The sequence below is a fragment of the Ammospiza nelsoni genome, chromosome 6 (assembly GCF_027579445.1).
Source record: "Ammospiza nelsoni isolate bAmmNel1 chromosome 6, bAmmNel1.pri, whole genome shotgun sequence".
NCBI lineage: Eukaryota > Metazoa > Chordata > Aves > Passeriformes > Passerellidae > Ammospiza > Ammospiza nelsoni.
In genome coordinates, this window is record NC_080638.1 from 483,347 (window position 1) to 605,000 (window position 121,654).

Consider the following 121,654-nt stretch of genomic DNA (forward strand, 5'->3'; position numbering starts at 1 on the left):
CAGCCTTGAAGGCCTCTGTAGAATCCTTTGCTGATCCAAACAGTGAAATAGATCCTACTCAGAACCCTTTTTTTTTCTGGCTAACCAACCTCATTTTTGAGTTCTCAAAGGAGGATTCAAAGACGGACATTCATTTGGCCAAGAGAAAAATCCCTTGTCTGAGCTGATGAACTCTCACAGGGTTTTTCCCTTGGGGAAGGGGCTTTGTAATGCATGAGAAAAGATTTGGTTTAGAGTTGCATAGGCTAATAAAGAAAAAAAGGTCTTATTTCTCCCATCCCCCTCCAAACACAAAGTTGGTGCAGCTTTATCCACACTGACATTCAAAGGAAACTGGAAAGGGAAGCATCAACAGTTGATCATAATCAAGTGCTTCTGCAAGTTCTGTTTGGCTGATTCCTAAATTAACCTGCCTGCTGGCAATACAAGGGCCCTTCATTCATTTATTTCACCTACCTTGTTGTTTTTTTTAAAGACAGCACGTTCTGGTTTGGACAACCTCATACTTGGGCCACTTACTGTGAGTAACTACAAACTTTGCTCTCACAAAACCATCAAATATTGATTACTGAAATACACAGTTGTGCTCAACCAGAGGAAAATTTCACTTACCTCACAGCTGAGCCTGAGATTGCAATGTAAGATCACTGGGCTCTTCTCCTCTCTACAACATGTAGCTTATTAAATTCGAGACCTACAAATATTCTAAGTTTCAAGAACACATCTAGAAAGTGAAAAAATCTACTAAAATATTCCCTATATATTCAAACTAACATCAAACCATTCACCTCTCACAGTACATTAAAATCACTGATACTGCCCACAGTGCCCTGCACATAACATTTTTGAAGACATGATTGAATATGCAACCATCCCCTGCTGTAGTTTTTTAAAAAGCCCAAAATTTTCAACCTAAAGTTTCACACACTTTAAATCCACCTTCTGCAAATGAGAATTTACTTTAAAATTAGTATTTCACCTAAAAAGGAGTAAATTACTAGCAAAAGAAAAGAAGGTAAGAAATGCCACTTTTATCAAAATGTTTTAGCTCTGCCCTTTCTGAAATCTTTACAAGATATAAATACAGCTGCAATCTATAAGATTGCCACCTCTGGGAGTACTGTACATAGCAGAGGACAGTTACCCAATAACCAGAAAATTTGCTACAAAAATATATTATGTTTTGTAACGTCTGCAGGTAAACAGCAAAAAAATGCTATTAAAAATGCAGTAAAATACAGAAAAAAACTAGTAAGCCTACCATACTCACCATAATGTTACAGTAAAGTGCTGTTTGGCTTGGTGTTTTGTCTGCTAAAGTTCATCTTTAGGATTTTAACTTAATTAATTCTTTAAAGTAAGATTTTTTTTAAAAAAAACCAAATCACCCCTTCTGGGAAGAACCATTGCTAATCAGCTCTGGATAAATTAAAGTAAGTTCACTGTAAATTAAGAGTTAAATGCCCTGAAACGAGCCACTTAAATACAAAGTTTGGTTGTTAAACTTGCCCTACCTATCACCAGCTCAAAAATCTAAAAATTGCAGCCAGAAAACTCCTATGATATCCCCTTCCCCAGGTTGCATAATTATATTAGAAATGCATCTCTCATCTTTTAGCTCAGAACCCTTTTGGCATCTCCTCTGTTTCCCTCACCAGTCAGCACTCGTGGGTTAAAGGAACCAGTATTTACACGGAAAGCTCTTTTCCTAGACAAATATTGGTACAAGTTTTATTTAATAGCTGACAATACTGTAGTGGTAGCACACAGACTGGTTTTATGATTCTTCTGACTTCCCTACAATCTGGGATTCTTCCTTAGTCAGTATTTTGCCAAGGACTGCATCATAGTAAGGGCTGAAGACCATTCTGTTGTAGTTGACAAGACGGATGTACTTGGCAGCAATCTCCTCCAGCTCCCTCTGAATGGGGCCTAATCCTCCAGGAATGGCAGGCAATGATTTCTGGTGACTGGATGCAAGGTAATTCTCCAGAAACTTTTGAATACGAGAATCTGGAAAAAAAAGGGGTTGGTTTGTTTGCAGAAGAGATGGTGAATTAGAAACAGCATCACCTCATGTGAAATGCAACAAGCCTGAAGGTGGCCAGCAACTGGAGAGACAACACGGAAACAACGTGGAAACAGCAGGGAGAGAGGAGCCCTGCACGTCCCCCAGCCCCAGCTCCACAGACAGGCAGAGCAGAGCACTCTCCAGACCCACCTATGAGCTTGGAGATGGAGTTATCTGGGCTGCCCACTGCCTGGATCTGCCCCTTCAGCACAGCCTCCCTCTCAGCTGAGAACGGGGTAAAGCCATGCTGGGAAAGGCAGCTGTTCACCTCAGCACACACCTTCTCACCCACGGTGGCCAGGGATTCCTTCAGGTTAAAGGAGCTAAAAAACATGAGGTACAGCACAACTGTATTAGTTACTCACTGCTTTCCCACTTTTTAAAAATAAATCATTCAATTAGAGTTGCCTTACTTAGCAAATGTAGCGGGAAAAGCACAATGCAGATCAAGGCAATTATAAAGATTAATCCAATTATATACACATGAAAAATAAAGCTGAGATCTAAAGCAAGGAAGTAGGAAATCATTCAAGACTTAAAACCTGAACAATCCACACACATAAGAGCTGACTTTCTGCCTGAGCACAGCTCTGACTAGAGCAAAACCTGGAGGTGTAATCACTGACTCTGCAGGCAGCTCACTGTGCCTCTTCCAAGTGGGAAACAAACATTGCTCTCCTATAAAAAAGCTTCCATGGAATGAACTTCACTAGCTCCATATTTTTATCTCCCAGGTTTTTGGGGAGCCTGGCCCAAACTCTGAGCAGGAGCAGCTGCTGGCACTCTCCTGTGCCAGCCTGGCACCATGAAAAACACAAAGTTTGTACAAACCATGAAAGAGCAGATTAAGGAAAGACGGCTCTGTGTAAGTTAGCTGAAGAAAAGCTGGACTCATAAAAAGATTGCATTTCCTGCAGTCCCCAGCCAGAAAGTGCCTTAAGCAGATCATTTCCCAGGGTGCCAGGAGAGCTCCTGCAGCTGCCCTGAGAGCAGGAGTGCTGTACTCACGGGAGATGCATCCCTGTCAGCAGCACCTTGACGACGGTTTTGATCCTCTCTGCAAAGCCAGGCACGTCGATGAGAGCTGGGCCTGCTGCACTGAAGGTGACCAGCAGCACTGTCCCCACCAGCAGCAGCTGCTCCAGCTCCAGCTGCATCTCCAGGAAGCGTGTCTGGTCCATCAGCAGCGTCTGCAGGGAGCCAGCAGAGCAGGGAGTCAGCCTGCAGGGCTGGGAAGGGTCAGCAGAGGGCCAGGGAACAGCAGGCCAGCATCAGGAGCACAGTGAGAGCACTGGCTCCTCTCCCCCAGCTAAGCAGCTCTCAGCACTGAGACAAGTTAGAGCTGCCCCATCTCCCAGTCACACATCAATGGTTTAGCACTGTACGTGTTGCCAGGCTACAAATCCCAACAGCTTCTGCTGTGTGCTGGGAATAGAGGAGTGGAAGAAGCACAGAACCAATTTTTCTGTTAAATACCTACTTCTGGAAAAGGCCTGTTCACGTGATCCCACTTCAGAAGCTTCAGATAGGCCTGATTTTGTACAGCAGTGAAGCACAAGGCAGAAGCTCCACCAGTGGCACCATCATTACAGTGGGGAGGCAACGTTTCATGTCCCAGCTTTGCAAGATCATCTGCTGCTTCTTGCAACCACTTTGTGACAAGGTCTAAAGAATCTGGAAGAGCAGGGAAAAAAACTCTTGTTGAGAAAATTCATTTTCACAATCAGGTTCTTCCAGCAATAACTTCCAAACAATCCCATTAGTTACTATGACTAATGCCCATGATTTCAGGTATGACATGCATTTCATTTATTGCATCAAGCAGAACATCTAAAACAAAACCACACAGCTACAGGAAATCAGAGGTGAGATGATGCTGGGTAATCATGCCCTACACTGTACTGAAATTAAACTGAATGTAGCAAGGGCACAACTATTGCTCTGGCAGACTTTTTCCAACCAGTTTTGGGGCACAAGCCCCAAAATGTCATTTACCATATGAATTCTAGAACTTATAAAAATATCTGAGTTCTTTTCATGATCTACAAGCAAAGACACGCAGTTTACTGGGAGGTCAGGGGGGAAGAAAGAAAGGAACAAAGTCATACTTGGCTGTTTCTCAAGAAACTCCTGAAACTTCTTTCTTTCATATTCAGCAGACTGCTGCATTAATTTTGGCCTAATACTACTGACAGCGAAGTTTGCCATATCCATTTTCATTAGGTCTAATACAGAGAAAATTGCTCTAAACAAACAAACAGAAAAAGTTATTCAAGGCTGCAGATGCTTCAGAGGTGCTGTTTACAAGATTTATTACAGGTTGTCTAAAGAATGAGCAAAAACATGCATGGGAAACAGTAACAGCTTAACAACTTCAGAGCATGAGACAGAGAAAGCTGGAGCAAGCATGTACATGCATGCATGTGCCTCTTCCAAGTGGGAAACAAATCTTGCTCTCCTGTAAAAAAGCTTCCATGGAATGAAGTTCACTAGCTCCACAGATTTTATCTCCCAGGATGTGCAGTATTGTATATGAAAAGATATCTGGGTTTCCTTGCATGCCATGGCTCTTGGCAGCCTGGAAAGCCAACCTCAGTGGGAAGTGAATAATCAGACCCAAGGGGCAAAAAAGAAAAAACAAACAAACACCAAAGAAAAACACCTTCATTTCAAAGCAACCTAATTCCTGCTGGCAATATTTCTGCCAAGTCAATCTTGAACTCCTGGAAGCTTTTCAAATTAGAAAACAGCAAGGTTAATGAAGCCTCTCCCAACTACTGAGACCTTGAGCTGCTCCATGAGAACGTGGTGGCAAAGCAGAAGCCTGGATGCTCCAGAGGTGGAACACACACTGCCTTTGGAACTGACAGGGAATTCCACAGGGACTGGGGTAAAGAGAGCTCCAACTGGGAGGGAAGGACAAATTGGCTGGAAACCAGTAATGCTTTTCCCCTAAGCCCCTGTGTGCTTTTTTCACCTTCTGCTGCTGACATTCAATTCTGATACAAACTGATTATTCATCTGCTACCTTACAGCTTATTTGCATTTGACATTTAAGCAAATGTCCTTCAGTGCCATGCAGGAGCCAGACAAATCCTCCAAGTCACCAGATCAGAGATGGCCCTTGTTAATGACTCCTGGAGCATCTCTCCCCTTCACACCCACAGCTATCTCTTTTTTCCTATTACTCTGCTCTTTCTAGGAGTTTCAAGTTGCCCCCTCCACTTCTAAAATTATTTAAGGGGCTCTGAACATGACTAATAAATACATTTCAGTACCTGAAAAGAGGAACTATTTCATTAATATCTTTCAGTTTCTTAATGTCTTCATCTCGAGCTGGAGCACAAAGAGTCCCCATCATGCCAATAACAAATTTGACCAACTTAGAAATGTCAAGGGCCCCATTCTCTGCCTCCTGTTTTATCAAATCCAGGTCAAGAACTTCTGTAATCTGGCTTCTCAGTCTAGTGTGACCAGGCAACAAGAATGACAGAAGACTCTGAAATGGCAAGTTAACAGTGCATTAGTTCTACATCAAAGACTACAAGGATCCAAACAGTTACTGAACCACCTCTCACAGAATTACAGAATCATAAAATGGTTTGGGTCAGGAGAGACCGTAAAGACCACCTAGTTCCAAAAGCCTGCCAGGGGCAGGGTCACTCCCCACCAAACCAGTTTGCTTAATGCCCCATCCAACCTGGGGGCATTCTCATCTAAACAACAAATAATTGATTTTTTTATTTTTACACCAACCACTCACCAAGTCCAAGTGTTTCACCTGACACTGTGTGATGCTGAAGTTACTGAGTGGCAAACCCTCTGTGGCACAGAATAAACTTCAGACTGTTGTGCTTGGTTTTATCAGCCCAGGGTTGGAGCATCTCACTGATTCCATGACTAATACCAGTGCCATAACATGAAGGAAGCTTGCAATTATGGAACTGGTATTGTTTACCTGTTAATCACCTTACATGGTTTTACATTTGGTTTTATATTCAAATTTCTCCTCTAGGATTATACAGCTGGTATATGTTCACAGTGATACAGTAATGAAAAAGAACACGAGGATTTTTTATGAAAAGCCAAACTCCAGCCACTTTTGCTCATTCATGTCAGTGCAGCTACTCAAATTCAATCGTTTCCCTTCATATCACATCATCTTACCTCTTTAATTTCTCCCAATAACTTAATTGCATGATCATATGTTGGGGGATCTTCCTTCAGCTGAGCTTCCAGACAATCCCAGAAAGCTTTATGCACAATATCTCTGACTTTCTTCTCTAAGCTGTGAAAAAACATGTTCAAAAGAATGATATTGGTCTCTTCACCACCTTACAAAGATAACCTGCAGCTCCTGAAGCCCAGCATGTAATAAAATCAATATAATGTAGTAGTAATGATGTGATGATTAACAGAGATCCATCATTTAAAGTTACTCAGAAAAGCAGGAAAAACTGGACACAGGATTTGGAATGGTTTATGTCTTAATACAAGGTTAAACACCAGCAAAGGTGGCTACAAAGTAAAACCTTTCAAAGTGTTTATCACATGCTACATCTAGAAAACTGGACCAAAACAAAAAGAGCAAAAATTACATTTTGTCTTCAAAAGACCAGTATTCATGTTCCTTTTAAAGGCCCCACTAAGTAAAATCAATTCCACTACACAAAATTCAGTAGTAAACCTAACAGAAATTAAGTGACTTCCCTGACACAAAATCTTGGGTTTCACTACATAAGTATTGCACCTACTCTGAGATAAGGGCCCAGATCAGTCTGTATACAAAAAATAAATGAATTCCACTGCTTCAGTACCAATTCTTAATTCAAAATAGCGACAGTTCCTGTTCACACCAGGTGTAACTTCAACACTGGCCCCAGTGGAGAGCAAGTTCCCCCCATGAAATATGCACCCCCTGTCCCAAATCAAGGCAGGAGGCTGTCAGCCACACCTCACTGTGTGTGAGAGAGGGTAAAACAGAAGATGAAGCTTCCTCTGCTCTCCCTCTCCCCTCTCAGCAGGGCACACAATTACTGCAGACTCACACACACAAGGAAAGGCTTCCAACTTGAAAGGAGCAACGTAATAAAACACAGGAATCTCTGTCTAAAATATGCCTGAAGAAACAGACAGGAAAAGCTAAAATAACCAGTTTCCTCTTACTCCCACAGGCAATGAGAGCTCAAAAATTGCTAAAAGCACCACCTACATCTGCAGCCAGCCTGGGGTTCTGGGGAGGCTGCAGCCTCTGGGTGCTGGGACAAGGGGAAACAACAGAAACCACAGCACTCTGGGGTTTGCACCAAGCATCTCCAATTAATCCAGGAGGTTCTCCTTTCACACACACACATCTGGGGAAGCAGAACTGCACACTTACCACCTTCTTATATTCTTTCCTACTTCCTCCACCAACCAGAGCCTTTACCTGAACCCCCAGAGCTGCTCTGCAGTTTCTACAAACACAATTTTATTAGTATTTGGTACCAACCTTACCTGTGTTCTGGCAGTTCAGCTGGCTTTATCTGGAAGTCTCCATTCACCACAATTTCATGTGCCAGTGCCATGTTGGTGACTCCCTTGGCTGTCTCCATGAGCTCTTCTATGGACACAGGCCGAGAGGGACTGGCTGCAACATCAATGACACTGTCAGACAGCTCTCAGCAAAAGCTGCAGAAAGAGTCTTTTGGGCCCTTTCCACCTGACTGACAGCACACAGGGTCAAATGACAGCATCAGCTGAAGATTTTCCTCCTTTCCTTCCCTTCCTTTCCCATCTGGTGGATGGCACAAGTTTGGAGTATTTCAAAAACCCAAGGAGTGGATCCCAGTTGATATTCTGGGCTCAATATGTCAATTGCTTCTATCAAGCTCTTTTAAAAACCACCTCCAAACAAAACCCCCCACACAAACCAATACTTCTTTAGGATGGCTTTAATAGCACCTTGGAATCTTTCTCCATGTTGCAGCAAGAAATAATTACAAACAGCACCATTTTCACCATACTAATTCCACAAGCATTGTGCAGATATTGCCATTTCAGTTTTACATTTTTCAAGGAAGTGATTTCATCATTAAAGCAGTCAACAAACAATCACCATCACTGTTAAGCAGCAGCACACCAGTAGCTAATTATTCTCACTACTTCCAATGCAAATGGCAAATGGCACTCCTCCAAACTCTTTTTTTTTTTTTTCCCCCAGAGGCCATTACTCAAACAACAGAGATCAGCAGCAGTGGCAGCACCAATGCTGAAGAGCTGTTACCCTGGCAGGCATTTGGGAGTGAGCAGGATGGGCCAGCAGCCTCAGACTGGGTGACAGGGCTGGTGCCCTGGTGGATCCATTCCATTCTGTACTTCATTCACTTCAGCTACAGGCATGGGAGCAACACATTAATCCCAAAAGTGAAAGAAACCAAGCAGGCATCTCCATTTCTCCCTGAGAAATGTTTCAGGCAAACTATGACCATCTCATTTGATAATCCATGTTGATTTGACTTAAGTGATTCCACAGAAAATCTTCCAAAAGGAAGTGTCCATCACTTGTCTGCCATGCAGAGCTTTTCTGAGTTCATACAGCTGGGTTCCAATGTGCTTGTTTTTCATCCATATCTTGCTCTTTTCATGCAGCCCTCCTAAATCCTTATTTCCTTCTGCTTGGAGCTGAACCTTGCACAGTGACTCTGGGAACACAGCAAGGATTGATAGTCTGAGAAGAACCAGCAGACAGCAAAGTTCACAGTGCTCTTGTCCAAGCACCAAATGACTTCACTCCAGCCCTGGGGGCTCTGAGAGCAAAGGCTCTTTCATTGGCCAAAGATTGCTCCTAAATCACATCACTTCATTCTCATACCTGCTCCCTTGCAGGAGGGAAGGGCTTGAGATCAAACCACCTCTTTGTGGTACAGGGCAGTGCTAGACTGTGCCATGCCTTTTCCTTCCACGTGTTCAGGGCCTCTCTCCACACAAACACCCCATTCCCCACCAGGCAACCAGCAAGGCATGGGAACAGAAACTCCCTCAGAACATCTCCTCTGACTAACACCACGCTGAACACAACCAAAAAATAAAAAGAATGCAACAAACAAAATGTTACTCCCTACAGAAATACAGAAGCCTGAGCACTTCTGCTTCTTTGAATTGAATCCCTGGAGCCAGAAAACTTCCCCTTGGTTTTATCTACAGATCTGCCAGAAATATTGGCTCCCATATTGCATCCAAGACCTTCACGTTAAAAGCAGAATGGCAAAGAAAATATGCCTTAGGAAAAACATGCAGTCCTGCTTATATGGAAGTAGCACTAGGATTAAATATACAACTTTCCATCTATCCTGTGAGGGGGCTGACAGGACATCCCTTTGTTGATAACAGCCTTTTCTGCCCTGCACTGGGAACAGGGGCTGCAGCAATGCAGAAGGTTCAGCTGATAAGGCAAACAGCAGAGTAGGTTTAGCTGGAACACACTGGGGTGGTGTTCATCCATTCCAAGAGCACAAACTCACCTGGATATTTAGGATATATCACCAGGATATTTAGGACACATGTGGCTCAGAGCAATGTGGTCATTGTGTACAATTAAGAAAATGTACACACTGTGTGTACAATTAGGGAGATGAAAAGAAAACAGGGAGAAAAGTGTTACAGTTTCAAGGCATGACATCAAGAGTCCCACTGTATTTAATTGCAAGCACAGAATGCTATCAAACACTAGGATTGCCCCCACCAACAATTAGGGAATTTAGGGTTTTTTGGTGTATTTCATAAAGCAGTTTTGCTTACACTTGGGTGTATCATCTCTGTGGGACCCTGGAGCACTCTGTCGTATCCTTTTTCGGTCAGACTGATCCGAGTTGTCCAAGCTCTCCTCCTCATCCTCCTCCAAAGCATTCAGCTTCTCTTCACTTGAATTTAGCTTGTCAGGATTCTGAGACATTTTCAGTTGGCTCTTTACAAAAAGAAAACGTAGGAAAGAGGGAATGAATAAGCATTTTCTGACATGGCTGAGAGGGTAAACATTACCAAGAGTCCTCTTGATTAAGAAAAAAAATTAAGAGCGAAAGAATTCTTATGAGAAGTTATATGATGTCATCCCCATAATGGCAGGGGACCTGGACTCAGTGACTCACTTCCCATCTCCCACAAAATGGGATGTTTTCATTTTTATTTAATCTGCAGTCCTAGTCAGTTCTCAAAAATCTCAAACTGTTCCCTTGCCATAATGATAGACAAGAGAAAAATATAGTTTTCTTTCCTAGCACTGCTTTTGAGAGAACAACAAAAACCACCTTCAGAACAACGCCACAAACATGTTTTACAAAAGATGATGAGGCAACATTTCCTTATCACACAGCAATAAATCTTCCTGAACATAACATATCCCTGAACTATGGTCTGTCCCAACTGCTCACACCTTAAAAACTTCCCTCTGAGCCATCCAAAAGCATTAAGAAGCAGCAAAAGAACTAGAAAGAAATTATTATAAAATTCTATTCCCATATTTTCATTACATTCAAGAGTCCTGATTTATGCATAAAATATCACAGTTGTTTAGGTTTTTTAATTAAGACAGTAAAGAATAGCTTTTGTAATTAAAATCTTGGTTTATGAGACATTACATATTAAAGGATATTTATATCACATTGCAGACACCTGCAGGGTACCCAAAGTTACACTGAAAAAATGACCATATAAAACCAAGTCTCACTTGGTTCCTTATCTTCACTTATTTCATTCTCAGATTTCCCTATCAAGAATGTCATTTCTACATCCACCATTGAAAGCTATCACACAGGAAGCTGCTGCTCAGGCTTTAATTTCACAGAAATCTCTCAGAGAGCATATGATGTCTCTAAATTAAATAACTTAGATGTTCTGTGAAGTGGGAGTCCGGAAGAGCCTGCTTTCAAAATAAAAGAAAGCTCCTGGAAAAATAACAACTTCCTTTTTCTGCTAGTACATCACCATCTCCACTTTCACATTTTGAAATAAACCAAGTTCCTAGCAAGAGAAAGTCTCCAGAGGCACCTCACAGCCACTGAGAGAAAACACAGCATCAAAATCTACCCTGGAGAGGATGCAGCAGGAAGCAAGCAACAGTGCAGAAATATAAAATGCAGCACTGAGATTTATTTTCATACAACAGCTGTAATAACCAACCCTGCTCCACCAGGGCTTAGATTGATTGCACAATGTGATTCCAGGACAGCTGGAAAGCTCAGGGCACGTAAGGAACAGCTTTGCTCTACAGCAATGACTCAGGATCATCATCTTGCTCGGTGCCTGAGAGACAACAGCATGCAACACATTGCCCACAGCACTGTGTCATTGCTATTTTAGAAGAGAAAACAGCATGAGGAGCTTGGGACGAGTAACACAGGAGAGTTATTGGCACACGGGCATCAGCACAGGTACTGTCAGACTCACTCCAGCTCCAGATGGAGGATGAGGAGCTCTGGTAATAAAAGGGCTGCTCACAGAAAAGAGCATAGCAACCACTGCAATATAAAATATAAAATGTAAAATATAAAATATAAAATATAAAATATAAAATATAAAATATAAAATATAAAATATAAAATATAAAATATAAAATATAAAATAGCACTGGTTAAAGAGAGAGAGGGAGAGAGACCTGTTGTTGAATTTGGTTAGGATAAAAGCATTATCATAAAGGTTTCCACACTCATTCCAGACTGGATGGTCGTTCTTCCCATCCATTCTCTTCCACAAAGCATCCCCTGAAGTCAAATCTGAACCACAAAGATGACTCAACCAAGCCCCACTACAGTCTTTAATGCACACAACAACCCCTATTGCCTTGCAATCTCTCACTGCGCTTTATCCTCACTACCCTGAGAAAAGCAGAGAAAAACAATAAATCTCACAGAGGGGAAACTGAGGTTTGAGTTCAGCTGCTTGAGGACTCACAGAAGATAAATGACAGGGACAAGATCATCAGTGTGATGATTCCTGGCCCCAGCTTTGCCCAGCAGGCCACCATTCCTACCATGCAGACTACACCCTAAAGTGTTACCTTCCAGAAAACGGCAGCTCAAGAGCCACGGTTTCCAACCCAGCCCAAATTTCATTTAATTACCATTTGTTTTTAAAAAAATCCTATTTCAGCTATGGAGGACAGCTATTAGAACTCCTGGGCCATTCTCCCAAATGACTGCTCAGCAGATGATGTAAACAGGCACACTTGTTGGTTTAGTTGTTTAGTTTGCAATAGTCTGCTCTTTTCTGATGGATTACTGCTATTATTGCCAGAACACATCTAGAACATATCCTCTTTCCACGGGGTAAATAAGCTTGACAATACCTCTTCCAGAAGCACGACTGTCATCCCTCCTTTCACAGAAACAATTCCAACTCTTAACAGAGCAAACTCTACTTCTTGCCACTTCCCTCGCGTTTATTTGTAATGAGAACAGAAACGCGAGGAGAAAAACCCAACAAATTAAAATCTAAACGAAACATTTTCCACAGCTTCATTTCATTAGAGCTCCTCAAACCATGTGATGGGCACCTGCACGAAACAACCTGCCTTAAAGCACACACAGGGTGGGCACTAAATAAAATGAACTTCACTGTGCTGCCCTGGAGCACACACAGGGTGAGCACTAAATAAAATAAACTTCAATGTGCTGCCCTGGAGCACACACACAGGTTGGAGCAGCAGCTCCCGGCTCCCAGCGCTGTCCCCAGCGTCTGAGGCAGCGCTGAGCCCGGCCCAGCACTCCCGGCTCTTTCCCCAGGCGCTGAACTCTTCCCTTCCTCTGTTCCCCTGCCACACCACAGCTGATTTCCCTCATAACCCGCTAGCAGGCAAGCCTCAGCCTGTCCGCCGTCCCACTTGAAGGAAAGCTGTGGAATGCCGCTGTTTCCTCCGCCGCCGGTTCCGTGCGAGGCCCAGCCCGTCCATCCCTACCGGCAGCTCACACGGCACCGGCCCCATCCCCACCGGCCCTGCAGCAGCGCCGCTGCTCCAGCCACGCTTTCCCTTCGCAAGGCCCGGGAGCCCCGGGCTTCATCAATGGGCGAAGGGGGAGAACGAGCCCGGGGGGCCGTGGGTTGGCAGGCCGAACGGGGAAGAGGCGGCGCTGGGGCCGAGCCCGCCCGGGGCCCCGGCGCTGCGCTGCCCGGCCGGACCCGGAGCCTCCGCGCCGCCCGCTCGGCGCTGCCGGGCCCGGGCCCCGCCGCCGCCCCCCTCAGCCCTGGGCCGCCCTCCGCCCCGGGCCGCCCCGCCTTACCGCCCTCGGAGCAGCCGCCGCGGCCGCCGGCTCGGACGGGCCCGGCCCCTCCTGCGGCCGCGGAGCGGGGCTGGGCCGGCGCCGCAGCCCCAGCGCTGGGCGGGCCGCGGCGGCTGCGGGGCGGAGCGAGGGCCCCGCGGCGGAGCGGCTGAGGGGCCGCTGCCCGGTGCCGGGGCTGCCGTGTGGGGAGCGGGGCCCGAGCCCAGCAGAGCCCCGCGCTGCCCGACAGCGATGGCTGGGTGGACAGATCGGGTTCTGCCCCACCACACTGCGCTGGTTCAGATCAAACCCCCAACAGCCCGCGAACGCGGTCCTGGACTGTCCTTGCTGTCCTTACACAGGTCACGGGAGTGACCGCCAGTTCCTCCACAGAGGAGTCTGAGGCACTCAGATTCCCTAAATCAGCCCGAAAAGAGCAAGGGGCGTGCTGACCCTGCCCTGTGCCCACCTCTGAGTGCCCCGGGGCTGCTTTTCCGTAGCCCGAGCCAGCCTGGCACCGGGGCCAGCCCAGTGAACCGGGACTGCAGCAGGCGGTGCCCACCGGCAGCAGCTCATTTTCCAGATAGGAATCTCATCCTCCTGACCGAGATGTTACAGCAGGCAGCAGGTGGAAAGGGGAAAATACTTCTGCCGAAGAGCAAACCAATCCAACGCCACCACTAAGTTAGGATTTCCACTCCAGCATTTTAAAGACAATTTTTCTGAGGAAGTGCATTCATAATAAAACCCTTTCAGTTAAAACTAAGAACTAAAACGATAAAGGCTTGTGCTTCCCTGCTAGGTTTCAGGAACAGATTATTTTTAGAAGTCCTTTGTAATTAACCAGAAGAAGCTTTTGACATTTTTGCCTTCCATCCCCCATCAGGACACAGTAAAACATTGTCCTGTTGCACACCAAGTCCTTCAGCTCCATTTCAGAGAAACCCTCTGGCCCCTGGCAGCAGACACCAGTAATCACTGAAGCATTAGTTAGTGAGACATGAGAGTCTGACACAAGATGATGCTTTTTAAGAACAGCTCATCACATATGCCTGTAACAGTTATTACTACTTTGTTATCATAATTAAATTAGTTTTTGCTCCTAAATAAAAGAACAGAGCTCAACACTTTAAACTGAACAAAACTTGGTTGGTATTTTTTTTCCCAACAGCAGCTGTAATGAAGTTTTGGTGATATCATTCCAAAGTTAACTGCACAAGAGTCAAAATTAGATAACTGATCATGTTAGATATATATATATATATATATATGCATGTGATTGCAGTTGCCCAAGTTGCAAATCTTGGTATTTCCACTGCACACCAGCCATGAAGAAAAAAATGCCACAGGCCCTTCCTTTGCTCCAGCACTTTTCTAATTACAGCTGGTGCCATCAGTAAGAGTTACAGACAGAGCAAAACCCTGCAGGGATGAAGATAACCAGCCACTGACAGCACAGCCTGTGGCAACCAAAGCCAGGCTGACTTAAAAATCCAGGCTGCATTCACCACCCCAGGAGAGCCAGTTCCTCACCGTGGTGCCATTTGAGCTTAAAACAGCACAGTAATTCAGCACACACATGAGTTAGTTGGCTGGCAAGCCTGAAGAAAAGCTGTGCAGTATCAAGCAGAACATGTTTTTTAGCTCTCTTTTCAGCACACAGCAAGTCAAAGATCAATGTTATGTAATACATAATCTAAGGCAAATTAGGGAAAAAAAAACCCATAAAACTCAGTGCTGGGGCAAAAGGTGGCAGAGATTTCATTCATGGTGTCTTCCATCTCAGTGATTTTGATACTTGAATAGAGTATATTGAATACTTGGCTTTTGGGGAGAAAAAGGAATTATTTTGGTCCTATAGCAATTACCAATGAGAAAAGCTAAACTATAAATAAAGGTCAAACTCAGTTACTGTTGGCATTGGTAATAATTGCATAAATTCCATCAATTTCCACAAAATAACTTTATTAGGCAGATACATGAATATAAAAGATTTACAAATATATTAGTGTTTTCACTGCTGGGGTATACAAAGTAATCAATATTTACACACATTAGTAACTCTGTCTCCAAAATACTGCATAAAAATACTTGGATTACTACTATGAAACTGATCTAGCAGCCTCTTTCTCTCTTTGTCAGAGAGCTTTGAATCTTCATCAATAGCTTTCAATAGAGAGAACAGCTCATCTTTTGTGGTCTTCTCTGTGTTGGAGCGATACTCTCTCTCATCCAGCTTTTGGCAAAAGGTATAACCTGAAAGGAAAGGTGAGATATTCAGAGGATTATCACCACACTCCACCCACTCTCGAGATTCCAGGGACCCACCCTCCTTTAGATCACATCAGCCATTGTTACAAACTTTTTTTGCATTTGGGGGCATGACAAGATGACAAAGCTCAGTGGGAAGGGTTACCTGGTATCTTGCTGGGATCCTGGCCTTTCTGCAGGGCCAGCAGTTTATCGCTGACCATTTTGTGCAGTGCCCCTGGGACCTGGAACAGAAAAAGAGGACAAGGCAACAGCAGCTTTTCCATCAAAGTTCTCCATCGAGTTTCAGACAAACAAAACCTGGCCATTTTCCAGCTCCTACCTTCAACACATCTCTCTGGTTGTCCACAAGGAACAAGATCAGGAGGTCAGTTTTCCCTCTGGACAAGTTTTTATTGTTGATAATAGCTTTAGAGAATGTTCTTTTCACGACCATCCTGTTGTCACTCTACAGAACAAAGGGAAATAATGACCAGAAGAGGAGAGTTAGTGTCCACCTTTGTTCTTCTGAGACATGGCTTTTCCTGTAGTCACAAATTTAAACTACAAAGGTGGTTTCTGACCAGTACCTGGGCAATCTGGATTTCAGAAAGAGCAAAACAACCGTCAAGAATGCAGATTTACCTCCTTCTGTAGCTTGAGCTCAGAACTATGTGCTGCAACAGCCATGAAGTACAGCAGTCTCCTGAACTCCTCCCTGACTTGGCTGTCTAGGAGCTTCAAATAGAGCTGAACAGCTTCTAAAGACTGCTCCATCTTCCCATTCACTGGGGAGAGAGAAAGGGATCCATTGCCATATTCATTTAAATAAACGTTACCATGAAACACGTGAATTAGCCACTAAAGAGATGCCCTTCTCTCTAAACAGAACCTGCCTAACACAGCAATCCATTCTCCCAAAAACCTCTCCCAGGCTGAGGAGAGCTGCTTGCAGAGCCTCTGACAACACCCCACACACAGACCTTCAGCCTGGCATTAAAGCTCCCTTGTAATTAAGTTCAATTACAGTTCAGCCATCTTAAAGGGGGTGAGAAATACTGAAAAAGGAAAATGGTTCTATTAAAAACAAAACAAAACAAAAGAATGACCTCTGCTTGTGGTAATAAAGACCTCAGAAAACCTGAGGAATATGTCCTAGATACATGGGCTAGTTTGATGAGTTAATTGCAAATTACTTTGTAGAACTTTGCTAAGTTTTAATTTGCCTTACTATGCAGAATAGTCATTTTAGAGTTGTGAATTGTTTAAATGAAGTAGGCTGTGCTAATATCCTTTATCATGTAGAGAAGAAGAATGGGATATAAAGGCTAAGTATTCCAGTTAACATGAAAAAAGGAGAATAATCAAGGCAGAGAACTTATGAAAAATAAGATGATCTGGGATAAAATGTTGAGAACTAAAACATCATAAGCTTTCTAAAATGGTGTCCAAACAAAATTTAAAAACAAGTAAAGAAGAAAAATTAAAAGTTGCCAATGGGATACAAAGTATGTACACCTTTCAGTTTAGCTCTTACAGCCTAAATATTTACTATTAGGCTATATTTGTATTTCATTTCCCTTGGATATCTGACTTCCATGGATATCAGCTAGTACCAAATAGTAACACTCTGGTTTTCACAGCCATTCTACATACACCTGAACAATGATTACAGAGCTGCATGCAGTAAGAACCAAAATGTCAAAGAACAGTCTTTATGACTAGAAATTAAAAAAAAAAAACCCAACCATATATAAAATCCTCAAACAAACAAACCCAAAACAAAACAAAAAGCCACTTGTAGAAGTCAGCTTTTATTCTCAGCTCCTGAGGTAAACACTCAGTTTCTTAGTACATATCTCACATAAGCATTGGAACACAGCTCTATCTTACTTACCTAACAGTTCTGCAATTCCTAAATGAATTTCAGATGCATGGCTTAAGAGTGGCTCCTTTTTTTGGCTGTAGTATCTCCCAATGTTTTCAAACAGCAGCAGCTTCCAGGAATCTGCTTTGTCTGGCTGATCAGGCAGGTTCCTGCTAATATCCACCACCATATGATCAGGAAGATATTCCAAGCAATCAATTGCTGCAGAGAGCCACTCGTCTGTCCTGGAAGACGGAGAGGTTTGGGGTTGTACCTTTACTTGAGGGTGCCCTTCAGAGCTGGCTGCAATGCTTTCCACAGAGAGCAGGCAGACTGGTTCCTTCATCACACTGAAAACTGAGCGTGCGGGCACTAAAACCCATTGGAGATTCACACACAAGACACTTCACCTGACACACTGGGGCAGATCACAGCCATAAGCCTCTTTGTTATGTATTTAATCAAGATGAAAAATTAGTAACCCACAAGTAAACAGGCCCAAGCAGTAAAACCCAAAGTCAATCATGTCCTCTACTGTTTGATAAGGACACAATTATCGCTGGATAAACAGAAACATAAACCTTGATCTGATTCAGACTGGTACAAGTTTTTCTGAGAATGTTTTTTCACCTCTATGCACAGTTTCAAGCTCAACATTCTTAGCTCTTTGAATACAGTAGGAGAAACTAAACTAGTTCCTCACAAGCAATGTCTCCAGGAAAAACTTTCATGATGATTACAAACCCTCTATCCTTCCCTCAACGCAACAAAGATTTTCCCCTCTGAACACCATCAGCTACTGTCATTGCATTCAAAACCCATCCCAGTGCTCAGCAGACATGCTCACCAAGCAACTGATATTTACCAGTTATTCCAGTCAAGTCCAACAGGGAAAAAAAGCTCACATCCTTTCTGCAGCACTGAGACTGCTACATTTGCTACATCCCCCCGAAGCCCAACTGTGCTTTACACTCTCCTGAAAGCAGAAAGTTCTTCAGAGCTGCAGAGGAGAGCAAGGATTGCTTACTGAGAGTCACTGAAAGCCTTGAGGATCTCTCTGTCCAGGTAGTTGCTGGTGATGACATAGCCAGGTGCCTTCCTGGGCTCTGGCAGCTGAGCTCTGATCTCCTGGTGCTCCAGCAGAGACTCCAGCAGAGGGAGGTCCACCAGCTGCAGCAGGCGAGCAATTGTTTGTTCTTGCCACACTTCATTAATAACTGGGGAAGGTGCATACACAAAGCACAGAGAGACTCAGCAATGTGCAAAAACTGATCCCAAGGAAGATAACTCCCTCCCTCCCATCGGGCCTAACCTAACAGATTGATTTTACCAAAGCGGAGACTTGCAGTAGCAAAGCATGTGGCTCTTATCAGCTTGAAGTGCCTTTTATCACCACAAAAAGGCAAGAATTACCCATTTGTTTAGTTAGCTACAAGTGTGGGAGAACTGCTTTTCGAATAAATCTGAAGTGCCTTACACTCTTTGTGCTCTAATTTGCAAACAATCTTTGTTCTAGATAAGGGATGAAAAATAAAGCACAACAGTGACACTCTCCTTATCACAGCTTCCTTGAATATTTCCCTATGATGAAACCACAGTTTCTAGGATGCATTAGCACTTTTAACCAAAGGAAAAAACACATCAGATCATAGTTTGGTCTGAAAGACAAGCAGTGAATTGTCAAGAAGAGTTTCACACAACACTGAAGGAGTGCTGGACATGCAGATACACAATTCACTTCCAGCTAACAGTAGACTATTTGCCCTGACTAAAACCAGCACAACCAGCACAGGTCACTGAGTATTAGGAATATTTCTAACTCGAATCAAGCTCATAATACTCAATACCAGCACAAGTAGTGCAGGTAACCGAGTATTACGAATATTTCTAACTCAAATCAAGCTCCACACATTGGGTATTCTTCTCCACAAAAGTCAACGCTGATTTATTTCAATCAAGAGATAATGCCTCCTGTCTGATGAAATAAAAAGGCAAAAGGCAAGCCTGCAACAAATATAATTTGCCTTTTCATGACATGGTGGTTAAACCAAAATACTGTGAGTGTCAGTTTGCCTCCCTCTCCAACCTGAGGGGCACAAGTCCTGCAGAGGGATTTTCCTTCTCCCACAGGCAATGACTGGGACATTATCTGGCTTACCTCGCCGGGACAAGCTGTCTGAGATGTTTACTTGAGGGCTGCTTGCAGGATTTAGACTCAGGTTTTCCCAAAGATCCTCCAAGCTTTCTGGTTTGAATGGGGTATTGTAGAGCAACGTGCTGTTCTCGTATCTGAGATTAAAACCAGTTTATATATGTATATGTATAACCAAATACATGGATAACCAAATATATCATGCAACATACAGATATGGGTAACTGTCCCAAGATCAAAAATTTTCTCCTGTATAGATGTTTACATAATCCCCCTCATCTCCCCTGCCTGACATTTCCTCTGTCCAAGTCACCCAAGAGAATCTATCATACCTGCAAAAATTATTTGCATGTAACAGAGCCACTCCAGCCACAAAATTACTGTTTCTCCAAGCAGAGCTGTATGATTTCAATTGCCAGCTCTTTGTTTTAGGGCACTGCAATATCTTTTTGATGTCCACTACCTTTGACATGGATATGCATGTATTGACAGAGCTGCTCCTTTGACTAAATGAAGAAATGTAACCCGATGGATCTGTGCCCTGCCCAGAAGAAAAACACCTTCATTCTACACTAATAAAACAGGAATAATCCAGTTTAACGACTGTTTGTTAAATATATTCTAAGTCTCACTTTAACAGCTCTTGTGATGGAAGTATTTTTAAATACCACATATAATTAAAGTGATTTTAATTTCTCATTAATTCTCTTTTTAAATAAAGACTTGGGACAGTATGCTTCAGGAAAGAACAAGAGCCAGTGGGAGAAAGGGGAGAAGCAGGACAAAGGAAATATTTTTAATCTGTGTTCCTCTGCTTTTTTCATCAGGGTTGATGCACTCAAGTTCACATTTGCTACTCACATGAATACGTCAGTCAAATAAGGAATTTGGGGTCAATACCATTTACAATCTCCAAAAGCGCACATTGCTAAAACTGCTGCATTAAATACATCCACGGAGTTTCTTGTAAGAATATGTCAGAATAGGTGAAGAGACGAACACTTCACAAAAACTGTTGAAGGGAAGTTATGTGGCAAAGTGGCATCTACACATTGTGCTTTGTGTGGGGTTAGTTAGCACCAGGGATTTCTTTGCCCACTCCTAAAGGGACAGGGAAACAAAAAACCCTCACCATTGCACTTGCCTCTGGTTCTAGGATGGAGCGCAATAGCAGAACAGCCTGCTACCCTGCCTGGGAACAAGTCATACATGCATAAAGAAACAGCTAAAAAAAAAAGAGTAAAGTTGGAAGTGTAGCAAAGCGAAGATGGTGAAAGGAGAAAACGTTTTCTTAGAAGGTGCATGGATTACTGGTTTATGCCAGAGCTAGATGTGCAGTGACTAGATTGCCCTGTTGCATTAGCCTGCTTGATGCATTCCAGCTGGTTATATTGATTTAGATCAGTATGTAAATGCACTTAATTTCTACCCTCTCACCTCCCTCCCCCAAGGCGAGGTGATAACAGACAGAGAAAACAAGCAGCCATGTAGGCTGTGTGGTTTACTCTCTTCAAATTGCTCTTTCCTGTCTTCCACCCACATCTTCACAAACATCTATGCAGTGTCTATTTTTACCCCTTAAACGAACAAATTCGCTTTTCTCTCCCCCAGAACACATAATATTTTCCTCTTGTAAATAATTTCTCTTCACCTCCCCGTACTAACCTCTGCGGGGTACACTGCTGGTAATCCTTCTCAAGCTCCGGCTGCCTGGGGGCGTTTGTGAATCGGTAGAGGCTGCAGCTGCTGTCCTCAAACACGGAGCGTTTGTCTTTGCCAAAGACCCTGGTGGAGACGGCCTCGAACACTTTGCAGTCCATCAGCGCCTGGCACACCCGCACCACCTTAGCCCGGGAGATATCCACGTCCCCAAAATACTTGTTCTGCAGGAGGTGGGCAAAGACAACATCCACTGCATCCGAGCCGATGAAGCAGTCGTGGTAACTCTTGAGGTTCTGGCGGCGCTTCTTCACTTCCACTTGAGTCTGGAGGGCGCTGATGATGCTGCTCCAGACGAAGGTGGCTCCGAACGGCTTCTGCGCCAGGCTGAAGCCTGAGAACACACACAAAGCCCGAATTCATGCTGCAGCCTCAGAGAACAGCCCCCTCTCTGGCTTCCAGCTTTCCTCAACCTCGTAAGGGTTTAAAAATCTGTCAGACTTCCACTTTGGCTCGGGTTGCTCAGGCATTAACACTGTGTTACTTCCTCAGCAAGTCTGCCTGCTCTGCGCCCCTGTCCCTCTCTCTCTTTGGCGCTTCCCCTCGCTACACCAGCCTAAAGCTTTGCGACCAGGAGTTCCTGTTTTGTCGGCCTCTCACTTTGTCCTTTTGTGTCCCTTGGTCACCTAATGGTCACCCCTGCAGAGCCACTGCTAAGTCCCACAACCACAAACCAGCTGCGTGCACTCCTAACACCCCGGCTCCTCCACAACACAGCTGGGCAGGGAACAGGGATGAAGAGACACCTCAGAACCCTGCTTGCTCCAGGATTGTGCACACAACACACAAGCTACCTAACACAGTGCTCAGCACACCACTAACAAGTGCATGGATCCTCTGGAGATGGCACCGACTCCACACCGATGCCACCAGAGAGCCCTTTGCCAGCACGGCTCCCTCTGTCACCCAGCCCGTCTGCCCTCCCTTCCCCAGTGAAACCACTGAACTATTACTCATTTACCAGTCTGATTAGAACAAAATGCCAGCAGCCAACAGTTTGACCGGAGGCTGCACTCAGCCTCCACAAGGACTCAAAAACACACGAAAGTTTGTTTTTGAGCAGGTGGCACCCAACTGGGGAGAGCTGCGGCCACCAGGGAGGCTAGAATTAGAACGTGTTTTTCACTAAGTCAGATGAATAATTTACTAAGAGTGAAAGCAGAGGAAGAAGAGGGAAATCAAAAGCTGAAGGACAAAATATGGAAGGAGGAGTTGGCAGCAATCCTACAGAAAGCCAGCTGGGATTGTGACAGACCTCAAACCAAATGAATTAACAGTGCAAGGCAGTGTTTGAAAAAAACAACAACATGCAACCCCTTCTGGAACATATTACCACGAGCGTTTTCCACAGGGATGCAGGAGGAGGTTGTTTCTGCTCTGTTTAGTCTGAAGTGGCTTTAGCTAGAGAGGTGTATTCCAGTTTGAGGCACCAAATCACCAATCAGTTTTCAGCTGATCCCCAGCTGCAGGAAAGCCCAAACTGGCAAATAAGCAAGGGGAAAAGGAAAGGTATAGGGGCAGTGAAGACTGGGAAGAGGGAGAGAAAGCAAGGAACACACCACCATCTGAACACAGCAACTCTTCAGAAAGACAGCATCTTTTGTTTCTGAAAAGATTCAAGCCAGAAAAAAAAAAAAAAAAAGGAAAAAAAAAAAAAAGAAAAAAAAAAAAAAAGAGAGAAAAGTAAAGCAAAGCAGCTAACACACAGCATTGAACCAGCCAAGGGAGAAATCTCCCAGAACCTTCAGTTTCCAAAGCTTTAAAAGTACAAGACAGACAAGGTACAGAACTGCTGACACTTCAACCCGATGACACCTTCAGGAAGGCAGAACAAACACAGCGAACACGGAATTCGCTTCCTGCCCTACATTCCAACAGCCAGCTATGCTCTTTGGGAGGGAAGAACCCCAAACCCGACACCACCAAACACACAACCGCGCTGGTTTCCAGCGCTAGAATAAACACAAGCACCTGCAATGCTCTAACTACCGCTCACAGCCTTACCAGCGCTTCGGATCTTTTCTGAGGGAAGCGGTATGAAGTGTACCATTAGGACAACAACTTTCCACAAAGTTAAGGTGGGGAAAGAAAAAGGGCAAAGGCAGGGAAAGAAAAAGGGCAAAGGCAGGGAAAGAAAAAGGGCAAAACCGCTTTCCAGCGAGCGCGCCCGGTCACCGCTTAGGCTGCGCCACCGAGGCACCTGCTCCTAAACCGAGCTGGGGCCGCGGAGCTGCCCGAGCCTCCCCGGCAGCGACTCCGGCGGCAGCTCCGCGGGCAGGGCAGGGACGGGCAGGGCAGGGACGGGACGGGCAGGGCAGGGTCCCGCGGGTCCCGGCGCTGCCGCCCGGCCCGGAGCGGGCACAGCCGGGACGGGATCCCCGCGGAAGCGGCTCCCGGAGCGCGGCCAAGTTTTGAACCTCCCGGAGCCGGGAAAGGCGCCGAGCGCAGCAGCCGCCGCCGGCGGGAGCCGCATCCCACTCCACGCCGCTCCCGCTCCCGTTCCCTGCCCCGCTCCCCGGTATCCCCGGTGCTGGGCCGTACCCGGGGGCCTGGCGGCGGGGCTGCAGGCCGCGCTGAGGCTCAGAGCCGCCGCCTTCTCCCGCACCGTGGCCATGGCGAGCGCCGGCCGCTCCGCGCATCGGCCGCTCCAAGGCGGCTCTCGCGGCCCGCGGGGGCGGAGCTGCCGCGCCCCCGCCCCGGGGCGGCGCCCGGCACGGCGCGGGAAGGGCAGAGACCGGCCCGGCACCGCCCGAGCGGCCGCGGCGTGGGCGGAAGGGACCCGTGGGGACCGTCGGGTGTAATCCCCCGGCGAGGCATTTCACGTGTCTCTCTTACATCTCAAGCACGTCAGAAGGCTCTCTCTTCTGTACCAAACTTTATTCTTTAGATTTCAAATGTCTTCCCACAACAGGAACGCGCTCGGGGGGCTCTGGAGTGTCTGTGCCGGTGCGCTGCCGCCTTCGGTGCAAGAAGCTCCTCCTCGTGCAGTGAGCGCAGCCCTGGCACCCCAGTTTTGACGGGGCAGGCAGCAGATACTGGCTGGTCGGACAGGATTTGAGAAATGCCATCTTTTGCTATTTCTTAAAATAATATGATTGTAAAATGCTTTCCTAAAGCACAGTTAAACTTAATATATACATAATTATTGTCAATATAATAATTCGTTTATAATTTTATTTAGTCACTCTAAATAGTGCAGCCTCATGCAGCCAGGATGGTTTTGGCTGGGGGAATTCCTCAGACCATAGTGGAAAGAGCTCAGGATAAAAGTACAACCCCCTGTGTCTGGTTTCCCCTTCCACAGCAGATTCCCCCCAATTAACCTCCATAAACCTGAACACGGGATGCACAAGAGAATGCCAATTACAAAGACACTAAATTATGTTAATTTATTCACAAAATTGTTTGAGACCAATGTATTTTTAACAGAAGTCCTAGTCCTAATAAAAGCCACAGTTGTGTCAAATTATTTTCAACTGTTGCAAAGGACTTTTATAGCAAGGAACAGCAGAATAAAAATCTGTTTTCATTTATTTCCAGGTCATCTAGAAATACTCCTACCAGCTACAAAAGGATCAAGAGAGTGGTTAAGTTTTGAAGAACTTAAAAACTTCAGTTTTCAAGAATTTCTGAGTCTCATGTAAGACCTGTAGGGTTTAATTAGAAGCATAAAGCAGAAACAGAGTATTTAAATTCAACAGCCACAATTTCAGACATGTCTGTTGATTAACTTCCTCATGTCAATTAAGTGTTTGCTCAAGGATAAAGATGGTAAAGGATAAAGAGCCACGTTCAGGTCTTGTCTGATCATGGAGGGAGACAAGGCCAAATGGAAACCTGCAGCTCACAAAGGGAGCAATGATGCACACCTGTGTGCAAAATGCAAAAAGCTTTTCCCATAATGAACCTGGAATCTGGGCTGCCAATCAGGATGGGGAAGTGACAGCACCTGGAATTTCCAGATATTCTGAGCACTGTTCTTCCAGATAACAAAGGAGATCTAATTGGATATAAGACCTTACACAAAGTAAAAACATGAGAGGCGTATCAATAGAAAATATTCTATTTTATAGGGGTGCTGTTCTATTCTATAGGGGTGCTGCTGTTTTATCTGCAACAGATCAATGTTTGGTTAAGTGACTGAGAAATGTTATGTGTTCATGAAAAAAAACACAGGAGAAAGTTTTAATTTCATAACTTAAAAAAAAATGGAAGGACACCAAAGCTGGAACATAAGCTATTCTAAAACCCAGAATTGTTCAGAGTTCCAATTAGTATTCAAATTTTAAACACCAAAACAGACAGTGACTTATCACTGAAAATTGACTAGGAAATAAAGAGGGATTTTTGCAGAACAGTACCATCCAATTTCTTATTTTCAAATGAATTCAGATTCCACTTTCTTGAATGGTTAACATAGAACTCTGCATTTCACATGCCTCTCTTACATCTCAAGCACGTCAGAAGGCTCTCTCTTCTATACCAAACTTTATTCTTTAGATTTCAAATGCCTTCCCACAACAATAAAGCTTTAAAGATTAAGTGTATATCAACATAGCTTAAATGTATATGTACATAAAATTTATTGCCATTGTCATCAGGATCTGTTGAAGCCAATAGTTTTCTGTTTCTGAAAAAGCAAAGCAATAATTACCATAAAAATTCAGAAAAATATTCCAGTTATTTAGAACAGTTACACTTCTGTTTCTTCCCCACTTAAATATCAACAATGCCTGTATTCACTACAGTGCTGAAGTTGATGAAAGGAGTACATTATAAAGAGTAACGCTTAAAATGTTGCTCCATTCCATTGACAAATGTCGAGACAAATTAAAGTTCAGCATTTGGTTCACTGTCGCACAGAGATCCTCATGGAAGGGAAAATCAACAGCTTCTGGTACAGAAATTGCTACAATTATCAGGGCATTGTCAAATCTGCTCTACTGCAATGCCTGAGGATACAAAGGCCAGTGCAAAAGGTTTTCAGTAATGAAAGGGACCTATAAAAATGGGAAAACTCTTCTCTAGCGTGATAAACGCCAGTCTCTTGTTTTTAAAATTTTTAAAGTTTAATAGTAATCAAATGGTTATAAAAATAGTAATACAATTAGAGTAATAGTAATTTGGACAATTTGAATTAGGACAATATGAGACAATAGAGACGAAGAGTTACAGACATCCAGGTACCTTTTTCTGGGCAGCATGAGCCTGAAAAAGGACTCACGTTAACCCTTAAAAACAATAACCTGTTGCATATTCATACACCTCATACAGGATGCATAAATTCCATTCAAATACAGGATTCCGTCTGGTCATCATCAACTTCTTCCTCTTAATCTTTACAGTGCCTTCGAGGTGGGAAGAAGTTAATTTCTTCTGATAAGAGGGCAATAAATTCTTTTTCTCTGGAAGATTCAGGTGTCCTGTGGCTGCTGTCTTGCTGCGAGTCCTTTCTTTAAAAAAATTATCCTACATAGCATAGTTTCTATTTTAACATTTTTTTATAACCTAAAACTATATTTAACACAGTACTTAATTAATACAGCATTACTTTCTAACACAAGACATATAATATTCATTTTAATATTTGCAAAAAGCCAATCATAAAATACACAATTTTCACATCTGGTAATCTCAAATTCAATAACACGAACAGCTATTCACACAAAATAGCAGATTGCAAAGGGCTGTTTGACAAGCTGGACAGATCTGAGGGTGGATTACAGGGCTGGCACAGGGGATCTCCCTTAGTACTGACAAACAGGTTCTGCCATTTGCAGCTCAGAGCAGGAGCATTGCTTGGGGCTGAGCTCCACGGGCTGCAGAGCACAGACACTCTCCCTTAGGATGCAGAGTAGGTTACTCACAGACTCACTGCTTGGTCCCATTTCCCATCCTCATAGGAATTACTAAAGAGGATGGCGTAGTGTCACAGCTCTTGTCACAGAGAGCAGCAGGGAGAAGTTCCCAGGGATTTCTCCTAGGGAAAGGCAGTGAGAAGCTCAGAGAAGAAGAGAAAACAATTGTTATCTCTACTTGCTGCTCCTGTTGTTTGGCACATGTGGAATGTGTTATGGAGCATGTTTCCCCAAAGTGATTTGTTAATTGGATTCTGCTGAGGGTTGTTTGGACTGATTGGCCAGTTGGATCCATGTGTGTGTCGTGACTGTTTGGAGACAGCCACAGGTTTTTCTTTAGTATTCTTTAGTATAGCATCTCTTTAGTATGTAATTTTGTTTAGCATTAGTGTAATATAGTATAACTTATAGCTATATACTTCTAGTTTATATACTTATGAGCTATATACTTATAGCTCTATAGTATATAGCTCACAGTATAGCATTTGTTGAGCTTTCTGAACCATGGAGTCAGAGCACATCATTCCCTACATTGGGGTCGCCCTGCATGGATAGGTGCTCCAGATTGCAATGCAAGATGTATTCTATTACCATCCGTATGGCAGATTATCTTTTGTCAAGTGGGCAGTTTGCCTTATCTCTCTGAGTGACCACATTCACACCTCCCTGCTGATAACAGCTATTGAATGTCACTGCATGGCTGATAAGAACTATAACATCCCACTGGGAGATGTGAGCCCAGAGGGAGGAGCCAAGCATTGCTGCCCAGATATAATCCAGGGGGAGGAGCCAAGCATTGCTACCCAGATATAATCCAGGGGGAGGAGCCAAGCATTGCTGCCCAGATATAATCCAGAGGGAGGAGCCAAGCATTGCTACCCAGATATAATCCAGAGGGAGGAGCCAAGCATTGCTGCCCAGATATAATCCAGGGGGAGGAGCCAAGCATTGCTACCCAGATATAATCCAGGGGGAGGAGCCAAGCATTGCTACCCAGATATAATCCAGAGGGAGGAGCCAAGCATTGCTGCCCAGATATAATCCAGGGGGAGGAGCCAAGCATTGCTACCCAGATATAATCCAGGGGGAGGAGCCAAGCATTGCTACCCAGATATAATCCAGAGGGAGGAGCCAAGCATTGCTGCCCAGATATAATCCAGGGGGAGGAGCCAAGAATTGCTACCCAGATATAATCCAGAGGGAGGAGCCAAGCATTGCTACCCAGATATAATCCAGGGGGAGGAGCCAAGCATTGCTACCCAGATATAATCCAGGGGGAGGAGCCAAGAATTGCTACCCAGATATAATCCAGAGGGAGGAGCCAAGCATTGCTACCCAGATATAATCCAGGGGGAGGAGCCAAGAATTGCTACCCAGATATAATCCAGAGGGAGGAGCCAAGCATTGCTACCCAGATATAATCCAGAGGGAGGAGCCAAGCATTGCTACCCAGATATAATCCAGGGGGAGGAGCCAAGCATTGCTACCCAGATATAATCCAGAGGGAGGAGCCAAGCATTGCTACCCAGATATAATCCAGAGGGAGGAGCCAAGCATTGCTACCCAGATATAATCCAGAGGGAGGAGCCAAGCATTGCTACCCAGATATAATCCAGGGGGAGGAGCCAAGCATTGCTACCCAGATATAATCCAGGGGGAGGAGCCAAGCATTGCTACCCAGATATAATCCAGAGGGAGGAGCCAAGCATTGCTACCCAGATATAATCCAGAGGTTTTGAGACACCAGCACGGCTTCTCCACGGGATTCCCCAGAGGAACAGCAGCTGCCTCTCCTTCCACTGGATCTTCAGAGGAAGAATCCATCCTTCTCCACAGGATCCCTGCTCCAGCAGAACCACCCCTGACACTGCAGGAGGGCTGAGCCACAATTCCAATGGGACTGCCACCAACAGCCTGACCCACAGGGTGCCAGGTTGGGCTCTGACTCTGGCAGTGTTGTTCTAGTTCACTGCATTGTTTATTTTATCCTTTTTTCTTCCCTATTAAAGAACTGTTATTTCCTGTTCCCATATTTTTACCTGAGAGCCCCTTAATTTAAAATTTATAGCAATTGGGAGGGGTGGGGGGGGTTTACATTCTCCATTTCAGGGGAGGCTCCTGCCTTCCTTAGCAGACTCCTGTCTTGCCAAACCAAGACGGCAGGGGCAGGTTCTGAGGGATACAATGATTCCATCTAGTGACCACAGAGCACACTTGGCCTGGGTGAGGGCACCGCTCACTCCTGAAGGGTGGCTCTGGAATGTCACGGTGAAGTGAAATCTGTAAGGATTCCACCCTGGCATTTCTGAAGGGCCTACAACAATGAACAAGCTGCCAGGACAGAAGGTTCTGGCGACAAAGGGAGCATTGTCCAGGAGCTCCATGCTTGCAGTGGCGGGCTGGAATAGCGATGTGTCTGCGGGAGCACGGCGGGCAGGGCAGGCTGAGCCGTGCTGCTGCACACTGGCCCCCGCTGGAACACGGAGTGCACTCGTACAGAGCTTCTAGAAAGTTCACACTTTTGTATGTCAACTTGGAGATAAGAAATGCTGACCTTAGAAATGTTACGGAATTAGGATAGATGTTGTTGAGACAGAAATGGAGTTAGAAAAGAGTTTCAAAGGATGGTTTTACAAATAAGACTAGATACTTTAGAGAAATAGAGCTATAATACTTTAGATATTTTAGATATTTAGAAATACTTTAGATATTTAGAAAAGAGTTTCAAAAGATGGTTTTACAAATCTAGACTAGATACTTCAGAGAAATAGAACTGTAAGAGATGTATTGTAGTAAGACTCACGAGGAGTTGTTTTAGATGACTAGTTTTAAGGCATATACAGCATAGTGTAGTAAAAAACTGATATAAACACTTGTAAATGTATTGTAATTAGAAAATAGCTTCTAATTGTGATAGTGTGAATGACAACATCTGTATGTTGTCTCACTTTACTCACTTTACAACATCTGTATGTATTGTCTCACTTTACTCATAAGACTAAAAATAGAATAAAAGTCTTTAAAACACATCTCAGTTGCCCCATCTCTAGGTGAAGAAAAGAGTATTGTCACTTCTTTTGGACAATACTATTTTCTTGACCTAGAGCTCTCTACAAATCCATTTCCCACGCTCCAGGAGGAGCCACAGTAGCTGGCATACACTGATCCTCCAGGTGCCTCAGGGCAAGGAAGTGGGAATGAAGCAACCTCACCACACTTGTGAGGTCACAAGCCCCCATTTCTCAGTCCTAATAAAGAGAAAAGATTTTGTCTGAAGTGGATTTTCCTACTTTTCCCTCTAGTGGAGGTTTCCTGGGACTTCAAGCACGATTAGATGCTGTGACCAGAGACTGACTTCACTGTCCCTAAATGAGTCCTGGCACTGTAGTCTGAATTACAGTTCCTAAGAAGACATTACACTTCTGTCTCAGGTATGGGCTACTGTGTATTAAAGAGATCCTGGAATGTATGTTAATAAGTTTTCTCTTAATATTTCTACTTGTAATATATCTAGAACGACCTAGAAAATTCAAAGAATATAATCATCCAAACATTCTAGGTCCAAAGCATACATGGAACATGAATTTACTAATATCATAAGCAAATTTCAGCTGCAAAGTCTTTTAACTAAGAATTTGCACCTGTCAGCATTTTAAAAACCTACAAGACACCTACTAAAATCAGTAACAAATTTCTAACTTCTAAGAAAAGGATATTGCTTACACTGATACCATATTGTCAAACTATGACACATTAACTAGAAAATTTAAATATCTGTATTTCTTTAATTATTCCTAAGTTTTTCATGTTCAAAAAAATTTTTGCACTATACAGCAAACCTCTCCCAACCAATTTTATAGCCCTGATCAAGCCATGAACCTGGCTGGTAAAGAAAAATATTTAGTATGCAAAGACTCCTCTCAGAACATTGACGGCTCAGTGTCCTCTGCAGGCCAGAAAGCTGCTCAGCCAGAAGTGCAATGAGACACTGTGAATAATTTATGCTCTCATGAAAATATATTTTCTTTAGTGTCTGCTCTGAGATGTGACCAGGAATAGAGCAAAGCAGGGTTTAACTTAGGAATAAAGGAAAAAGACTTTATTAACTTACAACTATATGTAAAAAGAAACACACACAGAACTCAGAATGAAAACATTCCTCCTCCCCCCCACCAAATTTCTAACACATCACAGTAAGACAAAACACTGGATTCTCAATTCAGTTACTACTCCTCAGATAACTCTCAGTCTATCAATGCTCTTCAGATAATCAATTCTCAGTTCATCAAGAAGAGAGGAGTCTCTCTTGTACCACAGGCTCCTCTAGGAAACACAGTTGAAACTTCTTGTGTTTCTATGTCTATTGTTTAAATTTTATTATTTAATAAACAGGTTTTTTCCACTTTTCTCTAAATATTTTCTCCCAGACTAGTTGGGGAGAAAAGCCAATTAAATCTACTTTCTTAAAAAAAGCCCTTTAAAAAGTTCTCTCCAAAATTTGCTCTAAACCAAAATAAACACAGGTGGTAACTTCACTGTGGGACAAGTTCCATGTTCCTCCTACCCAGTGAGCACACGTAAGAAATTGTAGAGAATTCCTTAAAGTTTGACAGAAGGTTTACATAGTATGTACTGTATGTAAAGTTTGAGATAAAAAATGTTGACTTAGGAACGTTATAGAATAGAATAGACATTGTTGAGAGAGAAATGGAACCAGAAACAAGTTTTAAAGAAGGGTTTTATTTATAAGATTACATATTTTAGAGAAATAGAACTATAAAAGATGTAGTGGGACTTAGGAGGGATAATTTTAGATGATTAGTTTTAAGGTATTTATAGCATGTTGTAGTCAAAGTTGATACGTAAAGAAACACTTATGATGTATTTTAATTAGGAAATAGTTCATTTCTGATTGTGATGGTGTGAATTATAACATTTGTATTGTTTCACCCTTCACATGAGACTGAAAATGGAATAAAAGTTTTTAAAACAGCGCTCAGTTGCCCCATGTCTGGGTCAGAAAAGGGCATAATCCCACAAGCACTCACTAGTGGCACCAGCTTAATGGGATAGCAGGAGCTAGTGGGTGAGGGGGGAGAAAAGTGAGAACTCTAAATGGATTTGCTGAGCAAAAGTGAATTCCTGATTTTGACCCTTTGTTTTGATTTTCTTAGAAAACAGCTGCATATCCTATATGCTCTGGGGCATAGAATCAGGCTTATTGTTTCTGTTAGAAGCAGGAATCTATAATTTACATTTTATATTACTGAACAATGTGCTGAGGCCACCTAACTCAATTATGCCATATTTGCCAGGCCCACGGTTTAGGATAGGAAAATGTCCTGAGAAGAATCCTGCAGAATTTTATTACCCCACTAAACTCAAAGGGAACTTGTACAGTTCATGTCAAAGAGAAAGTGACAGTCCCTGGCTGAGCATTCCTTTTACCTGGTTTGTGGGGTTTATTTAAGGCAGCTGGTCCCAGAATTGCAATACTTGGATTCTCACAGAACCTGTGAGCACTCTCTTCAACTCCTTCAGTGCAAAGTCCATTGGCTGTGGTCAAATTACCTCTAAACAAAGTTGCTGGAGGCTGCACTGAAACAAGTAAGTGTTCCCTTACTGTTGTTTGCTAGGAAAGCTGTAGGGACAGCAATTTCTGCATTCTGACCAACAACAAAAATCTGGGAGGTTTCAGCAGCCACCAAAGCTACTTTACTTAGGGAAGAGCTCTAAATCCTCATTCTCCCAGAGCTTTGAGCAAGATGCCCATTTGACCTAAACACATAATAAAACATTGATGCTCCAGCTTTTATTCAATTATCATATCACTTACCTTCTGTTGCCACAGCAAAAATATCTGATACATAAATAATGCACAGACAAATCACTCTAGCAGCCAGCAGAGTTAGAAAGGAAAGGATGATGCAAGCCAACATAATTTTACTTAAAAGATCTTTCAATCACATGTTCTGGGAGTTTGAGAAGGCTACATGTATTCCCAATTATATAGTTTACAATTTCAAATAACACATGTAAATAAAAACCTCATTTATTCATAAAAACTAAAATGAAGGACCTTAGCTGCTCCTTCAGTCCTGCTCATGGGCTCTGCTGCTTCCCTCTACCCTTTGGGCATCAGGTAGCTAAAAAAGCCCAAACAAAACCAACCAAAATTAAGCACACACAAAGAAAAGAAAATGCCCAGTGGAACTTTTAAAAGCAAGAACCCAAGACATACTCAGGACAAATGAGAGAATACAGCCCTGAAATGTTTGTTGCTGTTTTCCCTGACTCACCATTTCTTTTTCTCCTTTATAAAAAGCTTGTTCTCTGTATTTGTCCTGTATTCTTTTAAGAAATCAAATGAAAAGAATTTTAATATGGTTTTCTCTTCTTCAGTTTCTAGAAACGAAACAAAGATTTGTTAGGTTATCTATGGAAAAGGCAAATAGCTAATGCAGAGCACGTAATTTTGATTGCCTAAGATACTTACCCACAAACTGCTGATAGTAGGACCTGCTTTCCTTTCTTAAAAGGAATGTGTGCATTCAGCTTCTTCCTCATTCTTTTTGGAAAAAAAAAAAAAAAATCTTCAGAAATTAAAAGCTGTATCAGAAACACAGCATTGAAATCTTCAGGATTGCAGCCGGACATGCTCTGCCTACCTGCTTCCCAAAGTATTTTTTGGAGAAAACAACAATCAATTTCATGGGAAAATGACTCATTTTATATTCATCTTGGTTTGGGAAGAAGCTTATACAGAGAGCCATGAAAAAAAAAATATTCCAGCCTCCAGAAGCTCCTTTTTCTGCAAACAAGCTGCCCAGAGAAGGGCTGCTGTGGATCTTATGGCCAATATCCACAGCATGGGATGGGGGTTCAGCCCTCTGTGCGAGGGAAAAGCAGTGCTAAGAATATCCAGGGTAATTCCTTGTGGTTGGGGGCAAAAATCCCACAACTCTGTGAGCACCTTTTCTTCTCAGGCACACAGAGATGACATCCTAGTCCAGCAAGAAAGAGAACAAATGAGAAGAGTGAAGTTCAGGTAAACCCCACCTGAATCACAGCAGCAGATTCTCTCTTGCCCCAACAGTCAGGCTCCTCACTCACCACAGCAGTGGAAGATCTGGCAGATGTATTGTACAAATTCATTCAGAATTAAGAATTAATTCAGAACCCAGAATTAAAAAAATCCAGATCAACCAGACATGCTCACTTCAGTCAACATAATGAAAAAAAAAAAAACAACCCAAACCCAACCGTAGAATTGTATTTCTTCATGTTGCAAGCAGAAAATATAGGAAAAATTCCAAATTGCCAATTTGTTTCCAACAATCTTGACTTTTCAAGACTTGTGGTTTAATAACAAATGACTAAGCATTATAAGGTTTTTGTTTAAAAAGTGTTTTCACTTTAATGGGTTTAGTTAATAACATCATGAATGGTACAAAACTGTCCTTTTTCACATTTCCATACATTGTATTATGGACCACCTGAAAATCTGGACTAAGAATGCATAGTGTCTCTTAATTAGCCCTAGCTTCATTTTTGCCATACGTAGAACAGATATGCAGAAAAACATGCATTTATTACCAATGACATGTTAATATTAGCTTAAATAATAAAATATGGCAGAATGTGCACTGTGGAATGCACAGGTTCATAATAGGGTAAAGAGAGACCAAATGTCAAGTGCTGGCAACAAAATAAGAAATGGTTGGTGACACACTGACATTTTGTGACCATAGTATTAGCTTTCCTGCTTTAAAATTGTTTTAAATAGTAGTAAATATTTAAATAATATTTAAAATATATTTCCTATGGGAATCATTTACTTGGAAGACAGCCTGTAAGATCTGACTTTCTAAAAAGCAGTATTTCATTTCGACAATATATGAATACATTACATGCCACAGAACCTCCAAGACCCTAAAGTCCTTAGCTGTTTTCAGAAATAATTTCTCAATCCACTTTGTGTCTGATTTTTTGCTAGCAAAACTTTGGGAGTAGCATCTCAAAGCAAACCTGCCTTTAAGGGCAATGCTGTATTTGAATAGAACCAAACCCAGTGTAAATTGGGATGCCACACTAAAGGATAGAATAGAGGAATTAAAAGCCAAATAACTGATTATGCAATTTGTTTCATTCCTGTTCTGCTGATTCATAGTCTAAGGAGGGCTTTGTTCCTTCCCAGTGCATCTTCTCTTGCAGTCAAATCAGTGCTCAATTTCCACTGTCATATTAAGGGATGAAGACCTCACTGTTACTCCAAGGGGAAAAAATCTGAGGTGTGGGTGCAGACTTCATTATCTAAAAGGCAACAAAACAAAGGATTTGTGCAAAAAAAAAGTAATTTGTACATTGACTTTTCCATTAAGTTTGCTTCAGTATAAAAAAACCTGTTCAATCCTACTAACAAAGCTTTGCTTTGATTTATGACCCTTCAACACACTCAAGAGTTTCTGGTTTTACTTATTCTGGTTTGGTAAATTAACAATCTAGCCACCATTTCTGCACCCCAAGACAAAGATGGAAGCTCCATTATATTAATCTTTAATAGTCTGGGGCAGTTAATTTTATTCAAGACAAGTTTTTCCTGTCTTCTACAGGCACAGTGCTTGTTTAACTGGCCTTGGGAACAAAACAGCCAAAAATAAGCCAGGTCACTTTCTATGGCAGTGCAGAGCATCCTGGCCCCCCACCTCCCTTTTATTTTGAATGGTTGTTGCTAAAATTACTTCCTTTTTAAACAGGGACAAGCTACTCCAAAAGCCTCTCATTTATTTTTTTTAGCGTCTAAGGACTGAAAGCAGCTTTCTAAAGCTACTTCTAGATTAGAAAATCCAGAGTAAGTACACAGTAGTGGTAATCTTCTAGAAAGCACAGAAAACCCTCTCAACTCTCTGCAGCATTAGGAAGGGGTGTGAGAGAGACAAAGCCTGACCAGCTCTTTACAACACCATCAAGGAGCTGATTCCATTCTTCCCTCAGTCTGTATCCTCATGATTTTTAAAACAGACTAGGAATTTCCAAACTGTAACGTGACCACAGAACTCTGCCTGGGCAAGTAACTCCCTGTCATCAACCTGCAGGCATTGCCAGCCATCCCAGTAAGGGATGGAAATTTGGGAATGCCCACTGGTGATTGAGGAGTGTACCAGGCACGTTTCTACTCCAGTGTGCACATTTACATTAAAATCATTTTGTCTGATTGCTGCCAAGGCTGCTAACTCTGCTGGTTGGGTTTCACTCTCTAAACTCACAGGACTGAAACCACAGAAATTCCTTAATCCCACAGCTACCCCTCTCTGCACCGTGGGAATTAATTAGCTCCATGATTGCTCTAACAATCTGCACATTCTGCCTAACCCCAAACCCACCTCCTCTCCTTGATAACTGCAGACACAGCAGTAGCACAACGTGTCATTAACACGACAGTGACCTCCCTTTTTAAAGCAAAACCACCAGGAAGGGGCTTGAAAAAAGGCAAGGGCACGTACCCATTTCTGTTCATAGCAGTCTGCACACAAATTGTAAAGGAGAATTATTGCTTTGTAAGGATGAAAAGCTTTGGAAATACGGTAAACATCCTACAAGGTTCTAAATCTAACCAGCTAAAATTCTGTACATACTTTAATATTCAAACTTCTATTTGCTTACCCAAGATCAAATAATTTCATTTTCACATCTATTCATTAAACTCTTTATAGTTCTACGGTCTAATGAATATTTAACAACTAAATAGGATCAAAACATGGGGGAAAGGTCACATGGCAATGAACGTTACTTCATTTGGCCAATGAATAGTGAACCCTGCTCTCTTGGCTGAAATTAAGGCACTAAGTGGCAGTAAAAGGATAAAGGAATGAAGGGTTTTTTTGACATTTTCTGAAAAAAGACCAACATGACTTTTTTTTTTTAGGATGCCTGTAGAGTACATCTCCATTCTGAATGACTCAGTAAGGCATTCTATTGGCAAATTCAAAGAAAATGTTCTCCTGATCAGAGCCCATTACATTCATTGTCTGAGTGTGACTAGTGGCACTACGAAGTGTTAACAACCTGGAGGGGGGAGAAAAGCTACAAAGATGTCTGAAGACTTGAAAGGCACCAAAAAGAGAACAGCTCTGCAACTGCCAGTTCTACAAACAATTTTGTAAGCTGTGTTTAACACTGCATATAGTCTATTTTCAATCAACAATCTTTGTTGACCAAGATAAAGTGTAGTAGCTCTTCATTTAAACTCTCAGTTAATCAAGTGCTAGTTTAGTAAGAAATTTATTTTCACATACCAGGAAATAATTGCAGTGTCTAACACAACTACACTTAAAGCAAAACTAGTCTAGTATGCATTAGGCATTATTCTGGTTAACACTGAAGCAAACCTGTATAAACAAAAGGGTTACCTCGAGATACATAGTTTACAATATAAAATCAACATATAAATGAATAGGATTTACTGAAAACAATGGAAAGTGTATTACAAAGATACATGTAACAATTTTAACCACAATATTTCCTCTGTGAAAAATACAACTATTAGTGAGATAAAATGTACAATTGATTTTTTTTTTTCCAAAAGAAAAAAAAAACCACAGTATAAAGGAAAATATTTTTTTCTTCAAAACAGGGAAAATAGTTAAGGTCATTGTCTTTCATTACAATATAATTTGACACAAAAGCAGTCATAGGATTGCACCAACTCCATGTTTGGTCTCCCAAACATGACAATAGTAAAAGGAGTCCATAAAGCATAATGAAATTTCTGGATTTTATGATGGCAATATACGTATGCAGAAACTGATGTCACTCCAGCTCTGTTCACAAAATGTACAAAACTCTAAATTTGGTGGCCAGACATGTACAAATTAGTTCGCCCCAATGCTGACTTTTCTCTCACTTAGTCAGGGATGGAAAAATCTGTAGTATTTTAAGTGTTGTTATCTGTTGAGCAATAAAAAAAGAAAAAAAAGTATATGTAGTGCATGCTTCATCACTTGTCAAAAACATTTCTGAAAATAAAACTAAGTTATCCAATAGTTTACAAAATCGAAAATAACTCTTCAGGTTAAAAATGTGGTTAGGTTTATGTTTAGTTCCATCTCCAAAGGACTGATTTCCTTGGCAGCATCACTTTTCCTTAGCACGAGCCAAGGCACAGAGTTCCATAAAGAGAAATAAAAATGGCTACGAACAAGAATGCAGTCTGGCATTGTGAAAGAAATCAGAGCCTCTCTCTGAGCTTTCTGTTCCATCAGGTTAGTGCCATAGAAAAATGTGGGATTTGGGACACATTTCTGTTAGGAGCATTTCTGCTGGACACGATTCAAGAGTTCACCAAACTTTTCAAAAAGATCCTCCACCCATTTTATGTTTTTCATGCACAGCTGCACGATCTCCTCCTGGCCTAGATCTGCACTCGTCTTCTGAACAGAAGAAATCTATTCAAAAAAGATAAGGAGGGGGAGAGAGATGCACACACACATTAAGCTGCCAGAATTGGAGAATTTTCATTTTTATAAAATTCTGCAGTTAAATATAAACCTTCTCTGCCAGAAAATCTTTGAGTTTTAAAAACAAGGGTAATGCCCCCCAAAATGCATTTCTTAACAACTAAGACAGAGCTCAACTCTTGTACTTCTGCTACCTGAAATATTTCCAGCAAGGATTTGCAGAAGAAATAAAGGCACAGCATTCTAAGACCAAAAAATCCCTTTTAGATCCAAGGAGTTAAATTCACTGTCAACATTTGTTTTGTTTATTTTGGCTAACACTGAAGAACACTTCAGGGAATCCCACAAACCTTGCAAGCCTCACATCTGAATGTTCTAAGCAGCAGCTCCCATTAGGGGCAACCCATGTGGTCAGTGAAGCCTTTGCTTGCCATAAAAAAATAATTAAAATAGGAGAGAACAAAATAGTTGTTTTCTCATTTACCAAGAATGACAGAACAACCTCTCAAGTTGGACTCAATTCCCTCAGTGAATGCAAAGAATGAGAGCAATACCTACCTCTTCTTTACATGTTAGATATATGTGATATTTGTAATGATGGAGTGAGTGATACAAAGAATACAACTGTATTTTTTCTGGATCTACTGTAAACTCCTGCAAAAAGAACAATTATTTTAGGCAAATTCATGTTATTTACCGGGAGACATGACAGATATTTTCTTCTGTAAACAATTTTTTTCAGCAATTCAGAAATTGAGTGCTTCATTCAAATCATGATTGTGACATACCTGGCAAACTGATTCCCTTTATATCTTAATTATCTCCTATCTCCACTTCCCATGTTGTTTTATCAAAACCAGATGGGAGAATGCTTTCAGTCATCCTGAATGCACTGCAAACTCAAAATGGGTAAGACACACCCTTCTCAAGAAGTACTCCAAGAACTACCAAAGTTTAACCATTATTCTACCAGATTGATGCCTATCATTGCAAAAGACATAGACTTTGTGCTTGAGAAAGCTGATTTGTGCTTACCTAAAAATTAGGTTAATTTGGCCAGAAATATGAGTGTGAGCTATATGTACAGGTCATTTGTCAAGCCACTATTTACTGCAGGGAGATGAAGCTAAGAAAGCCAAATCTAGTTAGAGTGTTCCCCAGGAATTCTATGGAAATAAACAATATGTGCTTCTCAAATTTTTTCCATGTAGTTTTTTTTTTTTTTTTTTTTAATTTAAGACTCACAGCTTCATTCCACCATTGAAAATGAGGACTGGAACAAGATAGAGCTCAATTTTTAAGAAGTGTTATCTGATCTCAGATTTTACAGGGTTAACACTATTTTTACTAAATTTTTGATCTAGAAGTCATTGTGTCATTTACTTTGCAGCAAGTGTAAGAAACTATTATTATGATTATTTTATATGTTACTATTATAATATGATTTATTATTATGATCTACAGCAGCAATGGTGAAGGCAAATTGTTGCTGCTCCAGCAACAGCTCAGGAAGCCAACAAACCATGTTTCACATATGAGTTATAATAATGATTTAATGTACTCCTTTAAATGTTGGTTTTTAACATTCCCCTGCTACAGAAAAAGTACCTCTCTCAAAGATTTTACATTTTGATCAACCAAACAAAGCAGCTAACACGTGAAGCAGTGTTTTATATAAACATGGTTATCACAGCACAAGTCAGATGGTGGCAGCAACAAACTCTGTGAGCACTCACCTGTGCTGATTTAGTGGTTGATTTAGAAGCCCTCAGTGTTTTCTTGTTGTAAGCTTTACCATTCATTTTGATCTTGGACACAGATGTCCCTCCACACTTTGTCTTGGAATCCCGAGTGACCACTGTCAGTTCAGGAAAGTTTTCCAAAGCATTCTTCAACAGAGCACAGAAAGACAAAGGATTAGGAAAAAATCAGGAATGGCCACATTGGTGATAAATTGGCCTTCTTTGAAAAGATTAGAGTGCAGCCTATTAGGAAAAAATTTATTCTTCCACAAAGACCTGATAAAGTCTTTATCAGATTATACAACCAAATCTGGTTTGGAAAGCATGATCACCTGCTCCTGACTACTGTGATTTTTCAACACCAGCAGATCCTTTCACTGTACATCAGATTAACATCTGTGATTCTCTCACTAGAAAGAGAGGGGGAAAAAAAGTTCCACAGGGCAATTTTTAACTTCTAAATTGCTTTCCATTCCATTTCTACCCAAGAATTCCTAAGGCTAAGTTACTTGAAGATTTTTAAGTATTTCATGCATAGTCAGGCACGCGGGGATAGGATGCCTAAATATCTTCATAGGTTTTGTCCCAGATTTTGCAAATTACAAACTAATTGCATATCATCAGATCTGTAAGGCAGAAATGGTTTGCACAGTGAAGTAGAAGGCTCGTTCAAAAAAGTACAAGTTGAAGACATTTTAACTCATGAGAGTGAACTGCATTTCTGTCAGCTTCAATTCTATATTATTTGCATGAGTAAATTTGAATCCAATTTTGTTGAACAAATACAGCATTATGTTAGCAGCTGCTTTGAAATAGTCCTGCTATGCTACATAATCTGGCCCTGAACAATATGTTTCACATTAAATAAACATACATCTTTGTATTACACTCCACCATGAGGCAGAAAACTACACATATGGAAAAATGAATCACTGCAGCTTAAGGACCTTACTGGGACTATTGGGTTAAAATATGAAGTTGACTCCATTTTTATATTTTCTTTTAATAAACAGTACCTGACTACAAAAACCTCCCCTGCCTATAATTAATTAGCTCTTTATCTATATCACCCATTTTTTACTTTATTAAGCAAACCTCTCAGTAAACAGCTGCACAGTGGTAGCAGGAACCTTGACCAGCCAATCTGTGCATATCCAGTCTTCCTTGCAGTACTTCCAAAGTGGAACAACTTACACAGGTTTGAATTATTTAGTTTTGCTATCCACTAAAATAGCCTTCCTCAAGGCTGATTTGGAGTGTCAAGGGGCTCTGGCCACTTCTGGAGAATTCCTAAGAACCAGAACAGTTCTGTGGCCACACCACTGACTTACACCAGACAAAAGTGAACTGGAATGAAGAAGTAAATACTAGTGATTACTGCATCTTTTGGATGATCATCCCAAAATGTTCCCCAAATGCCACATCATTATTTTCAAATGAAGTTTACACATTTCAGCTGAGATGCTTCACTTACTGATCTTCAACTAAAGCAACAATAATATTTCATAATTTTGTTTGTAACAACTATTACCCAAATGATGCAATGAACTGTCAGAACTACAAAAATGTTACAGGCAAAACTACCAAACAACTGACAGTTAACTTCAGTGTCTGCTTTGGTTTGTAATACAGTGCTAACATATTCCATATTAACTGTATCCAGTATTAAATTCATCCTTGCCTATCAATGCAAACCAGTAAAAACATTCAAACCGCATGGTATCAGTGAATGAAATTATACTTTTAACCTATTGCTTTCTTCAGTGTCTCATTCAACTCCAATATCTGAACTGATTATTTCATTAAAGGTGGAACAGAAACCTTCTGTATCTTAAAGAGCATCAAACACATTTTCCTAACCAACACAACCACTTATGATGACAAGTAGGCATTTCATTTTTATCCAAGACATCGACCCAAGGATGGCACCAGTTGGCATTGTCACATCAGAAGAAAAACAGAAAAGGTTTTCTGTCTTGCAGATGACACCACAAGCAGATCCTTTCCTGACATCCATGAACTCCATTAACATCTTGCAGATGACAGGATGGAATACAATCTGAAGTTAACTTCAGAGATATGATACATAATCTGCTGCTAAGTGAACACACAGCAAAGCTATTGTATTCACTATGAACTCCAGCTTAATTACATGTTGGAATTCATGTTGGTATTACATAGAATTATAGTAGCTTTTCCCCCTTAAACTGAGAAAAAAATCAAGTGTGACTGCCTCTCACTTTTTGTGTACTGTGCATGTAACTGAAATTCTACAAATTTGTATCTTCTGTGCACAGGCAGGTCAAAAAGAGGTATCTATATTAATAACTATTAACACTAAATTCTTACCATGACAAAAAACCCCCAAGAAATGGAGGGTTAATACATGCCACCTCTTTGAGGCTCTGTGCATTTGAAATGACACAGCCCTCCCCAGGCCTTTTTACTCTAAGGAAGAAACCACAAGTAATTCTGTTCAAGGAGGTACAAATCATTCAGCTGCTGGGAAAACACCATAACTAACATTAAAAAAGTTCAAGAATCATGTGAATTGTAGCTGTTTCTCTGGTTGATGGTGGTCTCCTCCCTGAAACAAAGCCCCCTTATGTCCCACAGAATTTACTAGATGTGGAATGGGGGAAAAGGTTTCATGATGGAAAAGAGCAGAACTTTCAAGTCTGTTATTATCTCCCTCCTCACCTAGTTGTCAGATATGAGCTCACAGCAGTACAAAGAACAGCACTCACTCTCCAAGTGTCTCTGTGCTGTGGGACAGTTCAGAGGAAAGGGGGACAGGGAAAGTCAGGCAAAGAACAAGTTTGGAGGTGGTGTTCATAGCCAGGCCAGCTTTACTGTTGTTGGCCTCAGAGCTGTTACAAGAACAAATCATCAGTCTGATTACAGACACTGACAAAAGGATGTTTTATTCCCAAGCAGCAGGACAAGAGTAAATGGGATATTTAGAGTGGATATTACAAAAAACTTCCTCACCAGGAAGGTTATGAAGTACCAGAACAGGCTGCCCAGGGAAGTGGTGGAGTCCCCATCCCTGCAGGGCTCTGAAACACGTGCAGCAGATGCGGTGGCACTTTGGGGCAGGGTTTAGTGGTGGGCTTGGCAGTGCTGGTTTAACAGCTGGAATTGATCTTTTCTAACCTACACGAGTGAAAATCACCTTGCTGCACTTGCAAGCTCTGCATTGCTGCTTGGAGGGTGGGTGGGAACAGTGGGAAGCACAGAGATTATCCTCCTGTTTACCTTCTCTCTACTGAGATGGTACGGCTTCTCTCTTCCCTGGCCACATCCAGACCTGATTTTTTATTACCACGCCAAAGCTGCTGTAATATGGGCTTGTTATCCACACTTTTCTCAACCTTCCATGCTGAAGATACATGAAAGAGCACACAAATGAGTTGTTCTTGCATCCCTCTGTCCTGGTTTTAAACTCCTCTGATCATGTTCTCTACTTCAAAGAGGTTCAGACATCTGTTCCACAGCATAGCTATTTCACGTAAAAGTTTCTTTTTAAGCAATACAATCACTTAAACAAAAGGTCTAGAAGGACAGGAAACAGATTTTGTTTGGCAAACTGGAAAAGCTTAATGGAAAAAAATGCTTGAGAACGAAGCAGAAAGCATGGGGAGCAAAACTAGAACTTCACCTTTGCAGTATGAACTCCTCCATCCCAAAATGTTCTCCAAATGCCACATATAAGCACTAAATTTATAACTGCTGTTCCAAATGAGTTTTAAGCTGTTCCTGCATGGTATGAATTCACTGATTTACCCAAACCACCACTTTTAAAAGCCTAGAATTTGAAAGAGGGTACCTTGAAAGCGTGATCCAAGCGCAATTTGGACAGCAGCCTTTTCCTGTTGTCATTCAGCATTCCATCAATCTTTCTCATGTGAGGCAAAAGCAGTTCATCTAAAAGACACATCAAAAACCCACAGTAGCTGATTATTAAGAGATGCACAATAATGAGATTCATATTAATTCTAAACTTTGACCCATTAACATACAATGTGGAGAGTAAAAAATAAAGCAATTGCCACATAATCTAATTTCAAATGTGAGAGAAAAATCTTTTTTTTCTTTTTGATCAGCCCACTAAGATGGTGTTGATAGTATGAAGTTTAATTGCTGAGTGCAATCCTGCTCCTTCTTGGAGTTTCCTTTGCTGCAAGGATAAATTCAGATAGAGCAATACAGAGTAGAAATATTAGAGACAATTTTACACCAATTCCTAGATAATCCTCTTCTGTGCAATACAGCTGGCAGTTTTATGAAGACAAGTAGGTGGTTTTGACATTTGGTATTCCATTTTACAAGAAATGGTCCTGCTGGCATTTATAACAAAAAAAAAAAAAAAAATTGAGGAAAGTGCTTACTGCTAAAAGTTACTGGATAAACCACTGTGAATTGAACAATATACAGCTGAACATAGGCATGTGGCCAGGAATGAAAATTTACAGCTCAGTATGGAGCATTTTATAAATAAACTCAATTACTTTGATTTTAGTGGGACTACTGACACAATGCATGGGTCTGAAATCTTGAGATAAGTGTGCACTGATGCACATTCAAATCAAGAGAGGCAGGAGAGGAGAGGCTAGAAGATTTTTTAAAACACAGTCAAACAATATAGTACAAAACAACAGCTTGCAACTAAATACATGAAAGGATTTATCTTTTGGAACCTTTATCTTTGAATGTGTTTTACTAAATTTTGAGAAATAGGAGTTTTGACTTGTACCCTGGAGTCTACTAAGATAAACAAATCCAAATATTTTGTCTTCAAAGAAAAAGTGTGCATTAATACCATTTTCTTTGATCAGGATTTCAAGATTTCAGAGTTTAAAAAGCTGAATTTTTAATAGTAGAAGGAATCATATCTACTTATAGTTATATGCCTATTTCTTCATAAGAAAGCAAACAGACTTGAAACTCTAAATTTAAATAAATCTTTGCTAAGGTTTGAAGTACAGTAACTGTCGGAACAAATAGCTCAATTCTGACATTCACAGCAAAGTTCTAATGCAGCAAAGAAGATAAAACAATATTTCCAAGTTACTTTGACTGTTCAAAGAGATAATGCAAAAATATATACACACATAATGTGCAGATTCTTCAGCTGAGGTTGTGTAACTCGAATTTTGTTACGTTTGTTTTTAAAAGAACAAAAAGGGTGTTCTTAAAAAGAACACTTGCTTTACTGATTAATAACCTTAAAATCTAGTAAGAACACCCAAGTGTTAAACATACTGTACCATTGCTCTTTTCCAAGGCTTGCATTGTGTCTGGATCCAAGGCAATGCTCACAAGCAACTCCATGTAGCTCTTGAAAGTCTCTTTCATAGCTCTTGTATTCAAAAAACGAGTAACAAGTGGAGCTGGAGGTACAACCTCTGAAAAGTCAACAGCACAGAATGAGTTTTTCCCCTTCAATATCCTAAAAACACTTGTGTTTTTCAAAACTGAAGGTATCTCTCTTAAAACAAAAGTGACCCCTACTGGTATCCCAAGAGATGAAAATTCAGTGCATTCTACTGCAATAAACTACTTACAAGTCAAAAACAGGGGCAGACACAAAATATGGCACAAATGGTTCCATTTTTAACTATCAGTGTTTAGATTATATTTTAAGGAATTAAAACACTTTCCTATTAGTGTAGATGAAAGTTCACAGAAACAGGATAATTTATAACTTCAGTCAAGTGAAGTACTTAAGTGCCCTAACTTTCACCTCAAGGCAAGGACCTCCCAAAATTGCAAAAATTTGAAGTCATCCAACAGGAAAAAGAATTTCTGAGTACTAATGTCATCTAGGAGCCTGCATACCATTGAATCAATCACACCTAATTTTTAAACTCACAAAAAAGGTAAAAAAAAAGGTAAAAAAAGGTTAAAAAAAAGGTTAAAAAAAAGGTGAAGAGATACAGGCATACTTATGCTTACTCTGAGGAAGCTTTTATTTTTTCATAGACAGCAACTATTTTAACACGCACATCAGAACTATGAAGCATTCTGCAGCTTTTTATAGGCTCTATGTCTGACACCAGGGTTTTGCAGTGATTCAGCCAGCAAGGCTGTTCAACTCCCTCAGGGATGACCATAATCACACCAGGTTACTTGAGCTCTTAAATATGGAGAGAGTTATTTGGGCAAGTTTGCTTGAAAATTATTTTAAAGGTGTTGTCCTCACAGAGGCAGTGTGCCAGGACATCAGTCATGGTGTATCGATATTTAAAAGTCACCAGGATGCTTTAGAAATGCAGCAATAATAAAGTATGAGCAATACACAGCTTTGTTTCAAACACACAGGAAATAGAAGCTTGCAAAATGCACTGTACACCTGCCAGCAAAGGTAACCCCTATAAACACTGTAAACTTCAGAAATCCCTTTTTCTTATGGAGAGCTCCTGCAAACATTGAATCTCAATGTTCTACCAATGTCTTAATAGCAAATCTGCTCAGCAGGCTACATTTGAACAGCTGGCATTCAGACAAGCAATGGAGCAGCCAAAAACTCAACTGTTTCTTCCCCTTGGTTCTGAAAAAAGAACAGCAGCATCTGAATTCTCCCCACATCTGCATGCAGGCAAACACTTCAGGAATGTTATTTTAGACATGACATTCAGTTGCAATGGAAAACTAATGAAGAATCTCACCCTTAAGATTTATTCAAAAAACAAATTGGTTTCTCCTCCTACAATTGTACCCAACACAGACAGCAAGTGGTAAAATATGTACTCATGTAGATAAACTACATTTGAAATAAATTCAGTTGTAAACATTTGCTTAAACACCAAACAGCAACTGAAAAGTTTTAGGAAACTCATTTTGCACGGCATTGTTGGATTTTATATTTTCTTTCTGAGGCTTGTACAGAAAAATGTGCAAGATCAAACAATTTAATTTTATAATACTCTTCTCAGTTCAGTTCAAAAGGGCCTGGGTGCCAGCAATGGTATCTCACTCACCATCTTCTTCACTCTGGGCCTCAGGCGAAGAATCAGACTGGGAAGATGAAAATTCTTCTTTCCACTTTTTCCTTTTCTTTGGTGGTGGTTCAGCCTTTACCTTTGGCTGTTTAGCTTTGGGTTTCACAGAAGAGACTTTTGTTGCTGCTGGTTTTGGTGTTGGTGGATCAGGGGGTTTGATGTTGCTATTACTAGGTTTGCAGTGAATAGTTCTGCAATATTATGAGGAGAATGTTAATGAATATAATTACCACCCAGGTTTTAGCAGTAATAAAATATAGCTATAATCTTATTTAACCAGAATATACTCCCCACTGATGATATCCACTTATTTCACTGTAACTGGGTATTAGGTTGTACCCATTTTATATACTACTATATTTTTGAAATAATACTTGACCAAACAACGCCATTCTCTTCCCACCCCTCAGAACAGGAAACAAACATGAATGTTAATATCAGAAACACAAAGTTCTGTACTTTGGGAGTGATAACACAATACAGTTTTGAGAGCATGGCAGGGAATGCAATCTTAGAGTTTTGTCAGGATGGGAAAGCAGTGATATGTACAGCAGAAACATTGCCAGTATCTTCTGGAACACTGAAAATAATTCTAGACATCTGTCAGAAATGGAGATTTCAAACCAAAATGCATGGAGACAACAGACAGTAGAAGGATGAGAGCAATGGAAGCTGAAAGACCTCACTTAATGAGCTCAGTGAAACACACACAGAGGTGGGATGTGACTGATTTGCCCAGAAGTACAACACGCAGTACAAACAAAGAAAAGCCAAAAGCTGTGTTGAGAGAACAGCAGAAGCATAACAAGCTCATCACAATCATGTTTTGTTAAAAGAGGGGGTTGCCTCAGAGCACTGCAAGAACAGGTACTGGAACAGCCTTCCACAGCCCAAGAAAAAAGGAGCATCAAAGTCCCAGCTACTTTTACTAAAACAGGATTATTTCACCAAATCGATCATCTGATGGCACTGCTTTCTTTGAGAGCAAACTAGACTTAAAACTCCAGTGTTTTCCTGAATAAAGAGCACTGTCATGAACATCTGACAGGACTGTGAAGAAAGCATGGTACTTCCAGTATACCAGGACAGAATGGTCATTAAAGCAACCCAGAAAAAAACTACCTAACTAGCAAAGTCCACAGGATATGAGAAAACAACACACAGAAAATTAAAATCATCACTCTAGCAGGCTTGTAGGGCAAAGGATGACATAGAAACAGCATGTAGAACCCTAACACCTCCCAAATAACTGATTATGGAACCGAATAGAGTAAGGAAGACAAGGCAGTAATTTATATTTAATTTCTTAAAGCAAACCAGACAGTTCTCAGTTTCCATATTAAAGCACAATTAATACACTTGAAAGTTATAACTCTTGTTTATTTCAACAGGTGTGTTCTTAATACGAAAACAATATGGCAAAATGAAAAACAAATTGAAATAAAATACCTTGCTGACTGCACAGGCTTGATTCGTGGCTTTTTTGAGCATACTCTGACATATTCCTTTTTGTTTGCATTTTCAACAAACTTCACATAAACTCGTTTGTATTTTGTCTTTGCATCCCCAAAGTACCCAAGATACTAAAAAGAAAAAAATCCAAACCACAAGTGTTTATGTTAAGCAAAATTTGTCAGTTTTAACAAGTAAAAATTTCAATAGTAAAGAAAAAAATCAGTTTAAACTTCCCCATGTTTATACAACAAGCCACTCTACAGCATTTATAATTTAAACAAAATTCTCCATCAGATTTCCAGATAATAATTAAAACTGAAGACAATAAGGTAAGGGGATGTACTCTGGGCTTCTTTTTTTTTTTTCCTTTATTTTATTCTCCACATGTGTTATCCCAAAAGCATTATCTGCCTGGCAAAAGGCTGCCTGTTAAAATTGTATCCCCTCTTCTATCCTTCACAAGCTTTTTTCCACTGATTTTATTCTGGTCAGGAAAACTTGTTCCTTTACAAAAGATATCAAAGTGATATCAAAATGATACCAAAGACCCCATGCTAGAAAGCAGAAAATCAGTCCATGGATGTCTTTAGGGAGAGTTTGAGCTGGAGGAGGTTTTCCCCCCTAGGATGATTGCTAAGAATGTATGCCAGAATCATATTCAATTTATTCTCCTAGCCTTGCATGAAGGAAAGCAGCTCCCATGAGGCTTCCCAAGGAATTCTGAGGACTCACACTGTTAGTAGCAGCAAACTCTCTGTGGCCGTCACGCACTTCAGGAACAAACTTCTGCAATAAAGCCTTCTGTACTTTCCAAATAGCTGGAGGCTCTTTTCCTGTCTGCAAAGCAACCTGGAAGAACATAAAAAAATTGTTTGCTAAAAGCAGTGCTTATTTTTCTTCCAGGAATGTGCTTGTGCATCACGTTTTTGAGGAAGTAACCCAAGGATAAAATGTAAAGAAGTAATTTAAAATTCCAACATCATCGTTATTAAGTTCTGTTTGCATCAAGGCAAGTTTGTAATTATCAGCTTGAATGAGAATTTTCTGTAGATCCTACAAACAAACCACTAACTCAAATAAACCTTTTGGAAAATGTAGGCAAACACTCGTTACTTTTTCATGACTCCTGAACTAACAAACTTAAAATTCAAAACATCTCCTAACGTACCTTAATCCCTTTGATAAGTGAGAAGGGAATATTTCAAACTGATAACACTTGTCTTGTGTGACAAAGCAGCATTACTTAATTTAAAACTGCACCCTAAGAGGACAAGCACAGAGACAAGTAATCAAAAATACTAGAAATTTTCTAACAGTAAGAACATTGCTGGCTATGATAGCAACAAAAAGAAAGGTCAACATGTAGAATAATAAATATGGTGAAGCAACAAAACCAAACCAAACAATCAAAGACAACAAGGAAATTCACATAAACTCATGTGAAGAGTTGTACTGGTTGCTTATGGCAATAATTTCTTGTTGAAATACAAAGCAGAACCTCTTACAAAGAACCAGAAGCCAATTCCATTCAAGTTCTTCTGCAAAGTTTCATTTGAAAGTCTACTCCTATCTTAAAAAAAAAAAAGTAGTCAAGAGACTCTGAAAAATTTATGCTGTTTAATATTAAAATAGGTAATTCCAAGTTCTAACAGAGGTTACCAGCACACAGATTTACTTTATTATTTATGTAGCATAAAATGGGTCATGTACATTCAAAACATGTTTGTAATCTGCACTAGAAAGACACCTTTAAGGCTTTTTGGCAGCAATCAGGGAATATTAGAATGGAAAGAGAAAACTAATCTGCAGCCTTTCCTCTTCTGGTAGTTCCTTGAGGCTAAATTCATATGCAGGGGTTTTGTGCTGTGTTTCCCCCCCGGCAAATATTCAGATTACCTTTAGTGTCTCTATATCTTCAATCTTCACTACAAATTCATCACGTTCTCTGTACATCCCCTCTCCTTCACTGTCCATATTCTCCTCATCAGTACATCCTTCTATTGCAACAGTCTCCTGCATTTTTGCCAATTGTTCTGAAGTCACAGCATCCTGTTGAGCTACTTTTAAGGGGTCAGCTGGATTCATTTTCTCCTGCACATTGCCTACAGGAGCAGCTGTCTGTGGAGATTCCTGCTTTACTGCAGCACTGGTGGTGGTGGCAGCAGCAGTAACAACTGTCACTTTTTCAGTTTCTGAAGAAAAAAATCCAAATTTCAGTTAAATTATCAAGGATTAGCAATGTAATATGGAGCTAGGTTTATCTTCTTTTCTATTACAATTCATAATAAAAGCAACTATTCTAGGAAAAACACCTGTTCTAGGAGTTAAAATAGAAGCAGTATTTGACCACAACTAAATCTTAAACAAAACCAGAATACTGTAGCTAATATACCTCTGTTTGTATTAAACTGCTACATCTGTTAGCATCTGGAATTAACAAAACGGAATGCTTTGGAAAACAATTTGATAGTTACAGACACGATCACCAGGTAATACTGCTGTACTTTGTGACGATAAGCAAATACAACAGTAAAGGTTGCAACACTAAATCTTGTTATCTGCTGAGAAATATTTTGAAATTGGATTGCAGAAAGAGAAATACACATGAAATATGAAAATATTTTCTGTGTGACTTTTGGACATTTATAATTTTTATGTGATTATTTGTGTGATTATTATTTGTGATAATGTAACTGGAAGTTCCAGATTAAAACTTTAGCCATAGTCTAATGATTTTTAATATTAACAGAGGTGAGCAATGAGAACTGATGGTACAAAACAAAGAAGAGAAAAGAACATTCCTTTCCTCCTCTATTCCAAAGAGCCAAAGAGAAGTCCCACCTTTCAAAATTATTCTTTCCCACCTGAAAAAAATTAGAATCCTTTTTAGATATTACTTTACAATCTTCTATGTGTGTTAGTTTTAACATTGACTTGCTGATCTAAAAGAAATCAAGTTATATTAACTATAATACAATTACTAATATCACTCAGGAAACTTAAACCACTTCACAATTTTGTTACAATCACTTCTAATTGTTGACTTTTTCACTTGAAAAATTATACAAAAGATAATGTAACATATTTTAACAAAAGTGACTCCAAACAAATGAGTTAAATGTCAAATTAATGTGTCAATACAAAAGCTATATATCTAACTAAGTGAAGATTCTCTAAATCCATTCAATAAAATTGTTAATTTGGAATGTGAAATGTGTTCTTCCATATACATCACCTCACATTATTGAAATATGTTCAATTTCTTCAGTGAGAGAGAGCTCTGACAGCTTTAATTAGCCACACCATTATGAGTTGCTCAGGTATATTTACATATTTGTCAGAACAGCAGATAAAGGTACATGTATACTTAATACCATCAACAAAAGACTATGTTTTAATATTTGTCTGTCTATACTTATTTGCAAAAACAGACAGAAAAGGCTATTACCATAAAACCTGCAAAACACCAGCAAGAAAGGAAGAAAGATGCCATCGTTAAGCATCTTGTACAAACAATTTTGCATGTCACAAAACAGGAAGAATTTCAAGAAATTGATGACATAAATTTTACATCCTTATGGACAACAAAGAAGATACAATCATAGTGTAAAAGAAATCATTGCAAATAAAACAGTAATGGAAATGCTCACTAATGGAAATGTTCACCCAACGAAAAAAAAAAAAATTGAAATATTTCTTTGGACATTGTACACAGAAATGGCTTAACTAAAATTAACAAACTTCAGCAAGAGGCTCATGCCTTGGCACTGTCCAGATTTCAGCTTTCTGGTAAGAAAAACAATCAGTGCTTTCTTGTTTGAAATATATATTCAAGTGAAAGACGCAGAAGGAACTTCATCCTCTGTAAAAGCCTTTTTGAAATGCATGCACTTAACATAATTGCATAGAAATAGCCAAAGAAAAAAACAGAATAGTAATTAAGATAAAGCATTGTTCAGCATCTCAATGTATTCTGCAATGATTTCCCAGTATCTTAGGTGTGATTATTACAATTCAAGTTTAATTTTGCCACGTATTTTTCATGTCACACCTAGAGAAAAAAAAATTCTCCCTTTCTCCTTTAATCTAAAAAGGGAAACCATTACTTCATTCTCTCTTGTTGAGAATCAGCTTACAGGTCACGGGTTCTGAATCCTGAGAAGAGTTAAAGAAATGTTTCATTTCTCCCTGTGATTATTTTGGAAGACAATGGTAGGTCTCTGGAATTAGTACAATTATGTGATTGCCTGGATAGTTTCTAATTGCTTACCAGAGGGGAAAAAAAATATAAATCTTTACTGAAGAGACCTGTCCAGGCAAAAACATTCTCTATGCTGAAAATACTTCAAAACAAAGCACCCTCAGTTAAAAGCTCTGAACATGGATGTACAGCATGGATGTAACACAACTGAAACCGCAAAGTGTGGGAAAAACTAATTACTGCTGTGATCAGTGGTTGCTGCCTGCCCCTCCCTGCCCAAACCAGTCCTTCCCAGGTTTTGTTCTTTTGTTAGTAACCTATCAACATGGAACTACAACACCCTTGATCAATATGGCTCAAACAACTCCTACCTTGCACCATGAGTAGCAGTTAACAAATAAATGAGTGCAGTTTACAAGAGCCAAAGTTGTTTCACACACGTATCCAGTGCAACTTCATTGTCACAGAAAATGGGTGTTTACCCAGCAAGAGCTTATCACCTGTTGATGGCAATTATGAATATATTCCCTTGCTAGAATTTTTTAAAAATAGGTTTAGAACCTCTGACATGTTTTGTTGATGTTCCCAGATGAAAATCATATTTAGTGCTTCAAGCCAGAATCGAAGAGAACACACACATTATTCCAACTCCAGGCTAAAATAACTTTTTGGCATTAGTCCTATTTAAGTAGCATGAAAAAGTTTATTTACATATTTTCTAATTGTGGAAAACACTATTTTAGTCCATAGTCAATACACCTTTTGAAGAAAACTCTTAATTGTGGCCAAAACCAAATCAAATTAAAACCTTTACCTGAAGAGAGATAAAATTATTCTTTTTTTTTGTCCCATCAGCTACCAAAATCTCCTTCAACATATGGACCTGTAGTAACCCTTTTACCTGATTTGATCTTTTTCTCAGATGTTTCATCCAGGGCTGACAATGCAGTAGAGATGCTCTTTTGAAGATCATGATTACCACCCACAGAATCATCTTCATCAGAAGAAAATGAAGGCAGCGTTTCTAAATTTTTCTTAAGTTCCTCATCAGCTTTTTTGGTTGGACTTTCTCCACTGACCTCAGCAGCCACAGGTGCTGCTGCTGCTGGCTGAGGCTTTGCAGAGGGCTGCAGGCAAGGGGCACGAACTATTTGTGCGACTGGTCTCCTAGTCCTGTTTGGCATTCGTACAGCTGGAGTGGAAAACTGTTGCCTAGGCCCAGACTTCAGAAAGTCTAAAAAAGATGCAATAAATCCTGTTCTGACTTCAGGCTGTTTTTCTTCAACTTCTTTAATTTTTTGCCTCATTCTTTCCTGATGTTGGTAAGTATCATAACAACCTTCAGAAACAGGAGAAGAGTATGTGAAACATGCATCATTTCCTCTTGAATTTTGACGTTTACACTGTCCACTTCTTTTTACCTGTTTCTGAGTTGCACTGTCATCTTCTGCAGCATTTTTGTTTTGGCTTTTTCCTTTGCTTTTTTTCTTCTGAAGGTTCCCTTGAGTTAAATCTTGGCATTCTTCTTCAGTTCTATTAATGGCTCCATCTGAACTTTGGGGCACAGACAGAGGCTGCAATGGAACCTTTGACTGGTTACCTGACACTGTACCATCATCACCACCCACACTGAAATCATTCTCTGAAGCAGCACTTTCCTCACTTAGGCTCCTACCACTTGAAACAAAATCTGTCTCCCTTGCATTCAGTGCACCATCAACAGAAGCTTCATTATCTTCTTCAGACTCATGACTGATGCTGGATTGTTTCTTCACTCGCACAGCCTCCTGCTCCTCCTGACCAGGACCAAGGGTGGGAGAGGTCATTCTTATTGGTACAGTCTGATCAGAAGTTTCAAGGTGCTGCTGATCCAGGTTCACAGCTTTTGTCTGTATTGTTGACACTGGGGTAAGATTTAGAGTAATTTGGCCTCCATTCAGAGAAATATTATTTCTGCTTGCTGGCTTTCCAATTACAGTAGGTGAGGCACTGAAAACAGAAGACACGTGTCTGGAATCCAACGATCGGAACTGCGTTTTAGACTCCTCACTATTTTCAACAGTTTGGATTTCCTCTTCATTAGAGGATGATTTGGCAAAGTCAGATGGTGTCACTCCACAGGCTGCTGCTGTTGCTGCTAAGATGTCATCCACGTTGGATAATATATTCCTCTCATCGCTGAGAAGCATAGATTCTGGGAAGCATATCGAACTAAGAGAAACAAATTGATTTTTTGCATCATGTTGATTTGTCTGAGTAAAATGATCTTTTGCTGTCAAATGCTGCTGTAGTGGTTTTGAAGACTCAGAAATGTCCATTTTCATTACTTCTGAATTCTGACTATGAAGCTGCTGCTGAGAATGACCCCCATTACTTTGAACAACGTGACCATCCATCTGAAGGAACGGATGTGCCACCTGCTGAGGACTCTGTATTCTTTGCACTTGTGGTGATGCCTTTGCTTGTCCTAAACCCGACTGCAGGATTGACTGGTGAAGGATCTGCAAGTCACAGGTTGACTCCAGCAGTACCTGTGCACTGGGCAAGCACAGCTGATGACCATGTCTTAAAGCATGAGGCTGCACCTGTGGTGGCGTGCTAATGACTTGGCCCTGCTGCTCTTGAGCTTTACTGTCATGTACCTTATGCATAAGGGAATGCTGCTGGTTTAGTTCCTTAGCACTCACAGCTCCCTGTGCTGTTCTCATTAAATTCGTTGTCTTTTTGATATCATGGCTTAGGCTGCTGATATGGCCAATGTGCTGGGAAAGCTGTTCCACAGAACTGACCATTCTTTCATCTTTTTTTGTTCCTTGAAGAGTAAGTCCAACAACCTGATCTTCAAGACGAGAGTTGCTTCTGATTACACTTTGAGAGTATCTGTCATTTGCTTTTGAGACCCTGTAGGACGCATCCTGAGCATTGATCTCCTCCTCTGTTAGGCTTTGAGTGGAAGATTCGAGAGCAGCTTGCTGTTGCAATGCCTGCATGTCCTGCATTGATAATTCCTCCTCCTGCTTCGATGAGGCGTATAAGTTAGAGTCAGACTTCCTTTTAACATAGGACTTTGTTTCTGAGGAAGGTCTGTTGTTCTGCAGCGTCTGGGAGTGAGCTGGGGATGCAAAAGGAGACTGGACAGATGGCAAAAACTTTTGAGACTGTGGAGAGGAGGATTCTTGAGACTGAGAGTTCTGAGAAGAATGTAAAGAAATATAGCTTTGATTAGGGCTGGAGGCTGGAAGAGTTTGTACCCGAGGAGAGGCGTTAAAGGAAAGAGAAGGCGACGTTAATGTTAAAGACTGCCCTGAAGAATAGCTTTCTGAAGGACTAACAGCTGCTAAAACTTGTGACTGAGATGAAAAATTAACTTGGGACTGGGTAACTGGAGATAAACCCTGAGAGTGACTAGAAGAGTAGTTCTGAGCTTGGCTGACTGAAGAGAGTTCCCTCATTTGCCCAGAGTAGTTCTCATTTGGAACTGAGGTCAATACCTGTTCCTCTGAGGAGTAACTTAAAGTCTGACTGTCAGAAGTAATAGCTTGTGATTGCCCAGAAAAAGTCAATGTTTTATACAGTGAGGGCAGCTTCTCAACCTTACTGGATGAGAAATCCTGTGAGTGGCTGACAGGTGGCACATTCTGAGCCTGGCATGAAACGTAGTTTTGGGACTGACTGACGGACAAGAGGCTGGGGAGCTGTGCTGTAGAATAGATCTGTGCTTGGCCTGTAATGACAGAACTCTGGTTTTGTGCAGTTTTGGCATAGCTTTGTGTCTGCACAGCGGGAGCTACACTCTGAGGTTTGGGGGTCTTTGTTGACCTCGGAGGCTGCTTCATGGAACAGTTTTTCACTTTTGCAGTGGAAGCAGAGGGAAAACCAGGCGATGGAATTGCAGATGTGTACGACTGAGCGAGTTCCACTGTGACTTGAGAAGTCTTCTGCTGTGGTCCTCCATTGCTCACCTGAGTAACATCTCCAACTGGACTGCAGGATAACGCCGAGTGCCTAGACGTATCCTGAAAGTTAACCTCACTTGTACTTGTTAAATAGCTGTGTAAGGAATGCTGTGAAACAGTCAGTTGAGGCTGGACAGACTGAGTACTCGAAGGCCGCTGGTGGTGTTTGATAACACTACATTCTCGCTGAAGTGCTCTGTCCATGGAAGCAGTGGAACCAGTGAACACAGATGTGCTGTAGGCCTGAGACGCCTGCTGGGCTCCTCCAAGGGTTGAAGGCAACAAACTGAACTGAGGCTGCAAAAGATGGGGTGCAGATTCTTGAGCAGAACGATATGTTGATGACTGGGGGGGCACACTGGTACTCAGAACGGAGCTGCCCAGGCGCTCGAATGTCAAAGCGGTTGGAACGGTGCCTTGGGATGTTTTAATCTGCAATAAAGGATCATGGGCACTTAAGAGACCGTTGGATGTAGCACTGAAAGTGGCGTCTTGAAGGGTAAGAGAAGGGGTAGTAGCAAAGTTTCTGCTGCTGAAGGTGTTGGGATGCTGATATGCTGACAAAGCAGAGGTTGGTGGAAATGTTCCAGAGGTTGGCAAAGCTCCAGTAACAAATAGTTCTGTGGCTGTCGAGGAATGCATACCTGGAAAAAACAAAAACAAAACAAGGAGGAAAAAGGAGCATAAGAGAGCTTTAAAAATAACAACATTGCATTTCTTCTTGCAAGCTCTTACAGCATTTACAAATATAACGTTCTTTAGAATCACCACCCTTTTAAAAAACCCAAACATACATAGGGAGGCACTTATCATGGGTAATTTTCAAAGTGGAAATGCAGGGTTTTTTTAGAATGCCAAACTCTGTACCTGCAGTGAATTGCTGAAACCTCATATCCTTAAGAGGCGAATTGTTGATTAAAATAATTGTACAAGATTAATTCTGCTTTGAAATGGAAGGCTCTTTACTAGTTTTTATTTCAGTTTAAAAAGAAGATCATACTAAACTGATCAAAAGCCCCAGCCACCTTTAATAAATAGTAAAAAGGCAAAATTACACCTTAGCAGTTGTAATACATACACAGTTTAAGAAGCAATCCCATCTCCTGGAGTTACCCTCACCAATAATTTTATAACTCACTTTATGGGAAACATTCCAGAGCATACAGTGAGACAGCTAATGGTCTATACACTCTGCAATTCATTTTCTTAAAGGAGGGGTTTGACTTTCAGTACAAGCAGTAAATATAATTTGTATGCTTTCTGAAGTGAGAGTCCCAAATATCCTCAGACAGCAATTATCTGCATGGTGCAGTAACAACTATCCAAATGAAAAGCATATTTCTTATTTGCATCCAGCCATGGGTATGACACCCTGGCTTAAACAAGATTTCTCAACAGAATACACTACTCCAGCTGAAACAGGAGTATAAAACTCCCTTGCAAGCTTTGAGGCTTAGAGCAGTGATCCATATCATTCACCCTGTAACCCTGTAATCATTCACCTTGCTTTTCACCCTGTAACTTGCAGACACTGGTGAAGTTTGTGTACTGTTTCCAAAGTCTACCAAGAAAAGCAAAGAAGACAAGTTTATTCCCAGAGAAGCTTAAAATTTTTGCAAAGGATTCAGTTTCCTCTGGGAAATTTACCAGGGTATGCAAATCAGAAAAAACTAAAATCAGTGGAATGACTTGACCTTTTTAGATTCTTCTTGCACTCTTAAAACACTTTTTAGCTTAGCATCATTCAAGAACAAATAAAAACTCTGAGTAAATCAAGCTTGTTTTGAAACAAATACTTCAGTTAAAAAATATTTCATTTTACAATACAGTAAGTCTTCTTAAGCTGATTGCAACTTAATCATACAATTGCTTTTGAAGTTTCAGGCGAAGCTGAGAAATAAATTCTTTGTTTCTCCCTTTCAGCCCAAGATAAACTGATATGAAGAGATGTGATAGTGAAGGAATGCCAAGGTATTTTTCCTTAGTCAACAATAAGGTCTTTCTGAGTGAGAAAGCATAATCAGTGTTTTAATGCACTTTTCCCCCCATTCTAAAAAACTGCAACATCATGTTCAACTGGGTTCTCTTTTACTGCTACCTACTGCTAACACAAAGGAAGGGCCATCTGGAAGCCCCTAAGAAAGGGTAAAATTTAAACCTGTTTTAACTGCAGATGTTCATTTCTCATCTAACCTGTATTTTACCTTTTCCTTCCATAAATCAAAACCATTCCAAATACCTCTAACTTCTCAAACCAGACAAGAGCCTGTCACAAGAGCACTACCATGGTAGAACTGCTGGGCTTTATATTCTCATATTTGTTCAGGAGCACACAAAAGGCATGGCAAAGGTACTAAGTTGCATGCACAGACACACCCTCACAACCCTAAGAAATCAGAACCCTGATAACACAGATCAAAGGAACACTTGGAAGGACAAACATGACAATGTTCTTCTTTTTTCCCCCCAAAATCAGCAGTGGGGGGTTTGGAGAAAACCCCAAAGTAAGAAACACTTCTGAAAACAGGTCGCTTTGCAGAGTGAAGAGCTCTTGCTTTCCCTCAAAGAAGTTTGTGAAGATAAAGCTCTCAATAGACACTTGGGAGGATCGAGGGTCACAGAAAAGCAGCAAAAGTATTAAAGGACAACAGAACGCTCAGAGAACTGGCAATAGTGAAAAATGGGCTTACTAATGAGCTCTTAGTAATGAGCACAGAGAAGTCTCCCAATCATTGGTACCAACATCAAACCTGACCCACAGCATGTCTCCCCCTTCTTCACAATTCACTGTTAGGCTGGCTGCAATGGAGAAATGCTAGGACAAAGAGAAAATGATTTCTTCCCAGCTGACATTCTGATGGGCCATCATAACTCTAAACTCACAACTGATTTATACTAAGGTTGTTTGCCAGATTACCAGTGGGCATCTTCATCTGTGCTCCTACATATATGCTTTTGCCAATGATGAGTTAAAAGCCACGGTCTCTAGTCTCAACTTTTTAGCAGCTCCTCACAGAATGAGTGCAAACTGTCAACAAAAGGACTGCTCCACTCTGGCTACCTTGTGCCTCCTCCCCAAATCAGAACAGCAATCATACAGCTGCACTGAGACACAGATCAGCCTGCTGATACAGAGGAAATCCATCCCACCAAAGGAAAAAAGCCACTCAAACATTTTCTGCTAAATCAGTGAATAGATCCAATTCACTGCACAGCTGCACAATCACTGCAGAAGATTAACCAGAACTTAAAGCTACCCACAGATGCAGCAGCAACACTTATCTTGGTGTGACTGTCTAGAGCAAGCTCAAAATCTGCAGTTTCCTGCCCTGCACAGAAGGCTTGACAGATGGGGGAGGTTTGTGGAAGGCAGCCAGTCTGCCAAAAGAGATGGCACATTTGTTCAGTTGTAAATTAGATCCCTTATTTCTATCTGACATGCACCTCAGACCTTCTTTTTGAGAACACCTTGCTCATTACTTCTGTGTACAAAGGGGCCAAAGCTACCCATAGATTTTAGTACTAATAGCACAGAAAAACTGTCATAGGGAACAGAGTTTGAGAGTGAAAGATTTGCTAGAAGGAATAGGTAGTGTGCCTGATAATGCTTAAAGTGTTAGTGAGACTAATTCCAAACAAAACTGGGGATATAAATTTGACTCTTCAGACAGAATAACATCCTATGTATCTAAATTCCTTCTAAACAACCAGAACTTCTGCTCATTTAAATTCTTTGCTAAGATAATTTCATTGATTTTGAAATTGTTAAATATGGAGATGTAAAAGAAGTAGAAAACATGCAGCCTTTTCAGTTAGTCAGAATATTTTTGTTTCAAATTCTCCCAAACATCCAATATAACAATGACAAAATTTATTTAAAGAGAAAATGTTCACCTGTCTGCCAGGAAGGAGCCCTGAATTGTGGTAAAAGGGTAGATCCTGAAGAGACTGCCTGAGCAGTACGAGACTCAATAGCAGAGAGAAAATTCATAACTGAAGACGTTTCCTTAGTGTTACCTCCAGCACTGTGCATACTGGTATCAAATATTCCTGAAAGACCTGGATGACAGCAGAGAGAAATGAAACAAAACAGATAATTCAGATGAACTTCAAAGAAACAAAATCAAATAACAGATATATGTTCATAATTCACTAAAAACCTCCACCTTATGAAACATTAGAAAGTCAAGAACATTGATTTTTCCGTGTTTAGCTGTTATGCAGTGTTACAACTGTAAATTGAAACTTCAGTACACATTTTAAGACCTATTATTAAATGTATGTCAAATATGATGCTTATAACAGTACTTATGTACACCCTTAGCTGAAGATTCACTCTTCTATTTTCACTTGGTTAAACATTCAGAACTCCTCCTGAAACATGTCCAACTTTTCTATATCCAGTTTCTCCCTTTTGGGCAGCTTATGGAAGTTTGGATTTGCATTCCCTGTTTCAGCAAACAGCTCCATGTGTTTCCCATTGCTCAGACCTTTCCATAGCAGGGGGCTCAATGGGAAGCCCTGGTGAGATCCAGAGCTGTGAGCAACTGAGATTATGTCCAGACTGCAATTCCAGCCCTCCATCACCCTGATCAAGGACCTGGCCAGGAGATACAGACTCAGTCAGGGCATGAGCTCAAACACCTTCCTTTGGAAGCTGTGTTGCAAAGTGAGCATGAAGAGGTCAAGCCCCATCTTCTGGGGGATCCAGAGATATCATCAGGATCAAAGACAGACCCCAATGCAGCTGTAACACAGCCTAAGCCACTGCTACATTTTCAATGAATTTTAACTTTTCCCCAGCAGGGTCTCAGTGTGCACATGGCAGTACAGCAGCAGAATGCTCCAGCTCCCATCAGTTCTGCCGTTTGCTTTTTTGTGTTGCATTTCTGCCACTGGCTCGAAGGCACACGACGTTTGCCCTCATACATAGGCCAAATCCTGAAAAGCTGTATTCTAACAAATAAGTACAGCTGTTTCAAAAAACAAGATACCAAGCATAACCTCCCTTTATATTTTCCTTTCTATTTACAACATTTTGATAAAAAGCTAACAACTGTTAACTTCCTGCTACACACTCAGCTTTTCTAATACCAGTTGCCACCACTTACGTGGCAAACTCCCTTTGATTATATAAAAATTGATTGACTTTAATCTAAATCACATTACAGTTGGTTTGTTTTTCCTTTTTCTTCTGTAGCTATTTTAGCAGTATTCTCATGATCAGGACAGTTACCAGCAGGATGTTGGGTAGTTGAGTATCCAGGAAGCTGATGAGAAGCTGTGTATGTCTGTCTGTGAAGGTCTGTTTCTGAATGTGATGAATGTCCTCCTCCATAGCTTAAACTAAGGAAGAAATTAAACATTATTAACAAAATGTACACCTATAGAAATAAAGAACAGTTATGAAGTATCAATCACAAGCCAAAAAGTTACAGAAATACAGGGAAACAAAAGCCCAAGATCAGACAGATCTAGTTCTGCTAGAATATCACAAAAAATGTTAAGCAGATTAAAAATGTACAATTGAAACCTAAAAAGCCAAAGGGTTTAGGATGGGGAAAAATCTTACAAAAATCAAAGCTGACCACATAAAAGTTTATAAAGGACTAGGTCAGAAAGACAGAGTTCAGCTGTAAGAAACACTCACTGGGCACTTTTTGTAATGATTTACTGATAGCAAGTCTGCAAAGCAGATAACTATGAAGACATGCCCACTTTAACATTTCCATTTTTAATTCCATTGAAACTTACAGGACCTCATTTAATTAAAAGGCTGAAATGACTGGGAAGCTGTAGGACCAAAAGGTTTTTAAAAGGTTTTGGTACTTTTGGTACAATTTAATAGAATTGACAGTGAAAGCACTACCAAGTGACAAATCCATCTTCAGACCTCCTAGCATTAAATGCAAGTTAATGATTCCCAGCTTTTATTTAACATTTTTAAGCGAGTCACCTAAATTAACATGATGTTTCAATCAGGCTTAATGGAAGCACACATAAAATATAGATTGTCTGGCTCCATGCAAAACCAATAATGCAGAAAAGAAATAAATGCAATCTAAACACCAAGCAACCTTAGGAACTTGCCAAAAGCCGTAATGATTTCCAGTTTAAAAAGCAGAAAACAGAGGGAGAAACAAAACAAACCCCCAAACTTTCAAGCTTCCCCAGACTCAGCTCTGCATACCACCTGTCAAATGGAAGAAAATGAAAGCCAGCATGACCAAGTAACCATCTACCTGTTTCTTTTCTTGCTTTTGGACACCAGGCTTACGGGTAGCTGCTACTTACTCCAATGCACATGTGAGACTGCTTCAAATTGAAAACTCAACTGTAAACAAATGCCAAAAGAACCCAAACAAGGAAAGCCACAGCCCTCCCTGCTGCCTGCTCCAAGGGAGACTTCCCTTACCTTTCATCCCTGGGGATGAGGGGCAGGCACTCTGCACCAGGAAAAATTAAACTCTCAATGCCAGGAATCATGACATCATGGGAAGCTTTTATAGAAGACACCAAATAATATAAAAATTGGCAACACTGCTGGCTTTGCTTCATTTTCAGTAAGAGGCAGATGAGCCTCTTAGAGCATTGTGACCTGCACACATCATGAGCAGCAAGTCCTGTCTGTGCAGGACTTTCCTGCCTGAGATGCACTATCAGGGGATGGATTTTCCACTTCAGCAATGCTCTATAGTCAGCATGCCAGGCTACAGCACAAGCCTAAAGAATGAACCAAAATCCTTTGAAAAAACAAAGAACCTCAGCTACTGCTTTTCTCAGTTGTGCTCATTGTCTAGCACTTTAACACCTTTCACAGCAGTAATTGCAATTTAGAGAATTGCCAAACCTAAATTCAGAGTCAGCAGATCCCTGTGCTTATGCTGTAAAGGACAGATCTTTGTGCAGTTCAACTCTATGCATCAGCAACTGATTTCTATTATATGCTGACTGAAATCTAACTATTTGCATCACTGCTATGGACAACTGGCAGACATGATTGCATGACACTGTAGATTATTTTTTTATTTACAGCATTAAACAATTTCTATTATTTCCAGACAAAAAAAAAATATTGCAACAGTGTTCTGCACACAAAACATTATGCAAGTAAGAAAGCCAACTGAAGTGCAAGTATTTTCACAAGAAAAATTTTAAAGTAGTTTGGAGTTTTAGAACAAACTTGCATAGCTGGAGAAAAAAACCCCAAACATAGAACTTCAGGGACATGAAGCTTTCTTCAGGTCTTTTTAAGAAATAAAAAAGCACTACGTGAGAAAATAGGTTTCTAAACTGAAGCATGGCAGATTGCTCACAAGAATTACCTTCACTTACAAAAATGCTGAGCTTGTGGAAACTTTCCTGCAACAGCAATAGGTTGTATTTAGGTTTTCTTGCAAGTTTACCTAATGCTTTTACCTATATAAAAGTGTGCAGTGCTGACTTCTCTTTCATAGACGTTTTAAAGGCAAACTCTAAAGTCCTGCAGCAGCACAGCTTCCTTTTCCCATTCTGTATTTCCAGGTGAGAGGCACTTTGGTGGTGTCCAGGCAACTGGGGCTATGCTTGGCACCAAAAGCTCCTCCAGATGAGGCAAGACCCAAACCCAGTACAGTATTTCAAGCAATTTCACCTCATTCCTCCTCTTTGATTGTAAAAGCAGAAAGTCATCAGCAAAAAGTGGATGAACATTAATTAATCACCTGATATTTAAAAAAATTGCTGTGAGGGTTTTTTTGTTTGTTTGGGGTTTTGTTGTTTGTTTATTTTAAATTTCTATTTATTCTGATTGTTCAAGACTGTGATTAATTTCTCTCTTCTTCACTCCTGTACAACAAACACCTTTTTTTGTAAAGGGCAGGCACAGCACACACAAATACCACGAGACACCATAACACGAGCCTGCAGACCTGAGGCAGAATCCTCTGGAAGATAAAAGTAACTTGTAAAACAAACTTGGACAAAGACGTTGTAACAAGGAGGGTGCTAGAATTAGCACTGGGATACAAAATAACCTCTAGACATCAGCACTCAGAAACATTGTTAATTACTAGAACCTCAAAATTCTAGTAATGCTGGGCATCTTAGAACACTCTAAGTATATGATGGTGCTTTTTTTTTTTTAATACAAATTCCCAGCTCATAGTTAATGCAACCGCAACCTCAAAAATGAATCTGTCTTTCAATAAAAAACATTGTATTTATTTGAACAGTTAATTGTTTATTGTATAATTACTGCTTGCTGGAATGTAGATTCTTATCTCAAAAAGCCTTGCATATATGCCTTTAGTTTACATAAGCTTATCCTAAACAAGCACTGCAATCTGAGAGATTACTGCCTTAAGGTTTCTTTTCATAAAATTGAACTACTAAACAGATGAATTTACACAGCATGTAATTCACATACCAAAAACACATCCAGCATGGCAAACACCCTCATGGCTAGCAAGCTCTGCATGCTCTTGTTTGGAAGTTTGTTACAGTTGTGCAAGTTGTTACTTGTCCTGAAATGTCAGATAAGTTACTGAAGGGACATTCCCATTACTCGGTACTTGGTTATGCTCTGCTCCAAAGGCACTTGGCCCTTATCTCTGATTATCACAGTCATTTCCCACTCCCACTGTCATAGGGAATGGCACAATGGAGTGATTACTGCTAGGAAATAATATTAATTTGACACACAAATTTGGAAAAGAGTTCCCTCAAAGTATTTTTCATTGAAAAGATAAATATTACTCTAAAATAAAATGTAAGAGATATCCTTGTTGTTATTTGTCATTGCTGTAATAATGCAATCAAAAAGTGTGTATGACAATGGAAGTTAAATGATTCAAGTATTAATCTGATTTTTTTCAACTGCATCAGCTGGGCTAATAAAAGACTTTTACTTCTCCAGTAAAATTTCTCGAAGAAAACTGTACAGTCATTGCACCTCATTATTACTAAAATACCTCAACCTTGATTTACAACTCCTTTTTGTTAGCCCAGATTAAACCTGTCAGGAATGGACCCTTCACACATCTGTTTGCATTGCTATTCTCACAATAATTTCTTCTCAAAAGCATTCTTCAACCCAACAGTTCCATACAAATTCAGGTCTCCATCTCCAAAAGGTTATCCAGTCCCACTGCACTCACCACCCTCCTCAGGTGCCAAGGCAATTATCAGGTTTAAGCTTCACACAAGTGAGGGATGCATTTCCCAACTTCACACTCACATTGAAGTACCATTTGTACATGGAAGCAAAATTTAGCTGCAATAAACACTGGACATACAAGTAAGTACTTTTATTTCTTGTACTTTCGTCAAACAACCATGCTCTCCTAGGCATCCACACAGAATAAAATACAGAAACAGAAAAGAAGCACTTTGCATAAATATTTTTCCCCTTTCCATGTAATGATACTCCTTTTACTTTTAGGTATTGAGCAAATTTTTTCATTTTTCTACTTTATTTTCTGGGTAAATCCTCATTACAGCTCATCAATTTTTAAGGCTGATTGACTGATTATTTTGATTTGGTGCTTTCTGGGGGGTTTTTGGGGTTATGTTTAGTTTAGTAACAGCGATCATTCAAGTACCAGGGAAACTCACAATGCTTCCATGGAAAGCAGACCAGAGGGTGCAATCCCTTGTCCTTAGGCACTTGTACCTCCTGCCTCTCACAGAAAGGAAAACTGCCACAGAAACCCCCAGATGAAATCCCAGAGCACTTCCAGAGCTGTGCTCAAAGTGAACCTGGACACCTACAAGACAAGAGGGTGCACAGGGAACTCAGTGCCCCAGCACAAGCCTGACACCAAAACAACCAAGCCCAAACAACAAAAGCCACCAAGCCAGCATGCACACAAGGCATCAGATCTGAGGCAGAGCAGAAATTTAATCTCATTTTTGCCTCACTGAAAACAAGAGCTCCTGTGAGAAGATGACTCGGCACAGCCCCCTTCTAATGAAATCACCACAAAGGAGATTAAAAAGAACAGCGATAGCTTCATACTGGCAAGAAAATACCTTTAAAATCACACTTTGCATTTTATCTTACTTGAGATATAGGTGAAATAGGGGAAATCTCAAACTTCCTTCACCATCCCAAAGCGCAGACACTTAGCAAAGGAGGCTCTCTCCAACCAGCTATTCAGCTGTGCTACAGCAAATTCCACTCAGAGACAGAAAGCAAAGCCACAAAACTGACAAAGGCACTCCTAAATATCAAAAATGTCATCCAAGATATAAGATACAGAAACTGACACACAGCTTACATCTCTTTTTGTCCACTGTATTTGATTTTAGATGTGTAAAATGCAGTTCCAGGTTGTATTACCTGCTGGCAAGTACATGGTTAGGATTAATATTTAATAGCTTGAATATCAGATATTAGAATATACAGTATATATAGAATAGATATTATAATATATAATGAGAATAATAGCTTTAATATTAGATACAATGTTTATTACTTTCCTTAAATACTTCTCTTTGTTATTTTGCCTTTACTCAAACATCTCCTGGAGAAAGAATGGAAGAGCATTATTTGAAAATTTCACTTGAATTTAATACAGATGAAAAGGAGGGTAGATGGCCCTTCAGCTGCTCATTGTAACAGCAAGAATTCCCTGTTTGCTACAGTCAAGCTAGAATGTAATTCAGCACCCAGGGGTTATCTGCAGCTCAGAATAAAATTAAAATTTAAAAGCAATGTTACAGGTAGATTACTTCAATCCAGAAATAGGTTTAATCTTGTATTTTAAAAAAGCCATGACCCTAAGAAGCAGAAGAGGGAGTTGCCCAGGAAGAAAGTTCAATACCATTAGTAACAGCAAGTCACTCCTGTCCAACACACTTATGGAAGTTTAAAAGCACAGAAAGCCCTTAAAAACAACAGAAAACAGAAATGGAGAATGTCTCAATAATTAATTCCAATGGAAAACAAATGCCTTCTCAGCCCAGAAACCCATTTCAGTGCAAAATATTTCTTAAATGTGTACAATATGTGATTTTTCACTTCTATTTCCCAGCCACAGACATACTGGAGGGAGGGGGAAGACAGTGCAAACACAAATTTGGGCTGAAGCCTGAAAGTGTTGGCAGGTTCAAGAAAAATAGGAAACCAGCCTACTCCCTGCATCTAATTCCCTTGATCCTCTCTTTAGATTATACAAGACAAACCTTAACATCATATTAGCAAAAAGAGAAAGAATATTTAACAATCCAGTGTCCATGTGCCCTGGGGTGACTCTATGATGCTGAATTGATCCCCATTCATCTGTTCAGCCCAGAAATCAGTTTTGTGCCTTTAAACCCAGATCTGAGACTGAAGAGGGGGGAGAAGGAAAAGGAGTGGAATTTTTTTTGTAACTGTATTTAAAAACACAGAGATTGTCTGCACACAGATATGTTCGTCCCACACTACAAGAAACAAAAAGAAAAAAAAATTGCTACTTGAAAAATAAAGTCCACTGCTGAAAAATCAAAAGAAAACCATCTCAAACTAAGACCTCAAGGTACATAATGCATTCTTTTAAGAACAGCATACATCTTTAGCATTTGCCTGGCCTGTTCTTCTATTATAGCAAGAAAAAATAGATATTGATATTTTTAAGTATTATTAACATTATTCTTCAAGGCTGATACTTTTGTAAAGATGGGAAATACAGAATGAGACTGCAGCACTGAGGGAAGTCAGTAAAGCACAGAGGAGCAGCATTTTACTGACAAGCTCCAGTGTCTGTTGGTTATGGCACATTCTCCCTTTTAATGCAATTACACAGTATAGAATATTTCCCATCCTACCACACCAAAGGCAATCACCCTCCACTCTTTCATTAAAAATGAAGCTATAATGTTAATTTTCCCCTTCAACTCAAAGGCAGAGCCACCAAGAGCGTGGCTGAGACTGCCACAATGTGGGCCAAGGATTGCCTGGAGGTACTTGGGAGAGGAAACTCTCATTACTTCCTCGCTTTCTAGGAGCAGAGATAAGGAGCTTCTAAGAAATAGATTTTTGAGGTAGAAAATTACATGCAGGGAGCTGCCGCAATAAGCAAAATTCACACTGTTCCTGTGATTCTTCACCTGAATATATATCACCTCTTAAGGAAATAAAGAGATTTTATGGCACAAAAGGGCCATCTCCCTTTTATTCCCATGTTAATGTGTCTGAACTCCTTATGCCTGATCCTTTTAAAAATGAAAAACAGGAAAGCCAAAATAGTCTTACTGGGACTTCAATACCTGAGTGCAAGTGCTGGCTTGTCTGATTAAGTAACCTGCAGAGTTCTTAACAACAAAGACAATATAATTCTGTTAAAAAAAAAATCAGTTAAACTCTGTCTTGAAAATATGTATGTGAAAACTAATATTCAGATAAAAAAAAGCTATTTTTAAACTTCAACTCCAATTACTACTAAGTGACTGGACAAACTACTTTATGTCATTTTTTAATGCATGCAACCTAAACCAGCTTTCTTTATGAGGTTATTTATGGCTGAAATGCAGTATATATAACAAAATAATTTATTTTTTTAAATCAGAACTGGTAAATTTGGAACCACTTCTCTTGGCTTTGACAAAAAAAAAACCCAAAAAAAACCAACTTTGTAACTTAACCAAAACAGAAACTAAAATTAAACTACTCTACAATGTCAGTCTAAAGCTCCTGATGCATGTTTGAAGATTTCAAGGTCTGGAAAGGAGCTTTCAGTGTTTTCCTGCTCTGAATATTCAAGACTAACTTTGATGTCCTTATTAAGACAGTATCATTTAAACAGACACTGTAACACATTCCTCCCAATTTGCATTATAATGCATTGTCAGAAATAATTTTAAGACATTGGTTTGCCAAGCAGTGCTTTGGGGATTCATACATCTTCCCTGACAGCTTCTACTCAATCAGTGCCTGCAGAAACAGAAGTCCCATTATGGTCTGTGTAGTTTCCACCACTCTAAGATCTGCAATCTTATTTTCTTGCCTTTTGAGACACTGGATTATTTTGTCACTACATTTATTTCTCTTCTCTTACCTTCCTTCTGTGAAAGAACTTTTGCATTACTCAGCATAAAGAGAATAGCTGTGATTTTAAAAATTAAATTTAAAAACAACTTCTCTCCTAGAGTTTTACTTACAATTTCAAAAGATTTGTGTAACAGACAGTAAATGGAAATCTAACACTTTTTCTCTGATATGTGATGCTATTCTGTTGCCAAAAGTGTACTTGGGGCATATTCAAAACTCTTCTCTAGATCATTCCAGTACTAGTGGTTGAACACACAGCATAATCCTCTATTACAGCTGAGATACACACAAAAAGGTTCCATTACTTTTAATAACAAAATCTTATTTCAATATATAAAAATCAGCAGAGCATTATCTCAAGATGTGGGTTAGCCACATCAGAGCCTTAATAAAATCACAACTCATTTTACCTATTGAAATGCTTTTCAACCCTCATCCTCCCAGTTATCACAGCATTGCATTTTGTGGCAAGCTTGAGTCTTACCTTTAGGGTACTACAGGAATACTTGATACCCCATTTCTTACTAAGCCCTTTATTTCCCATTTCTATGGAAAGGATGATGCTGAAGCTGAGCTTTTTGTCACAAAAATAGGTAAGAATTGCAGATACACGTGTGCTGTACACTGGCAGAGCCATCTTGTGCAGTCAGTGGGTTCCCTTCATCACCAAACCTCGAAGCACTTTGCAGTTCCAGCACCCATGAAATACTTTGTGCTTCAGTCTAGGGAAAGCCAGGCACAAGGAATAACCACTCTGATTTACAGCCCTCGCCACTGAGTCCCCAGTACTGAAATAAGGCAGTTTCTCCAGGTTTGGTGAAGTTCAAATGCACCCCCGTGAAGAGCAGGGGGCTCATGGCCCACAGCCACTGGCACAGAACGGGGCAGCTGCTCAGTGACCACATCTGAGATGACACATCCTGCCACCCTACAGCCAAAAATCCAGGGCCATTAGATGGGCTCCAAGCCTCCCAGCACACCCACGTGCCCAGCACAGTGTTTTTTCCACATCCCACAACACACCACAAGAGCTAAGCAGCTCACATGAGCTCCTTCAGACTCATAACAAGAAGTTTCCCTATGACTAACTCCACTTCCATCCCAATTTAGGAGGTGTGCCCAGGAAAGATCTAACATGCTAACAACACATTTCATCATAAAACACAGCAGCAAAGAGTCCTTTACATTAAAGGAAGCACCACAGGGTGTTATTAACCAAGTTTATAAGGAAAATTAGCATAGCTCTTGAATTTAGCTCTTATACCTCTTCACAAGTGCTCTCCTCATCCTAGAACAGGTTTAAATCTACATTTTTAACCTTACAAAGGGGACCCTGGCTATCATTTCATTTGCCACAAGTCACTATTTAGCTGAAAATACCAGATGAACCCAGTTGCTTGTGAATGTTTCAACCATTGTTCCAAACTGTAGAAAGACAGTTACAGCCACGTGGCATTTACTTTGAGATAGGAAAAATTACACTATATTAAGCAAATGCATTGAATATGCCCTTGATAGTGATTTGAGCTTTCATGATGATCATGTCTAAACAAAACCAAGTTATTAATCCAGATCAAAACAGCATACGCACATGAACTAAAAAATATCCTTTAATTGGTGAAAAAACTTACAATAACAAAAGGGAGTTTTTTAAAGGGGAAAAGATGAAAATCCCATCTCTTTCCAGTGGTGCTGACTATCAGCAAACTCCAGCTCACCAGTGCCAGCAGCTGAAGGTGGTTAGCACATAGCTGTGTTCAGAGCAGGGAGGAGTTGGCTTTCTACAATCACTCTTTGCACAGCAAATGAACAAATGTTCAGATTCAAGAAAAACTTATTGGAAATCCTGTTCTTGGCAGACTCAGCAGAACATCCTGAAATGGGCCGAGCATGGGGATTGAAGGATTATTCACTGTCTAGCACTGGAATTTTTGACACGAAGACCAGAGAAAGTAAACAGGATGTGGTGTGAAACACCAAGCTGCCATATTTTTGAGAGGGATTTCCTGGGCAGGAAAAAGGGCAGCATGGAAGGTGCAGCACAGCCTGGCACACTCAGCCTGGCCCATGCTCTGACCCTTTGTCTGGCACGTTCTGGGTGACCAAAAGCTCTCAGAACAGCTTGCCAGACATCTGGAATGCTACATGAAGGACTGGAGCCCTCCAACTCTTCTCCAGCTGAAAAAGGAGGGATATCTCCAATGAAATCTAGCTGTGTGACTGCCCTAAGTAGAACTCCTGCAGGATTATTAAGGAATAAATGCTCCTTAGTATCCTGCTGTGTAAACACTATTACTCCAAGATAAGGATGCCTAAGGGTGCCTTCTTCCTGCTGAGCATAATTGGATGCACTTTTCCAAGTCCTAAGCAAGCAACACAGGTAGGCATGCAGAAGGAAGATGAAAAACAAGAAAAGCAATATGGGAAAGTAAGAGCTTGTCTAAACATATGTAAGTTCTTGCTGAATTGTTTTGGAATAAGAAACTTTCAAGTGTGCAGAAATCCAGGAATAAGAGCTCCCTGCCTCGTTTTGTAGCATCAGAGAGGTGCTGAGGAGGCTCTAAAGAATTTAAGTGTCCACTTGGCCCCAGGTCTGTCCAGGGCAATGAAACAAAAGAAGTCATGTAACAATGACAGAATAGCAAGCAGAAGTAAACCTAAAACCTAAGAAATCTGCCCAGTGAGACAAATAAATCTAGTACTCAATAACCATGCACTCTGTCCTCTCAGAAAGTATTTCTCTTTGCTTAAAAATTCAAAGAATTTTCTTTTCTCTGCCACTTGCATGGTACAGCAAGAAATGCTGTGCTGGAAAGGCTGAACTCTGCATGCTGCTCAAAGTTATTTTTGTCACAGTTAAGGCTGCTAAGGAAAGTCTGAAGTGAGACTATTAATGTACTGCCTTTTGACCGGTTTTTGTTTTGGTTTGTCTTTTCTTTGTTTGTTTAATCTATGGAATAGGCACTCACCATGCAAAGCAACTTCTTGACATGCAAATTTGTGAAAGCTTTGACAAAATATAACAAAGATACCCATGCAAAATACACCCACTCTATAAGAGCCCAAGTATTGTTTAGAATTACTATAGTTCAGGCATAGGTGCTTTTTTCCTGACAGGAACAAGGATTTTTCTAAAAACAGCCTCCTTCCTATGACAGCTTTATGCCAAAATCAGCAGCAACTCCAAGAAAAAAATAAAAGGTGGGGAAAAGTGCAGAAGAAACAAGGTGAAAAGGTTGCTCTCTGTTGGGGTCAGGTAAACACACCTATGATTAAAGTTAACAGGATGAAAGGCAAAATACACACATGGGACTGAAACAGTTTTTGCATAGGTGGTGGGATACAAGTCGCCTTCTTGCAGAACAATGTATTCTGTATCCTGCGTGGAGGATGTTGGCTCCATGGGAAAGGGCTCCCATCTGAAATGTCACTGTGGGTGATCTGAGGACAGATGTGGCACCCAGCTAACAGGCACCAAGTGCTCCTTCCTGCCAGGGAAGCAGGCAGCACAATTTCTGCGGGATGTTCATCAAAGACAGTGACACGGCAAGAACGAGCCCATCCAAACCCTGTCCAGAACCACTGGCAAGAATCCCTGCCAAGGCCACACAGCTCTGCTCCCTGCTTGTGCCCAGGTGCCACCTCTGGCTCCCAGCCCTCCAGCACAGATATCCAGCTCAAGCCATTCACTGTTTCAGCCAGGAGAGTTTTCTCATGGACTGACAAACAGGACCAGCTCCCTGTGCAGTTGCACAAACACCAAAGACAAGGGAAGAGGAAGGGAGCCCCTTGCAGCAGCAGTGAGCCTGAGCAGCCAGTTCAGCCTTCTCAGGTAACTGCACCCTCACACTCAGTCTCAGCTCACTCCTTCTGCAGATAATTCTTTATCACCATTTCTCACTGCAGCAGAATGACACACACTGCTTGAAATCTTCCACGTAAAGCTGGCATTAAATCTCACACAGGTAAGCAGCATCTAAATCCAAACAAGCCTGGCTGGCTCATTTTGAAACTTTAGTCAAGATTTTGCAAGATGACCACACATCTGCACCAGGGAAAAGCTGTGGGACACAGAGCAAGAATGCATTCAGCTTCTGTTCAGCCAATCTTTGACCTTCTCACAGCTGTGATTTCAGTGTGTGCTGAATGCAGGTGAAAAAAAACCAAAAAGAAAGGAAGCCAAACAAAAGCCAGCAAGTCCCTGTAAGGTATCTGCACTATGCCATGGACTACCTCTGTTTATTTTGCATGTATAAATGTTTCAGATATAAACTATGACAGAAAATTTGGTAAGATTTTAAAAGTGACCTACCTTTTTATATGTTTTTAAAATTTATTTAGTGTTTCTGGGCCTTTTAATACAAAATTTCTAAGTAAATTCCCAGATTATGAGAACGCACTTGAAATACTACGCCATAGGGAACTTTCTGTAGAATGTATTTAACAACAAACATTGGTTTCACCTTTCAGAACAATTTCATTTGATGAAAGAAAGGGTTCTCATCTTTTCTAAAATACTCTGCACTTACAGAGTTCCTATAGCTATGCAAAAACCCATTAGAATTTAAAATTGAGCCTTAACTAAAACACAATTATCACACAGCTGTTACAATAAGCATTAATTTGACAGCTATGCAAAAATGAGTTTAAAAACCCATCATAACCATTTATCATAAAAGTGTTAGCCTTCCATTTATGCAAGTTTGCAAATGAACTATCACAGGAACTAACTCTTTATCTTAGATTAGCTGTTACAGGCCACACTAACAATGCCAGAGCTATCTGTTGTAAAGAACCATATTGAATTAAATGACATAAAATCCCATATGCTTGGGTAGCACAGAGATGGATAGAGACATAAAGGAACATCAGAGACCATGGCAATCACCATAAAATTTAAATCAACAACAAAATAATTGTGACTGACTTTTAATCACATGTAGCAGATTTGAGTCTTGGAGCTGTGGTAAAAACAGAACAAGAACAGTGAGATCTTTCCAGTAGTAAAAATCTTTTTTTAAATGAGTACCCCCAAGTCAGAGAAACTCAACCAGAAACCTCATCCATTATCAGGTGTCTCCACATCTCTTTCCAAGCAATTACAACAGTTTCTCACACTATTACACATCAGCTGGTTTCTGAATACTCAATAATTCCTGAGCAAGCCGCAAGTAAGCATGGCACACCTTATCTGCTGTTCAAGAGCTTTTGGCCAAAAGAGGGTTTAAGCACAGAGGTGGGGTTTTCTGACACTATAGTAAAAGGCCAAAAGTGGCAGGGCACTCCTAGAACCACCAGCAATTCCTTCTGATGCTGACAGGCTGTGTAAGGGGTCTGGGGGTCAGAGCATCCCCTCAGCCCCTCCTACCAGGCTGCAGTATCCCAGTGTGTCCCTGCTTAGGTACCAGAGGGATGCCAGTGATTTCCATCAGCTTCCATCCCAATCCACCATCTCCTATTCCATGGCAAGAGTTATGTCACAGCAGGCCTGGTAGAAATGTCTTTGCAACCCTTCACCACACATTTCCTTTGAGTTGATAAGAATAGAGGCATTGCACAGACAAAACAGTGCCTGCAAGAAATAAGAAGCAGGATAAAAACCAGATGGCTGAAGTGAAGCACAGGAGGAAGACAGGAGCAATGCTTGTAGGGAGGAGAAATCATTTTGATGAGCTGAGACTGTGAACATGGCTCTCCACACAAAGGGAACAAAACCTGCCACGACACAGCCTGCAAGAGCATAACTATGAGATTTGAATGAAATATTGTCATCTTTATCACCTAAAGGCTGAATTCTTTTCAAGCAAGTACCAGATGAACATGACACACATTTTTTAATTTAACATCAGGCTAATGCAGCTTCAGCTGTTAAGATGACTACCTGTCAACCACAATCAGAAACACCACTGTGAAAAATGTGATGTGATCTGTAACACAAGTCGAGGGCATGGACAGCATATTCCTTTACAGTACATCTATACCTCCACAATTTCCTTCCAGGCTGCTGCAAGCCTTGGCAGTGACAGGAATGACTCTTCCATCCCCATTCCTCAGCAACTCCATCCATACAAAGACAAGTGCTAGCAGCAGCAGTAGAGGAATCCACAAGCACCTAAAGCCCAGACTCTACTCATCTCTGTGTCCATCATGGTTCAAATCTTTAAATCTGGCCAAAGACAGGGTATGTTAATTCTTGTTAAAAATGACATGAACCCAAAGAAGCTAGATCAGGAGAAATTCAAGCACAAAATAGGATTCATTATTCAGTATTTTCCCTGTTCTTGGTACAGTTAAAGAAAAAAGTTTAAATGTTTCAGCCAACAATTTTTAAATGCATCATTTGTCACCATGTATAGAACCTGGAGATGAAATTTCAAAGAAATAAAAGTTTTCTCCACATTGTTTCCTGAAGCATAGTATAAATACTGCCATATCATACAGGCATGCAATAATACTAATTTGATTGGTATAGGCAGCAGGCAGTGATCTAATGAGCTTCTGCATGGTACTTGTCTTGGGATTTTTGTCCATGCCATTGCTCCTAAAGAATTCCCAAAATGTACATTTAAGACTGCATTAACACAGTAGCGATTAAAAAAAATTTGCAAGACGTGTTGTAAAACCAGGGGATTATTTTAAATATTAAAAAAGAAAATCCTGTAAAATCCAAGTTCTGCTTCTGCACTACCTATTCTTAAATGACCTGGGAAATCCAAATCACCTCCAAACAGCTGGCACGACCCTCAAGAGGTGATGGGAGCTGGCAAAAGCAATACAGAAAGGACAGGTCACTGACTTCCACTGAAATCAACATAGCAACAACACCAAAAGCACTTCAGTAGTCAGGAAGAAAAATTGGGAAGAATTATATGGAGACCTTACTTTGCCATGCAGGCAGCTCCTCAGAGAAACTGGCTAAAGAGATTGATGGGGCAAGGGTTTGGCCAAAAAGCTGCAATTCTCTGTGAAACGGGGAATGTACCGCCTCACTCACTTCCCAGGGAGCTCCTGAGATCTTCTCACTGCATCTCAAATGCAATGTGCACAACTCAGGAAGGGAAATGGACAACTTGGAGGAAATCTGAAAGAAATCTGGGAGAATAACTAAAGTAAAGTGAAAAAAGAAAAAAATCTCTGGCAATAAACTTCAAAAGATTATGTTATTTTTATTAAGAAAAATAAGTAAAGCAAGAAATTAATTAGAATTCATAAGAATTCATACTCGACATATTTTCAGTGTTGATGAAGCTATAAACAGGACTCGGTGGCCAAAAACTAAAGGCAGCCCTCTTCATATCAAAAATACAATATAAATCAGTCACTTGTATACTTTACCAAGAATTTTGGCTCATGGGAAATTTTTAACTACACCTTCTAAAACGTAAACTCTATTTCCAAACACAGATTGAGGGGGAAAAGAAAAGTTCTATGGCCTGCATTATGAAGAGGTCAGACTAAATGATTGCAACAGTCCTTCTGACCTGATAATCTATTAATCTTATCAGACATGTCTGACCACTTTCAGAACCAAGTGCAAAGTCATCTATCAGCGCACCTATTCTGACGGGATATTTTTAGCCCGAGATCCTCTTTTACCTTTAAACGCCGTCGAGATGGGAACTGCAGATAAATCAAGCGAGAGACATAAAAGGCAGGCGATAACGAAAATCTCATCGCCTAGAGAATACTCCTTTTAGTTGGCAGAGTTACACAATCAAAAAGCAACCCGAAGCCAATAAGATATCCCGTATTTTCCCCGCACTTCCCGGAACTTTGCAGAACTCTCCGCGGGACTGAATCGCTCCAGACAAGTTTTGGCTGAGAGGAGGAGGCTCCGCACGCCCCGGAGCAGCGCTTTAGAGCGAAGAGCTTCGCCGGGCTCAGCGGAGCGCACACCGGCGGAGAAACGGACGGGCGCGGGGGATGCTGGCGCGGCGCGGCCGGCCCGGTGCCCCGGCGGGCAGCATTGTTCGGCCGGGCAGCGCCGGTGCCCGCGGCCCCGCTGCGCTCCGGGAGCCGGCCAGGGACGCGTGAACTCTTGAACCCGCGCCGCAGCCCGACGCGAGCCTCCGGGGCGGAGAGACCGCCCGCCCCGCCGCCAGCGCCGCGGGCCGCCGGGGACAGCGGGGAGCCCGCGCCGCCGCCGCCCCCCGCCCGCCCGCTCGCCCGCCCGCCGGGACGCGGCCTCCGCCGCCCCGCCCGGCCCGGCCTCCCCGGGACCGCCGGGCCCCGCTCGCCCCCCGCCCTGCCCTGCCCCGCCGCCGGGGCCCCCTCGGCCGCCCTCGGCCAGGCCCCGGCGCGGCCCCCGGCCTTTCGTGCCGCGGACCCTCCTCACCTGGGCTTCAGGCTGCCGGCGCCGCGCTCGTAGGCCCAGGAAGCGGCGGGCGGCGCGGTGCCCGGGGCCAGGGGCTCGGCGAAGCCGGGGGTCGCGGGGTAGTTCCTGTCCATCATCGGGGCCGCGGGGGCTCCGCGGGGGCCCTGCGCTTTTGAGGGCGGCGGGGACCGAGCGGGGCGGGGGGGGAGCGGCGCCTCATCCGGGGCGGGCAGCGCCGCGGCCCCGTGCGGCCCCCTGCGCTCCGCTCCCGCTCAGCGGCGGGCGGCGGGCGGAGCTGCGGGCGGCGGCGGGGGCTGCGCGGCCGCCGGACCCATGTCGGGCTGCGCGTTCCCAGGATGCTCCTCCCCCGCCAGCGCACTGGGGCTCACGGGCTCCGTGGCCGGGGGCAGGGAGGCCGCGGCGGAGGGGCCGCCGGGGCCGCCGCCAGCAGCGCCGGCGGGGGGAGCGGGAGCAGCAGGAGGAGGAAGAGGAGGAGGAGGAGGAGGAGGAAGGAGGTTTGTGACTCGCGGACGGGCGGCCGCGGCCCGAGGGGGAAGCGCGGCGGCGGGAGCGGAGCGTGGCGGGGGGCGGTAGCCGCCACCGGGGCGGGGTGGGGGGGCTGAAGGCGGGGACGGGCGGGGTGGCGGTGTCGGGTACGGGGGAGGCCGGTTCCTCGGTGGAGCGAAGCGCTGGCGCTTTGTTGGAGGAACCGGGGCGGGGCCATGTTGTTCCCGCGGAGGGGAAGCGCCGCCAGCCGCGGGCTCCGGGGCCGCCGCCGCCGCCAAGATGGAGCCCGGCAGCCGCCCCATTGTAGGGCGCTTTGTGGGGCCGCCCTCCCGCCCTGGCACCGGCACCGGGCGCTGACGCCTCTCCCCGCGCCCGGCCGCCCCCCCCCGCGGCGGGGAGCGCCGAGCCACCGCCTCTTTATGTGTCTGTATGTCAGAGCTTCCCAAAGACCCGGGCATTCCCCATCGAGAAGTCACCGCAGGCCTGGATGGAATTGTATGATGGCATGGCAGAGTGCTTTGGATTGGAAGGGACCTCGATGATCATCCAGTCCGATCCTCCTGCCATGGGCATGGGCACCTTCCACTAGATCAGGTTGCTCAAGGCCCCATCCAGCCGGGCCTTGAACACTTCCAGGGATGGAGCAGCCACAATTTCTCTGGGTGTTCCAGTGTCTCACCCTCCTCACAGTAAATAATCTCATCTTAATATCTCATCTAAACATCCTTCCAGTTTAAAGCCGTTGCCCCATATCAATTGCCTGTTGTCAATTGCCCCTTGTGTATTTCCCCTTGTCAGTTGCCCCTTGTATATTGGCCCTTGTATATTTCCCCTTGTCAATTGCCCCTTGTCAGTTACCCCTTGTATATTGCCCCTTGTATATTGCCCCTTGTCCATTACCATATGCCCTTGTGAAAAATCTCTTTCCAGCTTTCTCGTGTATGCCAAAAGCCAGCTAGCAAGAGAAGAGAGAGAATATCTATCTATTCTTTATTTTTATTTAGTCTAAATTTAAATGGTAAAACTTTCTACTTTAGCTAGGACTGGCTAAAGCAGTTTGTTTTTATTTAGAGCAGCCTAAGCCACCTGGTTTGTAGATGGTAAATTTCTGTGTCTTTTGGTGAGTGGTTGTTAAAACAAAGAATAAGGGAGACGGGCACCATCTGCACAGAGCAGGGTAGCAGCGAAGGAGACATCAGGATGATGAGTGAACTGCGGTGTCTTGCTTTCCCTGCAGATTGAAGATAGGCAGGCCGAGATGAGCAGGAGGAATGTGCCTCAGAGGTAAAGATGAGGAACATGCTCTTGGAAAGAGGGTGACTGCACCTGAAGGCACTGCTCAGAAGAGGAAGGTGTATGCTAATGAGCGAGTAAGTCTTTTGAAGATTCAGTTTGTAGCACTCCAGGCAATTCTGAACCACAGACTGAAATGAATTCTGTAGTGAAATGCATTTAGAAATTTGGCTACAGCCTATCAGATTAGATGTTAAAAAAAAAGCTGCAAAAAACCTCAACATTGGAATGAAAAGACGGAGTGATCAGTATTAAATGAGAAAGAAGAAAAGCATGAGACTTTAGGAGGAAAAGCTGAGGTTCTGCTTTTCTCATGCCTAATTTCAAGAAGCAGCAGGAAGAAATGCAGCCATGGATGGGGAGGGAAAGAAAGGTAAGTGTGAAAGTCATCAGCACTGAGGAGAGGAGCAAAGTCACCCAGAGGCCAGGGCAGAGGCTGGAGGGAGAAGCAGCAGCTCCCCAAAGCCAGAAACCAGCAGAGTGAGTTTTCCTCGTGTTTGCATAAGTTAGCACCTGTGTTGCTTGCAGCTGGAGGAGCCGTGAGGGGGGTGGGAGACTTTCTCTCCCCGGGGTTGCTGTTTTACATATGAACGAGGCCTGATGGTAGAAAATGACTCCAGTTGTATGCTAATAGTGCAGCGTTTGCGCTGCTGATGCTGCTGAAAGTGCCATTTCCAGTGGGGAAGGACCCACAGTTTTTTTATTTCCCTGCAGGATCTCCACTAATCGCCATTATATTATTACACTTAGAGCACATTGCTCCCCTCAAGTGGGGCTGAGAGCAGGGTGATACATGGAACTGATAGGAAGTGCCTTTTCCTTCTACTTGTAGTGTCTGGTTTTCTAGAGTGAACATGTTGCTGTGGAGTTTCTTGTCCTAAATTTGGAAGGGTGTGTTAATAAATTGTAAAACTGCTAGTGTCTTGTTTGGTTTTTTCTTCAAGTAATGGCAACATGAACTGTAAAGAATGCCATTATGTTGTTTATTTCCACTACAGAACTGCTCTAAAGTGAATGTGGGGGTGGGTACATGGCTGTAAAATCATGTTACACGAGAAATCACAAACAAGAACCCGTCCAGATTTGCAGGCAGGGAAATACAGACAGTGCCTTCATGCCACTAAATGAACCACAGACACTGTGCTTCCCTGAGCATTGCTGGAGTAGATCCTTTTTGCTGGCATTCAAATAGTGAAGTTGAGCGAAACAATTTGTGACAGCTGTTGTTAAGTTTAATTTCTTTTACATGGTTTTAATAAAGGTGTAGTAGACTAAAAGCTTAACCACTGATGTCCACAACCATCAGATAAAGTCAGTTTATCCAGTGATTTGCTTTTCCTGTGTATGAGGTCAATCTTGTCCTGAGATCAGCCAGGGAGACTTCCGCGGCTTTCTCATTAAACTGACCCCTGCTGCTCGTTGCTGTCCTCTGTCTAGGAAATCTTCCTCCAAGCTTGTGCATTTTATCTTTTTGTAACAAATGGTATTTTGAAACACTTTTCTCTAAGACAACAATAGAGTATGTTGAGAGTAAGTGCTTTTACAGTACCCTGGTACCCAGGAAACTTACAGGCAGCTTTTCTGAAGGATCTGTTCATAGAAAAAGTCCATTGATAGATCATGTTAGACTTTTTTTAATGTTTAGATTAAAGTGTACATATTAAAATTTGTATTTAGTAGTCATGTTAGGTGTGTTAATGATTCTGAAACTTGGAATCTTGTCTTAATAAGGAATGGTTTTGTTTCAAATGCAGCTGTTGCTTACTGTTTAGAAACTGAGCTTTAGTGGGCTAAAATGCCTTCTGAACTGTAGTGCATAACTTAGTGCCTGTGGCCAGTAGTGATATTGTATGTGCTTCTCTCTGAAGTCAAGAATTTAATATAACAAAAATATCTTGCTGAAACATAATACAATTTTTCTCTCTACTTAAGACCAAAATCTTAAGTTGAAGCACTGTAACACAATCTGTGCAGTGTACCAGCTTGGAGCACTACTGATTTTTTTTGTTTCTCATTTCTTTCCCTAAACAATGAGTCTCCACTTGGAAAAAATAAATCCTTTATAGAATCAAAAATATAATTTGATAGCTAGGAGACAGATATAAGTACTTAAGGTTACACTTTAATGGGAATCATCTGCTTAAGGTCTGAGGAATGATCTCCATGTGCTGCTGCCTCCAGATGTGGCGTGGCAGCAGGGCTGGGCTGCCTCAGCTGCTTGCTGACAACTCAAAGAAGAAAGCCTGACTGTCCCTGCTTCCCTTCTTCACCCTCTCACTTCTAGTGATGGGCTCTGGCCACAGGGTGAGTAATGAATTCACTCCACTGGCTTCCCTTTTTCACCTTTACCTTTTTCTGCCAGAGGTGATTTTTCTGTAATGCTGCTGAGCTGAGTCAGCTGGCTCAGCTGTATTGAGCAGCCAGGAGGAGATGACAGGGGAGTTTTACATCTTGTGGTGAGATGTTGTCTTGGCTGGTGGTGTATTCCACATGGGAATCTCTGGAGTCCAGGAGTGCACTCTGCAGACAGTGCTGGGCTCCTCTGCCTGTGTGACACTTCAGCCAGAATCAAGCCAGCTCTGTTGGAGAACTGTGTGAGCTCACACACACTGCCCCTTAAGGAAAATTTCCTGCTTCTCTTTAAATCATTCACTGTTGCACAAGGCTGAATGGCAATATTGCTTTTTGAGGTCTGGTTACATGTTTAGAGTGAACATATACCAAATGAAATGCAGGATCAAGCTAAGGAATAGTTGGCACTTTTCTGTGATTTTATCATAATTAAAGCAATATAGCAATCACAGATCTAGGGCCAAAAATCCTGCTCCAGTTCATGATTGGCATCAATGTATTTATTTGTAACTGTTATATTTATTTATTAGCTTCTTTGTTGCACAGTGTGCTAGAATTATTACATATGTTACCAGAAGAAATGTAAGCCAGTGTTTGAGTGTGATTGTTTTTTATATTGTATAGCATAGAATCATGGAATGGCCTGGGTTGGAAGGGACCTTGAAGATCATCCAGTTCCAACTCCCTTGCCATGGGCAGGGGCTCATTCTGCTATCCAGGCTGCTCAGAGCTCCATCCAACCTGGCTTTAGACACTTCCAGGGATGGGGCAGCCACAGCTTCTCTGGGCAGCCTGTGCCAGGGCCTCCCCACTCACACAGCAAGGAATCTCCCCCTAAATCTGATATAAAGCTGCTCTTTTTCATTGCAAAGCTCCCCCTTGTTCTGTCACTGCATGCCCTTGTAAAGCCCCTCTCCACTGCTCTGGCAGGCTCCTTGCAGGCGCTGGAGGGCCACAGCTGGGTGACCCCAAAGCCTTCTCCTCTCCAGCTGAGCAACCCCAATTCCCTCAGCCTGTCCTGCTGCGAGAGGTGCTCCATCCCTGTAATCCTGTGCTGTGCTCTGGGCTCCCTGCAGCAGCTCCCTGTCCTGCTGTGCTGGTGCAGAGCTCCAGCTGGGATACCCTGAGCAGAGCAGAGGGGCAGGATCCCCTCTAACCCTGGTGGGCTCCCTGCAGCAGCTCCCTGTCCTGCTGTGCTGGTGCAGAGCTCCAGCTGGGATACCCTGAGCAGAGCAGAGGGGCAGGATCCCCTCTAACCCTGGTGGGCTCCCTGCAGCAGCTCCCTGTCCTGCTGTGCTGGTGCAGAGCTCCAGCTGGGATACCCTGAGCAGAGCAGAGGGGCAGGATCCCCTCCCCAGCTGCTCTCAGGCTGCTCTGGGTGCAGCCCAGGCTGGCATTGGCTTTCTGGGCTCCAGCTGCACACTGCTGGACCCTGTCCAGCCTCTCACCCACCTGCACCCCAAGTCCTTCTCCCCAGGGCTGCTCTGGACCTGCTCATCCCCAGCCTGGACTGGTACCAGGGGCTGCCCTGGCCCAGGTGCAGCACCAGCCCTGGCCTTGTTAAACCACAGGAGATTTCCATGGGCCACCTCTGAGCTTGCCCAGGTCCCTCTGGATGGCAGCCTGTCCTTCAGGAGGGTCACCTGCACCACTGAAGGATGGGATGTACAAGACTGGCTGTCACCATTAGGTCAGACGTGACACACGCATGTGATCAGGGTCCAAGATAAAAAGGTTTTATTTGTGTTCTCCAGCTTATATACTCTTAACAAAACATGATCTTAAGTCGTTAACTATATCTCAATAACTTATTATATTCATTGGTGCAAAGCAATTAATGTCAATATAATTGGCAAAAGTTCTAGAGAAATTTAATAAGACATGTATAAACATCTACTTATGCATGTAGTCTAGCTTACAAAAATTTCCATGTTTTTTTTCTAATCTGTTTCCATGCTGACAGCCTTGTCTTCTTCCTTGCTGTGGATACACTGGAAAATCATCAATTGTTATTTCTTCCATTAACTCAACTTTGCTTGCAGGCCAGCTGTCAAGCCCCTCCATACCTGGCTCTGCAGAAGAACATCGTGGTATGGTACAGCTTTAATGGTGTCATGAGTGTCAGAGCACCAGGCTGGCAGCACAAGGCGCCTGTGCTTTTGACTTCCTTTTCACTGCAGGTACAACAAACCTGACTCTATGCTGTTTTTCCAATGTCTCTCTATCCCCAGTGCCTCCTTTCACAGACAGCATTGCTCCTGTACTTTGCTTTTCCATAACAGATGATGCCTGGTTTTGGTCTTGTTCTGGCTCTTCCGTTGCGTTTCTGTGCCAAAATATTTTTTTCTCTTCCTTTAAGAGGCTTTCAGCTAAACCTGTAAACTGGGCTTTGCAGCAAAATTCTTATTGTGCTTTTGGGCAATTTTTGGTGGACTGAAGAGAATCATGGAAGAATAGTCAGATGCACATGCTGGATCAGCAGCTTCACCTGTTGTTGATGGAAGAAATTAGTTAAGGGCAGAATGTGCAATTAATGGTGCAAGTCTGAGATTACAGCTTGGTTGTTTCAAGTGGACAAAAAGGATTGTATTTCAGCACATAATAGTATTTTATTTTAGAACTATCACAGTATCATAAATAGTTTGCTAACATACACAAACACCTTGGTGCTTAGCTTTCAGTGGCTAACGATGTGTCAACAAAAGCTTTAGAAATAAATTTAATGAATAGCCTTGTGCTGAGAGAATGAATCTTCACAATTGTTTGGAAACAGTGTTTTGGAGACTTGAGGACATTCTTTTTCAAAAACTAATGTTTCAAAGATAAAACAATCAAGCGACTTGAATGTATCTAATCAGATGAAGTTTGAAGAAGTTCAGGCCAAAGCTGAATTGGGTGTGATGTATCAACACATTGTGAAAAGTGCACAAAATGAGATTTCTGCAGCACATGTTTCTGTTGAGCACTGTTGGACAGCTACACATGCTGGATGCAGCACCTTTGTGCAGGCTGTGGCTGCTGCCAGCCTGTGGTATCCTGCAGGAGCAGGAATGAGTGAGTAGATCAGATAGGCAGTAATAACATGAGTTTTGGTTAGGCTTGTTATTAATCACTGGCTGCGTTGTTTGTTGTTGTAATTGGGATTCTGACCAAAGCAGAAAATTGCAGTTGCTTTAACAGATTAGATTTTGCATTTAATTTGGCATGTGGTCTCTTTAAACATGAAGCTAGGCATTAAGATATGTGTGAATAGGGAAGAGAGTGCTGCCTTTCAAAGAGCACACTCTGTCTTGGAACCTCACAGCAAATGCCCTCCTTTGAATTTCTTCACTTACATTGCTCTGTGCATTTATTTGAAAACTTGAGTATGTGTGCAAACAAATTAAGCAAAATCTTCAGAATTCATTTTATTGAGCTAAAGTTGGTCTATGAAAGCTTGACTTCTAACATGACAAAAGATGATGGAGAGCTGGTGCAAAGCTCATTGCAGCAATGAGGAGAAGATCTTATTTCCTTCTTTTTCCCAATCCTCCTCCTGGTCATGTGCTTCCACTCCTTCCAAGGTGCCACCACTGCACTTGTGTTGCCTCAAATCACCCAGTCCTGAGAAAGCTGTCTATGTTTTCACTGGATGATTTATAAAAGGATCCAGTAAGGACCAGAACAGGTATAAGGTAAGTGGGAGAAATGTGCAATGACATTGCACATAGGAAAAACAAAAAAACCTAAATAAAACCTTTGATCTTGAACAAACTCATATTTTTAATAGAGAGTGTTTTGTTTTAACTCTTACTAGAAGACATTTTCCTTTGTATGATATCAATGGTGGGTGTTTAATGTGAAATGTTGGATGTTTATATATTCAATACTTGCTGATCTTTAGAAAAATTAAACTGGAGCTTGAGCCCTACTGAGCAATCAGAGGTGTTTCTTGTTTCTTAAATGAAGTAGGCACTGCTTCAGAAATTAAAATTTCAAAACTTATGTTTAACTGCACCACTTTCTAGATTGAAATATCTTTTCAGGTGCTTTGAAGTCTGTCTGCTCCCTTTAGAGTGTGGGGCTCCCAGAATGGGATGCCTGCCTGCATCTGATGGCCTTTAATGCTTCAGTGCTTCAGTAGTCTGGGTTCCATGGAAAAGCACCTAGTGTTACCAACTATAGCATGCAAGAAAGTGTTACCTACTCCATTTAAAAGAAATCAAAAGGGTTGTCAGAGGTTTTTTTTATTTTTTAATCATAGGCTAAATTAGTATTTTCTCTTTTGCCATGATTAATTTATATAAATGGAGTGAAAGATGGAATTGTTGTCCCAAGACACTTCATGAGAATGAAGCATCTATCCCATCAGCTGTATTTCAAATATCAGTTCAGTTATCTGGTTAAAAAGCTTCATTGGATGTTCAAATATAGGAGATTTGGGTAGTCTGTGGGGAGCTCAGCTCCTCTTGTACGGTTGGAAGAAAAAACACAGCTCTGAATTATTTTCCAGAGGGTAAATCAAAAGTGGCTTAATGTAATGAAATTCACTGTGCTCCATATTTGCTCTGTCTAGCTGCCCTCCTGCCTCTCTGAGGAATTCCACACACACTGCATCATGTGTGCCTCCACTTCAGATTGAAATTGCCATTGCCACGTGAGGAACTCCTGCTTCCAGCCTTGCTTTTGTTCTGCTCCTCACTGGGGAGATCTCACTTACTTCACTACCCCTAGGAAAGGGGTATTTTTTGGTGATACCATCGTGTTAAATCTGCTCACCCAAGGCCTGACAAAAGTCATGGAAGATGGAAGGGTTAACACCTGGTTAAGTCTTGAAGAGTTCATCTTCAGTGCCTGCAGTTCACGAACCTCAGATGCTCAGCTAAACTAGAGCAGTGGAGCAGGAAGATTTTGTCCAGAGCAGAAACTGCCAGTGTTAAAGAAAACAAACCATAGCCCTTTTTCTCTAGCAATAAGTTCTCTATGGCATGAGAAATCATCTAAGAACCATCTAAAATGGTTTGGGTTGGAAGGGAACTTCAAAGGTAATCTAATTCCAACCCCCTGCCATGGGCAGGAACATCTTCATGGATGGAGCCCCATATAAACTGGGGTGGATCCTAAACTTCTCTGGGCAACCTGTGCCAATGTTTCACCATCCTCATGGTAAAAAAACCCTTCCTTATATGTAGTCTAAATCCCTTTCAGTTTAAAACCATTACCACTTAGCCTGTCACAACAGGCCCTGCTAATAAGTTTGTCTCCATTTTCCTCTAAGCCCCCTTTAGGTGCTTTCAGAAGAGTTGGTACCAACTCAATTTAAAAGAAATCAAAAGGGTTGTCAGAGTTTTTTTTCATTTTTTAATCATAGGCTAAATTAGCATTTTCTCTTTTGCTGTGCTTAGTTTGTATAAACATTTATCTGGAAATTGTTTTACAAAATAATATAGAGACTAGCAGAGCTTAAAATATTGCTACCCATTACCCAAAATATGGCAGCACTTGAAATCAAAATTAGAATTAAATATAGCCAGTGACAAGTGCATTCAAAATGTTCTGACAGACAAGTAGAAGGAAACATGTTCATAAGATTAAGTAATTTTTTATACAGTTCAGAAATTACTGGAAATAGTCAAAAATAGCTAAATAAAGAGCAGAGAAGATCTGCTTAAGATTTTTGAGAGGAAAACACGTACAAGTTCTTTGTTGTGGAAATGATAGTGATAAATTTGTAGTGACAGGAATTAATTGAAAGGTGTTTACAGTATGGAAAGGCCGTGCTTGAAGTGTTTGAAAATGGCTTTTAAACCCAGAATTTCCTTCCTGTTCTCTATACCACATGGAACAAGCAAGGATAGCAGCAGTAAAAGTTCTGTTGGCAGGAGAGACTGTGGATAGAAAAGTTTGGTTTGTTGCTTGTTTTTGGTTTTTTTTATTACTTTGATGGTTTATTTAAAGCTAGAAATAGTGTTGCTAAGCTGCAGGTAATAAATTAATCTTATTCACAGCTGATAATCTGAGGAATGATAAGGAATTTTGCTACGCTTTTCAGATTTCAAATATAACTTTTAAGGGCAGATCAGACTGAAACATTCCAGTTAATAGAAGTGGGCATCATTATAACAATAGAATACTCTGAACTGGGTTTGGCAACAGCATTGTGGTAAAGAATTTGGCAGAGCATTATACTTTTTATTACCTGAAGTGATCAGTTATCTCATTTTCTTGCTCCAATCCCAGTTCAGCTGCAGCCAATAAAAACCTTGAGAGGACCAGAATCAAATGTTTCAGAGCTCACATTTTCATCAGCTGTGGTGAGGAAATGCACTTCCACGTTGTGCTTTGGTTCTGCTGTTCCAATGAATTCACAAAAACCCCAACAACCCCCTGCCCTATAAATGCATAATTGATAGAACATAGAGCAGGCTTTATTATTGCAGTAGTAAACAGGTTCAGTGATTTATTTTTCAACTGACACAGCCAGAGATCACTTTCCTGACCCTTATAATTTGCCCTAATTAATGAACTGTCTTGTTTTCTAAAATGTTGCATGCTGTAATCTTCTGTGATGCTGAAAAGGTTGTTCTGGAAAATTGTTCAAGGCAATGGCTAACAGCACTTATAGTGACACGTTTAAAACAGAATATTTGTGTTTACCAGTGTTTTGTTTAGACAGTTCTGTTTCCAACAGTCATAGTAGATCTCTGTTAAATCACTTAAAATCCAGTGTCTTTCCTAAAGGTCCTGGAAAGAAACACCAAAATCAAACCTCTGACAGTTTAAATCTCTATACAAGTTAACTTGCTGCTGCTTTGCTCCTCAAAAATCTTCCTCCTCCTCTTCCTACTTAATCACAAAATGCTTTGGATTGGGAAAGGCCTTAAAGATCATCGAGTTCCAGACAGCCTGCCATGGGCAGGGACACCTTCCACAGGACCAGGTTGCTCCAAGCCCCATCCAACCTGGCCTGGAGCTTTTCCAGGGATCCAGGGGCAGCCTGTGCAGCACCACCCTCACAGTAAAGGAATTTTTCCCAATATCCAATCTAAGCCTGGTCTCTGTCAGGGTCATTTGCTGCTTTATGTATTCTAATAGCAACTCCATTTTCAAAAGAAGCTACATGTAAAATTTGCAAGCGTGGCAAAATAAATGAATTTGAATTTTAATCTAAATTCATCACTCCCTATAGTCTGTCTCTTGTTGATTTTGCCTCTGTTAACCCTGTTGAATTATGATTTCTAAAGAGAGACCAGATACAAGGTAAGAGGGGGCCAGGAGTCAGTGCATGAAAGAAGGAAAACAAACTCAACCCAGACAAGTGGCATTCAAAGGAATTCTGTCCCTCTACAAGGAGAGGTAAGTTTACACTGTATTCAACTAAATTTTAAACTTTGTTCCTTCTTTGCAAAAGGCAGGATGTGTCTCCCAAATTATCATGCCGTGTGCAACCAGTGTTTGAATGTCAGTCCTGCACATTCTCAGGGTCTAAGGTGCAGATTCCTTGAGTAAATTTGAATGTTTTACTCTACTGAAAGGGCATTTTACTGCCCAGAGCACTACACCATTGATGTTTAACAGTTACACCCTCTTAAGTTTTTTTTATTAATTATGAAGGATGAGATTTTTCTTGCATTTGATGGAATCAGCTGCAAATAATTTGTAGGAACAGTAGAAAAATCAAATGTCCGGTGATTGAATGGGATTCTGTACGATTTCTGTAGTGTGTTTAAAATTTGCCTTTGCCAGATGTCTGTAGCAACATTACAGAATCTCTGAATGGTCACAAGCCCTGTGAAATCCCTTTCCTTTGCAGTGCTCCTGTCAGTTCCGTAAGTTAGTAATTTTTGAGTCCCAGGAAAAAATTAGGTAAAAGTGTGCCCTAGAGCTCAAAATGCACATTAAAAAAATTGAAAAATTGTTAGGCAAATGAAAGGGAAATATGGGAGAATGTTTTTGCAAGCTTATGATTGCATAGCTTGTCATCACCTTGTATTTTGATAATCAACAGTGACCTCACACAATTCAGTCTTCAAGAACTCTCAAATGCTTTCACAAGCAGGGCAAAAGTGAATTGAAACATCCCAACATGGGGATTCCCCCATCTCTCAACAAAAAAATGGAGGTGGAGCGAGATTTGTGACTCACCAAAAGCCAAATTGGATGGTGAAGCTTTGTGAACAGGAACGCCAATGGCACTGCCACCAACTGCACTGTACTTGTTTTTCAAAGGGCAAGACTTCGTTGTGCAGCACTGCCAGTGTGCCCCCTTTACATTCCAAGACTTGAAGTGTTTCCATCATTACAAAGACATTTACAGATTGAAAATCTCAAATTTCTGCATCTCGGTCAACAACACAGTAGCTTCCAGTATGTTAAAAAAATAAGATTCAGTGAAGTATTTCATATTCATTTCAACCCTTAATCCTTTAACTTATAAAGTGGATTGTAGGCACCAAATTGAAATAGAATTTGCTGTTGTCAGCATTGACTCAATGAGGGGGGAAAAAAGAAGATGTAAAATTCATGGTGGCTACAGCTGTAGATACAGAAAGTGTCTTGACACAGAGAACCAATAACTCCCAGGAGTTCTTGACTCTTGATATTTGAGCTAATATGATGTTTCATTCTACTTAAAGGAATCATTTTGTCATCCCTTTAGTGGTAGACACATTTATTAAAGTGCTTCTGGGGGTAGGTTGGGCTTTGGTTTGAAAGTTAAGTGTTTCTCTCTACATTTCAGTCTTTAAACCATGAAAGAAACATTAGCTGTGAAACCTGAGCATCTTTTTAAAAAGGGACAAATCTCTGGCTTTTTGCTCAACATTCACTGGCCCACAGTATTCTATTTCCTCTCTTTGACCTGTTCAACGTCAAAACAATTTGATGCAAGTGTGCTTTGCCTGAATTGGCAGTGTGCTTCCTTTTGATGCAAAATTATCACACAAAAATACAACCAATTAAGTTGTGTGACCAGCAATGTCTAAACCAAACCAGTGTAATCCACTAGCAGTACTATAAATATATATATATATATATGTATATTTGACAGATCAAGCCATGAAATAATTTTTGCACTCAAGTCCATTACAAGAATGAATAGAAAATTCACCCAGCAAAGAAGTGAATATGTCAAACAACAAAGTAGACTTCCTATGGTGGTTTAAAATATTAAGTCACAAAAAATTGCTAGTGTCAATATGAGCAATTAAAATACTGTTCTTTCTGAAGAAAAAGAAGATGAAACTATTAATGAAGAATCAATAGTTTGATGAGATGGCTCATAAGGAAGAGGGCAGCAGTGCAAGACTTGCTCTTTCTGCATTCTCTCCTCTTGGCACATTGCCTTTGTGCAAAGAACAGTCCTGCAGCCTTTGTGCCAGGTGCCCTCTTTTCCCAAACGGGAACTTCACTGCTCCCTCGCCGTCCAGAAGATCTTTCACATTTCTGTAAGTCATCTTGCAATATGCAAGGAAAGCGCGCACTTTTCTCAAAAGCATGTTATGTTCCAGCAACCCGCCCCGAGCCCAGCAGCAGGTGCGTGCCTAGGGGCCAGGGAGGGACATGGACTTTCTGAAGAGCCGGGGGTGCCCGGGGGGCCCTGGGTAAGGGGGTGGGGGCACGGCGTGCTGGCCATCAGAGGCCACTGCCTGCTCGTAGGTGGGCAGCTCCGGGTCCTCGGGAAGGGGGCTCAAGGAGAACTCCTCGTGCCTCCTGAAGATGTTGGCTGAATTCCTTCTTCTGCTCCTCACATAACCCATGTACCTAAACAAAGGCAACAGCAGGTGAGTGGAAAGTTCTGCTTTAAAGGGAAGCAAGAAGATGAAGTATTGTGTTTGTGGAATGAAGGAAGGAATGATGAATGTGGCTCCGTGTTCTCAGAAAATTAATTTATTATTTTAGGACACTGTGCTATATTAGAGAATGCTACACTAGACTATGCTAAAGAATACAGAAAGGATACTTACTGAATGCTAAAAAGATAATAATGAAAACTCCTGACTCTTTCCAGAGCCCCAACACAGCTTGGCCCTGATTGGCCAAAGAGTGAAAACAACTCACAGCAGAACCCAACGAAACAATCACCTGTGGGAAAACAATCTCCAAACACATTGCACATGTGAGCACAACACAGGAGAAGCAAATGAGATAATTATTGTTTTCCTTTTTCTCTGAGGCTTCTCAGCTTCCCAGGAGAGAAATCCTGGATGAAGGGATTTTTCAGGGAATGCGAATGCCACAATTAAGTCTTAAGCACAAAATAAACAAAACCCCAAACAACCCAAAAAAACTCCACAAGAGAAAAACCATGCTTTCAGTGATCACAAAGACCAGAATACTCTCTCCAAACCACAGGGTAAGAACAGCTCAATGATGTGACATTTATAGGGAAGAGGAAGCACAGAATCCTTTTATATTCCTTTCAAGATTAGGACAAAGGAGCATTCAGAAGTAGAGACTTGGTAAAAAAGCATTTCCTCCACACTGCTTCATCATCTACTACCACAACTACTTCACATCTGAGGCAGAGCACATGCCATGAGAGCATTCAGCTTATTTGAAAGCACCAACAGAACATGTTAGACTTCACATTGCAGGCCAATTATTCCATCATAGTAAGAATATTTTGAAATGAAGAACACACACAAGTTAAAAAAAAAGAAAAACCCAAAGGTTCGGGAGTGCAATATTGTTTTATGTTTTTGTGTTATTAACTACTGCTGGTGCTCACTTAACTTTGCTTCTAGGCAAGTAAGAACTCGAACTTCCACTGGATTTTCTGAGAACACAATAGTTAGACCAACCCACAGTGATTTTTAAATGCCACTCTTAAGCAAGAGTTTGTTTTGTGCGTGTTTGGGTTTTTTAAGCAGTGAAATTCCTTACCCTGGTGGCTGCCTTGATTTGCATCTGCTCTTGCAGCAGTAGAAGACAATCAGTGCAATTATAACCAACAGCACTCCAGCAGCAACCAGGCTGATGAGCAGCCCTGTGACATTAATCTTCTGCAGTGCCTCATCACCTGGAGAGAAAACATGGGTGATTTTCATTCTGTTCCTTCCATCTACCCAGCCCGCAGTGTTCACTGTAAAATACTATTTTAGCACTGCTATTAGGCTGCTCCTTCCACAAATGTCTAACTTGCTGTAAGAAGCTTTAAATCTGAGCAACACAACCCAAGAGAATCATTCACAGTCGACTTAAAACAAAAGGGAGTCAGTGCCCCCTTTTCTCTACAGGAAACTGTTGAGATGCCTGTCTTCCAAAGCCTTCCAAATATTCCTTCATGTACTTGTGTCCTTGATCAGATCCAACTGACCATTTTTTATTAAATAAAATTATTAAATTGATTTAAATTTATTAATTAATTATTAAATATATTAAAATTATCTGGCATCAGACTACTCTGAGCCTAAATCAGGCTGTTATATATTACTATTGAAGAAATAGGGAGGAGACAAAACCAAACCAAACCAAACCACAGAGCAGCCACAGAATCACTGCCAAGTTTACCAATTGTGTAATAAAGGAATGGTCAAGGAAATTACCTGCAGACGTATATTGGATCCCACTTTAAGATGCTTCAGGTTTATCATATCAGGAAATTAAATATATTTGCACAGTTCACAGTGATCTTCAGTAAAAAGATAATTTCTGATTTCCTTAACTGATTGCATGATCTATTAAGAATGTACTATTATAACAACCAGAAAATATGGCAATATAATAAAAAAGTAAAAAGATGACTTACCTAATTTTATGTTAGGGCCTTTAGTTGAATAGTCTTTCCAAAAATCCATCTATAAAACCCAAAAAGAATCAGATTTATATGAGATAAATAAGTTACAGGTTATATTTAATATGGTACCTTGGGCAGAATTTAGCAGTGGCATAAACAGAAATAACTCCTGCTGAGGGATTTGTATTTACTCATCCCATGGTATTTTTCTTCTACAACTTTGCATTAAAATTTCTCAGATCCCAGCTGGTAAAAGAAAAAAGTGCATTTAACTATAGTGTTACCTCACATTTTTGCCAGATGACAATAGAAATGAGGGTATATTCTGACACCAAAAAATGCTTACAATTATTTGTTTTCAAATCCCTACAAAACAGTATTTGTGGCAAAGTTAAATTCTTAAAATTCCAACATTTGAATTCACATCAGCTAGGAAAAATAGTGGGATCCATTTAAGAGAAGAACTTTAACGTTTTATGACCATCAGGCATTAAATGTGTTGAGTTATAATTTTCGCTTTTGCTACCAGACAAAAGACTCAAGCAAAATTTCAATTTAGCCAATTTGGCCTTTTTCTTAGGAAATTGTTCGTAATGGCAAGCTAACACTTCCACCTTTAGAACAGGGGTGAATTCCTCATTCTTTGTGCAGAGCACACCTAGAATCACAAAAAGAGTCTTGCTGCTTGTGCAACAACCAGTCTTCAGACAATCCTCACATTCCTTTACTGAGCTGAAAGGTTTCTCATTGTTTCTTTTTATATTTATATATATTTATATATATAAATATATTTTTACACATATTTATATATATTTATATATATTTAGATACCAGGTTTCTTGTTAGCCATGTCTAGGTGGGGAGGTAGAATGTGGTGCTACAGGAATACCCAGCAATAACTGAACTGCAGTTTTGCCTCTTACAAAACACTTCTAAGCATGACACAAGGAGGCAATCAGTCAATTAATACATTTATAATTAATAATGTGAAACATTTAAACTGGATGCTGAGAAGTTACTAAAAAAATCCAGAAGTCTGAAAAATCTAGGAATAGCCACAAGTGGGACTTCTGAAGCTTCATTTCTATTTGTTGGCAGAATTAAAGGCAACATCTAATGTCTTTAAGACAATATTCATATATTAAGACAACACTGATATATTAAGGCATTATTCATATATTAAGACATTATTCAACATATTCAAGTGCATTCACTGTGTACCTAAAGCAAGAACCCCATGTAATTGGGATATCTGCTTTTACAACAAAATAAGCAGTCATCTCTCAGTGATGTGTTAGAGGATTTACAGTATTTGTGTACAATAATGTATGTTGCAATAATTTCTGTATAAAAATACGGTTATTTAGCCAATAACCTCCCTCATTAAATTAAATGCAATTTGAACTGCTACCGTTTTATCAGGGTCTTCAAAAATTTCTCTTGCTTCTTCATAATTGCACAGTTCTTCATTGCATTCCCTTTCCAGGTTATCGGCTGTGAATGCTTCAAAATCAAATCTGTTGTTCAGAAGATGTCGTCCAATGAATAAATTGGCCTCCCTTGCAGATGTGAACACTAATGAAGAAAACAAAAAAAAAGTTGATTTAAAACAAGTTAGGAAGGCTAAATTTTGTATTTTTAAAGAATGGTAAAGATTTTAAAGGAGCACGTTGGGATAATTTCTTCCCCTAGCATCACTCAGCTACATACAAGGGAAAGATCAAAGTCTCCTCCTAAAATTTCTTCTTCACTACTATATTTTCTAACTATGTAACATGAAATAAATGTATTTGCCTTTCTCAAAAGCCATCTCAGCTATTCCTTATCCGGGCCAAGAGAATTTGATTGCCATGAGAACTGCTGGTCCAGTTTTGGTGTGACCCCTGGTGGGATGTCAGCAGCAGTTTTTACTGGAGCTCTTAAGAACAAAGAAATTGTCACACAAAGCAAAATTCAGCCAGATGCAAAGTAAGCAACACCCTGACCTAGTGGGGGAAGGAGACAAGGGTGGGGGAAGGAAAAAACCAAATATACCTTTATCAATATTCTGGTATCTGTGAGTCACAGTTTTATTTACAGAATTTAGTTTTTAAATCACATCAGCAGATTCCTAGTCATTCTACAATTGTTCTCCTTTCACAATCGTGGCACCAAACTTTATGTAAAGGTGCCTTATTGCCAAGTTTATTTGTTTTAAATTTGTCCGTGATATGAGTTTTACTGACAACATGCATTTCTGAAGAGAAGAGATTCTCTTCTTTTGTGTTCCATGAGGCCTCATGGATTAAGTGGTGAGGTAAGATTCCAGAACAGTGAGTGAAATTATAGAAGGCTTTGGAATACAGGAATGTATTTCCTCACTAGGCATTTTCCATAGTCAAGTTTTAGCCTGCTCTTGCTACAGTTTCTTATTAAAAAAAAAAAAGGAAAAAAAAAGGGCAAAACCAAATTTCTAGTGAAAGCCTAATCTATGTCCACAAAATTCAGGCTATTTGGTTGAGCAAAATGACTAGAGGATTATTTTTGCAAGTGTAATGCAGAAACAGCATTGTTACACACCAAGCTGGATGGCTGAAAAAGGAGATGAGATTCAGGATAAAGTTATTCAGCTACAAATTAGCTTTGTGTTCTTGTTAGCCTGTTTGGCAAGATTATCACATCGCTCTGGAATTTTCACCCCAAGAGTCACTGTTAGATCTTGCAGTGCTCTCTCATAACACTCTGCTCTCTGAAAAATGGGAAAAGTGCAGCATAACTTAAATACTGGCTGTTTATGGCTTTAATATGATAGAATATTTAAGGAATATGACAGCATATATTTATATCATTTGCACACTGTTACACTGTGTACTGAAGGAGCTACACGTGTGTACGTGCATTTGGTTTTGTTATTTTAAAGCAATTGTGAGAAAATCTAAGCTTAAAATATTTATACTATACCTAGAGAGTAAGCAGAGAAAAGAACTTAACAAAAACAAAACAAAACCAAAACAAACAAAAACCCCAAACAAACAAAAACAAAAGCCAAAATCAAAACTCCCTCAAACCCGCAAGTGGAAAGGGAAAATAATTACATGGGGCAAGAAAAAATATTATCAATATTCTTGGATCAGTGCAAATTACAAAAGTAACTTCGTTCTTCTGAAGCAGAGATCTTCAGTTTTGCTCAGTAGTGTTTCACTCTTTACCATGCAAGTAGTATTAGCTGTCCTGTGAATTATCTTAGAGAACTGATGCACTTTGCTTAAAATGCAATGCGTAATCAAACTGCCTGGAGCCTAGAACCCTCAATTCCCAGGGATACATGGCCCATTTTTTCTTTTTAAGAATTTTTATCCATTTATCTGCACTTTTTTCACTTTGTCATATATCTCCATCTCCAACTTACTTGCTACCTGGAGATTAAAACAGTGTTTGAAAAATGAAACAGATGGATTTGAACTGAGCATCAAATGAGAGGGTCCTGAATGCAGTTCTGCAGTCCTTGTTTTGAGAAAATGATCCAGGCAGTTTTAGGGTGCCCAGCATTTAATTATTTAATTAAAAATGCAACCACACAATACTCTCAGTGAAGCAGCTCTGCAGGTAAAAGATGCTCACAAAATGCTGAAGGGCGACCTCTCAATGCAGGTCCCCCATACCTTTGGCAACTGTTCTATTTTTTTTTTTGCTAAATTATTAGATTTTTTTTAATATATATATATATAATATAAAATTCAATATTTTATTGATATTACTATTATTGGATATTATAATATTAATATTATTGATATTAATTGGATATACTTCTCTTTCCAACTCTGTCTTTAAAGGAGGAATGGTCTGGGCCTATTGTGAGGTCTCACAGGAGCTCACAGGGAAGGGGCAGCCTGATGTTTCATGCCCAGAGCAAGATGGATTTTAGCAAATCATCTGTCACAAGCACTTTTCTGCTAGCCATGGTTTCTGCTCCTCATACTGCCCTGAAGGAGCCTCCTGACTTTTTAAAAGTCTTTAAAATGATGACTTTTTTAAATCTGTCTTAAGGTTTCAGCACTCCTTGTCCACTGAGAAGACTGGACAGCTAAGGCAGGAATTTATTTTTGAAGCCCTTAAAATGCTAACCAGCCTTTGCTTTGTAGTGCTTGAGTCTCTGAGGGGAATTTATTTGTTTTTTACTTCTCTCCCTCCACAGGGAAGAACTGCAAAAGCAGCACTATGCTCCTCTTTCCAGGTGTTGTAAGGGGGCCTGGCATTGAGAGCAAATAGCAATTTCAAAAAACAACCAAATCAACCATTTCAAACATAAAGCAGTTTCAGATATGCAAATACAACTGTGATGTGCTGAGAGAATACCAAAACAATGCTGTCTTAACACAGGCTTCAAACTTTTTTGAATTTTGATGTTACCTAAAGGATTCTGGTTGTATCAGCCACAATAATGCCAGGGGGCTGGAAAAATTTCAATTGTCCCAATCTGCACTTACGACAAGGTCTGATAAATACTTGATATGAACACCAAAGTCAATTATCGCTCATTTCAGCAAGAGGTATTAAAATAATCTGAAATCAGGCATAAAGCAGCATAATTTTGTCATAAAGTAAAAACACCAAAAAAAAAACAACAACAAAAAAAACCCCAAAAACCAACTAAACCATAAAAAACCAAAACAACAACTACCAAAACAACAATAGCCAAACAATTAAAGAAGCCAGCAGAGCAAACTTAGAAACAATTTTGGAAAGCACAAAGTCACGTTAAAACTGAGCTACCATCTTTCCATTCCGGTTGCTCCGAGTCCTTTGATCCGCCGGGGCAGTGAGGAAAGGCGAGCACCGCCACACGCAGCTGACACAGCAGCACCAACACGGCGAGCATGGCCGGGATCTGCCGGACAGAAACGAACGTGAGTTAAGCAGCAGCGACAGCGCAATCCTCTGAAGTGTCAGCGCTGAGTGAACGCTGAGTGAATCCTGATCTGAAGTCATCCAGCGCAAGCACCTACACGCACGGGGGGCACCGACCCGGACAGGTCCTGCCTGTCTCTCGCGGAGCTCTGGTTGTGTAACACCGCCCATGTCACCGCTCCGGCCGCCTCCTGCTCTCCTGTCCCGGCCCAGCAGAGCGGCGGCCCCCGGGGAAGGGCCCCGCAGGGTGGGCTCTGACACCGGCAGTGCTGCCTTTTGTAGGAGGAAACAAAATCCCCCCGACGGGAACAGGTACAAAGCCCGTTTTGTCAGAGGGGTGAAATAAACCCGGAGCCACCCGACACGGGTAAAAACAGCATCGCCGCCCGGGGGATGGACGTGCCACAGGCACTGGGGCCACGGCAGGGCGGGGGACAGCCTTTCCTCTGGGGCCCGGGCAGAGCCGGGAGAGAAGGAGCAGCCAGCGCCGCCCTACCTGTCCCGGCGGGACAGCCTTTCCCTGGCCGTACGGACCGGGTGTGGGACAGCCTTCCCCCGGCCGTGCGGACCGGGTGTGGGACAGCCTTCCCCCGGCTGTACGGACCGGGTGTGGGACAGCCTTCCCCCGGCCGTGCGGACCGGGTGTGGGACAGCCTTCCCCCGGCCGTGCGGACCGGGTGTGGGACAGCCTTCCCCCGGCCGTGCGGACCGGGTGTGGGACAGCCTTTCCCTGGCTGTACGGACCGGGTGTGGGACAGCCTTTCCCTGGCTGTACGGACCGGGTGTGGATCAGCCTTCCCCCGGCTGTACGGATCGGGTGAGGATCAGCCTCTTCCCGGCTGTGTGGATGAGGAGCTGGGACAGCCTTTCCCTGGGCTGTACGGATCGGGTGAGGATCAGCCTCTTCCTGGCTGTGCGGATCAGGTGTGGATCAGCCTTCCCCCGGCAGTGCGGATCAGGTGAGGATCAGCCTCTTCCTGGCTGTGCGGATCGAGTCCTGGGACAGCCTTTCCCTGGCTGAGTGGATCAGGTGTGGATCAGCCTCTTCCTTACTGTGTGGATCAGCCTCTCCCTGGCGGTGTGGATCAGGTGCGGATCAGCCTCCCCCGGCAGTGCGGATCAGGTGTGGATCAGCCTCTCCCTGGTGGCGTGGATCAGGTGTGGATCAGCCTTTTCCCGGCAATGTGGATCAGTTGTGGATCAGCCTCTCCCTGGCTGTGCAGATCAGCGTTTTCCCGGCAATGTGGATCAGTTGCGGATCAGCCTTTCCCGGGCAATGTGGATCAGCCTCTCCCGGGAAGGGCGCGGCGCAGTCCCGGGGCCGCACCGGGGCCGCCCCCGCCCGCTCTGCCCGAGCCCGGCCGGGGCCGCCCCGGGGCGGGGCAGGAACGCCCCTGGAGCGTGGGCACCGAGGGGTCACGGCGGGCGCCGGGATGGCTGCAGGAGGGGTTTGCCCTGGGCTTTGTTTCCAGACACCTGCCTGACCCCGCACAGGCAGCGGGTCCTTTCCGCTCCTGCAATCCCCGAGCCTGGCTTTGTGCCCCGGGTTCCCGGCGGCGCTGAGAAGCTGGCGGGGGTTTTTCCCCGGAGGAAGGCGCTGATGGCGCAGCAGCGGCTGTGGCTGAGCCGGGGCGGGGCAGGGTGCGCCCCGTTAAGCAAGCTTGTACCTATCGGCAAGCATTTGGCCGTCACAGAGCCTTGTCTCCGCCAAACTCTCCGAGCCAGGCAGCTGGAAGGACCAGCAGTAGCTTTACACTTGTGAAAACAATGGTTTTGTTCCTTTTTCTGTTGGTTTTGGTTTGTTTGTCCGTTTTAGTGTTTGGGGTTTGTTTGTTTGTTTGTTTTGGGTCAGCGCCGCTAAACCTTAACCTTAGGGGCTTGAAAGGGGCAGAAGTGGCTCCCTGAAATGCAGGAGGCCGGTTTGCACCAGCACACTCCCATTCAGGAGCTCCCATCACTCTCCTTCGCACAGCAATGGGTCTGGGGCTCTTTTGCCTTCTCCTTCTCGGCTTCCCATGTGCTGGAAGGATTTGTGTAATACTGCGTGCTAGGAATATGAACTATGTGAAAAATTTTGGGATAGGCTGGGTTGGGTTAAAAGCTGTACACCAAAGAAACTCTGGGGATACGTGAGTGTTATGGTTTTGCTACCAGGAAATCCAGGGGCTGACAGTGATTTGTGTCTGTGCTTGCGTGTCTCCAGTAGTGACTTTGGATTGTGTTCTTTATTTAAGTGCTGGAGTGGCTTGTATATACAGAAACAGGAAAGAGTAGAGTGAGAGAGTATTGGATAACACTAGTGGAAGTGATCAGAAACTCCCTGGAGAAAAACAGAACCTTCTGATGTGTGAAATAAGGGGAACTGTTTGGAGGAATGATGACTGTAGTTAAATATTTACTTTATGACATCAACACGCTGCCGTTCAGAGGTACTTGACGAACATGTAACTTAGAAGCTGGGATGACTCTAATGCTTTTTAGCTGGTGGAACTCTCAACAGAAAATTCTATATTCTGATTGTGTAGGTGCTTATAACACGGTGGAGAACTAAGATAATATTTTAGAAGAAAACAGTATAGATTGTTTATTATCTAGATAATACCAAGGAGATAAGAACACTTGCCTGCTACTTGTTGGAAGGCAGGAGATACTAGCATTACTTTGTAAAGGGCCTTACAGCTTGATCCCATGTCCCTCTGCTCAACCCTCATGCTGAGTTCCTACCTGAGTGTCTCAGAGGGTGGAGCCAGCTGTGAAATAGCTGCTGACAGCTCCAGTGCAAGGGCATGAATGTACAAGGGCTCTGTGGTGCATTTGAGTGGAAGTAAAACACCTGCATGCCAGTGTGGGAACTTGTTTTGTGTGGCAACAACAGCTTTGTGTGAGGAAATCTGCTGTACAAGTAGCAGGTAATCTCCATTGCGTTATGGCAGCTTTGTCTATCGCTGTGAATAGAGGGGGGATGAGCTTTTTGGAATTGCTCATGTATGCCTGCCGGGGAGTGGATGTGAATCCTTCCCTGGCCCTGCCCCTGTCAGAGGAGAAGGCTCCAGGTGTTAAAGGACTGAGACTGATGGATCAGCCCCATGCAACCTCTCTGCTGGCTCTCACCCCTGCTCTGAAGGTGGAGGAGCAATGCAGCAGCAGAACTCTGCTGGGAGAGGCCCTCCGAGCTTTAACACTCACCAGTGGTTACCCAAATGCTTCTGACTGTGCAGCTTTTAGCAAAAAATTTGTGTCTTCTGCCTGTGTGTGCATGGGTGCTTGTGGAGGTTTTTGAAAACCAGGATAGCTTATTTATTACTGAGATGTAACAAAAAAAAAAAAAAAAAAAAAAAAAAGTTGTTATACACTGGTTAAACAGGACAGTTCACATTGGTTAAACAGGACAGTGCAGTCTTTTGCCTTGGCAGAGATTGTAGCTTTCTCCTGTGTGCCCCTCTGAGCTCAGACCGAGTTTCCAGGTCTGTGATTTTGGCAGTGAATCCTCACTCAGGGTGGCTGTGCAGGTAAACGGATGTGTGAGAACTTATGCAGTAGGTAATGACTAGAAGCGTGCCTGAGCTCTGGTTTGCTGTGAAATCACAGAAAAGGAAATGACAAGTAAAAAGCAGTGCTGAGGTTAAATAGAATATTTCCCGTGTATACGCAGTTTTTAGCATGGCAGAGCTGTAAGTTCCTTTTGCATATAACTTGCTATTTGTGAAGTATTTTTTCAGGTAAAATAACTTTGATTAGCAAGCTGTGTAATGAAGGTGCTCAAAAGGATGGAGCCATCAATTAAGATATTACTTTCATCAACATTTCCAGATAAATACTAGTATACAGTGTAATAGAGGCATAATTAAAAATATTTGGAGAGGTGGAAAATAGGAAATTAATTTACATCACTTGTTTTTAACATTGGGTAAATATACAATTAATGTTTCTAAAATATTTGCCATACTAACTACTACATTTATTTACCTGTATTTTAGAACTTCGCTTGGTTGGTAAAATATTGTTGGAGAAATTAAATATGGTGCTGTTGATTTGAACCAGGACTGTGTATCCCTCACAAAAGGAAGATGGTACCAATCTATGTTGATGCACTGATCATTTGATTTTGAATAGCCTGATTATTTTGCTGCAAATAAATAGTGGTGTGTTCATTTTTACTATTCAGGTATTCATTTCAGCATAGCAAAGAATAATATGCTTTACTGATTTTTGATGAAGAGGACTTTGGATGTAAGTATGTCCTATCATAATTCAAGTAATAAGTTTCTTACTGTTCAGTTTCTCATGCAGTTTTTATCAGTTGATCTGATAATGAAAAAACATGAATGTGTAATTAAGAATTACAAATCCTCTTATCAAGGATATGTGGAGTTGTGCGTATCTGGTCTGTTCTTTCCAATGGTTTATTATTTGATATCCTGAATCATACGGTATAGATTTGTCCTTTACACAAAACTGCTTTAAGTTCTGTTTTTGTTAACTAAATGTCTGTCTGGGCAGCTTGATTTTGGAGTAATGACTTTTTTCTAAAGGTAATTGAATGTAACAGATTTTAACTATAAATTTCCTACAGTTAACATCAAAGGGCTTTGACTGTCATATTTAGGAATAAGCATGTCAAGAATCAAGTGAACCATATCAGTATCTTGGAGAAATCTGGTATCCCATTCCAACAGTACATGCAGGAGGGAAGGGTTTTCCTAGATCAGGCCATATTTGAAAAAACTTCTTTTTTGGGTACTTCCTGGTGTCCTTTACAACTTCCTGTAGAAATGCATTGTTTTTCAGTTAAATTGGTTGATCTAATAAAAGATAGAATAAGTATATATATATATATATATATATATATATATAAACTTATATACAATAAGTTATTATATATTAACTTATATATAGTAAAAGATATATAATTTATTCTATATATTATATATAATATATCCTGTATATAATATATAAAACAGTCATAAACTATATATAGTTTATTATATACAGCATATATAATAAAATATATAATAAGTAGTATATGAGTATATCTAATAAAATACTAATAAGTTTTATATATATATATAGTCTTTGACAAATCTATCATCAAGTAAATCTTTATTGGAACCAGCATTACTTTTTTAATGATGTTATAGTAGTATTTTTAAATATGCCTCAGATTCAGATACACAAATAATTTCATTTTTAGCTATTGCTTCATCCCCACAAGACATGATAGAATCCTTTTAAGTGTTCATCATGAGCTTCTTTACGATTAAAAATTGAATTTAGCTGATTAACTTCTGCTGAAGTTGTTGCTTTTCTCCTGCTAGTGGAGACAGAAGACTGCTAGTGATTTTCCAATTGAAAAAGTAATATTTTGGCACAAATATCCTATGGCAGTGTAGGGGGAAAAGAAACAACCATGGCAAAAAATAAGGTTTTAGTAGTAAAATTTATAGGATTTTAGGGGCAGGTTCATGTCAATGTCAGTTGTTAAGTTTCAGAATGAAACCTAAGTTTCATGCATGGTTTTTGAAAAATATTTTAGGATAGGAAAGCGTGCACATAATTTCAATATTTGTTTATTATCCACTAGGTTGTGAGATAATTTGTATTGGTCAGAAATAATCATAAACACTTGTAATAACACATAAATAACAAAAGTAATTATACATTGAAATAATAAAGTTGGCTCCTGTCATAATATTCTAACCTTTATGGCAAAGTTTTTCAATTAGAAATGCTTACAGGGGGACAGAAAAACCTTTGTATTTATTTGAGAGGGAACAGAAATGTCACCAGTGCTGAAGGGGACACAAATCCTCACTCTGATGTCAGTAATGGGCCCAGTGCTGGCAGCTCCCACTGCAGGCACTGAGAATGCTGCTCCTCTAAGAGGATTACAATTCTCCCATTAAAAATGGTCACTTGCTCAAAATTTTTTTAGATGCAGCAAGTTTAATAAGACCAAACCTTTTTTTGTTTGTTTGTTTGTTTTGTTTTGTTTTGTTTTTGCCATGAGAAAGACTATTAGGTTGTGAGACTTCTACATAGATGTCCTGATGTGAGCATTCCACAAGATGGTTTCTGGAAAACTGTCACCATAAGGTTCCTTGGAAACTACGTGCTCCCAAATATATGGGAGCATACAAATACAGGGTAAATCCAGATACAGGGTAAAAAAAAAAAAAAAAAAAAAAATTCACCTGCTATGAGCAGGATGAAAGTCTGCTTCTGGCTTTTCTTGGTACAGTTTTGTTGTGTTTTGGTGAGCTACGTTTCGATTGCTGAAAGGAGCCCAGTTGGGTTTGGTGTTTAAGGTCACCGGGCAGGGACAAAAGCTCTTGGCCTCATGGATGAGGGGAGGACATGAAGGAGCTGGGGCCAGGCTCTCTGCCCAGTGACAGGGCCAGAGGCAGCTGGTACAAACTGAGACACAGGAGGCTCCTTTTGAAGGTAAGGAAGCTCTTTTTTCCCCCTTTTTTTAACTGGATGTTGGAACCCTGGTTACTGAGAATTTCAGGGTTTCTGTGCTGACAGGAGATCACTGCATTGACCTGAGGCTGTGGAGAAGCTTCCAAAAGGGAATGACAGAACTGGGATTGTGGGTGTGGAGTTTGAATAGAAGCGTGTGATATCACAGGGGGGAAAACTTAAGAGTTTAAGGGTTTAGAATACAGTAATGTATATAAAGCAAGATGGAGTTTTGGGGTGGAGGCTGGTCCTTCTTCACTTTCTCCTCCTTGGGTTTGGGTGGTTTTGTGTAATTGGATAAAACATCCACATTGTGGGCATGGGTCGTTGGTTATTGGGTTAAAAGTAAAGATAATTTAGGTGTCATTTCTTAATTGGACAGTTTATCCTTAAAAGGTCTTTTAGAGAGAGAGATACAGCTCTATTTTTAGTTTGTTGGAGTGAAGTTGTGTAGAACTCACAGTTTGTGAGACTGTAGAATAAGAACTCATAAACATCTGAGTCCCAATAATAAATACCATCTCACAAGTTCAATCCTGACCCTGGCAAAAAGAAATTGAGCTCCACAACTGGGCCCTGGCACAGGGTGCCCAGAGAGGTTTTGGGGTCTCTGTCCATGGGAGATTTGCAAAGCTGGCAGCAGTGTCCCTGCCAGGGGTGGGAGGCACTCGGTGACTGACCCCCTGCCAGCCTCACCATCCCCTGCTTCTGTGATACTGGCTTCCAGCAGAGCCCAAGCCCTGATGTTTCCTCTTGATCTCAACTTTCTGAGCTCTGGGATTTCTATTTAGCTCCTTAGCTGTTTCTGTTGTGTTCCTTGATTTATCTCAATAACCCATTTCTCTGTGGAGTTGGGATCTTGGACTTCACAGGTTTCCTTTCCTGACTCTCAGCAGAGGGAGCTGCGTGGTGGCCTCTCAGCTTTCTCCTGCAGCATTTTCATTTAAAATTTGGAATGTCCCTGCTGACGATCTGTTATCAAAGCAGGGTAGACAAAGCTATGTCTTGGAAAGGTTTCATTTCCTAACAAAATGGAGCTTGTGGGTTGTTTGCAGGTGAAGTGATGTAGCAGCACATTGGCAGCTTTGGGTGTGTTTTAATCCCGCTCAGCTGCAGCAGCAGTGCAGCTTCTGATGTGCACTAATGCAGAAGATACTGATGTTTCCATCATGCTTGGCATTTACTGCCGTGGCTGTGGGGATCTATTTGTAAACTTAGTGTTTGTTGCTGTGATACAGGAAGTTTCTGTTTGGTATGGATTCGGTTGTGATTGTGGGAGAGTTGCTTGAGGACTTACAGTGAAAGAGGGATTTTAAAGTTTTTGTTAGATAAGTTGAATTTTCAAGATTACATATTTGCAGTGGTGCAGAAGACAACTTTAACTGAGAGAGGTGCTTTTATCTAAGCACATGGAATGGTTATTAGGGTTGATAATAGATCACATTTTTACTGTTTTTGATGTACTTTTCCCTGCATATTGCACTGTTTTTTTAATATTGATTTGTATTGATTACAGTTTCTGGAAAATGACCAAGGACATTACACCCATATAAAAAGTAAAGTGAATATTACTGATTTTGAAGAAGTAATCAAACAAAAGTTTTGGTGGTTTTAGTCCAAATGAGAGAATTCCACATGTGTGAGGCAAAGCCAGCTCTGTTGAGGATGAAGTCATTCTTTGCTGTCTTGTAAAATCTGGTTCTAAAAACACTTGTAGACTAGACAGAAGTTTTTCTGAAAAATGTTATTAAGATCAGTGATGAAAAGCTGCCTAAATAGTCTCTCTGCCTAAGAAAATATGCAGAAAATTTAGTTCAGCAGTCTCCCTGTGGAGAGTGTTCCAGCAAGGAGTAGTGGTACAAAGTCTGTCTCTCTTTGCTTTATGGATCCCTCCTTGTTTCCAGCAAATTTTAGCTAGTTTTACAGTTTAGTTTAATTTTAGTGACTGCATCTCAGATGTTTTATACAATTCTTGATGTTTCTATCAAAGGCAAAATATTTCACAGTTTCACAGTGGATGCCAAACTCTAATGCTTATGTTCTTGGGAACATAATCTGTGTTTTTCATGTTGTCACGTTCATACAAAGCTATTGGTGTGTGTTAGAGAAGGTTCCTGAGCCCTGGCTCAAGATGGTTTGAGGACGCTTTCTATAAAATCCTTTATTTCATTTTCTTTTTTTCCTTTTTGTCTGGAGATTGCAGAGTTGAACATGAAAAGTCTTCTGGAGTTTCCTTGCTTCTGGATCTTGGAGAGCAATTTTTTTTTTAAATTTAAAAAGATGTCTTGGAAGAAGGGACTTAATATGGTGGGTTTGGCTGTGCCTGTAACAGAAGGGATTTGTGTGACATGGAGGATGGCAGGGCCTTCAACAGCCTCCTCCATAAATGCATGAGGCAATTAAAACAGCAACAAATAATTGGGAGAGGCTCCAATCTTTCACATTGGAAGGAGTTTCCACGACAGAAGGGGCCATCTTAATTGTGGTGTGGCTCACACACCAGAATCTTTTCTTCTCTAAGGAACAGGGGTTTTGGTGATGTTTCTTTGATTATTTCACCACTGTCTCATTTCCTCAGGTATTTGAGATTTTGTCTGCTATTTAATTTTTATCCAGACTTCCTTTGTTGTGTTTGCTCATGCTCCCCTAAAAAGGAGCTAGAATTGAAATGCTTTTCATCTCTATGCATTAATATTACATTGTTTCTCTGGACAAAGATGAATTTTATTTTGTCAATTATTATTAACCTATTAATGACGATGCTCTCAGTATTTTTCCTTAACAAGCTAGTGATCAAGCAGTAAATTGCATAAACAAGTGAATCACTTGTTCTGCCTCTTTCTCCCAGGTGCATTTTGCAAGTTTGTGATTGGCAGTTGTCAAAGAGCTGAGCTATTCCAGTGGAATGGGTTAAACAGGAAGGTTGAATCATGGTGTGTGAATGTTTTTGAGACAGTCTTGCTTTTGTTCAACATAAATCTTGCATATTTAATCCCTATACTCTGTGTCCATTATTAAGATGTTGTTTGTTTTACTAAACAAACAAGTGCTTCCTGTTAACTTCTAGTGAGGACATCAGCTGAATTTCCCCACATTGTTTAATTATTTACTGTATCCTACTTTTTCTTTTCATACCAAGAGTTTGGGTTTGTAGTGACTGCAGTTCAATTTCAGAAATGAAAGTCTTCTGATTTATTTCTTAGATTCTTCTCTAAGAAAAGAATAATACAGTCAATGATGTAAAAGATGGTAGAAGTTGAAAAGTTGACAGTTTGAGTTTGAAAATAAAAAATGAAATTTAAATAACTTGTGTGTTGAAAGAGTTTTGGGCATGTTTATTTATTTGTGTAGGGAGACAGAGGCCCCATGCAGTAGGACACACTTTTAATTGTCATTGAACAAGGGATGGGAAATCCTGTTCTCTGTTAAATGCTTTTAGGGCACACAAGAATAATTAAGGTTTAGGATTCTGTTAGGAATTTTCTTGCTCTTTTGAGCCTCTAGGCCACAAGTACATGAAGGATGTGATGGTTTTAAAGGCAGGGCAAATTTGACTTTCCTTTATAAGCTCTTAGATTCTGCTGTGGTGGAATTACCATTGTCATCAGTAGTTTGGGTTTTGTCCCCAAAGCTGAACTGTCCAAGTTCTCTAGAAAAAAGCTTATGGTTTACTTTTTTGTATAAGAAAGATGTTACAAAAACGATTATATCAATTATGCAAGGGAAGGCTAAATAACATTACTACTGGAATAAGGTCACTTTGAGGTTAATTTTGCACAAAAGAGTACAAATAAAAGGAAATTATGATGCCATGGTGTAAGCACACCACAAGAAATACATTTACAATACAAACAGATATAAAAACTGCAGGTGTAGGAAGTAAAGTGAGCAAATTTTGGAAGCTCTGTAAATTCCTTCAAGAACCAACACACACAGGAAGGCACCTCAAGGCACTTTGCCTCAACTTCAAGCTAGGTGGGTGATGCTTTTAAAAACTCTGGTTTCCTGTAAAAGCAATCTAAACCTTTTTTTATGAATACATCTGTGTTGGAAAGAATAGACACTGAAGTGCACGATGAAACCTGCAAGAACATAGGAACAAAAATGATACAGAGTAGGAAGCCAGGAAGATTATAAAATTACTCTTATTATAAAAAGACTTTTCAGATGATTTTCTTCTATAAATATCTTTATTACACACAGGGTGATCTGGTTTTTTCAGGGTTTTTTTCGACATCAGAAAGTGAAACAATATAAAATGACCACGTGCTACCAAACTGCTACGAAAACGTCTGTTTAGGATTAATTTAGAGAATTCTTTCAACCAAAAAGTATGTGTACATATTTATCACTTTAATAAAGATATATTCAATTAATTTTGAAAACCAGAGTAGAAAATTAATTTCCCTCCCACAGTCTTAATGAAGAAATAAAGGAACTAATTTCCCCTTGCTGTTAGAGGGGTAATCCACTCCTTCACATATTAAGAAATTAATGTAACGCATCCAGTCAGCCAAAGAGTCTCTGATTCTTCCCCTCCCCCAATCTCTTACACCAGCTTATTTTGTGCAACACAAAATTATGAAAAACAAAATTAGAAGAGACTCAAATCCTTTTAAGTATTTCAGATTTCATTAAATTCTAATTTTAGAGCTGTTGCTATTTCCAGGAATATCATCCCTTGACTTTGATGGTGTTTGCTAGTTTTGGGGTTTTTTTAAGAGAAAAAGAAGAAATTTTGTTTATAAAATAAGTGTATACATTTAAAAATATAAAACAATTTATTATTGTTTATAATAACAATAAATATTTTTAAAAACCCATACCTAATCTTTAAAAAATGCCAGAAAAATATTAAGGAAGTATTGTGATGGGCTTTATATGCCTTTGTAGCATTTGTGGGGTTTTATGTGATCAAAAAGTCATCCTTTTTATTTGAACTAAATACAGCAGAAATGTATTTTCTTATGTTTATTTAATTTATTAAAAATCTGATACCATTTTGTACTTCTAGGAATATTTATAACTGAAAAACAGAGTTTTATAACTGAAAAACAGGTCAAGATGTTATTTTAAGGAATTGGACATAGGTAGTTGAGAGATAAATGTTCAGAATTATGTTCTTAAGGCAGATTTTTGACCCACATAAGCAGCTTTATTTCTTTATTTATTAAATGACTCTTCCTGCACAAGTGAGAGTGTGACAGCAGTTTATGTCCTTAATGTAAGAAAACCACGAGGTGATGTAAATGTTCCTTTAAGGAGACAGTTCTCATTAAAAAAAATTAGTTTTGAAACTTGTCACTTGTAGCAGGCATTTTGGGGGGGGTTAATCTTTTTTTGATTGTGAGCAGTGTTCAGTGAAGCAGCTCATTGTGTACACAGCTTGTGAATAGCATCATTGATAGCAAAAAGCTACGGGGTAAGTATACATTTAATTGATTTCTTGATCAGGAATGCTTCTGCAACAGGCAGAACAATGGAGCTTTATTACTGCTTGGATGGTTGATGTGAATGTGATGGAATAATTCAGAAAATGGGGAGATGTCCAGAGCAAGAAGCTCTGAAAATACAGCTGCCCTAAGGAGAGCTAACACGTGAAGCTTCTTGGGAGCAACTGAGACCACAGAAACTGAAATTCGATTTATAAATCAAAGATAAGAGTCCATAAACATGTTTTTGGTGTGTAGGGATGATGGAAATAAACAAAATTCCCTCTTTGCATTCCTTTCCCCACCCCTCAGTTCAAGAAAAAGTAACGAAAACAGCGCAGGAAGACCTAAGGACACATTTAACATGGGAGGAAGAGATAAGTATTTATTCTCTTCATGAAGGGAATATTTTATTTTTCTTCCATATCATGTGCAACACAATGTCACAGTTGTTATCTTTTATTATCTATAAAAGCCGTTGTCTGCAACAGGAGAGGAGCAGTCTTTCTTTCAGGGCTGTATTCCTGGTTTTTCTGTTATCATTTTGATATTTGTATGCAGCTATATGAATTATTTTCGAAAATGAATCCCAGTGATAAGTTCTTTTAATATTCGTGGTAGATCTCATTCACAGTATTTCAATTGGAAAGTATTTCAGTATTTTCTTCTACAGATATCTTTCTCATAAACTCATTTTACTTAGTCAAAAACCATCACAAAAAAACCTGATGCTGAATTAAGAAGCAACAGTCTAAATGCAGTACTTAATAATTTGGAAGAACATAGCAAAATTTTTTTGGGACAAAAAACTCTGTTGGAGTTCTGAGAGCTCAACACAAAAAAGGTGAAAGGCTGAAGAACTTCCTGCAGTCCATCTGTAATGGGATTTTCCTTTCGGATGCCTGGTCTGATCCTATTAAAGACATACAGAAAAATTATTATGAATTATTATTATTATTAATGGAAAATATTCCATTATTAATGGAAAAATAAAACAGTTTTGTAAATGCAAGCCAAATAGGAGGACTGTTTCCATTTTCTCACTTGGATATCTTCACCATCTCTAAATGCTTGAATAACACATTAAGGCAAGCTCAGCATTAAATACCATCTCAGTATGGCTTTTTCCCCCCTCAGTTATATGTGAAACTCCTATTGCAGCATAACTTCAAGAATGTGGAAATAATAACATATAAAGTTTGGAATTGTATCTGGTTGTTACTAAACTAAACAAAAAAAGTACCAGTTGTATTAGCTGCAAGAATTTGTGCTTCCATTCTCTAATTTAAAAATAACTTCAAGTGAAAATACTAAGTTAATGTTTTCTTTGGTCAACTATGTTCAAATTACCCCAGAGTTATGTTTGTACATAAGGAACTTTAAAGCAAACCAGCAAACTCAATTAATGCAGTATAAGCTGTTATAACTGTAAATACTGCTTCCTAGAAATAGGATTTGGTGGACTCCAAAATTGCTAAATAAATCTCATGTTATTGTTGTATGAAGTATCACAACAATGATGCTGTTGGGTTTAAGTATAAATTAATTGAATTTTGGTTAAATTTAGCAATAACATTTTGCTGAGAGAGAAATTTATTGACACATAGCATTTGGTTGGCATGTTTCACTATCAAGTATACATTCTGATTAAAAATGGGGATATGATCTAAAACAGTTATTTACAATAAAGATGGACACAGATTTGCGATGACATCTGAAGATTTTAAAATGAACTTGTTTTTTCCTCAAAAAAGGGATTTTTTTTTTCTTTGTTAGCATACACTTGCATGATTAATATTTAGAATTCGTGATGAAAACCATTAGAGGGATGACGAAGGTTTGCTTGGTGTGTTGATCTCCTTACAGTGCCAAGTGTATTTTGAGGATTGGAGTGCTGTGCTGAGTCACAAACATCACAATTTCCAGCGGCTGCTGCAGCCAATATGTGTTTCTTTTGTGAATTTCAGCCCTCTGCTCCAGCTGTGGCCTTGGCAGGAATAAGTCTCGTGCTGCTGGTGACAGTCCAAATTCCATCCCTGTCTGGGAGATCCAGATCACCATTTCAAGCCTTCTGCAGAGGAATGCTTTTCTGACCTGTGCTTTGGAAAATGGTTTGTTTCCAGGTATGGTTGTGGCAAATGATTATTTCAGGCTCTGCCAAGTAAATCTCAGGATTTCAGGGGGAAAAAAGGCAATGCATAAAGTGTGATTTATTTGTGACATGAAATATGCATATTTATTTGCTGTGGATTTTACTGAAAGACACTGCCAACATAAAACTTGGGCAAATGATGCTTTTGTGTTGTTGATTACCATAATCCAGTGAAATACCATCTTAAAATAAAATAAAAAAAAAAAAACACCTTCTTAAATAAAACCCAACTTTTTGTACATTTATATTTGAATTTTAGCACAGAGAGGAAAAGAAGTAAAAAGGTTTCCTGTATTGCCTTCAAATTTGTGTTTATTTTTCTTTAAAACAGCATACGTATTTTTGCAAGTCAGCTCTATTCTCTATTGTCCAGGAAATGAAATAATTGCTGGAAACCTATTTATTTCTCAGGTTCTTTATCCTACTTATTTTTGGTTCTTTCAAGTTCCATCCAGCAAAATTAATGGATCCTAACAACCATTTATTAGATAATTTCACCTTGCATTCCATGTTAAATATAAATCCTTGATAAGTCCCTGCATAACTTTTCATTATAGCTCTTATTTTCACATTATACTTCTTCTCTTATGCCTTGCCTGACTTGCAGTACTTTGTATCCTCTTTTTTCCTCCTATGTCTAGGCCTTCTTGCTTGCAGCTTTTCAGTGTTGATTTATTAATGGTATGTTGATAATTATAATAATGAATGTTAAGTTTATAGTAATGAATGTTAAGTTATTCTCAATTTTTGCATAGTTTGAGAGCTATTTAGCTGGTAAAGTCATAAGCTGACACTATGGTAACAACTAGCAGCATACAATTTGGAAATTGTTCTGAATGAAGCTTTAAGTTATTGTGGTGTTTCAATATATAGTGTTATTTTAAAAAGCTGGATTTAATATTTTGAGTTTTAATTCTCTTAGCATTTTCTGTGAATGTTGCAAAGCAGAGTTCAACAAACCATTCTGAGAATATTCCTTCGGTATTCTGTGTTGATGATGCTGCTCAGCCAAGAATACAAAGCTTTAATGACAAATTATTTGGACTAAGAGTACAGTTCTGAGCATCATCATCATTCTGCTTATCATTTTAATAATGTTCTTTCAGATAACCCATTCAAAATATGTCTTTTACAGCTAGAGTGTTTTGGAAATGTTGATTTTGTTACAAAGCATTTTCTTTACCACCTGTATTCCAGCAAAGTTGGGCTGTTTTCCGCCCAAAACTCAAATCACCTTCTCCTCAGTGTTGTGCGCATTTTAACCAGCCATCAAATTGAACAACATTGTCATGGCTTAAACAGCGTCAAATAGGCAAATTTAATGTATTATGTCAAAAAACCTGAACCCCAAAACAAACCAACAAATGTCTGGGAAAAAGTAAAACAAACTTGCGGCAAAATATTCATCTGCTCACAACTGTGTAGTGGGACGTGTGAGATGAGAAAAGTGTCCGGTATGACTTGAAAACCAAGCGGTGTCCTGGCTTCCGTACACTTTAAAAGGCATTGACGCGGTGTCAGCAGAGGGCAGAGCGGGGGATTTGAGGGCAGAGCGGGGGATTTGAGGGCAGAGCGGGGGATTTGAGGGATTTTAACCTCGATGCTTTGTGAGCGTGCCCATCGCGAGCCCCTCACGGTGCCCGTCCCGCTGCTGCGCTCCCTCGGGGCACCAAGCGCGGCCACCCCCGGCCTTGGGAAAGAGGCGGGGGTTTGCAATTCCGGCTCTGTCTGGCAGATTTGAGCCTAGACGGGGCAGGGTGAGGCGTGCAGCTCTGATTTTCCTGGAACACGGTGGAATCGGTGTCACACGGAGCCGCCGCGCTGCCTGTGCCGTGCCCCGCCGGGCCCTGAGGGCAGCGCGGAGGTTCCGCTGCAGCCGCGGCTGCTGCCCACAGTGCGGGGCAAGGGCTCGGTGCTGGTGCTGCTGGAGAACAACCATCCTACCTGGAACTGGAGAAAACAAGGTGTGTGTAGTTTTATGTCTTCTTTTGTAGTTTTTTTTGGTCTTTTTTGGAAAAATAAAAAGCCGTTTTCCAGCTGGGCCTGGGCGGCCGCAGCGCTTTTAATATCTTGGGCCTGCCCCGAAGAGAGCAGAGAGCGGTGGCTTCCCTTGATTTTAATATATAGGGATTAATGTCTTGCTTTTTATAAGGATTGTTTATGCCGTGCCCCATCCAGAGTGTGGAAATACTGCTTGAATTTAGCCACGCTTACCTGGGCATATGGTCAATTTCATCCTGTGAGAAAAGACGTGAACACCTGGGACAGTCGGTCAGGGCTGGGGCAATATTTGTTTTCTCTAAAAAAAACCCCAACTAAATGTGTAGACAACGCTAGAGCTTTGAGCAGCAAAATTAAGGAAGTTTTAATTTGTCATTCACGTAAGAATTAGAACAAATAGAGAAGACATCCACATGTACTGAGGATTTCTAGTGAGATCTCATTCGTATATTTCAAGGCGAACGTGAAAGAGAGCTCTGAAAGTACCACGTTCAGGATATTTGTGTTATCCTCAAAGTGTTGCTGTTTTTTTTCTTTCTTCTGCCTTTTGCATTCAAGTTTTTCTCACAATGAAATGTAATTATGCTCTTCTAATGCATTCTTACCGAAAGTCCATGCGTCCTGCCTTCTGTACCTGTTGATGGTGTATCAGGCTGGGCACCCAAAGAGGGAGGAGGACTCCTGCCCTGCTCTCTGATATTCTGGGGTTTGGGGGATCTGTGGCATGGAGAGGAGACGTGAAAGGTTGTGTTCTGCTGCAAGGCTGCTCCTTGCCTTCTCCTGCCATTCCTGTCCTCCTGCGGGAGCTGTTCCAAACCTGCTGCTGCAGGGACGTTCTTACTCTAACCTGCAGACACAAACAAGTAGGACATTTTTCCCATGATGAGAGTCGATTTTTTTTGTCACTAATATTGACATTATCTATAATGCCCAGGCAGCAATGAAACAGTGTTCATACATTATGCCCCACTGAGATAACAACATAATTCCTTCTGAAGCTTTATCATACGAATACCACATAAATACCAACACCACATAAATACCAATACCACATAAATACCAATAGCAATGTTGGTATAAGTTGTGCTGAGGAATGGTTTGTGGAGCAAACAGTAATACTTGTCAGACACATTTAAAGGAAGAGAGAAGATAAAAAAAAAAAAGGAAACAAGCCAGCCTTCAGGGAAATCAGTGTTTTCTGGATATCAAGTAGATATCCTCAAAATGTTCGAAACGGGTTAAATATCAGTAGTGCCTGAACTTGCTGACACAGCACAAATATGTTAATTGCTGATGCACTATATTGCACTATATTGCACTATATTGCACTATATTGCACTATATCATATATACTATATATTTTATTTTTATATTTTATTTTTATATTTAATATATAATATTTTATATTCATATCATATCGATCCCTTACTCGGTGGTACTAATTATTTAATTGTTTACACTTGGTAGAGGTATTGCACCCCCTGTCACTACAAACAAGCAGCAGCTTGGAGTGCTCCTTGAACACAAGCCCTCTTTTTGCAGAGAGCACTGCTGCCGGACAGGCAATTTAGATGGAGCTCTCAGTGGCTTCGTCTTGCACTGATTTATTTTTTTTGGAGAACATTTCGGTTTTCATTCCGTGCAGCGCACCCAGGACAGCGCAGTTCGGGTGGATGTCGACTAGGTGGCAGCATGGTGTTTGGAACGGACACAAACTGCTTTTCGGCTCGCTAAAACACCCCTGCTTTCATCCTGTGCCCGTAAAATTTGACTAAACCTGACTTCTGTCAATCCCTTCGTGTCTCTACACTAATAGCTAAGAGGATGCTGCCTAAATACTAAAAATATTAGGGTGGAAAGGCCAGGGAGGAGAATTTAATCCCACAGACAAACATGCTGGAAGCAGAAAACAGTTTTTGTTTTCTGTTTATGGTTTCCTCTTTTAATTTGAGCTGAAAGGAGTAAAGATCTCTTTTGCTAGTTTATTACTAGCAAAATATAGAAATATATTAAATATTTAAATATAGTATTACTATTACTAAATATTATAATGTTTATATATAATAATATAAATATTACTAAATATAATTTACTTGTGGTTGAAAAAATCTTCAATTATTATTTGTGGTCTTACTGTAGTAATGCCCTATAAAATAACAAATGCAGTAATTAGTTTTGGTTACAGAAAGTAAGGATCCTGATAATATATATCTGTGTTGGTTCTACTAACCAAATTATATGATATGGAAACTTAATCACCTGGTTTTGGAACATGCTGGCCAGCTTGTGAAAGATTATATGTTTTCATCAAAAGAATTCAGATTGCTGAAGGCAGCCTCTTGTAGTGGGGGCAAAAATCCCAAGCAATGTAAGCTCCAGTTTTTTAAATTGCATCCAGAATTCAACAGGCAGCTACCACAGACCAACTGAAAAAATTCTTTAAAACTTCACCCTTCAATTACATTTGCTCTGTATTTGATGGGAGTCATCTTTACTGCATTATGATCACAGAAGCTGATTTGGAGTCGTGCAATAATTTCTTGGAGCCCCCGTTATCACATCAACATGAAGTATTGCAGGTTGAATAAAAAAGGGCTCTCAGAGGGACTTTCCCATATGCTTTCTGGGTCATCAGTTTGCTCTTCTCAGGAATGTGTTGTTCAGCTTTCCTGGTTTTTGTGAGTGTGGTTTTTTTTTTTTCTTAATTCACATGTTGAAACAGAGCTGGAAATGTGGAGGAGAAAAAAAAAAAGAAAAAAAATGTTTAAAATCCACTTAAAACCATCTAGGGAATCAAGAAAAGCAAAACAACCAACCAAGGCCCATTGCTTCTTGACAAAGAAAATCTGAGGGTTCTGGCAGCTGAGAGTTCTTTGTTTAGTGCTTTTCCTGCTGTTCTGCTAAAATCTGAAGCTTTGAAAAGCATTATGGCATCCAGCAGATTGTTTGAGCAGATTGTTTCAGAATCTTCTGTCAGCAAAGATTCCAAAGCAGCTTTTCCAGGACAATTGTTTTGCTCTCTTGCCATTGTTGGTTTCCCACCCCAAAAGGACACGACACTTTCCTAGGTTTTGAGGGAGGTAACTTGAGAACAAGTGTACAGCTTCCACACTTAAAATCTTGACACTTATCTAAAAGTTAAACAAATGCTGTTGATTTTAGGCCAGAAACTGCTAGTACCAGAGATAAGGACAGTTTGATGTGACTAGGGCTGTTTTATCTTTGGAAAACAAGAAGCACGAGTATGTTCACAAATCTTTTCCTTGAATAAGATGTGAATATGTAGAATATCTCTTGTATGGAGTATACATCTGTTATTTTAGGTCTTCAGCTGCTGGAGTGGCAAACAGCACCACTTTTGCTTTCTTTACTTTGTGTTTTATACCATGTCTGTTTCAGAATTTCTGTCACAAGCCCTCTGGATGATTCTGTCCTGTGTAGTTATGGTAAGCTAATAAAAATATAAAACTCGGTATATAGGGAAGAAAATGGAAAAGGTAAATACGCCTGCTTTTTGAGAGCGTGTGCAGCACAGTAGTATTAATGCACCAGTAAAAGGCTGGAGAATGTTTTCCAGAAAATCCCTGGAGAAAGAGTCTGGTCTCCAAAGGTATTGTCCCAGCACAAATTGCACACTGCTGGTTGTGTTGTACGTGACTCTTACAGCAGAAAAAGCAACACACAATCCAAATTTGTGCTTGGGACAGGTTTAAAAATCCCCTCGTTGCAAAGTCAAGGAAGAGAATTACTGTTCACTTTAGTCCAGTAGAAGAGAGTTTTACTTGGATTTTTGTTTGTTATTGATGAGACAATGAAGTAGAAAGACCTTTTGCACAACTTGGGACAAGTGTTCTTACCTTGTGTGTGCTTATATAATGTATGAATAAAAGATGGTTCTACAGAACATTAGTATAAAACTTATAAACATTAGTATAAAATTTATAATGAAATTAGTGCAAAGCAGTCCTTTAAAATAAGAACTTTGCATTGATAATGCTACCTGATTTACTGTAAAATTTTAAAAAATAATATAATCCTCTGTTTTCAAAAGCCACAAGTCTGCCTCATCCCTCTTTCAAATGATTTTTGATTTAATAGCATCTGACTACAGAAATAAAAATACTAGGTTTTTATTGTCCTCTGGTTTTAAGTCTTTTTAAAGAGTCCACCTTGATGTTCTGTTTTTAAGAAGAGCACAATTTTTTCTAAATGAACATCACAACACTTGTGTATTGGTCGTAGCTTTTACAGTAAATTGTCTCGTAAGATTGGCAGTATATTTTTGACCACTGAGAAGTTTGGGGATATTTTGAAAAGTGATTAACTCCTAACGTTTTTGAGGACTGTGAAGGAATTTTTTTTGTCTTGTATGATTCTATAATGATTTTTAGATCATGATAATTGCAGATGACAATGAGTAAATACAATGACATTTTTAACAAAACTGTAGAAGGGCATCTTTAAAATAGAAGTTTGACAGCAGATCCGCTTTTAGGAAGGAAGAATATTTGTTAAATAGCCCTGTGTTGAATACAGAGATGTAATTTCTGGAATTGCTAGAGGTATCACTGCCTTTCTGAGAACCTGCACTCCTGTGAAAGTTTAGCTTATTTGCTTTCATTTGTATGTGTGAATGGAGCCCCTCTCAACTAATACCCGAAAGAAACGACCTCAAAGAAACAAACCAGAGACTGAAGCCAGCCCAGCTCACTGAAGAGGGTGTGTACACCCCCCCATCTGGGGTGTGCCCCTCATGATGTCACTTTTAGCCCTTTGCATCCAAAATCATCCCAAAATCACCAGCCAGTCCTGGGTGGTGGCTCTTTCATGGCTCAGATGGACTCTGGGTTTATCCAGACGGATTCTGGGCAAACCCAGGGAGCTGGTTGGCTTTGGGTGATGGCTGCTGCACACAAATTTTGCTGCTTCTCCCAACAAAGATGGTATAATTCTTGTCGGAAGATGTGGGATGGAGGAGAAAATGAAAAATAACATTTGTCTAGCGATCCCTAAATTGAAGGGTCAAACTTCAGGCAAGGTCAAACATAACTGCATGAAATATTTTTCAGTCTGTAGAATTTTAAAAATAAATAACCTTACCTACAGAAAATTTCTGGATTTTAAGTAGGAAATAAAAAGCACCAATAGTTAGAGGGAGAAAGCTGCCTTCAAAATTAATCATTATTTTTTAAAATCAAATTGAGCCCAAGAAATTTAAGACCTAGTAAAATACATGTTAGGCTACCTAAACCTTTACATACAGGTTCTTAGCAATGGTTCTTAAAAAATGTGTCTTAATCTGGTTGTCTTTTCTGTAGTTGTCTTTACCCAATTGTTTCACAGTCCACATTTGATGACACTGGGTGCCAGCAGGGTTTTTTATCATTCAGGAATCCAACCTGGCTTATGTGAGACAGACATGATGTGTGGAATCTGGAAAACAATGAACATGTTATTTTGTTTTCCCAGTTCCTTCAGGTGAGCTCTTCCTAGCAGAATGATGGAGTCTGGGCTTTTATGCTCCTTTGGTACACCTGGCTGCTTGTTTTCCAATTTCTAAACTTACATTTGAAATATAACTTCAGAAAATTGTAACAGAACTTAAGGATTTATCTCATTTTGGGGGTTTTGATATAACAATGGATTCTAGAAGGTGTGTGAACAGTATCAAAAAGACATTTCCTTGAAAAGTGAGAATGTATGTAAGTCTTACTGTTTTGTTGTTTATCAAACGGGCAGAGCCCCTAAATGTATTTCTGTCTTAAATGATCACAAGGGGTACCTTATCTGGTGTAGGGGGATGATTTACTTATTTATAATAATTACATACTGTATAAAATTCAGCCATGCTGTGCCATTTTTTGCATAAATATTTTTTAAAATATTTTCATTTAAAAGCAAAACAGTGTTTTATACTCTTCAGTTGAACATGACAAAAATCTGGATTATGCTTGTTACCCAGTAACCTCACTTGATGGTTCCACAGCAGCACTGACACCTTGACCACAGAGTAACTCAGCATATTTCGATTTAAATCCTAAACTGGATTTAACTGGATACACCTGTTTATGTAGGTGTATTAGGTATGCTCTGTGCCTGAGGAATTCATTTCAGTTGCATAAACTTTTGTACTGTTTTTCACAAATAGTCATAGAAATGTTTCTTTTTGCAGGCTGCATCTGAAGCACAGAGGTGGTACTGCTGATTCTTGTAACATTTGTGTCTGCATCTGGTGGGGATAGACATACTTTTATGGCCATCCTTTTAATAAGAAATTCTTACACTTAAGCAGGTAAACTTTGTCCATTAGTATTTTCATTCCTGAGTTTCACCAAGCACAGAATTTAATACTTATGCTTCAGTGTAATTTTTCTGGAGGCAGCATTTGCAAACATCTTAGGTTATATTGGAGCAGATATTTTGTCTCCCTGTGTGTAGGTAAGTACTGATAAACAAACAAATAAAATCAATTATTATTTATTAAGGTAGAAACAATCTCAAAAACTGGGCCAGCCTATACTGAAATGCCATAAATGACTGTGTATCTACAAAGAAACTGTTGCAAAA

The 121,654-nt window shown here is 40.9% G+C and overlaps 5 protein-coding genes and 1 long non-coding RNA gene across 11 annotated transcripts in view; 2 read left to right on the forward strand and 4 right to left on the reverse strand.

Annotated features, from left to right (window-relative positions):
- Positions 1-703: 703 nt before the first annotated feature.
- Positions 704-13,793, reverse strand: TCP11L1 (t-complex 11 like 1). Of its 4 annotated transcripts, none has more exons than XM_059475433.1 (10): positions 13,772-13,793; positions 9,851-10,016; positions 7,568-7,700; positions 6,239-6,359; positions 5,350-5,570; positions 4,180-4,316; positions 3,552-3,745; positions 3,080-3,261; positions 2,222-2,394; positions 704-2,013 (listed from the first exon to the last, which is right to left on the reverse strand). In XM_059475433.1, exons 2-10 carry the CDS (start codon positions 10,002-10,004, stop codon positions 1,778-1,780), a joined length of 1,551 nt encoding a protein of 516 aa, XP_059331416.1. In that variant the 5' UTR covers positions 10,005-10,016; positions 13,772-13,793; the 3' UTR covers positions 704-1,777. The 4 variants fall into 4 exon arrangements, with proteins under 4 accessions (XP_059331416.1, XP_059331415.1, XP_059331414.1 ...); XM_059475432.1 differs by lacking the exon at positions 13,772-13,793 and adding an exon at positions 13,324-13,369; XM_059475431.1 differs by lacking the exon at positions 13,772-13,793 and adding an exon at positions 12,393-12,606.
- A 1,457-nt stretch (positions 13,794-15,250) lies between these two features.
- DEPDC7 (DEP domain containing 7) lies at positions 15,251-23,915 on the reverse strand. Of its 2 annotated transcripts, none has more exons than XM_059474659.1 (9): positions 23,832-23,915; positions 21,237-21,624; positions 19,578-19,708; positions 18,447-18,636; positions 17,450-17,664; positions 16,198-16,340; positions 15,896-16,021; positions 15,719-15,797; positions 15,251-15,558 (listed from the first exon to the last, which is right to left on the reverse strand). In XM_059474659.1, the coding sequence occupies exons 1-9, from the start codon at positions 23,902-23,904 to the stop codon at positions 15,341-15,343; spliced, it is 1,563 nt and encodes a 520-aa protein (XP_059330642.1). In that variant the 5' UTR covers positions 23,905-23,915; the 3' UTR covers positions 15,251-15,340. The 2 variants fall into 2 exon arrangements, with proteins under 2 accessions (XP_059330642.1, XP_059330643.1); XM_059474660.1 differs by lacking the exon at positions 23,832-23,915 and adding an exon at positions 23,295-23,347.
- Positions 23,916-34,539: 10,624 nt separating this feature from the next.
- QSER1 (glutamine and serine rich 1) lies at positions 34,540-78,627 on the reverse strand. Of its 2 annotated transcripts, none has more exons than XM_059473715.1 (13): positions 78,310-78,627; positions 62,199-62,308; positions 60,857-61,021; positions 53,908-57,606; positions 50,702-50,997; positions 49,538-49,654; positions 48,800-48,933; positions 47,330-47,541; positions 45,617-45,754; positions 44,176-44,273; positions 40,341-40,493; positions 39,163-39,258; positions 34,540-38,592 (listed from the first exon to the last, which is right to left on the reverse strand). In XM_059473715.1, the coding sequence occupies exons 1-13, from the start codon at positions 78,423-78,425 to the stop codon at positions 38,452-38,454; spliced, it is 5,475 nt and encodes a 1,824-aa protein (XP_059329698.1). In that variant the 5' UTR covers positions 78,426-78,627; the 3' UTR covers positions 34,540-38,451. The 2 variants fall into 2 exon arrangements, with proteins under 2 accessions (XP_059329698.1, XP_059329700.1); XM_059473717.1 differs by lacking the exon at positions 78,310-78,627 and adding an exon at positions 77,571-77,757.
- Positions 78,628-80,030: 1,403 nt separating this feature from the next.
- On the forward strand, positions 80,031-87,888 carry LOC132074166 (uncharacterized). The gene is made up of 5 exons (XR_009418592.1): positions 80,031-80,165; positions 82,234-82,392; positions 84,483-84,620; positions 86,004-86,114; positions 86,996-87,888. It is a non-coding gene; the product is annotated as an uncharacterized LOC132074166 (long non-coding RNA).
- Positions 87,889-89,580: 1,692 nt separating this feature from the next.
- On the reverse strand, positions 89,581-100,321 carry PRRG4 (proline rich and Gla domain 4). The gene is made up of 6 exons (XM_059473737.1): positions 99,540-100,321; positions 98,909-99,023; positions 95,568-95,731; positions 94,169-94,217; positions 93,304-93,439; positions 89,581-92,181 (listed from the first exon to the last, which is right to left on the reverse strand). The coding sequence occupies exons 2-6, from the start codon at positions 99,012-99,014 to the stop codon at positions 91,962-91,964; spliced, it is 675 nt and encodes a 224-aa protein (XP_059329720.1). The 5' UTR covers positions 99,015-99,023; positions 99,540-100,321; the 3' UTR covers positions 89,581-91,961.
- Positions 100,322-102,508: 2,187 nt separating this feature from the next.
- The window catches only part of CCDC73 (coiled-coil domain containing 73), a 72,521-nt gene continuing 53,375 nt past the window's right edge, over positions 102,509-121,654 (forward strand). The window contains exons 1-2 of the mRNA XM_059473735.1: positions 102,509-102,552; positions 112,902-113,057. Of these exons, the coding sequence (XP_059329718.1) occupies positions 113,043-113,057 (15 nt within the window). The 5' untranslated portion in view covers positions 102,509-102,552; positions 112,902-113,042. The remainder of the gene's footprint in view (positions 102,553-112,901; positions 113,058-121,654) is intronic.

What these genes read in the sequence shown, in the direction of transcription:
- QSER1 (XM_059473715.1), bottom strand. Translation starts at nt 78,425, where the DNA reads ATGATGGACAGGAACTACCCCGCGACCCCCGGCTTCGCCGAGCCCCTG. An exon ending in GGCTCCTTCCTGGCAGACAG is followed by an intron (nt 57,607 to 60,856) that starts GTGAACATTTTC and finishes TGTTTTTTCCAG; the next exon opens with GTATGCATTCCTCGACAGCC. An exon ending in ATCTAACATGTAAAGAAGAG is followed by an intron (nt 38,593 to 39,162) that starts GTAGGTATTGCT and finishes TTTTTTGAATAG; the next exon opens with ATTTCTTCTGTTCAGAAGAC.
- DEPDC7 (XM_059474659.1), bottom strand. Translation starts at nt 23,904, where the DNA reads ATGGCCACGGTGCGGGAGAAGGCGGCGGCTCTGAGCCTCAGCGCGGCC. An exon ending in CCCCGCCGCCAGGCCCCCGG is followed by an intron (nt 21,625 to 23,831) that starts GTACGGCCCAGC and finishes GTGTGTTCTCAG; the next exon opens with GCTTCAGCCTGGCGCAGAAG. An exon ending in GGATCCCAGCAAGATACCAG is followed by an intron (nt 15,559 to 15,718) that starts GTAACCCTTCCC and finishes CTTTCCTTTCAG; the next exon opens with GTTATACCTTTTGCCAAAAG.
- PRRG4 (XM_059473737.1), bottom strand. Translation starts at nt 99,014, where the DNA reads ATGCTCGCCGTGTTGGTGCTGCTGTGTCAGCTGCGTGTGGCGGTGCTC. An exon ending in GCAACCGGAATGGAAAGATG is followed by an intron (nt 95,732 to 98,908) that starts GTAGCTCAGTTT and finishes TTTCTTCATTAG; the next exon opens with TGTTCACATCTGCAAGGGAG. An exon ending in AAATCAAGGCAGCCACCAGG is followed by an intron (nt 92,182 to 93,303) that starts GTAAGGAATTTC and finishes GCCTTTGTTTAG; the next exon opens with GTACATGGGTTATGTGAGGA.
- TCP11L1 (XM_059475431.1), bottom strand. Translation starts at nt 12,416, where the DNA reads ATGACAGTCGTGCTTCTGGAAGAG. An exon ending in TATTGGGAGAAATTAAAGAG is followed by an intron (nt 5,571 to 6,238) that starts GTAAGATGATGT and finishes TTGCCATTTCAG; the next exon opens with AGTCTTCTGTCATTCTTGTT. An exon ending in CTGACAGGGATGCATCTCCC is followed by an intron (nt 2,395 to 3,079) that starts GTGAGTACAGCA and finishes CATGTTTTTTAG; the next exon opens with CTCCTTTAACCTGAAGGAAT.